We start from the raw sequence: 136,360 nt of genomic DNA on the forward strand, positions 1-136,360 counted from the left end.
GCTGCAAGGCTATTGACAACACAGCCTGGAACTTGTGTTCAGCACTGAGACTTCATGCTACCAGGCATGAGGAGAAAGGATGGGGCTTCTTGAAACTTCCTGCCTAATACCAGGTTGCTTTTTAGAATGGAGATAGACTGAAGCCTCACCATGAGCAGAAAAAGATGGAGGCAAGAAAATGGGAGTGTGTGTTGGTGACAGAGTGGCTGCTAAAGTAGCTTTCCCATGTTTGTGACACTGAAGCCACAATTTGGTGCTTATTGACCAAAAGGATCACCTGGCTGTATGCATTCATTCTTTAAATGAGGCAACCTATGGGCAGTGCTTAGAACTGTGCCTGACACAGACTAACAGCCATATAAGCATTTTCTAATATGATGGTATTTATAAATTGATTCAACAACTATATAATGTATAGCTGCATGTTTTAGTTTTGGGGGATATAGGAAAATAAAACATAGTCCAGAGCTCAAGGGACCAATAATCTATTAATCTAATCTGATTTTTTACAAGCCTAAAAATATAAAGGAAAGAATGCCCAATTCTGCATGGGTTTGATGAGGTGTGTGTGGTCCAGAGAGCTTCTCAGACATGTTTGAGTGCATTCCTGTGTATTCAGCAAAAGGGAGAAAGTAGGATATTGTGAGAGAACAGTAATAACTGCAAAGGCACAGGAGGGTAATACAGTCAGGGAAATGAAAGAAGCCAAAGATGCTACACAGAGAATAGAAAAAGTGCAAGCTATAGAGGAAGGTTAGAACCAGATCACAAAGGCCCTAAGTGTCTTGATAGGAGATTAGACATATGCCTATGGGTAATAGGGAACCACTGAAGGTCTTTAAGCAAGAGAGTGGCTCAAGTTGATTTGTATTTTAGAAACATCACTGTGGCTACCATATGGACAATATCTGGAGAGTTTCAAGGCAGGAAGAAGGGCGCTTACTAGACCATTCTGGCTGCAATTCAGATGGATGATGGTGATGGCTTGAATAAATGAGGAGGAGCAGGAAAGATACAGATGTGAGGAAACAGGTAAAAATTATGGGATTTGATGATCACATGAACAAGGGGTTGGGAGAGAGAAGTGTATCCTATCACACTTTCAGAAAACTGCAAGTTACAAATCAAATACTTCACTGGAGCTGTGAACAATGGTCTGTTCCCTTGGTGAGGGATCCAGGAATACTGGCAATGATTCAAAGATTCCTGGTCATCATGCATTCTGGGCCTCGAGCACTTCTTCTGGGATGATAAAGCCCCACAGCTGATCTAGTGAAAAGAGGTAGTCACAATCTCCATTTCATTTAAGCAAAGAAGATGGGAGTGGCTGCCATGCCATAGTGATGCACTTACATGTCAGTTGAGTGGATGAATGAAAATTTGGAAGTTAAAGCACAAGGACATAGGGTTGAATGCAAAATTGTCCCACGGTTGTGGCATGTTTGCTAGATGCATCAAAACAGACAAGGAACTAATTACATGACTTCTGAGTAGGCAGAAAGCTGATATCCTGAAGTTTCAAAGCTCTGTTTTAGCTCCCATGACCAAAATATTCAGCTAAAAATGTCAGGGCTCCATATTAAGTGGGCACTCAATTGAGTGAATAAGTGATTGAATGAATTTCTCTGAAATATTAAATCTAGCTTTCAAGATTCCCCAATGATTACTTTATCATTCATATTTTCTACATGGGCTTGGTGGCAGCCTATTAATAACTGAGAGTGTTGATTAGTAGATTAGTATTAACTCGGAGGGAAGTTTTAGCATTCCCAGGTTTCTGTATTTAGCTCAATCCTGTTCAAGCTTTTAGTCTATAATTTGGATAAAAGTGCTATTGTTATTCTTATTAAATTTGAAAATGACTCAAAGCTGGTGACTTCCCTCTCTCCTTCCTTCCCTATTCTCTGTGATGATCAGGGCATATCTAAACTTTAAGAGAAAAATGAGAACTAGAGGTAATCTAGTTGCTTTATAGCCTTTGAAGAACTAAATAGGGAAAGGGCAGGGAGAAGAGAAGGGGAAGTTAAGGGAGGAAGGAAGAAAAGGAAGGAGGGAAAAAGGATGAAGGGGATAGGAAATGAGAGAAAGGAAGGAAAAACCAATATTAAAAATGAGGAGAAAGAAGAAGGAAAAAAGGAAGGTAAAATGGGAAGATGGATGGAAGGAAAAAAGGAAGATAAAATGGAAGGATGGATGGAAGGAAAAAAGGAAAGAAGTGGAAAAAGAAAAAAGGAGATAGGGAGAGAAACAAAGGAACAGCCTCAAAACACAAACAGGATGGTGACTGTTGAAAGGAATGGAACCAGAAGGGCACCTTGGGCTAGGAGGAGGGTCCCTAACAACTGCTGAATTTGAAGAAAGTCATAGGGAAGGGACAAGAACTTTATCCTGTATTGCTATAAAAGGCCAAGACAGGATAAAGGGAAGGAATGTAGGCAGATAGGTGTTTCTTTGCTAAATGGAGAGTCTTCAAACAATCCAAAATATTGAAAACCATAATGAATTGACACGTCATGAGCTACCAGGGGCTGAGAAGATTCATTAGAAGTGATCCACCCAAGCCTCAGGGTTGGCGAATGAACTTCTGACTGGTATAGAGATGGGTCCACATGATCCTATGATCCTTCCCACAGCTATCCTAATGTAGCCAAAGAAACACTTTCTACCCTTGTGTATTTATGAGTTGCCCTAGCTGGCACAGTGACTAAAATTCAGGGAAAAGTAAAGAAAAGGAGAGAGGGAAGGGAAGAGAGAAACTCAGAGGACAAAAAAAGAGGAATTGATTCCTCCACTCATTCATTTTTTTCATCCAACAAATATTTATTTGTGGCTGAATGGGGATGGAATGATGAGTCAAAATAGATACTTTCTGGTTTTATGGTACTTCCAGTCTAATAGTGAGGCAAACATTAATTAAATATTCCCTCTAATGAATGTGTAAATACTGAGATAACAGCTCTAATAAAAGTGTTTTTGAAGAATATATAACAAAAGAGCATAACTGGGAAAGCAGCAAGTGTGTGTCTAAGCCCAAGCTGCCATAACAAAAGATCATAGACTCGGTAGCGGTAGCTTGAACATTTATTTCTCTGCAAGCTGGAAAGTCCTAGATCACAGTGCTATTAGATTTGTGGGCTATTAGAGGGCAGGTGAGGGCCCTCTTCCTGGTTTGCAGACGGTTGTTTTCTCACTATGTCTTCACAAAGGAGAGAGAAAGAGCAAGCTCCAGTCTTTTCCTCTTCTTACAAGGACACTAATCCCATCATGGAGACCCTAGCCTCATGACCTCATCTAATTTTAATTCCCTTTCAAAGGCCCCACCTCCTAATACCATCACATTGAGTATAAGGTTTCAAGAGATGGATTTTAAGGGGACACAAACAATTAGTTCATAAGAGGATGGAAGTCAAGGAAGATTTCCCTGAAGAGGTGAGCCCTGAGCTCAGATCTGGAGGATATGCATGGGCATGGGAATTCATTTCAGAGACAGGAGGCAGTGGGCAATGTTCCTGCAGCACGAGGGAGGTAAGGCCCCTGGAAATGCTGAAGGGCAAGTGTGCAGGGGGCACAGAGAGGGAGAACGAGGCTCAAGAGGTATACAAGGCTGGACTGAGCAGTCATTTTATTTAGTAAGGATTTAAACTATGGTGATTCTTTCCCTTATTCACCAAATTTGTGTTGAGAAATTCCTATGTCAAATATCAGTTAGGCACTAAATATATACCAAGAATGGTAAGCAGCACAGATATGACTCCCTCCTGGTCCTGATGAAACTTTAGAGTTAACAAGAGCCGAGAGATAGTTAAATAAACAACAACAAATCACAGTGCAAAAATGATAGGTTCTGAAGTAGGGAAGTAGAGACATATAACAGTTTGGAGGACAGGGATCAGCAGAGGCTTCCTAAAGAAAGTAACATTTAAAATGACACCTAAAAGAGAAGTAAACTTTAGCAAGACAAAGATAGAAACACAATGCGTTCTACTTTAAAGGAATAGGTGTACAGGCCCAGAGGTGAGAGAGAGCATGTTGTACTGGAGGAAGATGAATTTCAGAAGTGGCTGAAATAAAGGGTGCAAGGAGAGCGTGTCAAGAGAAGCAGCTGGGGATGTAAGCAATGGATACATCAAGAGGGGACCCATGCTTCATGTTAAGAAGAAAGAAGGAGGCTGTTAGAATGCATTGGCAAGGAGAAAGCCAAAAGCTGAGAGGACAGTTAGGAGACCAGCAGCATAATTCAAGTAAGAGTTGATGAGACCTAATTCTAAGTCAAGACAAGAAAGGAAAAGGAAACTGGAGTGGTTGAGATATATTTAAGAGATAAAAGCTTTTAGATGGAGTAGCTAATTAGCTAAGAAACGTATGGTAGGTAGAAATAATAACTACCCAAAATGTCCCTGGCCTAATCCCCAGAATCCATGAATATGAGAGGCTAAACAGAAAAGGGGATTAAGGTTGCAGATGGAATTAGGTTGCTAATCAGATGACTTTAAATGTGGAAATTATCCAATATTATCATGGTAAGCCCAATGTGACCACAAGGAATCTTAAGGGTGGAAGAGGAAAACAAAAGAGAGAGCAAGAAGAATGGCAGTGTGAGAAGGACTTATTAGGCTGACGTTGCTGGGTTTGAAGATAAAGGAAGGTGGCTATGAGCCAAGAAACACCATGAAAAGAAAAAAAAAAAAAAAAGAATTCTCCCCTAGAGCCTCCAGAAGATATGCAGCCCTGCCAACATCCTTGACTTTAGCCTAGAGAGGGTCATTATGAACTTCTGACCTCCAGAAATGTAAGATGCTCAATATATACATTTAAATCATCAATTCTGTGACAATTTTAACACAGTGAGAGAGAGGAAGGATTGAGGATGATGCCAAGATTCTGCTCTGGGCAACTATATGAGATGGTGCTTCTGTTAGGAAACATAGTAAGGGAGAAACAAGGAGATAGTTGATTCGCTTCTGAACACGCTGGATTTGGAATTCTGCAATACTGATGTCAGGTAAATGCATGGGTCTGAAGATTGGAAAAAAAACTCTAGAGAGGTAGATTTGAGATTAATTAACATATGTGGTAATTTAGGCTACCAAGTAGAGGGAGAGTGGAGGGAGAAAGAAGAAAAGGAAAGGGGAAAAGGAAGGGAGGGAGGGAGGATAGGAAGGCACTTAGTACAGAACCATGAAGAACACAACCATAAATACCATCCTCTGGTATTTAGAGGATGGGAAAAAGTAGAAGCACACATACTTGAAAAGGAGCAGCCAAGAAGAAAGGAAGAAAACCAGAAAGGCGTGGCCACGTGAGGCAAACTTAGAATATGTTTTTTTTGTTTTTTTGTTTGTTTGTTTGTTTTTGAGACGGAGTTTCGCTCTTGTTACCCAGGCTGGAGGGCAATGACACGATCTCGGCTCACTGCAACCTCCGCCTCCTGGGTTCAGGCAATTTTTCTGCCTCAGCCTCCCGAGTAGCTGGGATTACAGGCACGCGCCACCGTGCCCAGCTAATTTTTTGTATTTTTAGTAGAGATGGGGATTCACCATGTTGACCAGGATGGTCTCGATCTAATTGACCTCATGATCCACCCACCTCGGCCTCCCAAAGTGCTGGGATTACAGGCGTGAGCCACCGCGCCCGGCCCAGAATATGTTTTAAGAAGGACAGTTGGCTCCTAAGAATGCATTAGGACCTGTAACGAGGGAGCGTAAATGTCCCCAGATCCCAGTTGTGAAGAGGTTCTCGGCCTTTCTTATACAGAAGAATGGAAAAAGGGGCCGCCAAGGCATGGTGAGCCTACGGTTCGAATAAACATCATGGACCCAAAAAGTTTTGTGGGAGAGCGATTTATTAGACAGAGGGAGAGAGTGAGAGAGAGCCCCCAGGCTGTCGTGGGAGGGGAGCCAGAGCAGGATATCAGTTCAGGTAAGGAGCCCCTGAATTTTAACCCTTGAGTTATTCCCTCCCCAGTCATGTTCTCGTCCAATGAGAGGAGTTCTTTCAAACTTCCTCCGGAGTGATTGATCTTTGACTCTGATACCGGATTGGCTGCTTGGTTCACAACTCTGAGTCACAGAGCCCCCTCCTCCCAGAGCTTTCCTCAGGTTTTTGGCGGGGACAAAGGAGCCTCACCTGGCTTTCTCTACCTATCCTGCCTGGGAAACCCTGACAAAGAACTTTACATTTGAAACCCCTCTGGTTCCTAGACAGAGGCGTGGAGCCAGGAAACTCCGGCCTTTGAAACCACGCCCCTCGCCGACCCAGGAAGAGAAGCTTCTATAACACAGTCCCTCATTACTATTGAGCATTTATAGCAGTTAAAAAACTGAGACGTGAACACTGAACTCGGGGAAGGAGGCAACTGGTACTCTGGAAGTCAGATCAGGATAGGTCCAGGGTGGACTGAGGAAAAGAGTAATCATCCATAAGAAATGGACAATTTTAATAGAAATCGAACTACATGTGCATGTGTGTGCACAGTTTTTCATCTTTAAATTAGCAAACGTGAAATCTTCTTTATTAAATTTTATGCAGTCCTGGTGATGATTCAGGGAAATAAGGACTCTTAGACGTTGACAAACTGTATACTTAGTGATATGTATTGAATTATGTTCCCCCAACATAGATACATTGAAGTCATAACCCCCTATACCCTAGAACGTGACCTCATTTGGAAATGGGGTCTTCGCAGATTTATCCAAGTTAAGAAGAGGTCGTAATCTACTAGGGCTCATGTAGTTATATAAAGAGGAAATTTGAATACAGCCACAGAGAGCAGAAGGTGTGAAGAAACATAGGGAGAATGCTGTGTGAAGATTGGAGTCATGCTGCCACCAACGAAGGAAGCCTGGGGCTCCCAGATGCTGGAGGAAGTAAGAGATGATTCTTCTCCTACATGTTTCAGATGGAGCACAAACCAGCCAACACCTTGTTTTCAGACTTCAAGCCTCCAGTCTGAGACAAAAATTTTTGTTGTTCTAACCCACCAACTTTGTGGTATTTTATTACTGCAGCTCTTGAAAACTAATGCATCTTGCAAAAATCTACCCCAGGACAGTTTAGAAAGATGTAACAATTGCTTTTAAAAAAGTAAATTTGACTCAATCTCAATTAATTTATACTGATTAAAAAGCAAGAGACTCAAACAGGAAAGCTCACTGTGATAAGCTTATAATGATGAAAAATTAGAGAAACTTAAATCAAAATGAAAATAAGAAATTGGCAACTAAACCACATATTTATAATGTGAAATATGATATCATGTGTTAAATACTATTAAAATAACATTTTAGAAGAAAATTGATATGAACAAATGTTCATACTACATGTTTACATAGAAAAGCAGGTTACATTTGGTACAATATTATTCCAACTTTGTACTTCATGTGTATATCTAAATAACGACAAGCATTAAAGGAAAGCATGAGTCATTTTTACCATCATCTTAACACTTTTCTTGTTTTCTGATTTTTCTACACTGAATATAATAATGAGAATACTAATAGTATTTTTTGAAACATATTTAAATAAACTAGTTACAACAATGAGCTTGGCAAACAACAATTAACAACCATCTATCTATCTGTCTATATTCTAGCTTTTTTATTTACTATGTGTTCTTGGGCAAGTCCCTTAACTTTTTGAGCATCAATTTAATCATCTGTAAAATGGGAATGAGAACTTTCTCATTTGGCTATTGGGAGGATTGAATGATGAAATGGATATAACATACGTTAGCATAATGCCTGCCAAATACTAAGTAGTCAATAAAAGTTACCCACTATTATACGCCTGTCTCCTAGAATTAACTTATCAGGAATCAGAGATCCATGCCAACTCGTCAGGAAAGGCAGTCCCTGTGAGTTTTAAATCTTCACAATTTAGAAATGTTGTAAGGTGTCAAAATACTTGTTTCATCAGCTGAGTACTAACACTCAGGGATCCAGAATGCAGCACAGCAAATTTGAGGTGCTCTTTTGTGTTCGTGTTACTTTCCATTTAAAGTTATAATTTCATTATAAAGGAGATTTCTAGACATGGAATAATAAAAGGCTAAGCAGGTTAAAAATGTTTGGTTACTATAAAATAAATGGCAGCTGAAATATCATTGCCCACCATTTCTCATTGTAATCCTTGCTGTTGTTTCCTCAAAGCATTTTACAAGGTGAGAGCAACAAAAAAATGTCTTTTTGCTCATATAGAGCTTAACAATGGGAAATTTTATTGCTGGTTACTTAAGATGTTCTGATATAGTTATCACGAAAATCAACAGTTGCTCAAGATTACAGAACCAAACTCTGTGTTTTATTTTTTTTTTAAAAGAAGGAAACACAAAGTAAGACTATTTTCAACTTTTATGCTACTCATCTGGTGATTTCATTTGCCTACTAGATGGACTATCTGACTTCTATAAATAGAGAGGAGACAATAATTTCACAAGCAAATAAATATGTTTAAAGTATATTTTATTTACTTTAACATTTTTCCATATTTATTTTATTATTTTACATATTAGATATATATATATTTTATTCATTCTAGCTTTGTTTCTCTAGGTCTCACTTTAGTGGCCCTCTAAAACCAATGTAGGCTCTGTTGAATTTATATATTAAATATATGTATTTAATATATATTATATATTTTAATATTTATTTTTTTTATTTTTTATTGTATATATTTAAGGTATACATCACGACATTTTAATATACATACTAAAGTGATTACAACTATCTAGTAAATTAACATCCATTATTGCATATATTGGAAATTTGCTGAGAGTAGATTTTTGTACGGTTACCACAAATTCTTTTTTTTTTTTTTTTTTTTTTTTTTTGAGACGGAGTTTCGCTCTTGTTACCCAGGCTGGAGTGCAATGGCGCGATCTCGGCTCACCGCAATCTCCGCCTCCTGGGTTCAGGCAATTCTCCTGCCTCAGCCTCCCGAGCAGCTGGGATTACAGGCACGCACCACCGTGCCCAGCTAATTTTTTTTGTATTTTTAGTAGAGACGGGGTTTCACCATGTTGACCAAGATGGTCTCGATCTGTTGACCTCGTGATCCACCCGCCTCGGCCTCCCAAAGTGCTGGGATTACAGGCTTGAGCCACCGCGCCCGGCCCACAAATTCTTTATTGGTCCTCAAAGTCACTTTCTATCTGGGCATACCTGCACTGTTTTATTAGAAACTTCTTGATAGTCCCTGCAATATCTAAATTCAACTAGTCATTTCCATGAGGATAGGGAAGGTAGAATTTAAGGCAGGGGAAATTTTGATGTTTCTTTTCATATTCCAAAATTTCTCAGTAAGGGTTCTCTGCTAATTTGTACTTGAAAAGTCCTAAAAGCATTGGTTCATTCAGTGTTAACAAAGTCTCTACCATGTACCAGTCTCTGCTTAGTGCTGGCATTTGTCAGAGAGACAGAGATAAATCAAACGCCTGTTATTAATGAGCCAAATTTCAGATTAAAAGGAATGATCAGTTATTTCATTTGTGGAAGAAACATTTGCCTCAGAAAACAGTAAGTAGACAACTCAGAATCAAATAATACCAAATAGTCACTCTTACTTCTAGAATAGATTAAGGTCAATCGTTAGCAACACTGAGTGGGTTAATTTCTCCCTTCCCACTTCCCAGATAATCTAGTATGTAAGACCCTAGAGACTTATTTACATAAAATGCATTGACACTTCACCTCATTGTAAATGTGGTTTCCTGTTCATTATGCCACATTTTCTGGGAACAAAGAACAAGTAAATTCAACCCAGTCTGCATTGGTTTTAGAGGGCCATAAAGTGAGACCCAGAAAAACAAAGCTAGAGTGAATAAAAAGTAAGACCCACAGCAAGCCAAATAGCTACCCTAGGTTTTATAAAAGTTTCTTTGGCAGAAATAGATATAATTTTTACAACTCTTTTTCTTTTCTTCTCATGATTTCTATGGCTTCCTAGATAACACGTATGGAGACTTTAAGAAGAAAAATGAAGATGACAACGAGAGACTAGCAGAATGAATAAACATAAAAGAAAACAGGGACATTGAAGTACATATTCAATTAAAAATTTCCTTTCTTAAATAAAGAGAATGTCAGTAAAACTTCACTCTTAGTTTTTGTAAGAATTATCTGTCATCACAGAAAATAGAAATCCAATCTCAATTTTTTTTTGAGACAGAGTCTCACTCATGCTATCACCTAGGCTGGAGTGCAGTGGGATAATCTCAGCTTACTGCAACTTCTACCACCTTGGTCCAAGTGATTCTCCTGCCTCAGCCTCTGCAGTAGGTGGGATTACAGGTGTATGCCACCACACCTGGCTAACTTTTGTGATTTTAGTAGAGATAGGGTTTCACCATGTTGGCCAGGCTGCTCTTGAACTCCTGACTTCAAGTGATGTGCCCTCCTCGGCCTCCCAAAGTGCTGGGATTATAGGCCTGAGTCACTGCTCCCAGACGCTCAAATATTTTTTTGATTTGGAGCTGCTCTGTTTCTCATAATATAATATTTAGATTACTCATCAAAGCCTTCGAACACTGGGTATAGAGTTTTGTGTGCTGCTGAGAAGTCCATGAAGGAGTATGAGGACCTGCTTATAGATTTGTGGCTATTGGCCTACTATACAGGTTTTGACCAAGGATATGAAGGTTATCTATACACTTCTGTTCTTCTCTGTGACTCAAACCTCTCATACTAGGACAAATGTTGGGTGAGAGTCTCAGATTTCTGAGTGGTGGTGTGGTTGCCTAGTAATGTATAGCCCAGATCACCCTTCAGGGGAGAATTACTGAAGACAGCCTCCAGATATTAGCATCTTCATGGTCCCTTCAGCTGTAGACAGCTACCTGGCTATGGGACATACCCTTCATGGGGTAGACCACATTTGGTTACTGAGCAAAGTGGGCAAAAAGGTCCAGTCATTTTGACCCATTATAGGACAACTCTGATGGAAAATTCCTATCCCAAAGCTCCCTGACAGATTGGCTGAGACTTTGTCAGACATATATCACAGTTCACCTTCTTCCCCTGCCCAATCTTGCTTCCTCTCACCTCTTCCATAAGTGCCGATCCCTAATAAAACTCTTGTGCCCCAAATTCTAGCCTAATATCTGCTAACAGAGAGCTTAAGTGATGACATGAGTTGAGTATACAGAGATAAATGTCCTCAGGTGTTCAAGAAGCTACATTAAAGACAGCAGACAAATGAACATGGTCATCTAATCAATAGATTAAAAGACAAAAAGCACATGATTAGCTTTTCATAAAATCTAACACTCTTTCATGATAAAAAAAACAATAAACTAGGAATAGAAGGGAACTTCCTCAACCTGATAAAAGGCATCTACAAAACATTCACAATTAACCTCATACATAAAGATGACAGATTGAAAGTTTCCTACCTAAGGTCAGGAACAAGGCAAAGAGACCCTTAGAATTCAGGTCTGGGTTAGGATGAAGACAGTAGAGTGACCCACTTCCACTTTCAGTGAGGGAAGTGGAACCCCAAGAAGCCAGAGTAAGTTCTGGGGACCACTTAAAGAAATGAGTCCATTTTACAGATTACCCTCATGCCTCTGGCACTGCCTCCTTCTGAAAACAAGTCCCAGCCTCCCCTCCTTTAAATGGCCTGTCTTTGACCTACTGAGGAATACCAGAATGTATTTTCTAAACATTTTCTGGCCAAAGTTAATGAATTATGACTTCACTTCCAAATAGGAACTGAATTTTTTCTATCTTTTTTCCCTATTTTGTGTCTTTTGTCTTTTAATGTTGGCCCCGATGTTTGTTTCTGAAACTCCATGTCCCTATGTTTAGGATTATAATTACAGATGGCCCCATATGGCCATGTGCTCTGTGGATGGATCCCATTCTCTCACCCGTGACACTCTCCTACCTCCTTCTTCCTTACTGATCTCACAGGCAGCCCTGTGAATTAGTCAAGTCATTTTTAGTTTTAAGCGGTAACAACCCAACTTAAACTAGCAGCAATCTAACTTAAATTAGCATTTGCCAAAGAAAAGTATCTTGGAAAGATATTCTAGAATGTCTTTTTTTTTTTTTTTTTTTTGGTAACTAAATAAATAGTTGAACCACCGAATTGAAGGAAATGTATCACTAGGCCTTAGAGACAACTGGGGCCAGGGATATGAATACCATTCTGGACTCTTGTTCACCCCCTTCCTCTTATGTCTGCTTCTCTCTGTGAGCCTGCTCCACTCTCATTACAGTGGCATCCTCAAAGCAGGAGAGGGGAGGACTCAAGATGGTGCTGTGAGAACAACCCAGGAATGAAGCTCTCGGTGAATCTGTGGAGAGGTGAGTCACAGCTGCATTTCCAGACTGATCTTTGTTGCCCACAGAATGGGGAAATTCCCAAGTACAAAGGAGACGCGGGACACCAGGCAAAGGTACTGCCTGGCGAAGCCGGCAGCCGGGGTGGGGGCGGCCGGCCCTACCCAGTGCTCCCCACAGGGCGCGCTTGTCTGGGTGCCCTGTTGAACCGGCAACCTGAGACTTTAGAGGGCTGAACTTGGACTTAACAGGACTTGGACAGTGGGCCAGCCCAGGGGATTGCAGAGACACAGCGTTTGGGGTAGCGCAGTGGGACAAACAAAACGGTGATTCCAAACGCTCCCCGTGCAGACCGTCCCTGAGATGCTCTGTGGGGGAGGGGTGTCCACCATTACCGAGGCAACCCGCCCCTACTGAGATACACGCCCACTGCTGACGCAGCCTGCCATTGTCGGGGCAACCTGCTACAACAGAGAGACTCCACCGCAGGGCGTAGCCCATGGCGGAGACCGCAGCAGAAGAGCAGAGCCTGCAGCAACAGGGTGAACCACACAACAGCAGGGCGGAGCCTCGGCATGCAAATAGTGACTAGACTGCCTCCTAGCTGGGCAGGACACCTCAACGGACATCCAAAAATAGAGCCCAAACCCCCCAAGACAAAGCATTTGAGAAAAAAAGGGTTTTTTAATGAGCTCTGTTGCAGCAGAATCAAACATAGCAGCCTAACAGCCCTGAATGAACAACAGAGCTCACAGCTCAGCAATTGAGCTCCTATAAAGTACACACTGTCTCCTCAAGCAGCTCCCTGACCCCTCTATATCCAAAAGACTGACATTTGGCAGGCATCATACTGGGACAAAGATAGCAGAAAAAGAAACTGGTAGCATCCCTCACTGTTCCGCAGCTGCTATAGGTGCACCCCAGACAAGCAGGGCTTGGAGTGGACCTCAGCAGTCATACAGCGAAGGGGCTAGACTGGTAGAAGGAAAACCAAGTAACAGAAATACTTCATCACCAACAATCTGGGTGTCCACTCAGAGACCCAATCGAAAAGTCAGCAACTATGCAGACGACAAGTGGATAAATCCACAAAGATGGGAAGAAACCAGCGCAAAAAGGAGGAAAACACCCGAAACCAGAACACCTCGCCTCCTAGAAAGGACCAAAACTCCTCACCAGCAAGGGAACAAAGCTGGACGGAGAATGACTGTGATGAAATGACGGAATTAGACTTCAGAACGTGGATAATGAGAAACTTTTGTGAGCTAAAAGAACATGTATTAAATCAATGCAAAGAAACTAAGGAACTTGAAAAAAGATTTGAGGAAATGATAACAAGAATGGATAACTTAGAGAGGAATATGAATGAATTAAAGGAGCTGAAAAACACAATACGAGAACTTTGCGAAGCATGCACAAGTTTCAATAGCCAAATTGACCAAGCAGAAGAAAGAATATCTGAAGTCGAAGATCAACTCAATGAAATAAAACGAGGAACCAAGATCAGAGAAAAAAGCGCAAAAAGGAATGAACAAAGTCTCCAAGAAATGTGGGACTATGTGAAAAGACCTAACCTACGTTTGATAGGTGTACCAGAATGTGACAAAGAGAATGAATTCAAGCTGGAAAATACTCTTCAGGACATCATCCAGGAAAATTTCCCCCACCTAGCAAGACAGGCCAACACTCAAATGCAGGAAATACAGAGAACACCACAGAGATATTCCACAAGAAGAGCAACCCCAAGGCACATAATCGTCAGATTCAACAAGGTTGAAATAAAGGAGAAAATACTAAGGGCAGCCAGAGAGAAAGGTCGGGTCACCCACAAAGGGAAGCCCATCAGACTCACAGCAGATCTCTCAGCAGAAACACTACAAGCCAGAAGAGAGTGGGGGCCAATATTCAACATTCTTAAAGAAAAGAACTTTGACCCAGAATTTCATATCCAGCCAAACTGAGCTTCAGAAGTGAAGGAAAAATAAAATCCTTTGCGAACAAGCAAGGACTCAGAGATTTTGTCACCACCAGGCCTGCTTTACAAGAGCTCCTAAAAGAGGCACTACACATAGAAAGGAACAACCAGTACCAGCCATTCCAAAATCACACTAAATGCTAAAGAGCATCAACATAATGAAGAATCTACAACAACTAACGGGCAAAACAGCCACTTAGCATCAAAATGGCAGTATCAAATTCACACATAACAATATTAACCCTAAATGTAAGTGGACTAAATGCACCAATCAAAAGACACAGACTGGCGAATTGGATAAAAATCCAAAACCCATCAGTGTGCTGTGTCCAGAAAACCCATCTCACATGCAAGGATACAAAAAGGCTCAAAATAAAGGGATGGAGGAAGATTTACCAAGCAAATGGAAAGCAAAAAAAAGCAGGAGTTGCAATTCTCATCTCTGAGAAAATAGACTTTAAAGCAACAAAGTTCAAAAGAGACAAAGAAGGCCATTACATAATGGTAAAAGGATCGATACAACAAGAAGAGCTAACGATCCTGGACATATATGGACCCAATGCAGGAGCACCCAGATACATAAGGCAAGTTCTTAATGACTTACAAAGAGACTTAGACTCCCACACAATAATAGTGGGAGACTTTAACACTCCACTGTCAATATTAGACAGATCAACCAGACAGAAAATCAACAAGGATATCCAGGGCTTGAACTCAGACCTGGAGCAAGCAAACCTGATACACATTTACAGAACTCTCCACCCCAAATCCACAGAATATACATTCTTCTCAGCACCACATCACCCCTACTCTAAAATTGACCACATAATTGGAAGTAAAGCACTGCTCAGCAAATGCAAAACAACTGAAATCATAACAAACAGCCTCTCAGACCATAGTGCAATCAAGTTAGAACTCAGAATTCAGAAACCGACCCAGAACCGCACAGCTTCATGGAAACTGAACAACTGGCTCTTGAATGTTGACTGGATAAACAATGAAATGAAGGCAGAAATAAAGAAGTTCTTCGCAACCAATGAGAATGAAGACACAACATGCCAGGATCTCTGGGACACATTTAAAGCAGTCTCTAGAGGAAAGTATATAGCGATAAGTGCCCATATGAGGAGAATGGAGAGATCCAAAATTGACACCCTATCGTCAAAATTGAAAGAGCTAGAGGAGCAAGATCAAAAAAACTCAAAACCTAGCAGAAGACAAGAAATAACTAAGATCAGAGCTGAACTGAAGGAGACTGAGACACGAAAACCCTTCAGAAAATCAATAAATGCAAGAGCTGGTTTTTTGAAAACATCAACGAAATAGACAGACCACTAGCCAGATTGATTAAAAATAAAAGAGAGAACAACAAAATAGATGCAATAAAAAATGATAAAGGGGAAATCACCACAGATTCCACAGAAATTCAAACCATCATCAGAGAATATTACAAACAACTCTATGCGCATAAACTAGTAAACCTGGAAGAAATGGATAAATTCCTGGACTCCTGTGTCCTCCCAAGCCTAAACCAGGAGGAAGCTGAAACTATGAATAGACCAATAACAAGGTCAGAAGTCGAGGCAGCAATTAAGAGCCTACCACTCAAAAAAAGCCCAGGTCCAGACGGGTTCACAGCCGAATTCTACCAGACACACAAAGAGGAGCTGGTACCATTCCTTCTAAAACTATTTCAAACAATCCAAAAAGAGGGAATCCTTCCCAAATCATTTTATGAGACCAACATCATTCTGATACCAAAACCCGGCAGAGACCCAACAAGAAAAGAAAACTTCAGGCCAATATCCATGATGAACATAGATGCAAAAATCTTCAATAAAATATTGGCAAGCCGATTGCAACAGCAAATCAAAAAACTTATTCATCATGATCAAGTAGGATTCATCCCGGGGATGCAAGGCTGGTTCAGCATACGCAAGTCTATCAACATAATTCACCACATAAACAGAACCAAAAACAAAAACCACATGATTATCTCAATTGACGCAGAGAAGGCATTTGACAAAATTCAACAGCCCTTTATGCTAAAAACCCTCAATAAACTCGGTATCGATGGAACGTATCTCAAAGTAATAAAAGCTATTTATGACAAACCGACAGCCAATATCATACTGAATAGGCAAAAACTGGAAGCATTCCCTTTGAAATCCGGCACTAGACAAGGATTCCCTCTTTCACCACTCCTATTCAATATAGTGCTGAAAGTTCTAGCCAGAGCAATCAGGCAAGAAAAAGAAATAAAGGGTATTCAAATAGGAAAGGTGGAAGCCAAATTGTCTCTATTTGCAGACGACGTGATAGTATACCTAGAAGACCCCATTGCCTCAGCCCAAAAACTCCTGAAACTGATAAGCAACTTCAGCAAAGTCTCAGGATATAAAATCAATGTGCAAAAATCACAAGCATTCGTCTATACCAATAACAGACTTAAAGAAAGCCAAATCAAGAACGAACTGCCATTCACAATTGCTACAAAAAGAATAAAATACCTTGGAATACAACTCACAAGGAACGTAAGGGACCTCTTCAAGGAGAACTACAAACCACTGCTCAACGAAATCAGAGAGGACACAAACAGACGAAGAAACATTCCATGTTCATGGTTAGGAAGAATTAATATTGTGAAAATGGCTATACTGCCCAAAGTAATTTATAGAATCAATGCTATCCCCATCAAGCTACCATTGACTTTCTTCACAGAACTGGAAAAAACCACCATGAACTTCAGATGGAACCAAAAGAGAACCCGCATAGCCAAGTCAATTCTAAGCAAAAAGAACACAGTGGGGGGCATCACACTACCAGATTTCAAACTATACTACAAGGCTACAGTAATCAAAACAGCATGGTACTGGTACCAAAACAGAGATATAGACCAATGGAACAAAACAGAGACACCGGAGGCAACACAACATATCTACAACTATACAATCTTTGATAAACCTGACAAAAACAAGCAATGGGGAAAGGATTCCCTGTTTAACAAATGGTGTTGGGAATACTGGCCAGCCATGTGCAGAAAGCAGAAACTGGACCCCTTCCTAACACCTCACACTAAAATTAACTCCAGATGAATTAAAGACTTAAACATAAGACCTGGCATGATAAAAACCCGAGAAGGAAATCTCGGCAAAACTATCCAGGACATAGGAGTAGGCAAGGACTTCATGACCAAAACACCAAAAGCATTGGCAACAAAAGCCAAAATAGACAAATGGGACCTAATCAAACTCCACAGCTTCTGCACGTCAAAAGAAACAGTCACTAGAGTGGATCGGCAACCAACAGAATGGGAAAAAAATTTTGCAGTTTACCCATCTGACAAAGGGCTGATATCCAGAATTTACAAAGAACTCAAACAGATTTACAGGAAAAAAACAAGCAAGCCCATTCAAAAGTGGGCAAAGGATATGAACAGACACTTTACGAAAGAAGACATATATGAGGCCAACAATCATATGAAAAAATGCTCATCGTCACTGGTCATTAGAGAGATGCAAATCAAAACCACATTGAGATACCATCTCACGCTAGTTAGAATGGCGATCATTAAAAAATCTGGAGACAACAGATGCTGGAGAGGATGTGGAGAAAAAGGAACACTTTTACACTGTTGGTGGGAGTGTAAATTAGTTCAACCATTGTGGATGACAGTGTGGCGATTCCTCAAGGCCTTAGAAATAGAAATTCCATTTGACCCAGCAATCCCATTACTGGGTATATATCCAAAAGACTATAAATCGTTCTACTATAAGGACACATGTACACGAATGTTCATTGCAGCACTGTTTACAATAGCAAAGACCTGGAATCAACCCAAATGCCCATTGATAATAGACTGGATTGGAAAAATGTGGCACATATACACCATGGAATATTATGCAGCAATCAGAAATGATGAGTTTGTGTCGTTTGTAGGGACATGGATGAATCTGGAGAACATCATCCTCAGCAAACTGACACAAGAACAGAAAATGAAACACCGCATATTCTCACTCATAGGCGGGTGATGAAAAATGAGAACACATGGACACAGAAAGGGGAGCACTAAACACTGGGGTCTACTGGGGGGAAAAGGGGAGGGCCAGTGGGAGGGAGAGGTGGGGAGGGATAGCCTGGGGAGAAATGGCAAATGTGGGTGAAGGGGAGAAAGGAAGCAAAACACACTGCCATGTGTGTACCTACGCAACTGTCTTGCATGCTCTGCTCATGTACCCCAAAACCTAAAATGCAATAAAAAATTAAAAAAAAAAAAAACCAGGAGATCGTGGCCATCCATTGGCTCCTAAGCTTCTCTAGCAGAGAGGTACAGAAAGGATGTTTTAATTTTAATATGAAAAATCACAAAGAAAACATTCTATTGGCCAAGGAATTAAAAAATAACTAGCTCATGAATCACAGAAATAATAACCATGTCTAATCCATTCCAGAGAGGAGTTCTGCTTACAGGGCAAGGATTTTTGTTGCCATTGCTGTTTATCTTAATTGGAACACCTTTAGATGGGACATGTATTCTCTAGCCAGCCTCAGGCCCTGTCACACTGTCATATTCATCAATGTCATACAGCATGACTGTCCCTGAAAAAACTTTCGTTTGTAGCTTAACATAGACTGAATTTCCTAAGGATAGGCACTAGGCCAATTTTCCTTTCTCTGTACTTAGTACCCAGTCAAAGACCTACATGTCCCAAAGAAATCCTTGAATCAAAAGTTGAACAGCACTGTAAAAAAGTCAAAGAAGCCTTGCAAAATGAACTGTCAAGTTGTACATTAGAAAAGCATGACCTCCTCTTTGAAGCTCTGATTTTTCACTTTCTTCTTTTCTAACAAAAACCAGGGACTTTACTTGTATTACAATAGTACCAACTGCACAGAATATTGTGTCGATTAAAGACAAAATAGTGCATGTGGTTCTGGACCTATCAGAGCAGCATTCAATAAAAGTTAATCATCATCATCACTGACACCATCATCATGTCAACATCATCATTGCCATGCTGCTGTTACTCTTAGGAAACCCCCTCTATAGGCATCTGGTGATGCCTAAGAGTTTTAGCTCCTTTAGTACATTGGTAGGAATTTTCACCAGGTACCTTGCTGGGCACAGCATCTCCAATCTATCCAGATCCTGGAATTTAGAAAAGAGATTGGGTCCAAGCAGGTCTCAAAAGCACTGCACAGTGTTGCTCCTCCAATGGCTAGGACCACCTGAACTTTTTCGACAAACGTTCCTTGATTAGACAGCCTCCCAGGAATCCCACGCAGAAAGCTCTGAGTCAAAGTCCCCTTGTATACAAAACTTAGAATAGGCCTCATTATAGTGACTGTAGAAAACTCCTCTAAACCCAGCCATTCAGGCCAAATACAATTTGTCTTCTATGCTCCACAGCTATTAGATCTACAGATTGGGACACATTTAAACTGCATCCTCCTTACAGATGAACTGTAAAGATTAATTAGGCAGTATCAGCCAAGGTGTAGGGCTCGTAAGAATTATGCATGACTGTACTCACTCTTGTTTTCATAAGGCTTGGGAATATTCTTTCCTTCTCTTCATTATTTAAAATAAAGAATCTGATCATTTATAAGTAAGCAGATGAAAGAATAAACATTTGTATTCAACGCGGCATTTGTCAATCAAGTCTTCTCCTTTGAAATAGATAAAGGAATCTACACTGAGGATGCTGCATGGTAAGCAATCACTCCTCTTAAGGGGACACTGCTCTATGGTGTAGACACATTTTCAATACCATTTTGCTTCAATCTTTTGTTAAAGATTGAATTGGGACACACTTGAGTTACCAATTGATTTTTGTTAGTCCCTAGAGGAAATGCTTCCAGAAGGCTTCATTGCATTTATTTAAGAGGTTCCTGCTCCTTTATGAAATGCATCTGATTTAATAACAGGAGAAAGCAAAAAGGCTTCATTTACTATGTGCTATTCTTTCCTGTCAATTTTGCATAATTTTATTTTTTGAGGTGGACTCTTTCTGTCACCCAGGCTGGAGTGCAGTGGCACAATCTTGGCTCACTGCAACATCCACCTCCCAGTTCAAGAGATTCTCCTGCCTCAGCCTCCTGAGTAGCTTGGATTACAGGCACATGCCATCATGGTTGGCTAATTTTTGTATTTCTAGTAGAGACAGGGTTTCACTATGTTGGTCAGTCTGGTCTCGAACTCCTGACTTCGTGATACGCCCACTTTGGCTTCCTAAAGTCCTGGGATTGCAGGTGCGAGTCACCATGTTGGGCCACCTTTGGTTTTTTTAAATGCTAGAAAACTACTTCTGAATTATAGATCTTAGTGAAACCTGTTTGTTTTCCTAGCTCGACAGTTTTTTTTGTTTGTTTGTTTGTTTGCTTGTTTTGAGATGGAGTCTCACTCTGTAGCCCAGCCTGGAGTGCAGTGGTGCAATCTCAGCTCACTGCAGCATCTGCCTTCTGGGTCCCAGTTCAAGCGATTCTCCTACCTCAGCCTCCCAAGTAGCTGGAATTACAGGCACGAGCCACCATACCCAGCTAATTTGTGTATTGTTTAGTAAAGATGGGATTTCACCATGTTGGTCAGTTTGGTCTTGAACTCCTGACCTCATGATCCACCCGCCTCAGCCTCCCAAAGTGCTGGGATTATAGGAGTGAGCCACTGCACCCGGCCCCTAGCTCAACTTTTTAAATATACTCTCTCCAGATCTGAAAGTATATCAGCTAGAAGTTTTGGTCTGATAACCTTCCGTGTGCTTACTATGCACTACAACAACTACTGGTGAAGATTTGGACATTTTAAAATGTTTTTGTTAAAATGATACAGTTCACGCTCTTTATTACTCTGTTGGGATTCTCTCAATAGTAACAATGTTCATTGCCTGTTTAGGTTGGACACTGGCAAGAAAGAATGTTCTTGTGACTGGAACTTTGAAATAGTGATATTTAACTGAGCCTCTTTCTTGGGTCTAACAAGGCTGTCTTACATGCAACAAGATAAATTCAAGGGCCAGGCATGGTGACTCACACCTGTAATACCAGCACTTTGGGAGGCCAAGGCAGGAGAATCCTTTGAGGTCAGGAGTTCGAGACCAGCATGACCAACATAGTAAAATCCCATCTCTACTAAAAGTACAAAAAAAATTAGCAGGGCATGGTGGTTCACACCTGTATTCTCAGCTATTCAGGAGGCTGAAACAGAAGAATCATTTGAACCCGGGATGCAGAGGTTGCTGTGAGCCAAGATGGCATCACTGCACTCCAGCCTGGGCAACAGAGTAAATCCATCTAAAAAAAAAAAAAAAAGGTAAATTCTAGAGGGAACTGGTGAATGAACCTATTCCATAAAGCAGGATTCATTTGCTAATCTGTGCTGTAGAATTAAGCGTTTACAGGTTTTAAACTAGATTCTAAAGAAAAGGCTGGGCCTCAGCTTACTCCTATGCCACTTGTGAAATTCTTTTTCCCTCTTTTTTTCCCTTCTAACATTCTGTTTCTTTGAATAATAAGGACAGCAATAAAAATCAGGGTGATGACAATAGGTGTCCCTCACTTGTACATGCTGAGCAATTTGCTTATATTTGCTTTTTTAATCTTTATAGCAACACTAAGAGGAACACTCACATAATCCCCATTTTACAAATAAGAAGGCTGAGATTTAGAATGATCAACTTGCTTGATCCAAGTCACACATATTTAGACCCCGGTTTGTCTCACTCCAAAGCCTATACTCTTTACTCTCTAACACATGGGACTAAAATATCCTGGCCAAATAAATAATCATCATACCAGCATTGTTGTTCCAAATTTAAAACCCAGAAAAGGTAAGGAGTGGCCAAGCTTCCAGTGCAAAACAGTAAATGACAACTTTATTTTCATGAGCTCAATTTTGCAATTAAACATATATCCAATCCAGTTTAATGCATGGCAAAGAAAACTCTCTCCCTGCAGCAATGGATTCACAATATGCAATAATATCACCTAAGGTGAACTTCACAAGGGCAAACCATACTAAAATAATAAATAAAAATCCCCTCCTGCAGGGTCAGGGAGAAATGCTTTTCTGCTCATCCCAACACCCCAACTCTCACCAGAAAAGAGAAAAAATTACCCCCAAAATATCTAGGTAAGCTAATGTTATAACTAACATGAAGGCTAACAGAGAAAAAAAATGAATGGCAGAGCAAGTAAACCTAGGGACTGTGAAAGTAACAGGGTCATCAGACACCGCTTTCCTACAAGAAATGGGAAAATACAGTATTAATAGGTGGGTTACATGTGGTGTTTTTCATACCCATGGCTACAGCCCCTTACTCCCCTCCACTATTGTCTTTAAGGCACTGCCCGTCTGACAGCCACTACATTCCCCACTCTCAAAAATGAAGCCCAGACATTAATTGGATGTAACTGACTTGATCTCAGGGACAACTCTGCAATATCTAAAGATGCATCAATCAGAGCATTACCCCTGCTTAAAATTGCAGATATTTCCTTATGCAGACAAAGAAAAGAGTGGGCTTGTTCCTGCACCCAGTGTTGTGACTTACAAAGGCAATTCCAGTCAAATTAAGATCCAAGCTTATGCTCCTATCTCTGTCAACTCAGCTACTCCCAAGTTTCAGCAGATTCCCCTGATAACACATTTCAACATCCCACACCGTCTGGAGATTTCTGCTATTATCTAACCTCCATTCCTTTTTCTGAGATTTAAATACATCTCTGCTCATCTTTTGTTAAGCAGAAACAGAATTGGACCATGCCAATATGTAACACAGAGAAAAAACTTAATCTAAACTCACTGTAAGCTATTTCTGATTTCTTTCTTTCTTTCTTTCTTTTTGAGACGGAGTTTCACTCTTGTCACCCAGGCTGGAGTGCAATGCGCGATCTCGGCTCACCGCAACCTCCGCCTCCTGGGTTCAGGCAATTCTCCTGCCTCAGCCTCCTGAGTAGCTGGGATTACAGGAAGGCGCCACCATGCCCAGCTAATTTTTTGTATTTTTAGTAGAGATGGGGTTTCACCATGTTGATCAGGGTGGTCTCGATCTCTTGACCTCATGATCCACCTGCCTCAGCCTCCCAAAGTGCTGGGATTACAGGCTTGAGCCACCGCGCCCAGCTGCTATTTCTGATTTCTAATGGGGGAAGTATAGGGATAGAGATGCCGTAATTTATATAATTCTCAACTTCCTCTAACCCAATTCAGAGACTACAGGGGAGGAAATAGATTGGAAGGCATATCTTATTTAAAGTGGTAAATTAAATACACGCATTGGCTGGGTGCAGTGGCTTACATCTATAATCCCAGCACTTTGGGAGGCTGAGGCGGGTGGATCACGAGATCAGGAGTTCAAGACCAGCCTGGCCAAGATGGTGAAACCCCATCACTACTAAAAATACAAAAATTAGCCAGGCATATTAGTGGACACCTGTAATCCCAGCTACTCAGGAGGCTGAGGCAGAGAATTGCTTGAACTCAGGAGGCGGAGGTTGCAGTGAGCCAAGATCGCACCACTGCACTCTAGCCTAGGTGACAGAGCAGGATATTGTCTCAAAATAAATAAATAAATAAATACATGCATTTAGTTCTGTACCCTCCCAAACCACATTAAATACCAAGTAAGGTATTTTTTAAATGCATGAACTCACAAAGAAAATGGGACAGGAGACAATAATCTAAAATGTTGGGGGGCTAGAGAGTGGATGGTGGGTAACAACTGACTTGGTAGACTGAGAAAGCAGAATTCTAAATCAGCAGCAGGAAAAGGCAAGGAACAATCCGTTTTACACTGCATAACTCTCACTAGGCTCCAGAATCAATGGCACCAGCTACTTCTGAAAGGGAGAAAGATGATACGGCTAAACACAGGAAGATGTGTTAGAAGAGTGTTTAGGAAGCAGTTTGCTCCTCCTAAGACTACTACCATTGTTCTTTCTCCATCTTAGTAAAACCTGGAGCTCTATTCTCAGGAATGGGAAGAAAGTGTCTCCAAACAGTTGACTGTAAACTGAATGCTCAGATCTCACCTGTTTTCCACCTCTCAGTTCCCAGAGGTTGGCAGCCATGCAGGGGATTAGAAGAGACTTCTCTGGGGATTGTAACCAGCCAAAGAGAAAAATCTAAAGATAATGATATCAGAAGTTTTTGTGTTGTTTGGTTGTTGTTGTTTTTGGTGGGGGTTGGTTTTTTGTTTTGTTTTGTTTTTTGTTTTGAAACAAGGTCTTACTCTGTTGCCAAGGCTGGAATACAGTGGTGCAATCATTGCTCATTGCAGCTTCAACCTCCCCAGGCTCAGGCAATCCTCCCACCTTGGCCTCCCAAATAGCTGGGCCTACAGGAATGTGCTACCATGTCTGGCTAATTTTTATAGAGACAAGGTTTTTCCATGTCAGTCGGGCTTGTCTTGAACTCTTAGGGCAGCCTCCCAAAATGCTAGAATTACAGGCATGAGCCTCTGCACCCAGCATATCAGAGGTTCTGTAAGAAAAGAGTCCATTCAATCACCCTACAGTAAATACCAGAGTCAACAAATCTCTCCATAGTATGCAGAGATTCTAAATAGGTTTACATTTTAAAAAATTGAATCATCACATAGAAGAGAGAAAACAGAAGAGAGGAACTGTCAGTGAAAAAAACTCAAGGAAATTTTCTACACATGAAAGGCATAAATCTCAGATTTAAAGCTCTGACTAACCTAATGGCCCAGCGTAATGGGTAAAAATAGATCTGTATTGAGGCATTGTATGAAATTTTACAGTAAAATTTCAGACTTTGAGGGAGAACTAAACGATGTTAGAAACTTCCAAAGAGAGAAAAATACAGGCTTTCCAATAAAAAATAGAGAGTCTGAATGGCAATCAAAATGAAAAGATAATAGAGCAATGCCTTCAGGATGCGAAGGAAATAGTGATTTTTGTTCTAGAAGCCTTTACATGCCCAACTAATATTATTTAGTGTGAGGATGGAAGAGAAACAATTTCAGACATGAAAATTCTAAAACAAAACACACAACAACAACAAAAACCTTTCCTCTTGTGTATCCTTTCTTGGGAAGATATTGAGAGATGTGCTCCAGCAAAACGAAGGAGTAAAGTAAGAAAGTAGAAATAATGAATTTAAGGAAACAGAGACTTTTACACAAGAAAGCAGAGAAGGAAATCTCCAGGATGACAGCAAAGGGAGATGGCAGAATAAAATGTGTGTAGCCTGTGTAGGGGTCACTAAACCATACTGGGCCATGTCAGAAGTCCATGGGAATGATTTCTACAGGAAGATAACATGAGTAGAGACTGCTGAGAAGAAATTTACTTTAAAACACAGCAAGCAGGCAGAGATCCAAGATGGCTGACCACTAGCAGCTCAGGCTTGTAGCTCTTAGTGAAAACGCAGAGAACGAGAGGATGCCACACTTTCAGACGAATCTTTCTTGCCCAAGGACCAGGAGATTCCCAGCAGAGGAGCCTCACGGGTTGCCAGCGAGACTCTTGCAGCCGGCTCTGCGGTTTTGCCGGTGCCCCGGCGCAGCAGTTCTTGGTGCAGAGTAAATGGGACTGGTTGCCCTTTTGGCCAACGTTTGGAGCTGATTGAAGAAGGGATTCAGGAGGGAAGCCAGACGGAAGACTCCCGGACAGAAAAGCACCAAGAATCTTGATGCTGCTGTTTTAGCCAGCGCAGTGGGTTGCTCACATTTTGGCCCTGGGAATTAGCAAGTTGGACATCCACTAAGAGACCTAATTTGAAAGTTGGTAATTACAAAGATGTACAAAGATGACAGGTGGATAAATTTACAATGATGGGAAGAAACCAGCATAAAAAGGCTGAGAATACTCAAAATCAGAATGCCTCTCCCTCCACAGAGGATCACAGTTCCTCATCAACAGGGGAACAAGGCCTGATGGAAAATGAGTGCATTCCAATAACAGAATTAGGCGTCAGAAGATGGATAATAAGAAACTTCTGTGAGTTAAAAGAACATGTTCTAGCCCAATGTAAAGAAACTAAGAACTTTGAAAAAAGATTTGACGAAATCCTAATGAGAATAGACAATTTAGAGAGGAATATAAGTGAATGAATGCAACTGAAGAATACTATATGAGAACTCCGAGAAATATGCACAGGTTTTAACACTCAAATTGATCAAGCAGAAGAAAGGATATCAGAAGTTGAAGACCAACTTAATGAAATGAAACGAGAAGACAAGATTAGAGAAGAAAAAGTAAAAAGGAATGAGCAAAGTCTCCAAGAAATATGGGACTATGTGAAAAGACCTAATTTACGTTTGATAGGTGTATCTGAATGTCATGAAGAGAATGAATCCAAGCTGGAAAGTATTCTTCAGGATATTATTCAGGAAAACTTCCCTAACCTAGTAAGGTGGGACAATACTCATCTCCAGGTAATACAGAGAACACCGCAAAGATATTCCTCAAGTAGAGCAACCCCAAGACACATAATTGTTAGATTCACCAGGGTTGAAATAAAGGAGAAAATTCTAAGGGCAGCTAGGGAGAAAGGTCAGGTTACCCATAAAGGGAAGCCTATCAGACTTACAGCACATCTCTCAGCAGAAACCCTACAAGCTAGAAGAGAGTGGGGGTTAATATTCAATATCTTCAAAGAAAAGAATTTTCAACCCAGAATCTCATATCCAGCCAAACTAAGCTTTATAAATGAAGGAAAAATAAAATTTTTCACAAACAAGCAAGCACTCAGAGATTTCATCACCACCAGGCCTGCTTTACAAGAACTTCTGAAAGAAGCACTACACACAGAAAGGAACAACCAGTATCAGTCATCCCCAAAACTTACCAAAAGATAAAGAGTATCTTCATAATGAAGTATTTATATCAACTAATGGGCAAAATAGCCAGCCAGCATTAAATGATAATATTAAACTCACAAATATCAATATTAATCCTGAATTTAAATGGATTAATCAAAGACACAGACATGCAAACTGAATAAAAAGTCAAAACACATCGGCGCTCTGTATCCAGATCCATCTCATAAGCAAGGACAACAAAGACTCAAAACAAAAGGTTGGAGGAAGACTCACCAATCAAATGTAGAGGAAAGAAAAACAAAACAAACAAACAAAAAACAGGAGTTGTAACTTTCATCTCTGACAAAATAGACTACTATAGTAACCAAGACTAAAAGAAACAAAGAAGGACATTACATAATGATAAAAAGATCAATGCAACCATAGGAGTCAATGATCATAAATATATATGTACCCAATATAGGGGCACCCAGATATATAAGACAAGTTTTCAATTACTTATAAAGACACTTGGACTCCCACACTAATAGTGGGAGACTTTGACACCACATTGTTAATATTCGACGGATCAATGAGATAGAAAATTAACAGAGACATTTATGATTTGAACTCAGACCTGGAACAAGTAAACTCAGTGAATATTTATAGAATTCTACACCCCAGGTCCACAGAACATACATTTTTTTCAGCATCACATTACACCTATTTTGAAAGTGACCACATAAATGGAAGTAAATCACTCTTCAGCACTTGCACAGCATTTCACAGATTTAAACGAAATATTGGTTGGCTGTTTGTTTGTTATTTTCTTTCCTTATTCTTTCCTGTCTCTGTTGTTAAGCACAATCATCAGCATAAAACAGGTTTTTAATACCTATTTCTAGGTATTCTACAGCCTGGGCAATAGAGCAAGACTCCTATTCTCTCTCCCCCTTTTCTCTTACTCTTTCTTTCTTTCTTTAAAAAAAAAAAGAAGAAAATAATTTCCCAATATTGTCTGGTCTTTCTTTCACTAAGCAGATTTCAATTTAAACATCTCAAAAGACATAACATGACCTTAATTTTAAGTATCTGTAGAGAAGTAATTTTCACAACCTCCTTGACAAACTATTTCAACAGGTCATCTTCAGAAAGAAAAAAGAAAAAAAAAACACAGCAAGCAGACGCTTCTAGGGAGGTGAAAGTGGTAGGGAGGATGCCATTTCCTTGCCAGCACATTAAAATATTTAACTCTTAATACCTTCTGCATATATAACTTTAAAAATATTTTTAAACACTATTTTAAAATAAAACATACATGAAAGGATAAGACCATGAAAATCCAGCACACTGTTTATAGGATGATATTAATTAATCTTTGCATGTACAAAAGGGGATTAGAATCAAGCTTTGGGTTGGGGATAGGAAGAGGGCGAAGTTTTTCTATGTGAGAAACTGAGAATACTTTTTTCTTACTGAGAAAGGAACAAGAATTGAGACAGGAGGGAACCAACATAGAGGAGGGCAAAAAGGAAATAGACTGGAGCAAGTACTAGCAGAAATGGCCAAGAGATTTATCTTTTTTTTTTTTTTGAGATGCAGTGTTGCCCAGGCTGGAGTGCAGTGGTGCCATCTCATCTCACTGCAACCTCTACCTCCCAGGTTCAGATGATTCTCCTGCCTTAGCCTCCCAGGTAACCGGGATTACAGGAGTGTGCCCCCACACCTGGCCGGATTTACTTATAAGAACAGACATATAAATACTTTGTTTTAGTTGTCTGTGTTGTTAAGGTAAAGCCTTAGCAATTCCAACTTCTGAAATTTGCTTCACACAAAAATTCACACATGAATGGCTTTCTTGGCAAAAGTCATGTTAAGTTCCCAGAGAATCTGGAGGCAGCCCTGGCTTCCTATTAGACATGCAATGGGCTATGAGCCTCTTTCACTGAAATCTTAAAGACAGAGAACAGTAGCTGTTGGCTTGACTTATGAGTTAACTTATATGTACCTGGACCATCTAGCATCATCATTCTCTAAACTTAACGCCAATCTCACATATAAAAAAATCTAGAAGCACACACAAATCTGATTTAAAAACCTGTAAATCTTAAGCAAAAATTTTTCAAGGAGATCAGGAAGGAAGTTGTATTTGACTTCACACAGAAAGATTTCCTAAAACACCTTTTAAAATATCTTTATCTGTTCCCAGGGTTTTCTACATTCTACTCTGAACAGGACCTGCTCACATCTAGCCCTTTTTGTTGCCACATCTCATAACTCAGCCTCACTGTCACTTCTCTGACCCTATCTGGAGTCTTTGACAGCCTCATTCCCCTCCTCCTCCTCCATTCCAGACTCTCTTTTCTTCCAGGTCAAGCTGTTTGGCTTTCTCCTAGCTCCTCCAGGTCTACTTTTCACTTATAGGACATTAGCTCATCAAAGGTATGAAAAGGAATGATCATACACATTTACAAACTCTGTTTCTCCCTCACATATAAAAGTGAAAGATCTTTCTGCAAATGTAGCGAATAGTGGTACAGAACCCATACCCCCTTCCCCACCCTTCAGGACTAAGACACTGGTTCTCATACCTGTGTCCCTTTTGGAAATTGCCCTTTCTAAGGGAGCGGCCTTGCCCAAGGTTAGGCCCCCCTCCCCAGGTCATATGGGAGGGTTCTAGATGCCTCAATTTGGGATGACTCTGAAGGTCTTTCCCAGCTTTGGAGCTCCTCATGAAATTATCTGAGGCCTCTTTGGTGACACATTGCAGTTTCACTCCCTCCTCTGTGTAGTCAGCTTCCTACCCCCTCACGGGTGCTATTCTGAGCACATCCTACAATAAACTTTCTGCACACTAATCTCTGTCTCAGAGAAACTTACCTAAGACAGTTAGTTATAGGCCTCAGGTAACTTATTTAGCATATATAACTATTTAAATGCATAATATACCTACTAATGTGGCTGCATATGTCCTCAATACATAAACAAATAAAGAAAACAAAGGCAGCAAAGTTTCAAGTCATACACAAATGGTTAAGACAGGTGGCTGGAGAAACGGGGTGGCTGGTAGAAAAGAGAACATATAGGAAGGAATGAAAACTCAGGGTTAGTCTTGAAGAATTGCCTCTGGCCATCCCTAGGAATCCTGTCTGGTCCTAAGAAGAGAGAGGGGTGTAAGCAGGGATAAAAACAGTGGATTTTTCTCACAAGATCTGTGAGATGTGTAGAAGCTGAGGCATCACTTATTTGGGCTTAGTCTGTCTAACTTTGGCCTGAATGGAGTATGAGAAATTTGCCTCTTCAGCAAAGTAGCCATAGCAGTAGTCCACTGGGATGCTACCATAGGGCCACAGGACATATTACAAGAGGTAACACCTCCAATAATGGGAGGTGGCATAGGTATATCCATGGTAGTTGTGACACAGACAAAATGCCCTCATATAACTTTACCAGGTATATCATAGGAAAAGAGGGAAGTAGGGAAGAAGCAGAGGAAATGGCAAATATAAATAGTGGCTAAGAAGATTTGTTCTAGAACATTCTTGGACCATCCCTTGAAGACTCAATAAATAGGGGAATTTAATAGTAGAAAGGTTAAGTTTCCACTTTAGAAATATGTTTTACACACGCACACACACACACACACACACACAAAATGAGCTGCTATCCAGAGTAAAATGGACAACTAATATTAATTAATAACTCTCCTAATTATATTCCATTGCTAAAGTCAATTGTTTATTTCAACTAGAAAATCTGCCTTATTTAAGACATTAGTACTCAAATTGATAATGGGTTTGCATTTCCACAAGTGTGGTTGAATTTCAGTTATCTGACATGTCACAGTAGGGAACTGCTATTTGCATTTTCAGGTACGGACATCTGGGATTCAAGCATGAGATGGAACGCAATTATCCTTCACAATAAAAGCAAATAGAGTTCGGCATGAATTTGCTAATTGTTCTTTCCCACTGAGCCACAATTTTAAGTCAGGACATATACATAAAAGAGTAAGTACCAATATGCCCATTCTTCTCACGAAGTCCAAAGTTATCTTCTCAAAGGCAAAGTCACATTATTTCACTCTCCTGCTTTAAAGCTTCCAATAGAGACAAAAACTCAAATTCCTTATCATAGCAAACAAGGCTCTAGATCAGTGGATCTAGGCTTGTGCATGCATCAGAGTGACCTGGAATGCTGGTTAGAACACAGATGGCTGGACCCCATCCCAGAGTATTTGATTCAGCAGGTCTGGGGTGAGCCTGGAGAATTTGCATTACTCACAAATTCCCAGATGATGCTGACGCTGCTGGTCCAGGGACTGCACTTTTAGAGCCACTGCTGTACCTGCTCAAGTCCCTGTCCAATCTTCAGCTTCATCTGACACTCTCCCACTTGCCCCTTCTTCATCAGTGGTCGCCTTTCTGACCTTGAACACCTCCTGCTTATTCCAGTTGCAGAGTCTTTGCACTGATAATTCTCTCTGACTAAACTTGTTCTCACTCTGCTCTTCACCTTCTCTAAAGCACCTTCTTCTCTATCCCTCAGTTAAAGAAAATCCCCATCCAACCACTCTCCATCTACATCACTGTCCTATTTTATTTTCTATCCCTGGCACTCATCTCTATCTGAAGGTATGCTATTTTTAATTGCTTATATGCTTATTATCTGCTTTCTCTACAGAGAGAAAGCTCCAAGTAGGCAAGGAATTCCTCCAGTTCTCTGTTTATCTGTAGCTCTAGGGGACAAATGAGAAATAATTTTTGGATAAACAAGTAAATCTTTGGAGGAGACCAGACAACAATTTGAGTTTTCTAGTTACAAGAGAGCTTCCTTCACTAGGCACCAAATGACTCTACCTTTACTGGGCTTTTTCTGTTACTCTCATCTGAGAACTGTTTGTGACCTATGTCATCTGTAATTAGAAAACGTATTCCACGTGTCATTTGTAATTAGAAAATTAGAACAAGGCTTATAATTTAGTACAAAGCTGGTGGAATGTCCTTTGTGCTAAGCAGGGAATGAATGTAGTAATATTCTCCTTACTCTAACAAAGACAATAAAGCTGTTTTATAAAAAGAACAGTGGTGTTGTGAACAAATGAAACATTTTAAAATGAAGCAGAATTCAGATTTATTTTGGAGTGAGGCTATTATCTGTGATCTCAGGCATATGACTCTTAAGAAGTCACCAAACTGCAAATCCATGAAAGGAAATGCTAAGTTACAGTATTTGAATAATTCAGTTTTCAACCCAAACAAAAATATAAAAGATGTACTTCTCTTAACCACTGGATTATTTAAGAACTCTGTTTTCCCCAGCTCTTGACATAAACCTTAATTTTTATGATACTCATTTGAGCAGTTTTCTGCAACTGTTGTCCATGAAAATTTATTTTTAGGAGACGCTTAATGTTTGGTTCAAATTCAGCGGCTCACAGTAAGTGATCTTCCTTAATTTCTTTTGCTTGGGAAGGAAAGTAAAACATCGTACTTTAGAGACAGTTCCTGCTGAAGGGTTTTAATGACACTTCATAAACGTGTATCTGTAGTTATTCCTTTTCTTATCATTGCACCAACATGTTTCTATTATTTGAAATTATTTTCTGGGTAATCACTTGATAATTAGTGCAATACTTAGCTCACCCAGTATACACCCTACCTCACACACCGTTCTCTTGCTGTTCAGTTAAACCTGGCAGAAAACCTACCACATAGTGATGCTCAGGGAGTCCTAAATGAGTGAATGACCAACATAGCAATCAAAGAGAACAGGAGCACCAAGTCGTAGTGAGAGAAAGGATAGACAGAGGAAGGAAACCTGTTTCTACCATGCCTTGTACTTCCCCATTTTCTCAGAGAAATGTTTTCTTTAAGAGTGGACAGAGCCTTGATGCTTATTCAAAGAGAGGAATATTTGTGGACCTGTTGCTGCAAATGGGTTGTCATATAATGTGTCAAAACAAGTTATTAATTAGTTGGGTCCTTTTGGGAAAGCTGCTGTATCTCTATGAACCTTGTTTTTTCTTTCAGGGAAATATTAGTGAGTTAAAATGATTTATGTGATCCAAAATTCTATGCTTATCTATTAGATCTATTTCTAATAACTGAGAAAAAATGCTACATCCCAATGTCATACATGATTTTATGATAGCTAATCACCTAAACCATTAAGTTAAGGTATTGCATGTTATTGACCCACAAGACACGGGATGCCATGTTCACTTTTCCTGCTGCATCGGTATATACCCTAGGACTTCACAATTGAATTCAGAATTGAAATCTCAAAGCCATAGATTTTTACTATGGCAAGGTCTGAATCATATTTTCCTTCATGTGCTTTCCTGGCTTTCTTTCTTTGTGACAGCAATTATATAGATTATGCTGGCACCCTTTCTCACTTCGTGATTTTTATGGTATATGTGCTTGGAATATCATCACATGATAATAGGATATTAATATTCATGGTTTCATCTCCTTTTTCCTCTCTCCAGAAAAGAGATTCATATAGATTAGCACTGGCTGCTTCAGTGCAGATACACAAACATGAGCCAAGGCATGGAAATCTGGATAAGAAACAACTTAACTTAGAGAAAGTAAAACAGATCAATCTACTTTCATTCTTCAAGCTGAACACACTGTAAAAATTAAGCAAAACAAAAGTCAAGTGTGACAAGGATTTTAATCAGAGAATATAATAGATTGCCATCATCAAAGCCCACAGGAAAAGACAAGTCTAATCCTGCAAAGGTTTTCTGGGTATTCAGCAATGACCAGCCTCAAGAAACCCACTGTTCTACAGTCAAGTCAATTTCTCTACCAAAGGAGCTTAGTTTATTCAGGCTAATGGACTGAAAGAAGACATAGGATAGCAAAAAAAAGTCTAAGCTTTATTTTTTTATAGCAGAAAATATAAATGATTCACGTTGCATACAAACGAATAGGTTGGTTTACTCTTAATGAAACATGTAAATTTTCCTTTACATGTAGCCCTGAAAAGTTGCCAGATGAAGAGAGCCTTTTCCCTGCTTAGTGGCCCTTTGCATAACACCCCTCACTATATAGTCATTGAAACAAAACATGCTGTGCACAGCTGTCTCAATTTGTGCAATAGATTAGCTGCAAAACAAATTTCAACCCAGAATCCTATATTGGTGAGCTACAATTGAGTTGGAAGTTCCTTTGAGAAATAACTCAGCACAAATTAGAGTTTTAAAGTATCGCCATGCTATACAAACATGCCATGATTCATTACTTTGTGCTCAGATCATCTAACCTAGACCCATTCCTCTCCAATTGTCTTTGTTATATCTATATAATAATAGTAGATATCTTTGATTGTCTGCATTTGTCAAGGTATACATGAGTTTGTGTACTGCACTTGGTAAACCAATAAGAATTCCTAAACCTCACAAATTTGGACACATGCTTTCTTAAAGTTTTCATGAATAGCAACCATGAATGGTGAAATTATTTTCTTTAATAAAATGTGAGAATAAAAAGCTTTCATATGGATGCAAGAGCTTCTAAACTTTTCTGTGAATCTTCTCCTGAGTTGCTACAATATTTTCCTTTGTTTTTTTTTTTCAAATACAAAGCCCATAATGACAACTTAAGAACTGGGAAATATTAGCATATGTTTTCCATGGCATATGATGTAAACACCATTTCATTGACAGTAATTTTATTTGAAAAATGTATTATTTGTCTACCCTCCATCCCAGGCCCAATCCATAGCAATTTTACTGCCAATTCCACTTGCCCAGTATCTAGTGAATGCATCTCTTCCTCTCTATTCCCTCAGTGAATCTTTCTCTCTCACCTTCATTACTTGTGGCAGAGCCTGATTTGCTATACACCGAATCAGTTCTCTTCTCTTCCTGGGCACACAGCTAGACTACACTTCCCAGCCTCTGTTGCAGTTAGCTGAAGCCACGTGATTTTGTTCTGGCTATAATGGAATGCATGTGGAAGTATTTGCTCCTTCTGGATGGCCCATAGAATCCTCTTGAAGGTATCTTCCTTTCTCTTTTCCCATCTGTGAGCTGGATGAAAGAGACACTCCAAAGACCTACAAGAGGGCTAAGCCACAGCACTTAAGGAAGATGAGGGCTTGAGTCACAATTTGGAGGACAGCTGTCTGTACAAATGAGCCACCCAACCAGAAACATCTACAGTGGACTTGCAAACATGAGAAGCAAACATTTATGGTATTGACACCAGACTGTAGGGGTATCTGATACAGTAAATAGGCTATCTCACTAATACACTACTAAAATAGCCTCATTTCTCAACTTCTCCCCCCATCCCATTTTCCATACTGAAATCATGTGTATCTTCCCCAAACACCACGTTTTAACCATTACCCCCATTCAAAAATTATTCATAGATACATTAAATAGACAGTTGCTGAATTTCTATTATGTTCCAAGCTAACCTCTTGCAGAATCTTACAGTTGAAATTCCTTCACCTGGCTTTCGAGGATTTCCATTTGCATTCACAAGTTTGCCTCTCATTACACACCTTACCCTGACCTCTCTGTTCATAATTTCTGGCAATCCAAATTATTCACTATTCCTGACATTGGATTTAGATTATTTGCCTTCATGCTTTTGATTCCTTTGTTCTGTTTCTAAACTTTACATTTCTTTTAAGCTCCACTGTAAATGCTATCACTACCAGAAAGCTGCATTTCCCTGAATCTCTAGATGAAAGTAAGCTTTCAGCTGTAACATCTCTCTCTGTCTCTCTTCTTTCTCTCTCTCTCTCTCCCTTCTTCTCCCCCAGAGCTCCCACATAATTTTATCTGTTTCTCCAAGTTGTGCAAGTGCATGGAGGATGAATCCACACCTGCCTCACTCCTCACTGGAGCTGACACTCTGGCACATAGTGGGTACTTCATTGAATGATTACCATTTATTCGTTGGGACTTAGCATAGTGCCAGAAAGTTAATAGTTCATTGTTCAATGGATGTGAAATCTACGTTTCCAACAGGTCACATCAGTCTGCAATTTTTCATACTTCACAACTGCTTTACTTTTCCTTCCAAATATCTGTTCTTCCTCAGTACTCTCTGTCTATATGATGGCTTTCCATCCTTCTGGTTGCCTAAAGCAGAAACCTAGAATGACTCCCCTCTCCCTCACTCCCTGCTGATGCTACTGCCTAAAAAGACCTCAAGTGCATCCTATCTTCTTCAGCCACTGCTCCCTTAGTTCAGGCTGACATTGTCACGAAACTGGCCTTACCCTGCCTATAGTCCAGCCCTCAGCTGCACCATGCCCAGGTCCACTATCTACACAGCAGCCAGATGTTCTTTCTCAAATCAGATCTGATCTTGTTCTTCACCCATTTAAACTCCTGAAATGTTTTGACTGATTTCACAATCCCACTCTAGATAAAGTAAGCATGATTGAACCCAGATTTTTGTCAGTTGATTAATTCATTAAGTCAACAAATGAATGCAAAGCACCTCTTTGAAGTGTCAGATACTGTTTTTGGTGCTGGAGGATAAATGGTGAACAAAAACAAAATCTGTGCACTTGTTGAGTTTACATTCTAGGGTGAAGATATGCAGTAAATAAAGGCAAAATAAGAATATCATTTAGCATACTAGAAGGTTACAAATGTTGTGGGGGGAAAATGGAGGCAATAATGAAGTCCGAGAGTGCAGGTTTGGAGGAAAGACTATGATTTAAATGAGGAAACAAGGGTAGGCCCTCATTGAGAAGGTGTTACTTCAGGTGAAAGAGATGAACCATGCAGACAGAGGAAGTAGCCAGTGCTGTCCTGGTAAGAAGCATCTGTATGAAAAGGTCGATATGATAAGCTCTTGGCAATCTCTGCTTCAGCCAGCAAGACCTTCTTCTAGTTCCTTTATGTGCCATTCTTCCTTTTCTGGGCCTTTGCGATGTTATTCTCTCTTTAGAATTCCCTGTTTTTCCCTTCCCTCTTTCCCTGTCTAAGTCCTCCTCATCCTGGAAGGGGTTAGCGGTGCACTGCCTGCCATTCTCTCAAACTATAGTGGGCATATAAATCACCTGAGGTTGAAGCCTGGCAGTCTGCATTTCTGACAAATTTCCAGGTGATGCTGATGCTGACAGTTCATGGGGCATAAGTGTTGCCAGTCCAGCGGGCTGGTCAGTGGTTCTCAACTTTGAAATATATTGGAACCACCTGGGGAACTTTTAAATACCTCCCTCTTTCCCCCAACAGTGCTCCACCCAGGTCAGTCAAATCCAAAATTCTGAGAGTGGGATTCAGGTATAAGTTTATTTTCTAGCTTTCCAGGGAATTCCAATATACAGGCAGGTTAAGGTCCTGTGGAGTCTCTAAGATGCCTTCTAACTCAGAAACCTATCACTGGGAGGGCTAGGCCTTTCCAGACACGACATCACTGATACTGCTTGGTTACGTCACAATCCTACCATTGTAGACACAGGCCTGCAGCACAGTGGTTCAATCAAGGGTGCTAGAAAGGAGAGGTGTAGGTTAACATTCAGCTCTATCTTGGGAAAGTTGCTTTACCTCTATCAGCTTAATTTTTTCATCTCTAAAAGGAAAATCATTATATCTAACATGTTGGTTGCTGTTCTATTGCAGGATTTAAAAAACATGATTATGTTCAGCAACTCACAGGTGTCAGGAGCCAGGCTGCTGTGGATTTTAATATAAGATTTTGCAGCATCACAGCTTTTTTTTTTCCCTGACTTGTTTTCTTGCTTTCCTCCTGAAGAGCATCCATATGGAAAATAACAATAGCCACTAGGGAAGGCTAGATCAGCTTAAGCACCACCAGGGGAACTCTTTCCAATAGTCAATTTCCTCTTCTGTCCTCAGTTCCCAAAGCTACCTAAGCAGAAGCCACAGTTTTACTTTGCAAAGCATTTGCCCTAGATAATAGACAGTAATTCTAATAGTCTGTGAGCAGAGTCCTTTTCTTATCCCCTGTCACCCTGCGCATAATAAGCAAAGTTGATATACTCTACTCACTAGGAGTAACGTTCTTGTCTGTCTTCATCCGCTAGCAGTGGATTATAGTTTTGATTGCCTTACATGATTCAAACACTCTCTTAGTGGAAGCTGCAACAGTAATGAAATCATTAGATGGTTCCACCTAATTAGTAAGTCTTGAGCACATTCGTCTCTTGGTGTTTGGGGAAGGGATCAGAGACTCTGGGAGGCTAGGTTTTAATTTATACTAAGCCTACGGGCACCCTGAGAAATGACAGCATTTTCCCTACTCTTAGTTCATAAAGTTTCACCCATACCAAATGTTTCAGCATTAGGGCAATCTCAAATTCTACCCTTCCCCACCCTACCAGGCCTGGTTAGCAAGGCTTGAGAAAAAAATATTGAAAATTAATTCATAAATCCAGGTTTTTCCAAAGCTCTTCATGGATGATTGAAAACTCTGCTCCCAAATACCGCTTTTTAAAGCCCCTACTGGGACCTGTCTGCTCTGTTCACTTCCCCATAGGCTTCCATCAATACACCTGCTATGTCTCTACACTACTGCCATGAATCTACTGACACTGAAGTATTCTCTTTCTTCTCTCCCACATCCAAAATTTGAGAAGTATTTTCCCTAGAAATAATTTACAAAGACTGATTGGATTCCATACTATCATTAATATAATTAATTCAGTTAATATATGGAAGATCTTAGAATAAGGATTTGTACATGGTATGTGCTCAATAAATGTTTGGCTTTAATATAACAATTATTGCCCTTATCATAGAGGGTCAACCATATTATTTTCTGAATAGGCTTCTGTGGGTTAATCTGTACTTTAGACACCTTTTTATTAATAATTGTGTACCTTCTCAGCATTTAGCATTATGTTAAGCATATGCTTTGCCTCAGATATTCTCATAACAGCCCGAAGAAGAAAGCACTATTATTCCTCATTTAAACAGTAAACGAACTAAAACTCAGGATGGTTAAGGAAACTACTCAAGGTCATACAGCTCATAAGTGCCAAGCCTAGGATTTAAACACACGGCATTTCTGTCCTTAAACCCTGTTCTCTTAGTCACACCACTCAACTCCCTAACAGAACAATGCGTGGTCTACCCTGTCCATCTTTGCTATTCTCGGCATCCACCTAGAGGAGAGAAAGGAATCTGTTAGTGCCAAAGGGTTTGGAAGGTATTTTTTTTTTAAATCCAGGAAAAAGCTTTTATCTGCACTCCAGACAAAGTTTTGAAAGGTGGATTGTGACCTCTCTCGACAGAATAAAAAGTGTTTGACTTTTCAATCTGTTCTTTCAAGAGTCCTTTATGGCTTAACATAACTCATCTTCTAACTTCCTAAGACTCAATCATGCATACCCTCTTATTAAAGTCCTTTAGTTATTAATGAATCATTAATGTCTACTGATTATATATATATTACATAAATATATTATATATATTTATATTACATATATAAATATATATTATATATACATATACATATATTATATATATTTTTTTAACCCATCCTATTCAATACAATATTCTTGAGGGCAAGACCATATTTGTTTTACAAAATGCACATTCCAAACCACAAGAGCCAAATGTCTCCTCTGATTGACCCCACTTCCTCAAATTCCTATCCTAAAGCAGATCAAGACAATGATGGTGATACCATATGAAGTAATGTTATTTGCTCATTAAATTCAGGTCCTATCTTTGAGTCTTTTCTTTTTGGTGACTTGTACTGAGACAGAAATATTATATTGTTCAGTTGTAGTTTGAATCTATAAAACAGTTGACTACAATGAGAAGCAAAATTTATGACCTCACAACAGAGTTGAGGCATCATTGCAAATGAACACTGTCCTTACTGTTACAGAGAGCAAAGCTTGAACATTAGCTTTGTCATTTACTAGATCTCTATCTCAGGCAAGATATTTAACATATGAGAATTTTCTCATCTGGAACACCATCAGACAGGGTGAGAATTTATTCACCTTGTATAACTGAAATGTCTAGCTAGGAGTAGTTGTTCAATAAATGGTAGGTGGGTGTTGACAAATGGTAGGCTGGGGAAATTCAATGAACCCACCCCAGTAGCAACAAGCATATCTAGTAGCCAGTTCTTGGTTTCTAATATGATTTTGCAATAAAAAGATCAGGAATCCCTGAAAAATGGCTGATTCTAGGGCAGGGGAATAAAATATACAAGATGAGTTTGGAATATCTTTTAGTGTCAGAAAGTAAGTAAGTACTCAAGAAAATCAGTATCATGGGGATATGTCAAAGGAGCCCAGGATCCAACTGAAAGAGCTCCCAATGGCCAAGGCTGGAACAATTTGAGTAACATATGGTGGTATTCGATTATAACCTAAAGTATATAATAAACATCCACGAATCCATACTGACATAAGTGATTAAGTAAATAAATGAAGGAAAAGAAATGAATCTCCTGTACAGAAGAATTCCAGATAACTTAAACGTATACTTTCCCCAACCCATGAAGGTTGAGCATGCATGACTCCCCATTCCTTAAGTGTGAAATGTACATAGTAAATTCCTTCCAAAGTATGGAAGGGGGTGGGGACAAAGGTAATTTGTCACCACAGAGAAGTCTGACATACATTATCTCAGCCAGGTGATCAAGGTTAACATCAATCGTGATAAGTCATATAGATACTCTTAATATGATATAGGTAGAAGAGCACTATTTTTCTCCCCAAAACCCATAAGCCCTGTATAATCACGAGAAAGCATCAGACAAACCCAAATTGAAAAATATTCTATAAATTATCTGATCAGTATTCCTCAAAACTGTCAAGGTCATCAAAAACAAGGAATATCTAAAAAACTGTAACAGTCTAGAGGAGTCTAAGGAAACATGAGAAATAAATGTAATGTGGTATCCTGAGTGGGATCCTGGCATAGAAAGAAGACAGGTAAAAATTAAGAAAATCTGAATTAAGTATGGGTTTTAGTTAATAATAGTGTATCAGTATTGGTTCATAAATTGGAACAAAAGTACCACAGTAATGTCAACAATACAGGAAGTTAGATGAGGGTTATACAAGTGTTCCCTGTAATATTCTTGCAACTTTTCTGTAAAAATAAAACTCTTCTAAAATAAAAAGTTTTTTAAGTCAATGAATCCTTGCTCAAGGTCTCATTTGGAACAGAATATTTCTAACTGAAAATAAAGTCACATAGTAAAAATAATAGTGGAATTATGTTACACATTTGATTAAGGATTTCCTGTGTATTCTGGAACTTGGACTAATCTAGCAGTTTGTGAGTTTTCTAACACAAATTATCTACCTTTTAAACCATCTCATGAGAAGAGGTTACTGAGATGGTTATAAAGCAGCATCCCAGAACACTTGATAATTTCTTCCTACAGAATTCTGGCCAGGGTAGAGAATATTTTTGACCCATTTGTTTTAAATAAAATGCTTTAATGAAAATAGAGAATTTGTTATGTAAAATATTAAGGGTGGAAAACAGACCAATTATTCTGAGAAAAGCTCTTTTCCATAAATGCGCCAGAGCAATGTTAATGATTAATGCAGCCTATTTCCAAAGGTATGAAATGAAGTGAGTGCTTGATTCAATGTCAGGGTTCTCATAATATGACATCTACAATACCCTGCAGAGGAGGCATTTTTAAAATAAGAAGTTCTGAATAAATACATATCTTAGCTACTTAGAGAGAGGTCTGTGCAGGGAGGAGGTTAAATGCAGTGGAATTACTTCCTGGCCTGTATAAAAAAGTAAGGTGAGAGAGAAATTCTGGTAGTAAGTCCTTAACATGCTCTGCAAGTCTAAAAATTGATTCCCTCCTGGTTGGTATGACAGTTTAAAAATATATCCACAAATCCTTTGACACTTCTTGAATGGTTTGTTTGCATCCCCCAAAAGTTCATGCCTTAAAAACTTAGTCCCCAGTGTAGATGTGTTGGGAGGTGGGAACTTTGGTAGGTGATTGGGTCTTAAAGGCAGAGCCCTCATGAATTAAACCACTTGTTGATTATCAATTATCATGAGAATGGGTTGGTTATCATGAGAGTAGATCTGTTACAAAAACCACTTTTGCCCTCTCTCATGAGCCCACTTTCCATGGGACTCCCTGAGCTACCTCAGGACTCTGCAGAGTCCCCAGCAGAAAGAAGGCCCTCATCAGATGTGGTCCCTTGACCTTAGACTTAGCAGCTTCCAGAACCATAAGAAATGCATTTTTCATAAAGTACTCAGTGTCAGCTATTCAGTTACACTAACAGAAAACAGACTAAGATGCACTTCCTACCCAGAGTTGGTGTCTGTTTGCTATGCCAGGAGGGCTTTTGTGACTGTTCCAACCAATAGATACAGCAAAAGGGCTGCAGTGCTACCAAGGCTAAGTCATAAATGTCAATGTGCTCTGACTGGCTCACAGGAATACTTGCTCTCTGGAAACCTGCTGCCTCTGTGTCTGCTCTGGCCCCACTGTTGGTCTAGGTCCAGCAACTGTTTGACCATAACCCCATTCATTCATTCATACATTCTACAAATATTCATTTCATAACCCCATTCATTTATTCATTCATTCCATAAATATTAACCCCATGAGAAACTCTGAACTAGGTTTAGCCAAACACTTTCTGAATTCTTGCCCCATGACATCCATAATAGATTATAAAATGATTGTTTCTCTTTTAAGCCACTAATTTTTCAGGTAAGGTACTATACAGCAATAGCTAATTGGAATAGTCAGTTTATAATCATTCAAGAACTGGATTAATATAAAGTGTCAGTACAGGGTAATAATGATTCATTCACTGTGTTTTGTGCATAGAATCATAAATCTATAAATTTATATTAATGGTAATGGTGTTTTCATTTAATACTCTAAGTATTTACTCGTAACCCAGAGCCTTTGCTTTACTTTAGAACATATTTGTTAAACATCTACTATATGTGAAGCACCGTGACCAGCATTAGAAATTCAATAGCATAAAAGACAATCATATACCTAGTTTCATGAGCTCACACTCTAGTGAGAGAAACAAACAAAAAGAAGTAAACAAATCAAATGATTACCAATTATGATAAGTGCTGTAAAGAAAACCAACAAGGTACTTGGGACAATCCTACTTTTGACAGGTGGTTAAGAAAAGTCTCTTTGATGGGGATAGTGTTTAAGAAAAACCTGAAGATTATTTAAAAAAAAAAAAGACCAGACAAATTAAGGGCAGCAGAAATTTCCCTAGAAGAGGAACTACATAGGCAAAGGCCCTGAGGTGGGAATATGCCAGGATCAGGGTGGATGGAGCCTAATATGTGAGGAGTGTGGAAGAGACAGCTAGTGTTCTACCAGAGAATGTCTATGCTGTGTTGAGGAGCTGAATTGGAGAAGGGGCTTTCCAGTAAAATATTTTATTTTCTCCTCCTTCCCCCTTGCATGTAAACAGTCATGTGACTGAATCTTGGCCAATAGCATGTGGGTGGAAGTGCCACCACTAGAAGGGTCCTCACAATCTCTCCACTCTCTTTGCTTTTAAGCACCAGGTGGACATTGACACGTAGAGGGTGTCAATGTCCTCTTTCCTGCAAGGCCCTGAAAGACTGCACAGGGCAGAGGCCCATCCTCTCTTCCACTCTCATCTTGATCCAGAAGAACAAAGTTCACAAAATTGGAATTTCTTTTAAATGAAAATAATCATACAGTTCAAGGAAGTGACATGTGCATTACCTAGCAACTTTTAAACTTGCTGGAAGTCTTAATAAACACTTCATATACTTTAGAAAACATAAGCTCCTCGAATATCTCACTCTGGCTGTGTTAAAGGGTTTATGTCAGACTCATCACCCTTTGGGATATGTAAAAAAACATAAGTAAAGATCATGTGATCTTTACCAAGCCAAGCCCATTCCTGCTGCCCCAAAAACTGAGCTTTGAGTTTTGACCTAAGGCTCTAGCAAATTAAGGTATCATCACAGTGAGGATTACAAAAATCTGGCGGACACAGTGATACATGAATGACCCAATGTAAACCATATTTCCAAACACAAGCCCAAAGACCACACAAGCACTTACATCATATGATAACATAGGTTCCATTATTTTTTTGCCTTGCCTTATAATTGTTATTTATTAGATCAATTTCATTAGTGTCTTTTATGGGAAAGAATATTTAGACAAAAAACAAATTTCAGGTAAATTTAGTTATCTTTCCTGTCTACTTCTCAGGAGTTAGTGCTCTCAATGCAGTTATAATGTGTCATAAGATGTTCAAACATGTTCCCTAAATGTAACAGTTTAAATCACAGTATGAAATTACACAGAGTAAAATATGTGAGGATCATGCCTGTAATCATGCATTAAAATAATTTTTTGCTATGGTTAAGTATAAAAATCTATCAAAACGTGTGCTTATTCTGCGAAATTCAGGGCTACCAATATTAAAGGAATATTAGCCTGTATGTCGTCTAATGAGGGCTAAACTAAAATAAACCCAGGTAATCAATGAGCCCCATTTGCATAACTATTCTCTGAAAAGAAAACATCTATTTTTTTAAACTTACCTTCTGTCAGAGAATATCTGTAAGTTTGAGGGGATTTTGGGCTTGCAATGAGGTGGTGAATGTTGTTTAATGTGGTCCTTGACAAACATCTGCATGAAATCCTTAGGTTTGTGAAGGAAAACACATACACAAACACACACACACACACAGACACACTCTCTCTTTCTTTCTCTCTCTCTTTTTTCTCTCGTACACACAGTCCACATTTTGTCATAACTGTGAATGCCCAAGAAATACTTGCAAAAGGCAGAAATTGATAAGTCTTCACACTGAGACACAAAGATTAGTTTGGGAAAACAGTCAAAAGCAGTTCAGAGTTTGGTTTGGTAAATAAGATGAATTACAGAATGAAGAATTACCACTTTTTTAATGTGGCACATATAAACCATGGAATTACTATACAGCCATAAAAAAGGATGAGTTCATGTCCTTTGCAGGGACATGGATGAAGCTGGAAACCATCATTCTCAGCAAACTGACACAAGAACAGAAAGCCAAACACTGCATGTTCTCACTTATAAGTGGGTGTTGAACAATGAGAACACATGTACACAGGGAGGAGAACATCACACACCGGGGCCTGCTGGGGAGTGGGGGACTAGGGGAAGGATAGCAGGGGGTGAAGGGATTGGAAAGGGATAGCATTAGGAGAAATACCTAATGTCGATGACAGGGTGATGGATGCAGTAAACCACCATGGCACAGGTATACCCATGTAACAAACCTGCACATTCTGTGTATGTATCCCAGAACTTAAAGTATTATAAATTTTAAAAAGGAGGGAGTAATTATAAATTGATAAGACTTTATGTACCTTATAAAATGGCTCTGGGGAAATTTTACAAAGGGAAATTTTGAAAGTGTTTTAAGAAATGGCATTATGACTGGAATAAATATATAGAGATTCTAAAGTGGCAACTTTAGAGAGAAAAACACACATTTATTTATTTTTTATTTTTTAAATGAGACATTTCATTTTTATTGAATAGAAACATGATTATACAAACATGAAAATGTATTCAAATATTTGAATACAGTAAATTTTTTTGCAACTTCATATGCTTTATATAAAAGTATTGAGTTCAAAGCAGTATTATGCTTGGTAATAATTACCAAAATTCTGATTTTGCTCTACTTTTCATAAGGATTTCTGGGATGCTTCCCAAGTAAACATATTAAGATTCTATAAAAATAAAAGCTGACAACAGTCTTCCAAATAAGAGCAATTTGAGGGTGAGAAATAGCAGTTCTCTCAGAATGCACAACTAAACCACAGGACACATTTAAGTTACAAAGTTTTAAAAACTTTAAACAATTCTTGGTCAGGCATGGTGGCTGACGTCTGTAATTTTAGCACTTTGGGAGGCCAACGTGGGTGGATCACGAGGTCAAGAGATCGAGACCATCCTGGTCAACAAGATGAAACCCCATCTCTACTAAAAATACAAAAATTAGCTGGGCATGGTGGTGTGTGCCTGCAGTCCCAGCTACTCAGGAGGCTGAGGCAGGAAAATTGCTTGAACCCAGGAGGCGGAGGTTGCGGTGAGCCGAGATTGTGCCATTGCACTCCAGTCTGGGTAACAACAGCAAAACTCCGTCTCAAAAACAAAAAAACAAACAAACAAAAAATATCTAGAACAAATATTTTTCTCAATAGCTCCCCCAACCCACAAAAATCCTAGTGAAATGGATAGCAAGAGTGTAATGAGAAGGTACTATGGACACTGGCTATATGTGAGATGTTCGGATTGCCACACTTCCTCTGAGTAAAGCAATTAGGACGGAAACGTGGACTAGAGCCTATATAATTTGCACTGTTGTGAAGGTTGTTATGTAGGCATAAAATTGTCATATAATGTCTAAAGACCTTTTCCTGGCCCTACAGTATTAATCATGCTCATTATAGAACAGTTGGAAATAGAGAAAAATACAGAAAAGAAAATAATAACACTGTAATCTTAACACAGAGATACCTACTGGCAACAGTTTGGTGTTCATTTCTTGTCTTCTTCCTAAGGATACAAAAATACAAATATGTACATATAAAAACGCAGTTATATTGTTGACAGAATCTGGTATTTTGCTTTCTTCACTGCTACAATGGTCTTGTGCTGCTCTCCCTTCCCTTTATATATTCTTCATCAGAAGTTATATTAATTGCCAAATAAATCTTTCATTGACTGACTATAATGTAAATAATTTAAATGGTATTTATGGTTTTATAGCTTTTAAGGTTATATTTTGTATATTCATTTTTGTTATTTTGTGTAAAATTTTATGCAGGATGGAAGTATGTATCACATTTTTCACAACTGATGTTCTTGAGAATGCAGTTCGCTAGTTCAAGGCCTCATTATGCTTCCCTAAGTCCTCAAAGGCTGGGAAGGGACAGCAGGTTAGACACTGCACAAGGATATTACACCCCAGCATTGAAGGTCACATTCCAAAAGGTCCAGTTGAAACTGACTTATTCCATTTTAAGTCACACATGGATGACTGAAGGCCTGTTTGTAAAGTTCACATGCTGAACTCCTACAAGCTGTAAAACAGAGTTGATAGGTTTGTGATCCAATCTATTCTTATCGCAGTGTATAAAATGAATGTTGTGGACTCAAGATGGCGCTGTGAGAACAACCCAGGATTGGAGCTCGCATTGAGTCTGCAGAGAGGTGAGTTGGAGCTGCATTTCCAGACTGATCTTTGTTGCCCACGAAACGGGGAAATTCCCAAGTGAAGAGGAGACGCGGGACGCCAGGCAGAACCTCCGCCTGGCGAAGCCGGCAGCCGGGGTGGCGGTGGCCGGCCCTGCCCAGCGGTCCCCACAGGGCGCGCTTGTCCATGTGCCCTGTTGAACCGGCAACTGGAGACGTGAGAGGGCTGGACTTGAGACCGAGCTAGACTTGGACAGTGGGCCAGCCCAGGGAATTGCAGGGACAGAGCGTTAGGGGTGGCCTAGTGGGACGAACAAAACCGCGATTTCAAACAAGCCCTGTGCAGACGGCCCGAGACGCTCTGCGGGGGAGGGGCGTCCACCATTACTGAGGCAACCCGCCCCAACTGAGATACACGCCCATTGCTGACGCAGCCAGCCGTTGCCGAGGCAACCCGTCCCTACTGAGATACACGCCCACTGCTGACGCAGCCTGCCGTTGCCGAGGCAACCTGCTACAACAGAGAGACTCTGCCGCAGGGTGTGGCGGAGAACACAGCACAACAGCAGAGCCAGGGTGAGCCTCACAACAGCAGGGCGGAGCCTCCACAGGCAAACAGTGGCTAGTCTGCGTCCTAGCTGGGCAGGACCTCAACGGACATCCAAAAATAAAGCCCAAACCCCTCAACACAGAGCATTTGAGAAAAAAAAGGGTTTTTTTAATGAGCTCTGTTGCAGCAGAATCAAACATAGCAGCCTAACAGCCCTGAATGAACAACAGAGCTCACAGCTCAGCAATTGAGCTCCTATAAAGTACACACTGTCTCCTCAAGCAGCTCCCTGACCCCTCTATATCCAAAAGACTGACATTTGGCAGGCATCATCCTGGGACAAAGAAAGCAGAAAAAGAAACTGGTAGCATCCCTCACTGTGCCACAGCTGCTAGAGGTGCACCCCAGACAAGCAGGGTCTGGAGCAGACCTCAGCAGTCGTACAGCGAAGGGGCTAGACTGGTAGAAGAAAAAACAAGCAACAGAAATACGTAATCATCAACATTCTGGGTGTCCACTCAGAGACCCAATCGAAAAGTCAGCAACTACGCAGACGACAAGCGGACAAATCCACAAAGATGGGAAGAAACCAGGGAAAAAAGGAGGAAAACACCTGAAACCAGAACACCTCGCCTCCTAGAAAGGACCAAAACTCCTCATCAGCAAGGGAACAAAGCTGGACGGAGAATGACTGTGACGAAATGACGGAATTAGACTTCAGAAGGTGGATAATGACAAACTTTTGTGAGCTAAAAGAACATGTATTAAATCAATGCAAAGAAACTAAGGAACTTAAAAAAAGATATGAGGAAATGATAACAAGAATGGATAACTTAGAGAGGAATATGAATGAATTAAAGGAGCTGAAAAACACAATACGAGAACTTTGCGAAGCATGCACAAGTTTCAATAGCCGAATTGACCAAGCAGAAGAAAGAATATCTGAAGTCGAAGACCAACTCAATGAAATTAAACGAGAAACCAAGATTAGAGAAAAAAGCGCAAAAAGGAATGAACAAAGTCTCCAAGATATGTAGGACTATGTGAAAAGACCTAACCTACGTTTGATAGGTGTACCAGAAGGGGACGAAGAGAATGAATCCAAGCTGGAAAATACTCTTCAGGACATCATCCAGGAAAACTTCCCCCACCTAGCAAGACAGGCCAACATTCAATGGCGGGAAATACAGAGAACACCACAAAGATATTCCGCAAGAAGAGCAACCCCAAGGCACATAATCGTCAGATTCAACAGGGTTGAAATAAAGGAGAGAATACTAAGGGCAGCCAGAGAGAAAGGTCGGGTCACCCACAAAGGGAAGCCCATCAGACTCACAGCAGATCTCTCAGCAGAAACACTACAAGCCAGAAGAGAGTGGGGGCCAATATTCAACATTCTTAAAGAAAAGAACTTTCAACCCAGAATTTCATATCCAGCCAAACTGAGCTTCAGAAGTGAAGGAAAAATAAAATCCTTTGTGAACAAGCAAGTACTCAGAGATTTTGTCACCACCAGGCCTGCTTTACAAGAGCTCCTAAAAGAGGCACTACACATAGAAAGGATCAACCAGTACTAGCCATTCCAAAATCACACTGAATGCTAAAGAGCATCAACATAATGAAGAATCTACAACAACTAACAGGCAAAACAGCCACTTAGCATCAAAATGGCAGTATCAAATTCACACATAACAATATTAACCCTAAATGTAAATGGACTAAATGCATCAATCAAAAGACACAGACTGGCAAATTGGATAAAAACCCAAAACCCATCAGTGTGCTGTATACAGGAAACCCATCTCACATGCAAGGATACACAAAGGCTCAAAATAAAGGGATGGAGGAAGATTTACCAAGCAAATGGAAAGCAAAAAAAAGAAGGAGTTGCAATTCTCATCTCTGATAAAATAGACTTTAAAGCAACAAAGATCAAAAGAGACAAAGAAGGCCATTACATAATGGTAAAAGGATCGATACAACAAGAAGAGCTAACGATCCTAAACATATATGGACCCAATGCAGGAGCACCCAGATACATAAGGCAAGTTCTTAATGACTTACAAAAGGACTTAGACTCCTACACAATAATAGTGGGAGACTTTAACACTCCACTGTCAATACTAGACAGATCAACCAGACAGAAAATCAACAAGGATATCCAGGGCTTGAACTCAGACCTGGAGCAAGCAAACCTGGTGGGCATTTACAGAACTCTCCACCCCAAATCCACAGAATACACATTCTTCTCAGCACCACATCACACCTACTCTAAAATTGACCACATAATTAGAAGTAAAGCACTGCTCAACAAATGCAAAACAACTGAAATCATAACAAACAGCCTCTCAGACCATAGTGCAATCAAGTTAGAACTCAGAATACAGAAACCGACCCAGAACTGCACAGCTTCATGGAAACTGAACAACTGGCTCTTGAATGTTGACTGGGTAAACAATGAAATGAAGGCAGAAATAAAGAAGTTCTTCAAAACCAATGAGAACGAAGACACAACATGCCAGAACCTCTGGGACACATTTAAAGCAGTCTCTAGAGAAAAGTATATAGCAATAAGTGCCCATATGAGGAGAATGGAGAGATCCAAAATTGACACCCTATCATCAAAATTGAAAGAGTTAGAGGAGCAAGATCAAAAACACTCAAAACCCAGCAGAAGACAAGAAATAACTAAGATCAGAGCTGAGCTGAAGGAGATTGAGACACGAAAAACCCTTCAAAAAATCAATAAATCCAAGAGCTGGTTTTTTGAAAGGATCAACAAAATAGACAGACCACTAGCCAGACTGATTAAAAATAAAAGAGAGAACAACCAAATAGATGCAATAAAAAATGATAAAGGGGAAATCACCACAGATTCCACAGAAATTCAAACCATCATCAGAGAATATTACAAACAACTCTATGCGCATAAACTAGTAAACCTGGAAGAAATGGATAAATTCCTGGACTCCTGTGTCCTCCCAAGCCTAAACCAGGAGGAAGCTGAACCTATGAATAGACCAATAACAAGGTCTGAAGTCAAGGCAGCAATTAAGAGCCTACCACTCAAAAAAAGCCCAGGTCCAGACGGGTTCACAGCCGAATTCTACCAGACACACAAAGAGGAGCTGGTACCATTCCTTCTAAAACTATTTCAAACAATCCAAAAGGAGGGAATCCTTCCCAAATCATTTTATGAGACCAACATCATTCTGATACCAAAACCCAGCAGAGACCCAACAAGAAAAGAAAACTTCAGGTCCCTTGCTGCTAGCATAGCTGCTAATACCACCCCCTCTCCCACATGGAATAGTCATGCCAAGCATAATGTATCTCAGTGCTCACAAAATCATGGATCTCTAGCTGTATTCAAGGAAGAAGGCTCTGATTCCACACTTTCCCCTTCAGCTTTGCCACACCGTTACTTAGAAATGGTGCTTTCTAATGGGCTTAGATGGGGCAGAGTATGAAGGTAGATGTTTTGCAAAAGCCGTCATGTTGTACTCCCTAGGCCCACTTTCTCTTCTTCTTCACCTCCAAATTTACTCATGCAAATAGGAACTAACAGCCTGGCTAGCTGTTTGTCTTCTCAGGTGTACACAAACATGCTTGGTTATAAAGGTAGATGCAATGTTAGCTCAACCAGACACTCCTTCTGAATGAAAAGAGTATAACCTAGTGGTGGTTAAAGCATGTTCTTCAGTAACAGACAGAAGATTCAACCTCCAGCTCTCTTATTTACTAACATAATATCTCTAAATCTCAATGTCTTTTTCTATGAATTAGGAATACTAAGGACTCCTTCTAAGCTATTGAGAAAACTGTCAGTAAATGAGTATAAATATATTAAACACTAAGCATAGTTCCTGGCTCATAGTAAGCACTAAAAAGTCGGTAGTTATTAAATGAGGTATTTTTTTACAATATATCTTCACCTTCTTTATTGTGTATTTCCACAGTGCCCATTAATATATAACAGTTAAAAATACTAAATTTTTCACTAGAATGATATACCTTGATAATGTAGATACCAGTTTATTCATTTTAGAGAAATAATCCACTTTTCTGATCATAAAAATAGGCTTCCAAATAGTATTGCTATCTATAGTACATTTTTACAGAATATTAATATCATTCCTTTTAACCAAGAAAATAGTTGATCAAATAATTTTTTTATCCTTATATATCTAACATTACACTTAAAAATTGGATTACTTTTTGGGGATAAGAAGAGGGTTCATTCAAACATTTGCTAGTAATGTATTATTTCATTTATTTACTCTAAAGACACAAATTGAGGCCAACAAAATGCTAAGCACTGAACTAGGTGCAAGACATATGGGGTTTACAGGGGAGGAGATGGCTTTCAAGGTGAGCAGAACAACATAAACACTGGCAGGATTAATGCATTAGGTATGTTTGGTGTGTTGTCTTGTGCCTGGAAAGCTGGGCTGGGGACACCAGGGCAGGGGCTGGGGGGGTTGAGTCATAAGTAACCTGGCTTGACTGATATAGTAGGCTCATCTCTGAGGAGCAGTAGAGAATAACCCCCAGACTTTAGAGTTCCTCCCTCTCTGCCACTCCTCTGTGATTCACACTTCAGTCCACTCCACTCCCATTTCTAAGCTCACTGGTCCATGGACATGATCACAATCTCCTTATCTGCATCTCCAGCTCTTTCACACCTACTAAACGACCTCTTTGGAGTTTAGAGTTTGAGGAATTGATGAATTCTTCCCCTTATCCCTTGCACATGAACCCCTTCTACTTTGCTCTAGGACATTTGCCCTGCTCAGGCTATATTCTATGATGATTTCACTCTCATCCTGTTTATCTTGCATTTTCATAGTATTCTGGGTCCACTGCCACCACACTCATTCATTCTGTAGCTTGAATCACTGCAAAGGCAACAAGGTTATTGCTGCAGAAAAAGAAAATGTACTAACCCATGCTGTAAATCTGTGCTAGCCCACATCAGGGGCACTGCTGATAGCCCAACAATCTCTGATTTTTAAAAATTACCTAAACAAATTATCTCAGGATTTGTCCCATATGCAATAAATCAAACTTTAAAGTGTAAAGTCTTTGCTTTAAAATCTATCACAGCAACTTACTAGTTTGGTCAATGTCATCAAATAACTTACTCCTTCATCTGACACTTTATCTCTAACTAGAATCAATAACATCTGCCTTACATCTGTCACAGATGTATAAAGGCCCTAAATGAGAGCTGGCAGATCATATTTTTCCCTCCAGCCACACAAGTACTGGGTTTCTTCTGTCAGTCTCACTTTTCTCACCTAAAGACTATGGGTAATAACAGTACATACTTTGCCCATTTTTGAATGGGCTTGTTTTTTTCTTGTAAATCTGTTTTAGTTCCTTGTAGACTCTGGATATCAGCCCTTTGTCAGATGGGTAAACTGCAAAGATTTTTTCCCATTCTGTTGGTTGCCGATTCACTCTAATGACTGTTTCTTTTGCCGTGCAGAAGCTGTGGAGTTTGATTAGGTCCCATTTGTCTATTTTGGCTTTTGTTGCCAATGCTTTTGGTGTTTTGGTCATGAAGTCCTTGCCTACTCCTATGTCCTGAATGGTTTTGCCTAGATTTTCTTCTAGGATTTTTATGGTGTTAGGTCTTAGGTTTAAGTCTTTAATCCATCTGGAGTTAATTTTAGTGTAAGGTGTCAGGAAGGGGTCCAGTTTCTGCTTTCTGCACATAGCTAGCCAGTTTTCCCAACACCATTTATTAAACAGGGAGTCCTTTCCCCATTGCTTGTTTTTGTCAGTTTTATCAAAGATTGTATGGTTGTAGATATGTTGTTTTGCCTCCAACGCCTCTGTTCTGTTCCATTGGTCTATGTCTCTGTTTTGGTACCAGTACCATGTTGTTTTGATTACTGTAGCCTTGTAGTATAGTTTGAAGTCCGGTAGTGTGATTCCGGAGTGGGAAAAGGGGTGTCCCTCGAGGACACAAGCTAAAGGATGGGTTTGATTAGAACAGGAAGACTTTCCATTAATTCCCATGACTGAAACCTGGGAATGTATGCTAGGTCTTGAGTAGGAAGGCAATACAGAATAGGTAGCCCCCTATGTACTTACCCGCTACTTGCAGCATTACCCTGGGCTCAGCAAGGGTCACACCCACCTTCTAACAGGAAGACAGATTGGGTCTGTGGTCTTCAGGCGTTTGGGCCTCATGGTACAGGTGTCGCTGTATGTGCCTAAGGAGCCAGTGCTGGACTACAACATGGTCATCATCTTCATCATGGCCGTGGGCACCATCGCCATCGGCAGCTACTGGGCCGGGAGCCGGGATGTGAAGGAAAGATATATGAAGCACAAGCACGACGACGGGCTGGAGAAGCAGGAGGACGTCTCAGCCCAAAAACTCCTGAAACTGATAAGCAACTTCAGCAAAGTCTCAGGATACAAAATCAATGTGCAAAAATCACAACCCAGGAGGCAGAAGTTGCGGGGAGCCGAGATCACGCCATTGCCCTCCAGCCTGGGTAACAAGAGCGAAACTACGTCTCAAAAAAAAAAAAAAAAAAAAAAAAAAAAATCACAAGCATTCCTATACACCAATAACAGACTTAAAGAGAGCCAAATCAAGAACGAACTGCCATTCACAATTGCTACAAAAGAGAATAAAATACCTAAGAATAGAACTAACAAGGAACATAAAGGACCTCTTCGAGGAGAACTACAAACCACTGCTCAACGAAATAAGAGAGGACACAAACAGATGGAGAAACATTCCATGTTCATGGTTAGGAAGAATCTATATCGTGAAAATGGCCATAGTGCCCAAAGTAATTTACAGATTCAACGCTATCCCCATCAAGCTACCAATGACCTTCTTCACAGAACTGGAAAAAAAACACCTTAAACTTCCTATGGAACCAAAAGAGATCCCGCATAGCCAAGTCAATTCTAAGTAAAAAGAACACAGTGTGAGCCATCACCTTCCCAGGTGCGGTTGGAGCCGCAGCCCGCGGCGCCGCAGGAGCTGGAGATGCCCTCGCTGCAGAGCAGCCTGGCCTTGGGCCTGGAGCTGAGAGCCGCAGCCGGGAGCCACTTTGATGCCGCGAAAGCCGTGGAGGAACAGCTGAGAAAGTCGTTCCAGATCCACTGCGGCCTGGAGGAGAGCGTGTCTGAGGGGCTGAACGTGCCGCGCTCCAAGAGGCTCTTCCGAGACCTGGTGAGCCGGCAGATGCCGGAGGAACAGGTTCTGAACGCCGCGCTCGGGGAGAAATTGGCTCTCCTGCAGCCGCAGGCTCCAGCCCCGCCCCCCGAAGGAGCCACCTGGGCCGGGGCCAGACATGACCATCTTGTGTGACCCAGAAACACTATTTTATGAATCTCCACACCTGACCCTGGACGGTCTGCCCCCTCTCCGGCTTCAACTCCGGCCCCGCCCTTCAGAGGACACCTTCCTCATGCACCGGACACTGAGGCGATGGGAAGCATAGACCCCGAGGATCCTTGGAGGACTAGTTCGTATTTTTGTGTTAAACTATTTGTCAGAATAAAGTACTTTTGCTAATAAATGGGACTTCTCAGAGGCCTAAAATCTCTCTAGGGGGTTTGTCCACTTAGCCTCAGGTTGGAAGCTGCCTAGAAGTTGAGTTTGGAGGCTTTTTAGGAACTTCGTGGAGTAATGGCAAGTAGAAAACACTGTCCGCGTTAGAGATTTAGATACCACTCACTTCACAACCTTATCCACCTCTCCCTGACTTCAGCCACAGCTAATGCCTGTTTTATATCAGGCAATTGTTCTTTGTACCACTTATAAAAAAAAAAAAAAGTCCGCAAATCTGTCTCTGTTGATGTGAAGTCAGGCGCCCCCGGCTGCACATGGGACTGCTGAGCGCTGCGCTGTCTGAGGGGTCTGTTTCAGACAGAGGCAGCAGGGGTGAGCCCCGATCCCTTCCAAAAAATACCAGCAGGAGACTCGCAGGTAGTGGCGCCTTCCCTGAAGCCATTTTCTACATGGGGACGGGGCGGGGACTTCTCTTTTTTTGGTGTTAGACCTTTGACCAGTATGGAGGGGTCGGAGGTGGCAGTCGTGTCCTCATCTCCGTTTGTCCGTTTGGCCTTGCTGCCGTTCAGTCTGATCATTAAACTCAGCTTTTGAAAAAACAACAACAACAACAACAAAAAAGGTGTATGATGTATATTTCCAAATATACAAAATGTATCTGACTCAGAGTATGCGTATACACTTTGTATCCACAACTTCCTGGAGCTCTTGAAGGCGGTCTGGAAGAGGCGGCTCATCTTCACAGTGGGCACGTCCAGCACCACGGGCGAGACAGACACAGTGGTGTGGAACAAGATCCACCACAAGACAGAGATGGACCGCAACGTGACGGGCCACGGCTACCCTGACCCCAACTACCTGCAGAATGTGCTGGCCGAGCTGGCTGCCCAGGGGGTGACCGAGGACTGCCTGGAGCAGCAGTGACCTCTGACCCCAGCACGCCCGCCCGCCTTGGGTGCCCGCCCTGCTGCCCCATGGCTGGCTGGGTGGGCAGGCGGAATTGCCCGGCCTGAGAGGCTGGGAGGTTTGTTGGAGGTTTGGGGTGAGCCCCACCTGAAGCCAGGGTTCCACCCTGCCTGCCTCTTCCTCCTCCTCCCCTCCGGGAATTGGGCAGCCCTGGGCAGTTGTACTCATGGGGGCCTAAGATGCAGCTACCTCAGTGCACGGGGCCCATCTGTCCTCCAGGGGCTACTTCAGCCCGCGGTGCTCAGGGCCTGGCATGGGGCAAGTAGATGCTTCCCTAGTCTGGGTGGGCTTGGGTTCTGAGTCAGCTTCTTTTACCTCAGTCTTATTTGCAATAAATGCTCTATAGCAAAAAAAAAAAAAAAAAAAAAAAAAAAAGTGCTGAGATTACAGGCGTGAGCCACCGCGCCTAACCTTTTTTTTTCCCCCGCTGAGATTCACAAGTTTATTTCCTATCTGTATTGACAAAAAAAAAAAAAAAAAGTCACAGCATTTCAGACTATTTAAACACACAAATAGGAACAGAGGGTACCCAGCAGTGACAGCCTCATCCCGAAGGTCCGGATCAAAGGCCACACTGGAGGGTGCGGGTGTCCTCTTGGGCCTCTCCTCAGCATCCTGTGGCTCCCCGCCCCCAGCCTCGCTGACACCCCCGGAGCAGTTACAACTGTGCAGAAAGGAAGCCACTTTAGAGGAGGCCGGGCCCCACCTCACTGTCATCGCATAAGTCCAGATTCTGAGGAAAAGACAGAATCAGTGCTACTGTGTCATTGCTTGAGGGATGCTGGGTGCTCCTTGACCTGGCTGGCATCACCTGCGTGCCAGACCTAGGGAAGAGAAAAAGGCAGGCCCCTCCCCACTTGGCAATACTGGGCAGCACAGAGTGTGGGTCACTGGTCACGTGACAGCCCCAAACTGCCACGCAGACCTCTCTGACGTGATTAGCCAGACACTCTGAGGGCACAAGGCTTTCAACTAAGAACACCAGCCTGGTTCCTAAAGGGTGTGGGTGAACAACGCCCCCAGAAATCTGAAGTGCACACACATATTACATGTGTATACTTCCTGATGGAGACAGGAAAATACCCTCCGAGGTATTTTTATATGTGTACATATACACATATATACCCTTGTATATATATATGTAAATAAACACATGGTGCTTTTTTTTTTTGATGTTTCATGAAATCTTTAATGAAATTGGGGAGAGGGGCACGAACAGAAGGGAGGGGCACCGGGGACAGGCTTTGGGGCAAGGGATGTGGGCATGGGACATGGCAGGGTAGGGGGCTCTCCTCTTCCCTGCAGCAACCCTTCCCCAATCATCCCACTGATGGGGGAGGGAAGTGGGGTGGTGGAGCCATAAATATGTCCAGAATTTCAAAGAGATGAGGGGCAAAGAGCTGTCCAGGGCTCTCAGAGAGGGGGCAGGGGCAGGCCCCGGCCACCCTTGTCCGGGTGCCCTGGCTCCTTGGGCGGCCGTGGGGGCCCCGGGGGTCCCCTGGCTTGTGACCGTGCTTGTGGAAGTAGCGGTAGCGCTGGATGTGGGCCCGCACCAGGTTGCTCACCTTCACCTGGTTGATCTCCCGGCTTTTGCTGTGGCAGATCTTGTGGACCGCCTTCCTCAGAATGTCCTTGTACTCCTCCTTGGTGATGTCCTTCTTCTGGTAGTACGGCTTGATGGCCAGCTTCACCTCCTCCACCGCCAGCTCCTGCGTTGCAGCTTCTTCAGATACTTATCTGCGTCCCCATGTCCGTTGGAGCTGCTGCTGCCCTCTCTTGCCAGAAGTGGCAGCCAGCCCGGTGGGGATGGGAGGGGTCTAGCCGCAGCCCCCCAGGAGGAGGCTGCCAGGAAGCAGGTAGCTGGAGGGGCCAGGGGCAGACCCAGAGAGGTAGGCACAGAAGCTGGGGTCACCCCCAGACTTGAGGGTGGCTTTCTGTGGCTGATGATCTGGTTGGTGGCCTGGATCAGCTACTGGGCCTTTGCTCGGCTCGCCAGATTGGCTTTTTCCATCTTGAAGAGAAGAGCAGTCAAGGCCAGGACGCCGCTGGTGATGCAGTCCACACCAGCTGGCAGGTTCCAGGGCATGGGTGGGGGCAGCGTGTGCAGCTGAGAGACACGGGAAGCCGGCCTGTCCTCCGCCCCCTAGTCACCGTCTGTGGACCCCACGCTGGGGGCAGTGCTTGGGGCTGCCGCAGCAGTGCTGGTGGTCTTGGTGGTGGCAGGCTGCTGCTCCTCCTCCTCCTCCTCTTCCTCGTCCTCCTCCTCTTCCTCGTCCTCCTCCTCCTCTTCCCCCGCTCAGACCCCAGCCTCCTCGGTGGCCTCCTCAGGCTGGAAAAAGACCTCGGGTGTCTTGCAGCTGCTGTCCACAGTCTGTGAGTCTGGTGTGAGGGCAGGGGGCGGTGGGGCTACCTTGGGGGGTGGGGTGCTAGGGACCTTGGCTGCCCGTTCCTCTCCGGACCACAAAATCTCCTCCACCCCCTTGGTGCCCGCCGCCTGGCTGCAGCTATCTGCCTTGGACTTCTTCAGCGACTCTGGGCCACCGCTGCCCACGTTACCGCCTCCGCTGCGGACCTTTTTCCTGGTCTTGGATGGCTTGGTCTTTCCCTTGGTCCCCTTGGCTTTCTTGGCCCCAGCCTTGGCCTTGACCTTGGTCTTTTTGGGCTTGGTGCTGCCCGGAGCTGCTTTGGCTATCTCAGTCGGGGCCCGCTCGTCAGGTTTGAGGAAAGGGGAGCGACTCTCCGGGTCGCGGCTGAATTTGACGCCGATGGAGCCCAGGACGGCCGACACGGCGTCCTTGGCGCGTGGTGCTGCTGACACCCTTGCTGATCAGCACTGCCACCTTGGACTGAAGCTTCCCCTTCCGGGAGGAAGAGGAAGAGGACGAGGATGAAGAGCCTGAGCCGCTGCTGACCGGTGGCTTTGGCGGGGGCCCTGAGGAAGGCGCTGACTCCTTGGGGGGCCGGGCCTTCTTGGATGACCTGTCCCTGTCCCTATCTCTGTCCCTGTCCCAATCCCGGTCCCCCGCGTCCAGAGCCTTCCGACGAGACCATTCTCCCGGGAGGAGGAGGAAGAGGAAGCAGCCCCCGAGCGGTGCCGGTCCTTCTGGCTGCTTTTGCCGCTCCGATCCTCGCCGCTCAGTCCCTCAGAGTCCTACAGGACCTCCAGCTTAGGTGACAAGACCGGGGCAGGAGAGGGTCCTCGGGGGTCGGACTTGTCAAGCCGGCCCACCATGGTGGTCCGCTTGATGGCGAAGAGGTAGTGGTCCGTGCGGTCCTGTATGGAGGGCGGCATGGCCCCCCGGCGGCGGCTGCCGCGGTCACCGCCAGAGGTGGAGCCGGAGGGCGGCGGAGCAAGTGTCCGGGCCTTCTCACTGCCATCTCCAGACCACTTCTCGCCCCGGGACCGCGACCGCTTCTTCTTGCTGCCGCCACCGTCCCGGTGTTTCCCGCGGTGCTGCTCACGCTTCGAAGATGACGACGAAGAGGTGGCTGGGGGTGGGGAAGCCGAGCGCCTCCGCCACCGCCGCTGCAGCTTTTCCCGGGACCGCGACCTGAGGCTGCCTCCGCGGCGGCGGGTGGAGCGGGATCGGGAACGGCGGCGGGCAGACGACGAGGTATGGGAGCCGGGCTTGCAGTCCCGCGAGCGGTGCTTCTTGGAGTCCCAGGGCGAGGCTGGGGCGGGCGGCGCAGGCTGGGTACCCGACGAGGGCGAAGCCGCCTCCTTGGCCTCACCGCTGCGCTCGCGCTCCCGCCGGGACTTCTTGCGCGTGGGGGGACCCACGGCGGCTGCCTGGGCTGGCGCGGGTGCAGGGGAGGGCGAGCGCTGGCGGTAGCGCTCCCGCCGCTGGGTCAGGATCTTGCGGCGCAGGTCCAGGCCGCCCCAGCGCTAGTCAGTAGCAGACTGCGCAGGGCTGGCTCCCCCAGGTCCACCTGCAGGGCGCCCTCACCATCCGACTCCGCGTGCAGGGACAAGAAGTCATCCCCCCCTGGGGCCCCGGGAGCAGGAGGCTGGTGTAGGGGCTGGGCCGCAGGTGTGGCCAAGGCGGCCAGCGGAGGCGGAAAAGGGACAGTGCCACCCTGGGCTCCTCCTCTGGCTGGACAATCTCGCCCTCCTCAATGTCCGAGTCTCTGGGTGGCAGCAGGGGTGGCGGGAGGGCGGCTCCACCAGCGGTCACCACCTCCACAGAGACCTTGCCTTCCCGACAGGCCTCCTCCTCGGTCCCCACCGCGAAGACCCGCGCGTGGCTCCATCAGCCCGGGAGGAGTCCGCCTGGGGCGGCGTTCCAGGGGCCGGAGTCAGCTGTGCTGGCTGTGGGTCCGGGCGGGGGCTCTCGTCACCTGGGAAGTCCTGGCTCAGGCTGTTGTCATCGTAGATGCCCGCCAGGGTTTCCGAGATGCGGCTGATGCTCTGGGACAGGCCCTCTTCCTCCTCCTCCTTTTCCTCTTCCTCCCCCTCTTCCTCCTCGGGGGAGGGGGTCCCGGCTGATGAACTGGGGTTGGAGCCAGTGGGCTCGAAGGGGTCGTACTTTTGCTCTGGAGAGTAGGCCTCGTCGGTGGGGTGGAAGGGGTCATAGATGTCGAATCAGGGGGCAGGTGGGGGTGGGGGAGGGGAAGGGGAGGAAGATGAGGGAGAAGGAGAAGAGGTGGAGGACGCAGAGGATGGGGCAGGAGGTGGGGCAGGGCCCCCGTCTCCAGTGCCCAAGGTGAGGTGACGGACACAGGTGGGCCAAGAAGAGTTCGACTATGGAGAAACCGTTTTGCCCATCCCTGAGCCTGGGCAGCAGGCAGAAGGATGGGATCTCTGTCCCCGATTCAGACCTCGGCCACCAGCTCCAGCATGTCCTCACTTTCGCCAGGACGCAGGTCCAGGCGGCTGAGAATTCAGGTATCCGGGGGATCCAGGACACTCACAAGCCCTGCGAGGAAGTTGTCCACAGCCATGTCCAGCACAGTAGCTGTGTCAGTCCCCCCTGATTCCTGGGAACAGGGCTCTGACAGTGGACTCCGGTGGCGCCACCATCGAAGGCCATGACACCGAGAGCCATCTTTGTTATTGATTGGGCAGGTATCCCTGCAGGGAGCTTCCCATGCCCTGCTGGATAGCTCGCCCTCCCCAGCTTCTGCGGCTCACCTCCCTTCAGCAGGGCAAGGTCAGGTGCCCCCTCCTTGCCTCGCTTCTCTTCTCTATCCCCCTCCACCAACTCCTGTGCCCGCGGAGATCCTGGCGGTCCCCTCACTCAGGGCTGTAGCAGGCTGCGGAGCTGACAGCGTCCCCACAGCCATCCTGCCCAAACTATCCGGAAGCGGCACGAGCTCAGGCCGCTGCAGCCCCTGCGGACCCACTATTGAACCTGAGGAGCCAGCCCTCCTCCCGCACTTAAACTTGGAGCACTTGACCTTTGGCTGTTGGAGGGGGCCGCCCGCGGGTGGCTGGACAGCTGCGGAGCGGCGAGGATGTCTTGCCTGGAGAGTAGGCTGCACTCCTGGGCTCCTGGCTTTGCCTCTGGGATACCAAGGTGTCCACATCAGACACATGTTGACTGAGACCTAGAGTCATGGATATATGCTCTCGTCTTGCCCTGTGGCTCCTCTGGGGACTCCTCCCGCACCAGGGTCAGAGCCTCAGCCATAGTCACAGTGAGAAGGCCACAGTAACCAGCTCAGGGGCCAACTCTGAGGAGTCCACTGCAGCAGAGTTTTGTCTAATTGACAAGGCCCTGTGTCACAGTGAGGATGAGAAACTCAGCTTTGAGGCAGTCTGTAACATCCACAAGCTGATGGATGATGATGCCAATGGTGATGTGGATGTGGAAGAAAGTGATGAGTTCCTGAGGGAAGACCTTAATTACCATGACCCAACAGTGAAACACAGCACCTTCCATGGTGAGGACAAGCTCATCAGTGTGGAGGACCTGTGGAAGGCATGGAAGTCATCAGAAGTATACAGTTGGACCGTGGATGAGGTGGTACAGTGGCTGATCACATATGTGGAGCTGCCTCAGTATGAGGAGATCTTCTGGAAGCTGCAGCTCAGTGGCCATGCCATGCCAAGGCTAGCTGTCACCAATACCACCATGATAGGAACTGTGCTGAACACAGACTGGAGCCATCGGCAGAAGCTGCAGCTGAAGGCCCTGGATACAGTGCTCTTTGGGCCTCCTCTCTTGACCCGCCATAATCACCTCAAGGACTTTATGCTGGTGGTGTCTATCCTTATTGGTGTGGGCAGCTGCTGGTTTGCCTATATCCAGAACCGCTACTTCAAGGGGCACATGAAGAAGATGATGAAAGACTTGGAGGGGTTACACCAAGCTGAGCAGAGTCTGCATGACCTTCAGGAAAGGCTGCACAAGGCCCAGGAGGAGCACCACACAGGCAGATGGTCTCAGAATATAGAGGCAGAAGGCAATGCCCAGGGCATCCTGGAGGACCCAGGCCCACTGGTCCTCGTTGCGGAAGATGCCCCACACCATGCTGACAGCCACGCAGAAGAGTGCCAGGAGCAGCATGCTCACCTGTGGGCGCTTGTGGAAGTAGGGCAGGCTGTTGTTGGGGACCCTGCACTCGCCAAAGGGCAGCCACTGCACACAGGGCTCCAGGCAGCTGTAGAGGCCGGTGACAGAGGCCAGGCAGAAGATCCTGATGACCACATACATGAGGAGGTCGTAGAAGTGGTAGAGCAGGACCAGCATGGAGCTGAGACAATGGGGTCTTCTAGATACACTATCATGTCGTCTGCAAATAGAGACAATTTGGCTTCCTCCCTTCCTATTTGAATACCCTTTATTTCTTTTTCTTGCCTGATTGCTCTGGCTAGAACTTCCAGTACTATATTGAATAGGAGTGGTGAGAGAGGGCATCCTTGTCTAATGCTGGATTTCAAAGGGAATCCAGTTTTTGCCCATTCAATATGATATTAGCTGTTGGTTTGTCATAAATAGCTTTTATCATTTTGAGATACGTTCGTCAATACCCAGTTTATTGAGTGTTTTTAGCATAAAGGGCTAACCACATACTTTTTAGTATGGTCTCCATCCTAAGGTAAAAGGTACCCCTTTTAGTGTATACAGACCACAATGGTGGTTTTTTTGTGTGGTCTGTATCCATACTTTGTATGCAGGTACATCTTTATAAACAGTATCACGAGTACATCACAACTGGGAGTGAGCACCACCTCTTACCATGAAAACCCAGTTCCTGTGTTTTTGTTTTTGTTTTTGTTTCGAGGCGGAGTTTTGCTCTTGTTACCCAGGCTGAAGTGCAAAGGCGTGATCTTGGCTCACCGCAACCTCTGCCTCCTGGGTTCAGGCAATTCTCCTGCCTCAGCCTCCTGAGTAGCTGGGATTACAGGCATGCACCACCATGTCCAGCTAATTTTTTGTCTTTTTAGTAGAGACAGGGTTTCATCATGTTGACCAGGATGGTCTCCATCTCTTGACCTCTGATCCACCCGCCTTGGCCTCCCAAAGTGCTGGGATTACAGGCTTGAGCCACCGCGCCCAGCCAATCTATAGATTTTTTAAGGCCAGGCACAGTGGCTCATGCCTGTAATCACAGAACTTTGGGAAGCCGAGGCGGGCAGACCACTTGAGGCCAGGAGTTCAAGACCAGCCTAGCCAACATGGCGAAACCTCCTCATCTCAACTAAAACTACAAAAAGTAGCTGAGCGTGTTGGCACACACCTGTAGTCCCAGCTAGTTGAGAAGCAGAGGCAGAAGAATCACTTAAACCTGGGGAGGTGGGGATTGCAGTGAGCTGAGATCACACCACTGCACTCCAACCTGGGCAACAGGGTGAGCAAGACTCCATCTCAAAACAACAACAACAAAATCTGTAGATGTTTTTTCTCTTTGTTCTCTTTGTCTAAATGTATAGATTTTTTTCTAAATGTTGTGATTTTTTGTTTCTTGAGACGAAGTCTGGCTCTGGTCACCCAGGCTGGCCAGGCTGGTCTTGAACTCCTGACCTCTGTCCACCTCAGCCTCCCAAAGTACTGGGATTACAGGCGTGAGCCACGGCGCCTGGCCTAGTCTTTCACCATTGTGTATGATGTTAGCCATGAGCTTCTCATACATGGACTTTGTTAGATTGAGGTAGTTTCATTCTGTTCCTTTCATTCTGCTGAGTGTTTTTATCATGAAAGGATGTTGAATCTTTTCAAATGCTTTTTCTGCATCAATTGAGATGATCATGTGGCTTTTGTCCTCATTCTGTTGATGTGATGTATCACATTAATTGATTTTTGTTATGTTGAACCATAGTTGCATTCCAGGAATAAACTTGGTCGTGGTGATTAATCCTTTTAATGTACTGTTGAATTTCATTTCCTAGTGTTTTGCCGAGGACTTTTGCATCAATATTCATCAGGGATACTGGCCCGTAGTTCTCTTTTCCTGTATTGTCTTTGTATGGCCTTGGTATCAAGATAATGATGGCCTCATTGAATGAGCTTGGAAATATGCCCTCCTCTTCAATTTTTTTGGAAGAATTTAAGGATGATTGGTTTTATTTCTTTTTAAAATGTTCATAGAATTCATCGGTGAAGCCATCTGGTCCGGGACTTTTGTTTGTTTGGAGGTCCTTTATTACTAATTCAATCTGCATACTCATTACTGCTCTTTCAGATTTTCTATTTCTTCATGATTCGGTCTTCCTAGGTTGCGTGTTTCTAGGAATTTATCCGTCACTGTTCATAGTATTCTCTTATAGTCCTTTTTTGCCTGTGGCATCTCTTGTAACAGGCCCTCTTTCATTTGAGTTGAATCTTTGCTCTCTCTCTTTTTTTTTATTTTGAGACAGTCTATTTAAAAATCACAACATTTAGAAAAAATCTATACATTTAGACAATAGAATAGTTTGTTTGTTTGTTTGTTTTAGTTAGAGTCTCACTCACTCTGCTGCCCAGGGTAGAGTATAGTGGTGCGATCTCGGCTCACTGCAACCTCCACCTCCTGGGTTCAAGCCATTCTTCTGCCCCAGCCTCCCGATAGCTGAGATTACAGGCGTGTGCCACCACGCCCAGCTAATTTTTGTATTTTCAGTAGAGATGAAGTTTCACCATTTTGGCCATCCCAAACTCCTGGCCTCAAGTGATCCACCTGCCTTGGCCTCCCAAGTGCTGGGATTACGCACGCCCGGCCTCTTTTTTCTTAGTTAACCTAGCTAAATGTTTGTCCATTTTTTTTGCTCTTTTCAAGAAACCAACTTTTCACGTTGTGAATTTTCCTATTGTCTTTTTGTTCTCTGTATCTATATAGATATCTCTATATGTCTGAACTTTAATGCTTCCTTCCCCTGCTAGCTTCGGTTTCAGTTTTCTCTTTGCTCTTGAGTGTCTTGACAGGCAGAGTTAGATTGTTGATTCAAGATTTTCTTTTTTAAAAAAATGTACGTATTTATAGCTGTAAAATTCCCTCTTAGCACTGCTTTTACTGCATTCCATAAGTATGTTGTGATTTCATGTTTTTCTTTTATCCATTGGCTGTTTAAGAATGTGTTGTTTAGGCCGGTGCAGTGGCTCAGTCCTGTAATTTCAGCACTTTGGGAGGCCGAGGTGGGTGGATCAACTGAGGTCAGGCATTTGAGACTAGCCTGGCCAACATGGTGAAACCCCATCTCTACTAAAAATATGAAAGTTAGCCAGGCGTGGTAGTGGACACCTGTAATCTCTGCTACTCTGGAGAGTGAGGCAGAAGAATTGCTTGAACTAGGGAGGTGGAGGTTGCAGCGAGCCAAGATCACGTCACTGCGCTCCAGCCTGGGTGACAGAGCAAGACTCCATCTCAAAAAAAAAGAGAATGTTTTGTTTAATTTGCACATGTCTGTAGATTTTCATTGTGTTCTTGATTTCCAGTTTCATTTCATTCTAATTGAAAAAGTTGGTTTGTATAACTTCAGTCTTTGTGTGTTTGTTGAGACTGGTTTTATGCCTAATACATGGTCTGTCCTGGAGAATGTTTCACGTACACTTGAGAAGAACTTTTATTATGCTGTTTTTGGGCAGCGTGTTCTGTAATTGTCTGGTTCAACTGCCTGTAGAGTTGTTCAAGTCCTCTATTTCCCGATTGATCTTCTGTCTGTTTCTTCTATTGGTTTATTGAAAGTGAGATATTAAAGTCTCCTAATATTATTTTGCTGCTCTCTATTTCTTCCTTCAATTCTGCCAAAGTTTCCTTCGTATATTTAGGAGTTCTCAGGTTTGGTGCATAAATATTTATCATTGTTACATCTTTTTGGTGACAATATTTTTATCACTATACAAGGTGTTTCTTTGCTTCTTGTAACAGTTATTTTTTTCCCACTTGTCAGCAGTGATTCCTTTTTTCTAAGTGACAGAGGCTAACTGCACATATTCCTGAGTTACATAGTGATGTTTTGATACATATAATATGTAGTGATTAGCTCATGGCAATTAACATAGCCATTATTTCAAACATTTATTATAATTTCTTTCTGTTGGGAACATTCAATACCCTCCTTCTAGCTGCTGAAACTGTATACTATACTATTGTTAACTATAGTCATCCTACAGTGGCACAGAATACTGGAACTTACTCCTTTTATCTAGCTGCAGTTTTATATCCTTTAACAATCTCTTCCTATGCCTCTCTTCCTCCTACCCTTCCTAGTCTCTAGTATTCTCTGCTGTACTGTTTACTTCTGTGAGATCAACTTTTTTTAGCTTCCACATATGAGTGAGAACATGTGATGTTTAACTTTCTGTTCCTGGCTTATTCTGCTTAACTAAATGTCCTCTAGTGCCATCCATGTTGCCACAAATGACAGGATTTCATATTTTATGACTCAGTAGTATGACATTGTCTATCTATACCACATTTTCCTTATCCATTCAACTGTTGTTGGATACCCAGGTTGATTTCATATCTTGGCTACTGTGAATAGTGGTGCAATAAACACGGAGGTGCAGCTGTCTCTTCAAAATACTGAGTTCCTTTCCTTTGGATAAATGTCCAGTAGTGGAATTGCTAGATCATATGGTAGTTCTGTGTTTTTTCTTTCATTTTAAAATTTTTATTATTTTTTTAATGTATCTATTTTTTTTTTTTTTTTTGGAGACAGAGTCTCACTGTATCACCCAGGCTGGAGTGTAGTGGTGTGATCTTGGCTCACCACAACCTCTGCCTCATGGGTTCAAGCGATTCTCCTGCCTCAGCCTCCGAGTAGCTGCCCAGGCTGGTCTCGAACTCCTGACCTCAGGTGATCTGCCCACCATGGTCTCCCAAAGTGCTGGGATTACAGGCATGAGCCACAGCTCTGGGACTTTTTTTTTTTTTAAGAGTTTGTTACCCAGGCTAGAGTGCAGTGGCAAGATCACAGCTCACTGCAGCCTTGAACTCCTGGGCTCAAGCAGTCCTCCCAAATCAGCTTCCCAAGAAGCTGGGACTACAGGCATGCAACACCATGCCTAGCTAATTTTTAAAAGTTTTTTGTAGAGATAGTGTCTTACTGTGTTGCCCAGGGTGGTCTCAAACTTCTGGACTCAAGTGATCCTCCTGCCTTGGCATCTCCAAGTGCTGGGGTTACAGGTGTGCATCACCATGCCCAGCTTGCAGTTTTCTGAGGAACCTCCATACTATTCCCCATAGTGGCTATACTAGTTTACATTCCCATCAAGAGTGTTATGAGAGGTACCTTTTCTCCACATCCATGCCAGCCTTTGTTATTTTTTGTCTTTTGGATAATAGCCATCCTAACTGGGGTGCGATGCTTTTATTGTGGTTTTGATTTGCATTTCCCTTATGATTAGTGACTTTTTTCAACATTTAAAAATTGGTTTGTTGGCCATTTGCACATTTGCTTTTGAGAAATGTCTGTTCAGATTATGTGCCCATTTTTAAAATGAATTGTTTGGGTTTTTCTGCCGATGAGATGTTTTAGTTCTTGGTATATTCTGGATATTAATTTCCTGTCAGATGAACAGTTTGCAAATATTTTCTCCCATTCAGTAGGCTGACTTTTCATTCTGCTGATTGTTTCCTTTGCTGTGCAGAGGATTTATAGTTTGATATAACGTAGTTGGTCTGTTTTTGCTTTTGTTGCCTATGCTTTCAAAGCTTTATTCATAAAATATTTTCCCAGACTAATGTCCTAAAGCATTTTTCCTGCCTTCCTGCCTTCCTTCCTTTTCTTTCTTTTTTTTTTTTTTTTTTTGAGAGTCTCACTCTGTCGCCCAGGCTGGTGTGCAGGATCTGGGCTCACTGCAACTCCCGCCTTTCAGGTTTAAGTGATTCTCCTGCCTCAGCCCCCTGAGTAGCTGAGATTACAGACATGTGCCACGACGCCCAGCTAGTTTCTATGTTTTCTTTTAGTAGCCTTTAGGTCTTAAGTTTAGGTCTTTGATCCATCTTGAGTTGATTTTTGTATAGGGTATAAACCAAAAATAAACTTCTTTTTGTTGGGGGGATGGAGTTTCTCTCTGTCGCCCAGGCTGGAGTGCAGTGGTGAGATCTCAGCTCACTGCAAACTCCGCCTCCATGGTTCAAGTGATTCTCCTGCCTTAGCCTCCCCAGTAGCTCAAACTACAGGCAGGTGCCACCATGCCCAGCTAATTTTTTATGTATTTTAATAGAGACAGGGTTTCATGGTGTTAGCCAGGATGGTCTTGATTTCCTGACCTCATGATCTGCCGGCCTCTGCCTCCAAAAGTGCTGGGATTACAGGACTGATCCACCATGCCCGGACAAAAAAACTTTTAAGATCCCCCAACCATCTGAATGAACCCCTTTCCTCTGCCAAGGGTATTCAAGAGTTAACCTGAAAAATGGGTTCAGGTCCTGAGGGAAGGGAGTCTAACATCCCTCATTATGTCCTCCTCCCTTTTGGAATTCAGGAAAAGCCAAACAGCATTTAACATCAACACAGACCTTAAGTTTGATAAGAAACATTTACAATCTATTGTTTCAAGCCTGCTGCCTGCTGTCTGGAGGCTTAATCTGCATGATAAAACTTTGGTCTCCACAGCCTTTTCATTGCAACCCAGATGTTCCTTTCTATTGATAACTCTTTCAACCAATTGCCAATTAGAAAAATTTAAAATCTACCTATAACCTGGAAGCCCCCCTACCGCAGCTTCAAGTTATCCCCCCTTTCTGGATTGAACCAATGTATATCTTAACTGTATTTGATTGATGCCTCATGTCTCTCTAAAATGTATAAAATGTAGCTGTGCCCCAAACATCTTGGGCACATGTTCTCAGGGTCTCCTGGGGGATGTGTCACAGGCTATGGTCACTCATATTTGGCTCCGAATAAATCTCTTCAAATATTTTCAAGAGTTTGACTCATTTTGTTGACAAGTATGAGAAGTGGGGGTCTTGTTTCATTCTTCAGCATGTAGATATACCGTTTTCCCAGCACTATTTATTGAAGAGACTGTCCTTTTTCCAATTAGTTTTCTGGGCACCTTTGTCAAAATCAGTTGGCTATAGATAAACAGATTAATTTCTGGGTTCTCTATTCTGTTTCATTGGTGTGTGTGTCTGTTTTTATGCCAGTACCATGCTGATTTTGTTACCATAGTTTTGTAGTATATTTTGAAGTCAGGTCATGTGATGCTTCCAGCTTTGTTCTTTTGCTCTGGTTTGTTTTGTTCACAGGGGTTCCATTGAATCTGTAAGTTGCTTGGTAGTATTTTCATTTTAACAATATTAATTCTTCTGATCAACAAGCATGGAATGTCACGCATTTGTTTATTTCTGTGGATGCTAAAGCAAATCCATCTTGGATGTTAATGCTAGTGGTGGCAAATGCATACAGATCTATAGCAACCTCAGTTCTTGCCTCCTCAGAAGAAACAGTTTGACCAAGGCGCATAAGGCAGAGTGAGAGACTGAGGCAAGTTAGAGCAGGAGTGAAAGTTTTTTTTTTTTTAAACAGTCTCACTCTGTCACCCAGGCTGGAGTGCAGTGGTGCAATCTTGGCTCACTGCAACCTCTGCCCCCTGGGTTCAAGCAATTACCTTGACTCAGCCTCCCAAGCAGCTGAGATTTACAGATGGTTACCGCCACACCCAGCTGATTTTTGTATTTTTAGTAGAGATGCGGTTTCACCATCTTGACCTTTGACTTGGGATTTTATATGTTGGCATGCTTCTGGGGGTTGCATCCCTTTTCCTCTGATTCTTCCCATGGGTGAGCTGTCTGCATGCACAGTGGACTGCCAGCACTTTGGAGGGGCCACATGTGCAGTGTGTTTACTGAAGTTATACACATGCTCACTTGAAGCATTCTTCCCTTACCAGTTGAGTGATCCTATAAAGTCATATACCACCATGTTGCCTCTTAGTGAATATACTTGAGCCCACTCACCAAGTTCCTGAGATCTCATCAAGAAGCTGCTGATCACCAGTTTCAGATTTTTCTATGTATTGGGAGACTGTTTCCCTGAAGCTGGCTGCAACCAACTATTATTTCAGAGAGCCAGTTTAGCAACTGCCTGACCATCACCTGATGGTTGCCTAACATTCCTGATTGTCAGGGAGGGACCCTCTCCTCCCCTATTCACATCTGTCTAGCTACTGTAGCATTGCATGGTGGCTCATGACTGCAATCCCAGCACTTTGGGTGACCAAGGCAGTCAGATCACTTGGAGTCAGGAGTTCGAGACCAGCCTGGCCAACAGGCAAAACCTCGTCTCTACTAAATACAAAAAAAAAAAAAAAATTAGCCAAGCGTGGTGTCATCTGACTGTGGCCCCAGCTACTAGAAAGGCTGAGACACAAGAATTGCTGAACCCAGGTAGCAGAGATTGCAGTGAGCTGAGATCCTACCACTGCACTCCAGTGACAGAGCAAGACTTTGTCTCAATTTAAAAAAAAAAAAAAAAAAGAGTACTCAATTGTTAAAACTGTAAATAGCTTACAAGAAAATTTTTCTGGCCTCTGAAAAACAAAGGATCAACAGTATTTTAAGCAAAAAGTCAGCCAGGCATGGCGGCTCAAGCTTGCAATCCCAGCACTTTGGGAGGCTGAGGTGGGTGGATCACGAGGTCAGGAGATTGCAATTACCCTGGCTAACACAATGAAACTACGTCTCTACTAAAAATACAAAAAAATTAGTCAGGTGTGGTGGCACGCACCTGTAGTCCCAGCTACTCTGGAGGCTGAGGCAGGAGAATCACTCAAACTCGGGAGGCAGAGGTTGTACTGAGCGGAGATCACACCACTGCATTTCAGCGTGGGTGACAGAGTGAGACTAAGTCTCAAAAAGAAAAAAGGCCATAGAAGGATTATGTGTCTTCTATTAATACTGTTCATGCAATTAGCCCCTGTTCTGCTTGATGTTTATGAACCAGGAAAAATTAAGCATGAAGACACATTGAAGGGTAAGGAGGGCAGATGCATTAGGCAAGAAGAAAGCTCTTAGCAAAGAAAGAGAGGGTCCTGCCAACAGGCTCCCACCTCGCAGATTGAATGCCAGTCCACTACACACTAATTGAAGAGATCAGTCTCCTCCCCTGCGTAAGGCATGAATTCCTGGTAGCGCTATCCCATTCCCTCAGTGCCTATGGGCCTCCAATCCATTGCAGGCATACCCAGGCAAGACCCTGCGCGGGTTTCCTTACCTACAGAAAAACATCTGCCATTATCACCTGATGATGGTCACCCAATATTCGTGATAGAGCAGGGCTGCTCCTGCCCTGCTCATGTCTGCCTGGCTACCTACTTTACACTAATCTGCCATGTTGACTTCTGATTAACCATGGTTCCAGCAGTGCCTCTAAGATTTCTACCTTATCTACTGTTCCTTGTATAAGAGCAAGTACTTACTGTAAATCTTACCCTTAGGCCATGACAGCTCTGTTGTTATCAAAAACACATACCATAAATCCTGCCCTTAGGCTATGATACATACAGCATTCTTGCCTTTTTCTGAAGGGGTAACTTCGATGTCCTTCACATTCCTTCTGAAGCACTGTATACCCTTTCCCTATGGCATATAAGTCCTGGGTTTGGGGGTTGACAGCGTGAAGATCTACCTGTTTTGTGGCCATCCATGACCATGCTCCTGTCTGTCAGTTCCCCAATAAATCACCCTCTGCTGAGAAACTATATTAGTCTTCCTCGTTCTTTGGTTCCTCAACTCCTTCTGCATTTGGGGGACTCTTTGCATGCACAGCCCCTCTTTCATGAAACAGTCCACTTCAATGTCTCTCATCAGTGTTTTTGTTTTTGGGGGGTTTTTGGGGGGACAGAGTCTTGCTCTGTTGCCCAGGCTGGAGTGCAATGGCATAGTCTAAGCTCACTGCAATCTCTACCTCCCGGGTTCAAGCAATTCTCCTGCCTCAGCCTCCCAAGTAGCTGGAACTACAGGCACGTGCTATCACACCTGGCTAATTTTTGTATTTTTAGTAGAGACAGGGTTTCACCATGATGGCCAGGCGATCTCAAACCCCTGACCTTGTGATCCACCTGTCTCAGCTTTCTGAAGTGCTGGGCTTACAGACGTTAGCCACCACACCCAGCCTCATTTGTGTTTTTTAGTTGTCTTTGGTAAACCAAAAAGTATCTGAAACTGGTCTCAATCAGTTTAGAAGTTTATTTTGCCAAGTTGAGGTCATGCCTGGAAAAAATAAACATGGAATCAAAGAAAAACAGTTTGTGGCCTGTGTTTTCTCCAGAGGCCTTTGAAGGTTTAAGTATTTAAAGGGAAAAAGTGGGCTAGAGGGGAGAAAGGGAAGGTATGTTAATCTACATGTTGCAAGAGAAAAGGAGCTGGTAGGCAAATAGTCAGTTATGTATTCATCAGTAAATCTTCACTTTACATAAACTGAGGCAAATGTAGGGCAGCCACCCGTGGAGATATTTAACCTTTCATCTATACCTGTCTGGTTAGGAGCAAAAGGAAAGGCAATTTCTTGCATGACTCAGCTTTCAGCTGAATTTTTTTCTTTTGGCGTCATGAATTGAGGTCCTGAGTTTTCATTTTCCTTTTGCACCTCTTTGAGATTTTGTGCCTTCTTCATTAAATTTATTCCTAGGTATTTATTTTGCAGTTATTGTACGTGCGATTGCCTTCTTGATTTCTTTTTCAGCTAGTTTGTTGTGTATAGAAACACTACTGATGCTCATATATTGCTTTTGTGTTCTTTACCCACTGGCCATTCAGGAGCATGTTATTTAATTTCCATATATTTGCAGAGCTTTGAATGTGTCTCTTCTTATTAATGTCTAGTTTTATTCATGGTCAGATAAGATACCTAATATAATTTTGATTAAAAAAAAATCTGGGCCGGGCCTGGTAGCTCAAGCCTATAATCCCAGCACTTTGGGAGGTGGAGGTGGGTGGATCACGAGGTAAAGAGATCCAGACCATTCTGGTCAACATGGTGAAACCCCGTCTCGGCTAAAAATACAAAAATTAGCTGGGCATGGTGGTGCGTGCCTGTAATCCCAGCTACTCGGGAGGCTGAGGCAGGAGAACTGGTTGTATCCAGGAGGTGGAGGTGGCGGTGAGCCAAGATCACGCCATTGCACTCCAGCCTGGGTAACAAGAGTGAAACTCTGTCTCAAAAAAAAAAAAGGAAAATTGTATTGAGATCATTGTAGATTTGCATGCAATCGTGAAAAATAATAGAGAGCCCTTACATTCTTTGCCTAGTTTCCCTCGGTGGTCACATTTTGCAAAATCACAGTATATATCACAACCAGGATATTGATACAGTCCACCAATCTTATTCAGATTTCCCTAGTTTTACAGATATTTATTTCCTTATATGCATTTACTTATACACAACTATCACATGTGTAGGGTTTTGTATTCACCAGCACAGTCAAGATACTGGATGATTTCAATGCCAAAGGCTCCCTCCTGCATTTCCCTTTAATAACTACATTCATTCGCCACTGACCTTCCCACTGTCATCCCTAATCCGTGGCAACCACTGGGTTTTTCTCCATCTCTATAATTTCGTCATTTCAGGGATGTTATATAAATAGAATCATACAGTAACTAATTTGGGGGCATTGGCTTTTTTTTTTTTCTATTTTTTTTGAGACGAAGTCTCACTGTGTCACCCAGGCTGGAGTGCAGTGGCTCAATCTCGCCTCACCGCAACCTCCACCTCCTAGGCTCAAGCGATTCTCCCATCTCAGCCTCCTGAGAAGCGGGGACCACAGGCATGCGCCTCCAAGCTCATATTTTGTATTTTTGGTAGAGAAAGGGTTTTACCATGTTGGTCAGGCTGGTTTTGAGCTCCTGAGCTCAGGTTATCCACCTGCCTCAGCCTCCCAAAGTGCTGGGATTACAGGCTTGAGCCACAGCACCCAGCTGACTTTTTTTCAATCCACATAATTCCATTGAGATTTCAGATGGCTGCACATACCAATAGTTCATTCCTTTCTATGGATAAGTAGCATTCTGTATTATGGGTATACCATGGTTTGTTTGACCATCAACCTCTTGAAGGACATCTGGGTTGCTTCTAATGTTTGCCAATTGTGAATAAAGCTGCTGTGAACAATTGTTTTAAAGGTTTTTATGATAATGTAAATTTTCATTTCTCTGGGACATATTCTGACATGGCTTCCTGTTTCAGTCTACCCTGAAACTTCCTCATGGACTTACTATGCTATTCAAGAAGAAGTTTACAAATATTAAAATATCTTACTGATGTATCTTAACACTTTCCGTTTCTTGTTTGAGATGGAGTCTTGCTCTGCTGCCCAGACTAGAGTGTAGTGGTGTAATCTCAGCTCACTGCAACTTCTGCCTCCCAGGCTCAGGCAATTCTCCTGCCTTAACCTCCCCAGTAGTGGGGATCACAGGTGTGTACCACCACACCTGGCTAATTTTCGTATTTTTAGTAAGAGACGGGGTTTCATGGTGTTGGCCAGGCTCGTCTTGAACTCCTGACCTTAGGTGATCCACCTATCTTGCCCTCCCAAAGTGCTAGGATTAATATATGTGAGGCACTGTGACTGGCCTATTAACACTAACTTCTAAGTTACTCCTTCCCATTTCCTCTTTTGTATTCCTATTTGCAAATGCTTTGTATCCTTGTATCAAGATCGTCTGTGATATTGACTTACTTAATTGTCATCTCTCTTTTGTTTTACAAGTGATGGCCAAAAAATGAGCAAACGGAAAAAGAATTATCCAGATCCAGTTTCCATTATCCAGAAGTATGGTGCTGATGCACTCAGGTACAAACCGGTACTTTGCCTTGTGTGTATTTATTGTTTTTTATGTAAGCTTCTCCTATACTATTAGTCAGAATTCTTAGATTTGGTTTATAGTTAGGTTTTTAACAACACATATGTTATAATTTGGGTGTTATGTTGGTATACTTGTTGATCTTCAACTCCCCAAATAGTTTTCTAGATAATAAAGGCATTTTTAAACCCAGAGGTCTGTTTGGGGAAGAGCACCTCTGTTGGGTGTTGTTGAGCTGTCCAAGTCCTCCCCAGGCTAGATGCGGATTGCCTCTGCATTACTTCCTTTCTAGGTTCCCTGTCTTGTTGGTATTCGAATTCTCTTTCATCATTTATTTTAATTTTGTACTTAGAGAGCCATGTGAGATACATCTATGCTAGAGCTAATAAAAAACTAATATTGAAAAGCTTTTGGGGAAATTTGAGCCACTGCTTGAGGTAGTTGGAATCACAAAATCATACAACGTTCAAGTTGAAAGGGACCTAGAGATCTTGATCAGCATCTTTTTGTCCTGGACATGAGACCAATGACCAGGCCTGTGACACAGTACCTTCATACAGTACCTGTGTTGCCCAGGAGCCATTAGTGTGGGGCTTTCCCCCAACTCTCCGCTGTCTCTTAGACTCACCCTTGGCACGGCTGGTCATTTGGGCTGGGTAATTTTTGTGGTAGTAATTTTTTGTAGGATGTTTAGCAGCATCCCTGACCTCTGCCCACCAAATGTCAAGACTCTGTTCTGTGAAGGCTGCTCCTTATGAGTTCCTCTGCAAGCAGCAGATGTGCAGGTCGTGTCCATGGGAAGGAGACAGTGGCTCTTGACAAGGACCAGGCCAGCCTTACTCTTGGTACTAGTGTACCACATTGGTCCTGCAGTGAAACTGGCATAAGATGCGTTTTGGTGCCATATTTTGTTATCAGATGATATATGCTATTTATAATTTGCTAGGTCTCTTACACAAAGCGAGAGTGAGTTTTGTGAGTTTTGAATTGACCACTCAAAGAGTATTCATAGTTTCCCCCTTTCATAGAAAGTAGGCTGATTTTCATCTTGTTCTCTCAATATGTCAAGTAGTAATAATTGGTTTACTATCTAAGCATCTTTTTTGTCTAATTTTTCTCCCTCTTCCAGATTATATCTGATTAACTCCCCTGTGGTGAGAGCAGAAAACCTCCGCTTTAAATAGGAGGGTGTGCGGGACGTCCTTAAGGACGTACTGCTCCCATGGTACAATGCCTACCGCTTCTTCATCCAGAACATTGTGAGGCTTCAGAAGGTATGGGCTGCAGGGGGCTGTACATGTGCCTGCCATGTCTCCACAGCGCTCCCTTCACCAAGCTGTGTGGTGGAGCTGTGTGTGTGACTGTAGGGCTGCTGTTCTCTGCTGCCTGTTGCTGGTAACTTAGAGTCATTGGGAGGCCATACGCGCAGGTGGGGAAGGTATCTGGGGTCTGGGCTGTGCCGGGACCATGGGGGCCTCACCTGCAGAAGGGTTGTGTTATATAGTTGTTTAGTCAGCCAGTTCTTGTTTTGGGGGGTGGAGGGGAGGGGCGGAGTCTCAGTCTTGTCACCCAGACTGGAGTGCAAAAGTGCAATCTTGGCTCACTTCAACCTCTGCCTCCTGGGTTTGAGCAGTTCTTCTGCCACAGCCTCCCCAGTAGCTGGGATTACAGGAGCCCACCACCATGCCCAGCTAATTTTTTTCTATTTTTATTGGAGATGGGGGTTTCACCATGTTGGCCAGGCTGGTCTCAAACTCCTGACCTCAGGTGATCCACCCATCTTGACCTCCCAAAGTGCTGGGATTACAGGCATGAGCCACTGCGCCCAGCCTAGTCAGCCAGTTCTTGGTACCAGAAATGCCATGTTGAGTGAGACATCCCTCCCCCTTATGGAACCAGTGGAATGGGAATTGGGAGAGATAGTAAAGAGTCAGCTACTTTTAGAGAGAACACCCAGTGAAGACAGAGTCACAGAAGCTAGCTATAGGTGGGTGCTTGAGGTGGGTGGTCAGAGAGTGCCCCTCAGTGGGGTGGTATTTGGGCTAATCTAAGAGTGATTGATAGTAATTCTTCATGGAGTTTTCAGTGGGTTGTTAGGATGACAAATAACAATTGTGATATATGTGAAAGTGTACTTCAAGGGCAGTTACCTCCACACCCAGGAGTTACTCTCTCACCTGAGAAGCCCTTGCTCTGGGGCCACCTTCCATGCCCCACAACTGACCACTGTCAGGGTCCATCACCTTCATTGCACATCTTCTTGTGTGGACTTTCAAGACCTGATTGGGGGTCAGGGATCCAGTATTGCACATCTTATCTCCAGCAGCTTACAAGTAAAATTGCTTGTAAGTTACTGTTGAATGAACATGAGATGTTATTCCTGCTTGAGCAGTTCAAAAAGCTGGTTGAAGAAATGAACTCTTGTCATCCCACTCTTCTGCTCCCCTTGGGCTCTGGTTGTCCTGCTGATGAGGACACATCATGTTCATCTGAGGCTCTCAGAGTAGACTTTCCGCAGGAATTGAGAAAGGTAGTTGTCCTCCCCAGGCTCCCAGCATTCTTCCTCTCTGCAACCCTGCTACCTTCCCTGCATATGGTTCTGTGCCTAATAGGGCCAACAGTTTTTGGGCAGGTGCACGCTGCAGGCCTCCACTAGAGTTGGACCCAAAAATGCAGGCTGGGTCAAAGCTCTCCACAGCGAGGGGCCATCTGAGCATACCAGCAAGACGCAGACGCCACAATCAAAGGCTTAAACCTAGAGGAAGAGTCACATTATCACTGCCCTGCCAGCCTGGTTGTGGTGCTGCCAGAGAAACAAAGCAGGACATGAGTTCTGTGTGTGGAGCAGGGACTTAAGATCAAGGATGATTTTGCAAAGCAAAAAGAGTGAGATAGAACATTCTGGGTAAAATGAGCAGCTTTAACATGGCAATTACTTCCCAGTACTCATTTTCAGTTTGCAGACAATCATTCAGTCCTAGACAGTTTTACTGTCCTTCCTTCCTGAGGTTTAAAGTAACTAAACCCTACACTTTCTGACAAGGTTTTAAAATATCTCTCAATTCATAATTACTCTTCGGTGCAGAGAAGTAATGTTTTTCTAAACTCTTTTCAGTTCACTCAAAAACATAATTAATACAGAAAGGACTTAATGTCCCACATTGGTGTTTATCTTAAAAATACTGCTGAAAATCAGAAATTCATATTGCCAGTGGGCTTTGGGATTTTTATTTTTGGTTTTGTTTAAGTGATTTAAAGAGTTTATTTCCCTGTAGTAGCTTCCCCCAGTGTGCAAGTGTTTCATTAATTGTTCATTCCTAGGAAGAAGAAATAGAATTTCTCTACAATGAGAACACAGTTAGAAAAAGCCCCAACATTACAGACCAGTGGATCCTGTCCTTTATGCAGTCTCTCATTGACTTCTTTAGACTGAAATGGCAGGTGAGTCTCTCTTGGTCTGTCCTCCCAGAACTACTCTCTTTGTAACTGCCCTTTTAGTGTGTATCTGTCTATAAACATAGTGGAAATAGTGAGAGATACAGAAAATAAAATAATTACTTCCTTTCACCTCTCAAATGTAGTTTTGTTAAGCCTTGTTAATTTTGGGGATGTCTTTGTTTCAAGGCCCTGGGGAATTCTGACCTGGCTTGGTGGCTCACACCTGTAACCCCCAGCATTTTGGGAGGCCGATGCAGGTAGATCATCTGAGGTTAGGAGTTGAAGACTAGCCTGGCAAACATTGGTGAAACCCTGTTTCTACTAAAAATATATGGAAGAAAAAAATAGCTTGCCATGGAGGTGGGCACGTGTAATCCCAGCTACTCAGGAGGCTGAGGCAGGAGAATTGCTTGAACCTGGGAGGCAGAGGCTGCAGTGAGTTGAGACTGCACCACTGCCTGGGTGACAAGAGTGAAACTCCATCATTAAAAAAAAAAAAAAAAAAAAAAAAAGAAAGAGAAGAAGAAGCAGTCCTGGGGAATTCTGTCTTTAGGGGGTGTCTTGGCGAGCTCAACCCTCCACAGAAGAGCTTTGGAGCTTGACAGCTGTAGGTTCAAAGCCCAGCTCTACCACTTGTTCCCAATCCAGAGAGTTGCCTGAAGTCTGATCATCAGTTTCTTTCTTTTTCTTTTTTATTTTTATGGGTACATATATATATATATTTATGGGGTGTATGAGATATTTTTAGACAGGCATACAATGTGTAATAATCACATCAGGGTAAATGTGGTATCCAACACCTCAAGCATTTATTGTATTTTTGTGTTGCAAACATCCCAATTATACCCTTTTAGTTGTTTTTAAATGTTGACTAATCACCCCATTGTGCCATCAGATGCTACTCATTCATTCTATCTTGACCTTCGGTGTCTTTATCTGGAAAATGCCCAGTACTGTTTGTAAGGCTTAAGTAGAGATGATTTACATAAAGTAGCTTGCAGATAATAGGTATTCAATAAATAATTCTTGTTATTATTACATTTATAACTTATTTTTAGGTCTATTTTTATTACCAAATAGTCCCCATCTTTTCCAGAAAAATTAGAAAAGTCAGAAGAGCAATAATAAAATGGACATTTTGCTATATTTCTATTAACTAACAACAGTCAGTTTGTTAGGTAATTTTACAGAGATTGAAAACTACATTATGTTGAGTTCCTCAGGGTTTCAGATAGTTACAACCATAGGTCCAGGTGAGACATCTGGGACTCCTCAGGCAATCAGTTAAAGTAGGCAGGCAGAGGCCCTGGGTCACAGTGAGGACGAAAGAGGGCAAGGCAAATCCATCCTCACAGGACCCTGCAGATCCGCTGCTGTTGGGCAGAGCAGCGGCTGCCACAGACCTGGGGTTCACCATTAGCCTATATACTGGCACATGCCACTCCCTGGAAAAGGCAGTACTGCCCCACGTAGCACAAAAAGATTGTTAATCAGTCACCCTAAAGGATTTGTCCACCTTGTTAAACATGTAGAAGGATCATGACAGTCCAGCTGTTGCTCAGATGGACATGGATGAAGATGGAAATGAGTGTGAGGCCGATTCCTGCCCTGAGGAGGGCAACACTAGGAGTCCAGCACATTCTGCCCAGACTGCTCACAGCTGTGTCTGCTTTTCCGTCCTGAGTGATACGAGTGGGTGGGAAATGTGGGGATTGTTGCTGGGAGCAGCTGCCACAAACTGGTGAAGCTGGGTCTGGAGAGTGGGCACCCCGACTGGAGCTTCATCTGCCTGGAAACTAGAGATCAGCAGCCACGTCGTGTGGGTCATATTTAAGTCCCAGCTCTGCCAGCCTGTCAGCTTCAAGCCCTCCACTCCCTCAGCAGCACTGTGGGTGTGAGAGGACCTGGCTCACAGGGTCACAGTGGCCTGGGTAGTGGCTGCTGCTGCCCCTGTGCGTTGTAAGTTGATTCATTGCATGTGGAGTTTATTATTCCCTCAGAGTTGAAACCAGAATATAGAAAACCTGAGCTTCCTGGAAGGTAAAAAGTGGCGTGAACCCTAGAAATCATTTAGACAGACCTCAGTCACTGAAATCACCTGTCGAGGAAAGTGTGACCAGCTAACGACTCTGGCCTGGGGCTCAGCCCACTGGCACCTGAGTTCTGGTCTTTGTGAACAGCAGCAGAGAGCAGCTCTGCCCATTGCAACTTCTCATCTCTTTAGCTTAGACCAGAGGCCTCATTAAAACTCCCTGGATTCTTTTCATGATCATAAATTGTGTTTGTTTCTAAGTGTTGGTTTTTTGGTGTTTGTTTTTATGCAACAGAGTATTAATTTAAAGGGGAGGTGAGTGAGAATCCTTAAAATAAGCCTTGCCTCAGACACGACTGGCTAAACACCCTTTCTTTCCTGCCTGACCTCTGAGTTTTTCAGGGAACCCTTCAAATCCTCCTAATTCCTCAAGACTTTCACTACCTCTTTTGCTGTTTTCACTTGACTGTTTTAATGCTTAGAAAGCAAGTTATATTTTATTCATATCCTATGCCAGTTTCTCAACGGCAGCACTATGGCAGTTTGGGCCAGGTCATCCTCTGTGGTGGGGCTATGCTGTGCATTATAAGATATTGAGCACCATCTCTGGGGTCTACCCATTAGATTGCAGTAGCACCATGCTACCCACCAAGTTGTGGCAAGCAAACTGTTTCTTAAAACATTGACACATGTTCCTCGCAGGGCAAATGGCTTTTGTTTGAGAATCACTGGCCTATGCTGTGCCTTTTAGCATCTGATTTGAGCTTTTTGTATTTTTTTTTTTTTTTTGAGACGGAGTTTCGCTCTTGTGACCCAGGCTGGAGTGCAATGGCGTGATCTCGGCTGACCGCAACCTCCACCTCCTGGGTTCAGGCAATTCTCCTGCCTCAGCCTCCTGAGTAGCTGGGATTACAGGCACGCACCACCGTGCCCAGCTAATTTTTTGTATTTTTAGTAGAGACAGGGTCTCACCATGTTGACCAGGATGGTCTCGAGCTCCTGACCTCATGATCCACCCGCCTCGGCCTCCCAAAGTGCTGGGATTACAGGCGTGAGCCACCGCGCCCGGCCGTGTATGTCTTTTAGTTGCAGTACCACGTACCGCAATAGAAAGGAGTTGGGCATTTTTTATGCTGTCAAATTGCACAGCTCCCTGTAAATGGTATTTCCTATACTTGTGTATTGGGCAGCCTTGGATTTTGATCCACACATGTTGGAGTTTTTGGCTTTTTTCACTGACCAGTGAGAATTCTCACGTGGCTTAGGATGGTTTTTTGTGTGCACTTCAAAATGCCTTGACTGCCTGTAGCACATCCTCAGCAAATGGTCGTTACATGATTGCTTCATTTCGGTTCTTAGTAAGTGGAGGCCCTTGGATAGAAGAGGCGGCCCGGCCCATTCTTTGTTGTATCAGCCCTCTCCCCACCCCAGGTGCCTGGTACTCACTTGCTGCCTGATTGACTTGTCTTACTTTTAGCTTATAGGCTTTACACTGTGGTGCCTCGCCTTGTCAAGTTTGTAGATACTCTCACCAATTGGTATGTTCAAATGAACCACAGAAGATTCAAGGTAAGTGCAGACTGCTGTTGAGAAAAGCAAAAAGCACATGAAGTTTGAGAGTAGAAGAAATTTGAGAATAGCCCAAAGGGAAAGGAACATTTTCAGATGCTCTCAGTATTTGAAGCCATGTTTTTCTTCTCCTTTTACATTGCATTTTAACTATCTTTGTCATTTGAGGCATAGGGATCTCTAAGTTCTAAAAGTCATTTTGCATTTTTTTTTCCACAACAATTACATACATATAATATATTGGAGGGAGAATGTCAGGGCACAAACCAGACTAAACTGAGCAGACCTCTTAACATTCGAAATAAAGTCATGCAAATATTTTATTAAAATATTGGCAGGTATGGCTTTAATATTGAGAGGGATATCTCCTTCCCTTTACCACAAGAGAGTTGGTTATTTGGCTGTGGACTGAACTATGTAGCTGTTGGGGGTTTAGGATGAACAGAACATAGGACTGGTCTCAGGACTGAAGCAAGGTACATAAATAACAATGATGTATAACAGGGAGAGCGAAGTCTCTTTACCTTAGGCCCAGTAAAGGCTCCCACCACCCATTAGTCATGTCTCTTTTTTTTTTTTTCAGACAGAGTTTCACTCTTGTCACCCAGGCTGGAGTGCAATGGCAGGATCTTGACTCACTGCAACCTCTACCTCTCGGGTTCAAGTGATTCTCCTGCCTCAGTCCCCTGAGGAGCTGAGATTACAAGTGTGTGCCACCACACCCAGATAATTTTTGTATTTTTAGTAGAAACAAATTTCACCATGTTGGCTAGGCTGGCCTTGAACTCCTGACTTTATGTGATCCACCTACCTCAGCGTCTCAAAACACTGGTGTTACAGGCCTGAGCCACCACACACAGCCAGTCATGGCTTAAAATACATTAATAATAAAACCCTGCAACACAACTATAATTTCGTTTTTGTGCAGGTGTATCTCACACACACATATTCGGGACATATGCTAAGATGTGTACAGTAGTTATCTCTGGATAAGTTATTCATGGTTGACATTTTTTCATTATCTTCATTTTTCCTACAATGAATTAGTTTTTTTTTAATACACAGTATATGCTTTTTTAACATAAGGCACTTAAAGTTTTCAGTTAGCAGCTGTTTCTGTCTGTTGTGGGTAGATCCATTCTGCCCTCAGCCTTTTGGTCCTACAGTTAGGCTTTACTTTCCTATCAGCTCGCCTCAGGTGGGGGTAGAGGGACAGCAGCTGCACATCCTGGCCAAGCTTCCTGCACTGCCTTGCAGGGCCACCCTAGACAGCCTGTGGTCATGGCCCTTTCTTCCTACTCTGCCTTGTGCCCTGTCTGTGTACTGCATGCTCTTTGAGGGTTGCCTCTTTTTAATCAACTTATTTTTTTAATGATAAACACTTATTTTAAAGTGTTTTAGCAGTTTAGAGTTTTATGTTTAAAGTTCATGTTTCCTTTTTAATCATTAGGGTGAAAATGGGGTGGAAGATTGTGTCACGGCCCTAGAAACCTTGTTTAGTGTTCTGCTTTCTCTTTGCAGACTTATGGTAAGATGGCTGGCTTCTTTCTAGTACCCTTTGCCCTGTGTGCTGCGTTCGGTTCCCACTTGCTGCAGCGTCCTCCTTTTATATCTATTGTCTGTTATTCCACCAAAAACAGGACTAGACGTTTTATAACAGCTTATAGCTATAGTTTCTTTTCAGAAATCTTATTAGCTTATACATGTTAAGTAAGGACTAAGAAATACTGGATTTTTTTCTTCCAATCTCTGGTAGTATAGTGTATGTCAGGGCCCTTGGCTCGAGAAGGAGGATCTACAGTAAGACACACCTCCTCTTAATGTGGATAGGCATAACTGTGAATAATGGGGAAGTTCTTCAGCTAATACCTGTCCTAGAAAATATATCATAAAACATACTTTGACTTAGCATTGAGAGGAAAACATGCAAGTAATTGATATATGTTCCTATCAGTTCAAATATTAGTTAAATAATAATAAAGTAGAAAGGCTCGAGATCGATCCAAGATGGCCGACCACTAACAGCTCAGGATTGTAGCTCCCAGTGAAAGCCCAGAGAACAAGACGACGCCACACTTTTAGACAAAATTTCGTCACTCACCAATCAGCCGATTCCCAGTGGAGGAGCCCCACGGGTCGCCAGCGCGACTCTTGTGGCCGCCGCAGCCGTTTTGCTGGTGTCTCGGCGCAGCAGCTCTTCATGCAGAGCCAATGGGACTGCTTCCCCTACTGACCGGAGTTTGGAGCTCCGGGAAGTCAGAGCCGCTCGTTGCGGACTCAAGAGGGAAGCCAGACCAGAGATTCCCGGGCAGAAGAGCACCATCAGTCTTACCGCTGCTATTTAGGCTGCCACAGTGGGTTGCTCGGATCCCAACACTGGGAATCAGTAAGTCGGACGTCGACTCAGAAAACTAATTAGAAAGGTGGTTCATCTACAATGAAGGGAAAAAAACAGCCTAAGAAGGCCGAGTATACTCAAAATCAGAACCCATCAGCAACGGAACAAGCCCTGATGGAAAAGGACTCATCAGTAACGGAACAAGCCCTGATGGAAAAGGACTGTGTTCCATTATCTGAAGTAGGCTTTAAAAGGTGGATGATAAGAAACTTCTGGGAGTTAAAGGAACTTGTTCTAACCCAATGTAAAGAAACTAAGAACTTGGAAAAAAGGTTAGATGAAATGTTGAAAAGAATAGACAATATAGAGAGGAAAAACAAATGAACTTATGGAGTTGAAAAATATAACACGAGAACTTAGTGAAATATGTACAAGCTTAAACAGCCGAATGGATCAAGCAGAAGAAAGGGTATCAGAGGTCGAAGACCAACTTAATGAAACAAAACAACAAGACAAGAATAGAGAAAAAAGGATAAAAAGGAATGAGCAAAGTCTCCAAGCAATATGGGACTATGTGAAAAGACCTAATATACGCTTGATTGGTGTACCTGAATGTGACGGAGAGAATGAAGTCAAGCTGGAAAATACTCTCCAGGACATTATCCAGGAAAATTTTCCTAATTTAGCAAAGCAGGACACTATTCAACCCCAGGCAATACAGAGAACACCACAAAGATATTCCTCAAGAAGACCAACCCCAAGGCACATAATCGTTAGATTCACCAAGATCGAAACGAAGGAGAAAATATTAAGGGCAGCCAGAGAGAAAGATCAAGTTACCCATAAAGGGAAGCCTATTAGGCTTACAGCAGATCTCTCAATGGAAACCCTACAAGCTAGAAGAGAGTGGGGGCCAATATTCAATATACTTAATCAACAGAACTTTCAGCCCAGAATTTCATATCCTGCCAATTTAAGCTTTACATTTGAAGGAAAAATAAAATTTTTTAGGAACAAGCAAGTACTCAGAGATTTTATTACCACCAGGCCTGCTTTACAAGAACTTCTAAAAGAAGCATTATACACAGAAAGGAACAACCAGTATGACCCTTTCTAAAAATACACCAAAAAGTAAAGAGCATTAACATAAAGAAGAATTTTTATCAACAAAAGGACAAAATAGCCAGTTAATATCAAATGGCAGCAACCCTAAATTTAAATCGACCAAATCTCCCAATCAAAAGATACAGACAAAATCTAACAGTATATCCAACGATATACATAGACTCAAAATAAAGGGTTGGAAAAAAAAACGTACCAACCAAATGGAGAGCAAAAATAAATAAATAAAAAGAAGGAGTTGCAATTTTCACATTTGACAAAATAGATTTCAAAGCTACAAGGATAAAAGGATTAATGTAATAATAAGAGATCTTAACACCCAGATACATAAGACCCATAATGAGATTTAGATTCAACGAGACAGAAAATTGATAATGATATCCGGGACTGGAACTAAGATCCAGAACAAATAAACTCAATAGAGCTCTCCATTTTAAACACACAAAATATACATTATCCACAAAATCTAACGATATATCTAAAGATATACAAAGACTCAAAACAAGGGGATGGAAAAAAACTCACCAACCAAATGGAGAGCAAAAATAAATAAATAAAAAGCAGGAGTTGCAATTCTCACACTTAATAAAATAGATTTCAAAGCTACAAGGATGCAAGGGTAAAAGGATTAATGCAAAAATAAGAGATCTTAACACCCAGATACATAAGACACATGATGAGATTTAGATTCAACGAGACAACAAATTGATAACGATATCCAGGACTTGAACTCAGAGCCAGAACAAATAAACACAATAGAGGTCTCCATTTTAAACACATAAAATATGCATTAACCACTTTAAACACTCAAAATATTGATCAGCCATTATTGAAACCCATTTTAGGAATGAAGTAATATTCCCCTCTTTTTCTTTTTTTCCCCTTCTTCTTCTCTTTTTCCCTCAAAAAAAAAAAAAAGAAAGAAAAAAAGAAAATGTAAAAGAACTAGAATGCCTAAAACAATTTTGGACAAGGATGAATTTGGAGGATTTACTCTACTCAATTTTGTCATACTATAAAGCTACAGTGATTAAAACAGCATGGTATAATTGAGAGAACAGACATGTGGATCAATGGAAGAGAATAGTCAAGAAATACACCCACACAAATATGTTCAACTGACTTTTGACAAATGCAAAAAAAAAAAATAGGTCCACCTATTTACTAAATACAGTTATTTTCTATAAGTGATACTTGATTGACTTTTATATTATGTGAGTGCATACATAACTCTGGCATTCAGAAATGATAATATTCTCCTATCTTTGATCAAATTAGAAAGCCATGTGCATTAAAATGGGTAAAGGGAAAAACTTGCATGTCTAAAGCTAAAGCATGACTAATGCATTGAAGAAATTGTTCAACACAGTTCATCCTGGTAAAAATATTACTTCTGTAGCCAAAAATAAAAAATAAAAAAATAAAAAAATAAAAAGTAGAAAGGCTCCAACTTGCTTTTTATACTGTTTCTGCTACTCCATATATTATAAGGCTCCTATTTATTCCTTAACTGAAGGAAAATCTGTTTTGTACAAGGTCCTGTGCCTGATCCTCTCCATACCTGATCTCATCACCTTCATCCCATGAAGCAGGGGCTGTTTTCCCCAGTTTACAGATGAGGTTTCTGCGGTTTGGTACAGTCAGTCCTCTGTGCATATTGACTTGGCTGATAAATCATTAGGTGCTCCTGTTTCTATTTTAGACATCCTTCAGAATTCTGGAAATGCTTTGGGTTTTCCTGGCTACAGTCCTACAGTGATGCTTCAGGGCTGTGAGGCCATTTCTCATTCATAGGGCATGTTTTGTAACCTCATGCCCATTTCAGTGCATATTACTGTGTTGCTAACATGTTTAGTTGTTTCTCAGTATAAATGAGGTCAGTTGTTGATGACTGCATGTGACTGACACGATGTCCTGTGTCTTCATAAAGGCTCCCTACACGCCTTTTCTCACTGAATTGATGTACCAGAATCTAAAGGTGCTGATTGACCCTGTTTCTGTTCAAGACAAGGACACACTCAGCATCCACTACCTCATGCTGCCCCGTGTTCGGTAGGAATCAAATAGTAATGTCTCACCTGTGCCAAGGAGGGAGAGTTGCTCAAGCATGTGGGAAACAGGAGGCATTTTTCTGTTCTAGCTCCCTCTGTGCCCTGCCTCCCACCCTAGCCCCCAGCTGACATGAACCCCTCCTCAGGCTGCATGGTGGGGCCCACATTGGTACATGGTAGCAGGGATGATTGGTATGGAACCCTGTTGTAGAGCTGCAGCATGTGGGGTGTGGGCATGCCCCATGGGGGCCCCTTGGGGAGGTGCCGGGTGCTGAGGCAGGCTCAGGCTGCTGCCTCCTTCTCTGTCCCCCAGGTGGGCACTGTGCTGCCCTTCCCCCGGTGCCTCATCAGGAGGGCCTGGCCACACTTCTGTAGCCTAACCCTCTTCCTCGAGTAAGCATGCCTGAGGTCTTGAATTTTCCTTTTAAATCTAATCTTTTTCATATTCCTACCTCTACCACTCAGAGAAGAATTGATTGATCAGAAAATAGAGAGTGCAATATCTCGGATGCAGTCTGTGATTGAACTTGGACGAGTGATCAGAGACCGCAAAACTATTCCCATAAAGGTTTGAAATTTTACTTCTATTTTACATGGCACCGACCTAAACATTTAAGTCTTTGGAATGTTTTCTTAATATAGAGAGCTTCCAGAAATGGCCTTTTTTCTTTTCTGCAGTGAGAGTGTGAATGACTTAGTACTAGTCCAGCCTGACTAGTCTAGAGCTTGAGGTTCAAATAAACATTTAATATTCATATTTTTGCCGTTTACAGGACTGGCTGTTGAGTGACTTTTCCCCTCCCTTCTCTTCCTAGTATCCTTCGAAAGAAGTTGTGGTTATCCATCAAGATCCAGAAGTTCTTAAAGATATCAAGTATTTGGAGAAGTATGTCATTGAGGTAAAATGGATGACTTGTCTGTTTGGGGTACAAATAGACTTCCCTTGAGCACATTATTTTGATGAGTAATCTTCGATAAAGTACACATTGACTGTATAATTTATTTTTATTAGTATATTCATAAAAAATTTAACAATATGTGATATTTTACACTGTTCTTGGAATCAACATAAATTTGATGTAATTCTTTTAAAAATGTTTCAGGATCAATGAATTTTTTTACCTATCACCTATCATCTTCATTCACATCTTTTCCCTGAAGTACTTTTCTTTTCTTTTTTGAGACAGAGTCTCTCACTCTGTCAACCAGCCTGGAGTGCAGTGGTGCATTACCACAACCCCCACCTCCTAGGGTCAAGCGATCCTCCTGCCTCAGCCTCCCAAGTATCTGGGACTACAGGCACTGCCGCCCAGCTAACTTTCGTATTTTTAATAGAGGTGGGGTTTCACCATTTGGCCAGGCTGGTCATAAACTGACCTCAAGTGGTCTGCCCACCAAAGTGCTGGGATTACAGGCATGAGCCCCACTTCGCCTGGCCTTCTGAAGTACTTTTTGATAACTACCAAAGAAACTTTGTTCCTCCGAATTATACAAGTGACAAGGGCCCTCGCATTGGTTATAAATAGTCAAGGCACTAGCATAGTAAGCCTCTTTCCAATCCATCTCTCCTGGAGTCTCACTTCCTGACTGCTTCATAATTTATAGAATTACTCTCCTGTTGTTTGAAATTTAGGTTTCTGATTACAAACGAAAGTTATGTACATATATGCATATATCACTTTATGGATATTGGGTAGATACCAGAAGTGGAGTTTTGGGGTCAAAGTTTAAATTATGGTGTCAGTTGTCTTCCTAAACATCTTTATTCCATTGTTTTTAAAAAACGAATAAAATTTTACCTCATCTTCTTTTTTCTGTTTTTCTTTTTACCTCATCTTCTTTATGATGATAGAAAACAAATATTTTTTTATTTCATTGTTTATTCTTTTCAAAGGTAATATTTAAAATCATTATTATAGAAAATATTAATTTCTGTATTTGGTTTTCAGTTGCTTGAGAATTTCAGAGAAATATTAGAAACTAAAAGTTAGATTGTAAATTCTGAAATTAGTGCCTGTGGTTATGCATAAAATAGAATTTTTTTTTTTTTTTTTAAAGACAGGGTCTCATTCTGTCACCCAGGCTGGAGTGCAGTGGTGTGATCTTGGCTCACTACAACCTCCATCTCCTGGGCTCAGGCACTCCTCCCACCTCAATCTCCTAAATAGCTGTGATTAGGCATAGTAGTACAGGCTTTTGTACAGATGGGGTTTTACCATATTACCCTGGCCAGTCTCTAACTCCTGAGCTCAAGCAGTCCTCCCACCTCGGCCTCCTGAAGTGCTGGGATTACAGGTCTCACTTCAGTGCGCCACTGAAAACATTTTAAATAAATTACTTCAGTCACTTAAAATGAGATTAATGTAGCTAAATATAATGGCAAAACTAAACATTCCATAGTATTTGCTTCAAACTATTGTTCTCATGAGATCTCATTTTCCCGTCTACTGTGCCATCACCATCCCTGCTGCATCAGTAATCCTCAGTAGCATGACTGAAGCATGAAATGTTCTGTTTAACTGATTCATCTGCTTGGTTGATAGTTAACCTCATGGTACTCTGAAATTGCTTGCACAAAGGTTACCTTTGAGGGATGAAATTTATATTTCTGGTTTCGGAGTCCTTTTTCTGTTATGTTCAACTGTTTTGGTAGATCTTCATAAGAAACATTTTTTTCTTTCCATACAAGTCACTGGTTTTTAGGCATATTTATAGAATTGTACAACCATCACCACAGTTTTAGAACATTTTCATCATCCCAGAAAGAAACCCAGTATTCATTAGCATTCAGACACCATTTTCCCCTTGATACCTGACCACTTCCCGGCATCCACAAATCTATTTGCTGTCTCTGGGTTTGCCTTCTCTGGACATTTCATATTAGTGGAATCGTACAATTTGTAATTTTTATGTCTGGCATATTTCAACTAGCATAATGTTTTACATTAATTTATGTTGTAGCATGTATGAGTGCTTCAGTCCTTCATATTGCTAAATATTTCATTCCATGTGTCTACAGTATTTAATTTTATCCATTCATGTTTGATGGACACTTGAACTGTTCTTACTTTCTGGCTGATGGGAATAATGTTGCTGTGGACATAGGTTTTTGTGAACATATGTTTTCATTTCTCATTTTTGTTTCCTCTTGTGCACTAACTATAGGAATTGAACGTTCAAAAAGTTACGCTGTCTACAGATAAAAACAAATATGGCATTCAGCTAAGGGCAGAACCAGATCACATGGTCCCGGGGAAGCGTCTGAAGGGAGCCTTTAAGGCAGTGATGACGTCCATCAAGCAGCTGAGCAGTGAGGAGCTGGAGCAGTTCCAAAAGACTGGTAGGTATCTACACAGAGAAGGGTGCACCTTTCATCTCCTCAGGCTGAGGGATATTTTGTATTTACATTGTTGTTTGACTTTAAAATTACATCCTTTGCTTTTATTTTCTTTTTTTGAAATGGAATCTCACTCTGTCACCCAGCCTGGAATACAGTGGCACAATCTTAGCTCACTGCAACCTCTGCCTCCCAGGTTCAAGCAATTTTCCTGCCTCAGCCTCCCAAGTAGCTGGAATTACAGGCATGTGCCACCACACCTAGCTAATTTTTGTATTTTTAGTAAAGATGGGAGTTTGCCATGTTGAGCAGGCTGGTCTCAAACTCCTGATCTTAGGTGATCCGTCTGCCTCAGCCTCCCAAAGTGCTGGGATTAGAGGTGTGAACCACCGCACTGGGCCATCCTTTTCTTTCTTTTTTCTTTCTTTCTTTCTTTCTTTCTTTCTTTCTTTCTTTCTTTCTTTCTTCTTTCTTTCTTCTTTCTTTCTTTGTGAGACGGAGTTTCGCTCTTGTTACCCAGGCTGGAGTGCAATGGCGCGATCTTGGCTCCTGCCATCTTGCCCGGCTTTTTTTTTTTTGTATTTTTTTCGTAGAGGCAGGGTTTCACTATGTTGGCCAGGCTCATCTTGAACTCCTGATCTTATGATCTGCCTGCCTCAGCCTTCCAAAGTGCTGGGATTACAGGTGTGAGCCACTACACCTGGCCATAAATAATTTTTACAATTTAGAAAGAAAATAGCTGAGTACAGTGGCTCACACCTGTAATCCCAGCACTTTAGGAGGCCCAGGTGGGCAGATTACTTGAGATCACTACAGGCGCATATTATGATAGTGAGTCGGGTGTGATGATATGCACCTGCTATCCCAGTTACTCTCAGAGGCTGAGGTGGGAGGATCCCTGCAGCCTAGGATAATTTTTGTCCTTATTCATGGTGCTCGCTGACATTAAAGATTTGGAAAAATAATTATGGTTTTGATAAATGCTATAAAGGGAAAATACAGGGTAGTATAAAAACATGTATCGGGGTACCTAGCCAAATGATGGGATTAGGAAAGTGAAATTAGCCCCATCTCGCCACCCCTCTACAGAGCATTTCAGGGTGCCCAAAAATTTGCAGCTCTGCTGTGATTAGAATCATACATGGTTTGAGTGTGGTTGTCTCACATCCTTGAGCTGTCCTGTGGCACCAACTATTTATTATTAGGGCTTCCTCTGAAGTTGAAAACCATAAGCCAGGACATATCATGAGAAGACAGATTTAGGATTCATAAATCAAATGAGTAAATTGGGGGAAATGTCCCTAAGATTCCCCAAATATTTAGATAGAATTAATAAAAACACAAGATATTAGCAGCTAAAACTCAAGTCATTACTTACTAATTACTAATCAACTCAAAATATTAAAATAGAAAAGTATTACAAACCTTGAAGTCACAAATCTAAATTGTTTCACCAGATAGCCACAGCATCAAAAAGTCCTGAAATCAACCTTATTTGAAATTGAAAGCCTAGTTTCTAAATTTTAGTTTCTGAGTAAACTGTTCTGCACTGACGAAAACAAAATCGTTTTTTGGAACACAGTGACGAAGTAAACATAAACATAACACCCTAGTGGTCAGAGCCCAAAAAAGTCATTATCGATGACAACAGTGGACCTCCCTGTCGCCAGGGGTGTTGTCAGCAGCTGTGCACATTTCTGCCTCCCCTGAGCAGGCATGATGCTCAGTACCACACACTGCCTGTCTCGTTTTAGCCTCACCACACCTTGCTCAGCGTGTCATGAACCAGCTAATAGTGGACCTAAGTTCACTTTTTTTTTTTTTTTAGATGGAGTTTCACTCTTGTTACCCAGGCTGGAGTGCAATGGCGTGATCTCGGCTCACCGCAACCTCCGCCTCCTGGGTTCAGGCAATTCTCCTGCCTCAGCCTCCTGAGTAGCTGGGACTACAGGCATGCGCCACCATGCCCAGCTAATTTTTTGTATTTTTAGTACTTTCACCATGCTGACCAGAATGGTCTCGATCTCTTGACCTCGTGATCCATCCGCCCTCGGCCTCCCAAGATGCTGGGATTACAGGCGTGAGCCACTGCACCTGGCCATAAATAATTTTTACAATTTAGAAAGAAAATAGCTGGGCACAGTGGCTCACACCTGTAATCCCAGTACTTTGGGAGGCCCAGGTGGGCAGATCACTTGAGATTGCTACAGGTGCATATTACGACAGTTAGTCGGGTGTGGTTATATGCACCTGCTATCCCAGTTACTCTGAGAGGCTGAGGTGGGAGGATCCCTGCAGCCTAGGATAATTTTTGTCCTTATTCATGGTGCTCGCTGACATTAAAGATTTGGGAAAATAATTATGGTTTTGATAAATGCTATAAAGGGAAAATAAAGGGTAGTATAAAAACATGTATCGGGGTACCTAACCAAATGATGGGATTAGGAAAGCGAAATTAGCCCCATCTCGCCTGGCCTCACTTTCTCTCTAAAGACTGTGTTTCCTTCATTACATCCTGCTGCTCTGTGTTTATGGTGAGCATTTGTTGCCTCTAGGTGCCTTCCCTTAGCCGTGTCATGTCTGTGGACCTGAGGTTTATATCAAAGTAGGTATTGGTGATGACTTAACTGTCTTCAAGGTAGTGTAGTGTAGTCCAAAGAAAGTTTGTCATATCTTGGCTACAACCATGACATGAGTCAGAGGGAAATGTTCTCTTGAAACCTCTGTGGCTTTGCTGTTGTGAAATTTTTCATGAAGAAGGGCATAATACACGGGTAGTGGCACAGCTTGAAGAAGAAGGGAAGCTGATTAACAGTGTATCTGATGAAAACATCCACCTCCTGTACACCTTTGATCAGGCCACAGGTGGGACTGCACAATTTGAAGCACACTCAGATGCTCAGGTATTTTTCTGTTTCCTAAAACATTTCTTTACCAAGAGGTGAGAGCATAAGAGGAGAAAGCATTTGCCTATGCCTTTCCTGATGATGTTGACAGTTTGTCTCAGGGTAAAATAAGCCAGTTACTTGGTTTAGGTTGGCTTTGTCAAACGAATATATCATTATGCCCTTAACATATGCATTTGTTTAATGAATACATAAGTATCTTGTGATTTCTACATGTAATTGTCTCAAGTGTGGGGTTGCACAAAAATGAACCCTTCACGCTGGGTGCGATGGCTCACACCTGTACTTCCAGCACTTTGGGAGGTCCAGGCAGGCAGATCACGAGGTCAGGAGATCAAGACCAGCCTGGCTAAGATGGTGAAACCCAGTCTGTACTAAAAATACAAAAAATTAGCCGGGCATGGTGGCACGTGCCTATAGTCCCAGCTACTTGGGAGGCTGAGGTGGGAGAATCACTTGAACCTGGGAGGCAGAGATTGCAGTGAGCCAAGATTGCACCACTGCACTCCAGCCTGGGCAACAGAGCAAGACTCCATCTTAAAAAAAAAAAAAAAGTGAAGCCTTCAAGGAGTTAGTCAAGAACATGTGAAATTAAACCATTGCTTAGTATTCTACCTGATAAGTTATCTGGTAGAAATAAGTACACAGACAGCTCCTATCCAAAAATTGGCATAGAGATGAAAGTGGTCAGGAAATACTCCTTGAAGAGAATATACGGGCTGTTTTTGATTCTGGTGTCAATATTTTTTGCCATGATGGAAAAGAGACTAACTCCTTGCAATCTTGACCAGACATCCCCAGTCGGCATAGTTGTAAGTTGGCGTGTGGGAATCGAGATATTTGTGCTTAGCATACCATTTGCAGGGGGAAGGTAGAGCATCACCTCCATGAAAGAAGGTCGACCTCCTCAGTCCTTTTTCCAAGCACTTAAGTTAGATGTGTACAGAGCTCCCCATGGGCAGACAGTGGCAAGGAGTCAGAGGTATCAACGTTGGGAAAGAATGCAAGGGAAGGCAGGGAGGAGGTTTTTAAACACTTGACAGTGGGCAGTTCTTCCTCATTACAAAAGATGTTAGGGGCCTGAAAAGTTGTCCACATTTACAAAAGTGTCATCAAGTGATGCTACTGAGTTTCTTGACATGGCTTAGATGTTGTAGTGGGCTTGGTGGCCCTTCACTGACTGGAGCTTTGAGTTTATCATTCATTTCATTACCTCTGATGCCTTTGTGAAGTGAGTCATTTCTTAACTTCTCTTTCTGCTCAAAAGTAAATGAGATGATACCTGATTTACAAATCTTTTGTAGAGTGTATTCTACTCTGCAGTGTGCTGTGTAACAGAAGTGATGGTGTCATTATTGCTACATCATAATCATCAACCTTCAGAATAAATAGAATCATTAACCTTAGCAAAAATATGGCAGTTTATATTAAGTCAAAAAGTTTTGTGGTTCATTGTAGAATTAGTCTTTAGTCATTCTGACAAACCTGAAGATCATAGGGGTCGTGGTATAAGAAAGTCACTTGGAGTTGACTGCTGTGAGGCCTTTGATCCACCTGTTGTGGCCTGAAAATCTGTGCTGCTCCAAGGGCTTCATGATTATTGATCTTATTTATTAGAAGAGTTAATATTACTTCTTAGATGGCCAAAAAGCAGAGTCATGTGAGGGATTCAAGAGGTGGCTTCAGGGCATCTTCTGTGAGCAGCACTCTACAAAAAAAGAAGAAACAAAAAGCTGCACACCTTTCTCCAGAGATAGAGGACTGGCGGGTTATGAAGAAGTACCTGAATAATAAACTAGATTAATTTTATTGCTTTTGCTGATTTGTGTGAACAAACAGTGCTGCATTAAAGAGTCTCCAGATTAAGTTTTAAATGGCATTTTGCTGAGTTGGGAAGAAGTGTTTCTCCTTATTTGATTGTCATGGTATGGTGTGCACTATTCATTCCCACAGGCTTTGGTCCTCTTAGATGTCACTTCTGACCAGTCAATGGTGGATGAAGGAATGGCTTGGGAAGTCATCAGTCACATACAGAAACTTCGCAAAAAGGTTAGTTTGTCAGTTAACAATAAGCTACTGTTTTGGCATTTTGGTTGTAGGGGGAGGATAGGAGAGGCAGGTAATATAAACCGTAGTGATCAGTGCATGACAGTCACTGATCTACAGTCTATTTGGATTGTATTCTGGGGGAAAGTCACTCCTCTTCCCCCCACCCCCCCCACACATGTTCACTCCCAAGCTGTAGCTTTCAGCCAGCCTGTGCTTTTTCCCATCCTTTTTTAGCTCCATTGAGCTTCTATGATATAGCCCCTGTGACTAGGGCAGAAGGTAATCAGAGATGATAGTGTCTGCAGAAGGGCAGAGCTGCAGTCAGCATAGACAGGCTTCTAGCTTACAGGAGGTTCCTGGGTCTGGACAGAGTCGGGTAGTTTTTCCTCATTAGAGAACTGGGGAATACACACAGAGCTTATCCTGGAGAGCCGAGGGGCTGCCAAGCCCCTGCCAGTGAGAGAATCAGGAACTTCTTGCCCTGCAGAGGGCAGTGACAGCTGCCGCACATCTTGCTTCCCAGGCGGTTCAGGGTCTGAGGAGGCTGTTTCAGCAGATAAGAGGGTGCTTGTGACCTCTGAATCAGTTCAGAACTGTGTTAAGTGGGTTCTGAGTTATTTCTTGGTTTCAACATTCATGAGGCACTGATTGTGTCAGGAAAAGAAACATGTCCTATCCCCAAAGAGTGGTGGAAAGGACACAAAGGTAATCCTGTACTGCAGTGCAGTTAGTCTCATAGATCACCCAGCAGGGAGGGACGGGTGACTGCCCTTCCGTGATGATTCAGTATGGGATCTGTAGCCTTATTCAATGGTACCTTCTTTAAGTTCTGATTAATAGAATGTACTTTCCTTTTAAAATTTTCCGTGTGTGCTTTCAGTGCCATCTGGTCCAACTGATGAAATCAGAGTGAAGATACCTGAATAATGTTTTGAAAGCCACACAGAGTTCATATTTGCCACAATAAAGGCTCCCTTGAAACAATATCCAGCTCCTCCATCAGATGAAATCCTTATTCAAGAAAAAACACAGGTGAGTGCTGAGTTCCACTGAACTGCTAAAATATTTCAGATTAGGTTTACCTTATGTACTCACGTGTTAATATTCTGTCCCCTGGTAGAGGTTGGCACAGCACTCAGTCTTGAAGTATTGCTCTGGACAGTAGTGGGTAGAGCTAGAGAGTGGAAGCTGAGAAAAGATGGAGGGGGGATAGGAGGCAGAACTGTTCTCACAACTTTTCTCTTGGGGAAGGTAGCCAGGAGAGTAGATGAGCTTTGCCCAGAAATAAAATGGCTATGTGGGCCTGTTTTTCTAAAACTGGCAAAGTCAGTGTGTGGATTCTGGTAACTATTAAAAGTAAACAACAATTGGCTTGAAAAACATTTAACTCTTCTGGTAGTGGGTTCTCCATAAAATTACAGTACCAAAAAATAAAAATTACAATTGCATTTTCGGTTGTTATATCTAGGAATTTTAGATATACTTATGAAAGTCTGATATTAAGGCAGGGAAGATATTGGCTTGTAGGAGGATCATTTGAACATGGGAGGTGGGGTTTGCAATGAGCCAAGATCACATCACTGCCTGGGCGGCAGTGGAAGACCGTGTCTCAAAAAATGAAAAAAAGAAGTAGATCATTTAAAATATGTCTCAGTCACTTATTTAATTATTTTCTCCTGTCTCATTCTTTCTATGGGACAAGTAGGACAAGACAAGAAGGGGCTGACCGTGGCTGTTTATCTTTTCAGCTAGTAGGCAAGTTGTAGTGTAGTTTCATTTTCTGTTGTGCATATTGTGTAATTTTTTTTACTTTTTTTTAAGTGAGCATATATTTTTAAGAGAGCAGAATAAAAGGAGAAAAATGGGATATAAATTGTAGTTTTTGACTCTTTGAGTAATGAGATTGAATATGTTCTCAGTTGTATACTGTGGGGCTGAGGGCTCCACAGGATCGTGGGGTGTGCCTTATGCTGTGCTGAGGCGCAGGATCTGAGAAATAAAGAGACAGGACACAGAAGTACGAGGAAAACGCAGCTGGGCTCAGGGGGCCACGCCACCTATAAGTAAAGTCAGGCTAGGACCCGAATGTCCAGAAGCATGAGTATTTATTGTGTAGGGGGCAGGGCAGCGAGTGAAATCATCTTTAAGGATAGTGATAGGGTCGTGAGCAATAAAACATGGGGTTCACCCCCATTAGGTCACCTAGGCCAGGAGGTAGACAGTGTGTAGCAAGGGGCCCATTCCCATGAAGGCAGGGGCCGTGTGCAGGAAGGGGTCCACCCTCATTAGGTCACCGAGGCTTAGAGGAGGGCCGTGTGCAGTGAAGAGGCTGCAGTGTGCAATACTTCTATCTATGGGCAAACTACTTCTAAGAAGATTTATAGGAGGATGCTTTAAGTCACATAGCAGTGACAGTTGTCAAGGTTACCGCCACCTTCTGGCAGCTTCCAATGGGTTCTGTGGGAAGATGCTTTTCAAGCAGCACAGTAGCGACAGCTGATAAAGTTCACAGTCACCAAGGTGGATTGCCGGTCTGAGGGCAGCCTTCCACAAGAACTGGAGCAAGGTCCTGCAACTCCTTTATCAGGAGGAGTGGCTCTCACCCCAAGCCTGCCTGCCATACAGCGGGTATCTTTATGATACTGAATGCTGCCGCCTGGGCCATGGATTCTTGTCCTGGTATAACTGTTTTTTTCCCTTAAATCATGCTCTGCACTGTGTCTGCTCTAGGCATTCCTCCAAGTGTAAGCGGCTTATTCCTTAATTCATGCTCTGTACTGTGTGCACTCTAGGCATTCCTCCGATTATGAACTAAGATATAATTATAGGTATATATGTAAGGAAATACTCTTTAGGCACTCATACTATCGACTATTATATGATTATATATAGAGGATTGTATAAAGGGATTTTTCAAGCCCTAATTCTATAAACTAATATATGATATGTAAAGGATTATATAAAAGGAAATCGCTGAGTAGTAACACTATAAAGTGAGATATTCCTCAAGCCCTAACTGTGCCAGGGTTCTGCTTAGCTCTTATTCCTCAGTGCCTATGTGGAGGTTTACCCCAGTTATACAGCCTTTGTTGTTATTGAGTAGTCACTATGTTACATGATGGTGTGGCACATTGCAGTCAGGTGCCACAGTTACTCAAACATATGTTCTCATGTGTTCAGTTAAAGGGATCTGAACTGGAAATTACACTTACCAGAGGATCTTCCCTTCCTGGTCCTGCTTGTGCATACATCAGTCTTAATATTTGTGCAAATGGCAGTGAACAAGGTAAGAGTAAATCCCATGATTTGTATGACTGTTTTTTAGTTAAACTTATGGATATGAAAAAACAACCAAAAAACTTATGGATGTTTTTAAGGGAAATGGAAGAATTATTTAATAGATAACTTTTTTCTCTTAATTGTCATCAAAATGAATTCACTAGGTGAGATGCAATGGCTCATGCCGGTAATCCTACCACTTTTGGAAGCCAAGGTGAGAGGATTACCTGAGGTCAAGAGTTGAAGACTAACCTAGCCAACATGATAAGACCCTGCCTCAATTAAAAAAAAAAAAATGCCAAGTGCAGTGGCTCATGCCTATAATCCCAGCACTTTGGGAGGCCAAGGTGGGTGGATTACTTGAGGTCAGGAGTTTGAGACTGTTGAGTACCAGCCCCAGCCCCATTTCTTGGTGCCCTTAGTCCCGGTGGTTGGCCCCAAGCTCTGGGCTCCAAACACTTTTATTATGTGCACAATTCATTGATGTTATGGGCATGGAAGTGGAGGGTGAAGGGGTAGGTAAGATGTACTTGAGATGCTTCTAAGACATGCTAAACTCGTGCTCTGATTGTTAATCAGGGTGCAGCTGCATCAGAAGTCTGGCATGAGGAGCCACCCTGTCTGACCCCACCCAATGCATCAAGGGGCTTTTATCTCCCGCACATTGAGGGCATAGAGCAATTAAAACGTTTCCATATTCAGAGAACCTAGGCAGAGCCTGAGGTGTTCCATGATCTCTGCCCTGCAAGGCTTTTCTCCTCCTTGCCAGCTCCCATCTACAAAGACCCTCCCAGATCTTGTGAGCAGAGGTCACCTCCCTTCTCAGAGATCTTTGCATAAGCCCTCTTTAGCAGACCCTCATACATTCTCCATGTTGAGAAGGCATTTGTAGGACTAGAGTATTGCCTGCTCTGCAACCACCCTGCATTGTTTCCCAGTGTTACTTCGCTCTCTGGTGGTCTTTACCTTAGGCCTCCTGTTGCCGCTTGATTGTTAATTAACTGTACCAATAATATAGTTTAGTTTGATACATAAAATTAAGTGTACTTTAAACCAAACAAGCTTATAATTATTTAGCTAGAATTAACATAGGTCTCCCCTGGCCATGTTGACCCACAGAGACTAGCCTGACCAACATGGTAAAACCCCATCTCTTCTAAAAATACAAACATTGGACAGGTGTGGTGCCGGGCACCTGTAATCCCAACTACTCGGGAGTCTGAGGCATGAGAATTGCTTGAATCTGGGAGGTAGAGGTCACAGTGCGCCAAGATACTTTTCATCAATAACTGCTCTACTCTAGCCAGACACCATAGAAAAAACTATGGTCCCATCACCACCCATACCAGCAAAGGCCAAGTAGGTAACCTGGACTTCACCCTTGCCAAGCTGAAGACCACCCTGTCACAGGGGTATCAGAGAAGGCCAAGTAGGGAGTTGGGACTTTCATCCTAGTAGAGCAGTAATGAGTCCCTGTGCCCAGTGGTATCAGTGGAGGCCACATGGGAAGCCTGGATTTCTGTCCCCTTTGGGCAGTAACAAGGCATCCCTCCCATTCAAAAATGCATGGCAGCAGTGAGGCCACATACTAGCAGCACCTCCACTGCAGTGTCAGTAAAGGTATGCGTGAAACCCAAACAGGATAAACCCAAAAGAATCCACATCAACATACATCATAATCAAACTTCTGAAAACTGAAGACAAAAAAAATGTCTTGTATGCAGTAACACCTAACTTAGGGGGGAAGAACAATTCAGATGATACTGGATTTATCATTAGGAACTATAGAGGCCAGAAGATGATAAGGCAGCATCTTTGAAGTGCTGAAAGATAAGTATTATCTACCAAGACTTCTATATCAATCAGAGATATCCTTCAGGATGATGGGAAAATCAAGACTTTCTCAAATGAAAGAAAACTAGAAGAATTTGTTGCCAGCAGACCAGTCTAAAAGTAGCTGAAGGAAGTTCTTTTTTGTTGTTGTTGTTGTTTTAAATAATTTATTTTACTTTAGGTGAATACTATATCTGGCATTTCTCCCCATGTTACCCCTCCCCTCCCTCCTCACCCCCCATTGTCTCTTCCCAACCCCCCCCAACTGTCCCCTGTGTGTGATGCTCCTCTCCCTGAGTCCATGTGTTCTCATTGTTCAACACCCACCTATGAGTGAGAACATACGGTGTTTGGCTTTCTGTTCTTGGGTCAGTTTGCTGAGAATGGTTTTCAGATTGATCAAAGTCCCTACAAAGGACACGAACTCATCGTTTTTTATGGCTGCTTAGTATTCCATGGTGTATATGTACCACATTTTCTTTGTTCAGTCTATCATTGATGGGCATTTGGGTTGGTTCCAGGTCTTTGCTGTTGTTCACATGACTGCAATGAACATTCGTGTGCATGTGTCTTTATAGTAGAACGATTTGTAGTTCTTTAGGGTATATACCCAATAGTGGGATTGCTGGGTCGAATGGAATTTCTATTTCTAGATCCTTGAGAAATTGCCACACTGTCTTCCACAATGGTTGAACTAATTTACACTCCCACCAACTGTGTAAGAGTGTTCCTATTTCTCCACATCCTCTCCAGCATCTGTTGTCTCCAGATTTTTTAATGATCACCATTCTAACTGGTGTGAGATGATATCTCAGTGTGGTTTTGATTTGCATTTCTCTAATGACCAGTGATGATGAGCATTTTTTCATGTTTGTTGGCCTCATATATGTCCTCTTTTGAAAAGTGTCTGTTCATATCCTCCACCTACTTTTGAATGGGGTTGTTTGTTTTTATCTTTTATATCTGTTTTAGTTCTTTGTAGATTCTGGATATTAGCCCTTTGTCAGATGGGCAGATTGCAAAAATTTGTTCCCATTCTGTTGGTTGTCAGTTCACTCTAATGATGGTTCTTTTGCTGTACAGAAGCTCTGGAGTTTCATTAGATCCCATTTACCTATTTTGGCTTTTATTGCCATTGCTTTTGGTGTTTTAGTCATGAAGTCCTTGCCTATGTCTGTCTATGTCCTGGATGATTTTGCCTAAGTTTTCTGCTAGTGTTTTTATGGTGTTAGGTTTTATGTTTAAATCTTTGATCCATCTGGAGTTAATTTTAGTATAAGGTGACAGGTAGGAGGTCCAGTTTCTGCTTTCTGCACATTGCTAGCCAGTTTTCCCAACACCATTTATTAAACATGGAGTCCTTTCCCCATTGCTTGCTTTTGCTGGTTTTGTCAAAGATCAGATGGTTGTAGATGTGTGGTGTTTCTTTTGGGGTCTCTGTTCTGTTTCACTCATCTATGTCTCTGTTTTGAGCCAATGATTTTTTTTTTTTTTTTTTTTTTTTTTTTTTTTTTTTTTGAGACGGAGTTTTGCTCTTGTTACCCAAGCTGGAGTGCAATGGTGCGATCTTGGCTGACCGCAACCTACGCCTCCTGGGTTCACGCAATTCTCCCGCCTCAGCCTCCTGAGTAGCTGGGATTAAAGGCATGTGCCACCATGCCCAGCTAATTTTTTTTGTATTTTTAGTAGAGACGGGTTTTCACCATGTTGACCACGATGGTCTCGATCTCTTGACCTCGTGATCTACCCGCCTCGGCCTCCCATAGTGCTGGGATTACAGGCTTGAGCCACTGGAGCCAATGTTTTTAAATGGAAAGATGTAACGTAAAAATATGGCGCCCCCCTCGTCCCGCTGACCCGGCGCCAAGATGGCGGCACTGAAGCCTGGAGAGCGCCCTCCCAGAGCGCCCCACGGAAGCCTGGAGAGCGGCCCTGCCTGAGCGCCCCACCGAAGCCTGGAGAGCGGTGCCTGAGGCCGCAGCGAAACCGCCACTCCAGGCATTGCTCCAGCGCTGGGACGCCGGCCTCCGGACATGGTGTGAGTCGCGCCCCTTCCCCGCCGCAGCTGAGCTTGTTTTCTGCCCTGAAGAAGCTGGTGGGGTCGGATCAGGCCCCAGGCTGGGACAAGAACATTCCTGCCAGGCTGCAGTCCATGAACCAAGCGTCGCAGAGGCACTTCGCCAAGGGGGTGCAGTACTACATGGAAACAGTGATCCAGGGACACTGGAATACTGGCAAGACGGCACTGTGGCACCGCCTGCAGGGCCAGCGGTTCATGGAGGAGGCTGTTCTCCCCACGCAGGAGATCAAGGTCACCAGCATCCACTGGAGCTACAAGACCACGGAAGACATCCTGAAAGTTGAAGATGTGGTGGACAAAGGAAAATGTAAAAAGTGAGACGATGTCTTGAAGATGGAGAACACCCCACAGGAGGCGGAATTTGAAATGGCCCTGGATGCCGAGTTCCTGGACATGTACAAGAACTGCAGCGGGGTGGTTATGATGTTCGGCATCACGAAGTGGTGATTTGGCAGAAGTACGTGGCTGCTTGTGTATGGGGGTCCTAGAGACCTCCATCTTCCATGACCCAGGAGGGCCCACAGCCAAGAATCATTCTAGCAAGAAGATGTCAAAGCCAGCTAAGGGCAGCACACACAGGATGATCTCCAGGGAACCAGGTGGAAGCCCCCAGAGGCCACTGTGTGGAGTCACCTGGGACCCCCTTAGCTCCTCAGGGGCGCAGTGTCCCCAGGACACACTGGAGCCCTGGCACTGGGTGCTGGGACACACACTGGGTGCAAGGCTCCTGGAAGAATGAGGCCTAGTGAAGACCAGCCTCCAGGTGTGAGCCACTCCTACCCACAGCAACAGGGCCAGCTTGTGCCCAACAAGCCTGACACACCCAGGTGTCTGCTCTTCCCAGCAGGGGGTCTGGCCTGGGGCCTGGTCAGCAGCTTCTCTTACGTTGGGAAGACACCCACACCAGGGTTAAGCACTCCACCTGCCACGGGGAGCACACTCAGCACACATCAGCAACTCAGGCGCTTGCAGTACCTGGCTGGCCATGCTCTGGGCCTCTGCCCACTTTTGCCAATGGTGGGAACCCTGCCTGCCCTCTTAGCCTGCAGCACCATCGCCAAGGACTGACCACAAGCACCCGAGGGAGAGCCCTCTGGAGGGTGTGGCACACAGATGCCGGGAGAACCACGCATGGAACCAGTAGGAAAGCCCTGTGGAGGGGTGGCACACGGATAGCAGGAGAACCACCCATGGAGCCCTCAGGAGAGCCCCCTGGAGAAGGTGGCATACAGACAGCCAGCGGGAGAGCCCTCAGGACTCCGGAGAACCAGAATGGAGCTGGTAGCCCCACCCAGGGCAGGAGTCCAGTTCAGGCACACACACCGGTCTCACCTGGGCAAGCAGTGGTGCTCTCTCCTTTCGGCCTCTCCTGTCTAGACAGCAGGCCAGCCTGGTGGGTGGGAAGTGGCTTTTCCCAAATGAAGCTAAGTGTGGACGCAGAGTGGCCTCCCCAGCACCTCCCACCGCCACCACAGAAATGGCCTGGAGGAAGCTTCAGGCACCCGGGCTGTTGTGTGTGGTGTGGGCAGGACTTGAGCCAGCCTAGGGAGACACGGCAAAGGTACTCACCTGTGGGCCTGGAGACCCTGTTGGCAGCACCAGCCTGGGCAAGCAATGACTTTGGTAGCCATGCTTTGTCTAGAGCCCCTGGTGCCCAGCATGAAGGAAGGAAAACACCACTGGCTCCGACAGCAGCTTCAAGCGCCACAAGGCCCTTCACAGCCATGAGAGACAGGAGGGAGCCTGCTGAGGAGGATGGAGGTGCCCCCAGGCCGGCCTTGGTGAGGGCGCCAGTTTAAATGATTGTGTAAATAAAAGAAAATTGAGTTAGAAGCAAACAAACAAAAAATACGGCTTTTGGGCTTCTCTTGAAACTGGCCTACACCCAGCCACGTCATTCTTGCCATTTAGCTGCCTGACCTCTGTAGGTTCAGAGTTTACAGCCCTAGACTCAAATCAGCAGAGACTAAAGCCAGGTAGGTTCACAGATCAGTAACCACCATTTACAAAGCATCTACCATGTGCCAGGCTGTGCTAGGAGCTCTCTAGTTCCCGTTTCATTTATTCTTCACAATGACCCCCAAATAGTTTTATATCCCCAATTTACAGATAAGGCTCTGGCAAGGAAAGGAGAGAGAGAGACCCCAAATAATGCAGTCATGAATATCAGAACCAAAATTTGACACTCCTTCTTTTATGTTAACATTTAAAAATTTAATTATACAAGTTTCAAGAAAACATTCTTCTGAGAATTAAAAACACTGAGGAGGGGCTCAGAAAGAGATAGTCAGCAGGCATAGAAAATCAATCAGGTGTCGGAACACCAGATCTAGAGAGACCTTAGCAAGTCCCTGACCTGGAGCCTTTGTTTCATAGATGGGGAGCAGAGGAACAAAGATGGGGAGCAACTGGCTCAAGGTCACAGAGTAACTCCATGCCCAAGGCAAAACCAGAGACCAAGTGTGTTCTGTAATGTCTGTCTGCGAAGGTCTTCAAGCTTAAGTCCACCCCCAGCTTCCCAGCCAGAATGTTTATGGGGAAGGCTTTTCTGGAATGGTCCTGTCAGTTGGAGCTTTTTCTTGTCACTCTAGCTCCATACCTGTCTTTCTGGGATGATAGGTATTTTTAGGATCCCATTGTCATTTAGGCTGCTCCCATGAGAAGGGAGTCTTCCTCTTTCTGAAGGTGCAGATTCTGGTGGCTGAGACATGCTGTCCTGACCCCAGCTCTGGGGTTGCTGTTCCTGGGAATGCTGGGCTGGGATGCCTGCCCACCTCCTCTTCCTGGGGCAGGTCCTGACTGCTAGAGATCTTTGGGGCTTGGGGATCATATCCAGGTGCCATTGATGCTCCTGTTCCTGGATGGGGGTGATTGGGGTCCAGAGGAGAAGGGGCAAGTGGCCAGTCGTATCTTTCTCTGATCCACCAGAGAAATGGTCACATGATGTATTCAATATATACTTCAGAAAAGTTAGGAAGTGGAGTTGATCTGTGGTTTAGAACTCAGCCTGTGACTAGAAGCAGGGCTTGTTCTGTGACCATGGTTAGGACTCAGTCTCTGACAAATGTTGGGGCTCAGTGTGTAACCAGGATTGGGGTTCAGTCTGTGGCTGGGGTCAAGGCTAAATCTGGGCCCAAGGGAAAGGTTTGGCCTAGGGTCAGGAACCAGCGTCCTTGTGCAAAGCCTTTGAGCCAATTTTCGTGCCCTTCCTGAGGTACCAAGGCTCTAGGCTCTACTTTCATGCCCCGCCCCCCTTTAGGAAGTTCTCCTTAAGTTCCCTGAGCTCCTACACCTCTTAGTATCTGAGCCAGCTGCCTCTGGTTCTCTCTGGGAGGTAAACTACAAATTATAAATAAACAACAGTGCCACTGCTGCCGACGCCTGAGCCATCAAATCTCACACGTGACTGCTCCCCATCCCACTCCGCTCTCTCATTATTTGGGGCTGGTGTCTGGTGTTCTCAGCCACACAGTAAGCTTGGGTGCCCGCAGAGTTGGGGCTGGACCTAGAGCAGAGCCAGCTGAATAGAGGGACTCCCATTCACTGCACCCCCAGCTCTGGGCTACCACAAATTGCAGAGTGAGCAGCGGGGCCTCCAGGTCTGAGCACAGCAGCTGTGGAGGCTTGATAATTGGCTGCTGATGATTTTGTGGGGGAGTGGTGTTGGAGCCTTCTTTGATTCTTGTCAGCTGGACTGAGAAGTTCTCCAGCTGCTCGTTCCCTCCCCAATTTTCCCCAGTGGTCTTGTCAACTGGGTGAAGCACAGAGAGGTTAGGCCCTGGCCTGAGGGAACATGCATTGGGGTGGCTTGGAGCACTGCGAAGCAGATGTCCTCTGCTTTGCAGTTTAGGGGGGAGTGTGTGCATGTGCATGTATATGTTCACTGATGTGTCTCTGCATGTAGAAACATAGGGTCTTCAGAGGAGGAATTAGCCCATCAGATAAACAGTGGGTTTCCATTCTCAAAGTGTGTCTTTTGCCCAGGCCTGTCTTCATGGTGCTGTTGAGAAGGTATGTTTCCAGTCCCTTTCTCAAGGAATTTGCTTCCTCTCTGACCTTCCCAGCCTCTCATGTACCCTGGAAGAGCTCTGAGTTCTCAAGCTGGCAGGATGTCTCCCAAATTCTCTTCAGAGCTGGGAGCTGAGGTGTCAGGTTCCCTGAGATGCGCATTTTTCCCTGAGTGAGCTGTCGATCTGGCCAGCTGCCCTTGGCTGACCTCTTTAGCTTCTGCACTGTAGCAACTCATAGAACTCAGCATATCTTTAGAGATGTCTAGCTCCATCCTCGCGTTGTGCCGATGGGGAGACTGATGAAGGGGCAGTGAGAGGAAGGGACTTATTCAAGGTCACACAGCAAGTTAGAGACAGAGATGGGACTAGAACTTGAGACTGTCAGTCCCCTGACCTGGACACCTTCTGCATAGCATGGGCCCCCTTCCTGTGACCCCTAGGCTCCAGCCACAGTGCTATATCCCAACCAGTGTACCTACTTGGGCACCTGCCTACCTCCTCTTTGAGGCTTTAGTACCCAACAGGCCATGCTGCCCCCTGCTTCTTTCCAGAGCAAGCCTGGCTGAATTTCTCCTGCCCTCTGACCATCCCCAGTCTATGGGACAGAGTCAGAGATTCTGCATCAACCCTCTTATTCCCTTCCTTTGGCTCATGGCCCCGTCTGCCCATGGAGCTGGCCTGGATTTTCAGCTCCTCTGTGGGGTGGGTCTGCCCATCCTCTAGACTGAGGGCTTCTTGAGGTGGTGTCTCTCAGGATCCTCCTAGCTCTTAGGCCAGGACCTGCATTTTAATGATTGTAGAATGATGATGATGATGATGATGATGGTGATGATGATGGCCAACTTCAGTGTTTATGCCATATAGCATATTGTAAATATTATCTCATTTGATCCTCCTAGAATCCTGTGAGGTGGGGATTAACATCCTTATCCTGCACGTTAGAAAACAGGCTCAGAGAGGTTAAGTGATTTGCCCAAGGCCTCATAGCAGAACACCTAACCACCATTTGTCTGCTATAGCATGGCCACATAGAAATGTGGTCCCTGCACCAGCAGGGCTTGTTAACAGTGCAGATGTTGGCGCCACCCCACGCTGACCGAAGTCCACCAAATCTGCAGCTCCGAAAGATCCCCAGGTGATGTGTGGGCACATTCCAGTGTGAGGGACGCTGTGCTGTATGGTTGAAGGATTGCAGACCACCAAGAAGAGAAGACTGGGTCAGCTGTAGCCCTCGCACAGCTCACCTTCTTGGGGAGAGGCTGAGGCCAGCTCTGACAGCATCATGATAGGCAGGACCTCAGCCCAGGATGGGGAGTTACCTTAGAAAAGGCAGGGGCAAAGGGTCATCATTGGGTTTGAAGAAAACAAAACAAAACAAACTTTGTTCCTCCAGTTTGCTAAACATAGAAAAATTGGAAAATAAAGGTACACCCAAATCCAAACCACCCACCTGTAAACCAAGCCCCAGATGCCCTTGGCTCTGAATCGGACTGTGTCCGAGGCAGCCCTCGGCAGCCAAGGGAGCAGCTACCTGGAAGCCTGTGATTCCGAGTCAAAGATTTTGAGGTGTGTTCAAAATAGAGCCCTAGTGGCCAGGTGGGGGTGGGAGGAGAAAGCAATTTATCTCTTGTGATGGGAAGACCCTGAGTTCAGGGAAGAACAGCGAGGGGAGGTTGGGCAGGACAGAGGCAGTGGGTGGGGGTATATTTCCCTCCAGAGACCTGAGCTGAGCACCCAGCCTGGCTAAGAAGGCTGTGGGAGGTGATTTCAACCCTGAGGGTACAGTGGGGAGGCTAAGATGCCAGCCCCAGGACACAGGCAGGGAGAACTCGTGCTCACTCCAGGGAAAAACACTCCCCTACCACCACCACAGAGACAGCTCCTTCTCAGGTATGGGATGGTGAAGGGGGTGGCAGTGGAGAAAATGATAAAGAGGAGCTAGACAGGTAGCGGATGTGGAGGGGGAGTAATAGGTGCTCTCAAACAGTTAATCAAGGTGTGGGGAGGGGAGGCAGGGAAGGCATCCTCGTGCGTGTCACGTCTGTGTCATGGGCTGGCACACATGATGTTGAGCCATCCTCCTTTGCCTATTACACCTGCTCTTCAGACAACTGCCCTCTCTCCGTTTTCATCATTGACCTCCTCCAAAACGTCTTCTCATCCTGACCTCCCAGTCACGGTAGTGACTTTGCCACATATTTCTGCTGACCATTTAGGAACTGTCTGGGGACCAGGGTTGTGTTTCTCCCTGACACATGTTAGAGAACCCCTCACAGCACGGGGTGCTGGCCATTGCTTAAAGGTAGATGAATGTTTCTGATTATAAAGGCAATATCTGCCTATTATGGGGAAGGGGGAAAAGGTAGAAAGGTGGAATGGAGAAACTCAAAGTCACAATAATCCCACACTTAGAAATCATCAATGTTAATGATTTAGTAAATTCTTTTTTTGTTTTATTTTTGGTAGTCTTTTCTTCCTCTGGCAACATCGTCTGTCCGTCTGTCTGTCCATCCATCCATCTGTCCGTCCATCCATCCGTCATCTATCCATCCATCCATCCATCCATCCAATCCATCCATCCATCTGTCCATCTGTCCATTTATCAAAAAGATAATGTTACTGAGACTCCTCCCTACCCCTTGCCCAGCTGTGTGTTCCATCTTAGAAAAGGGAAGAGAAATCATTTCTACCCTTGGGGAGCTCACAGCACTGGGAGCTCTAAGACTCATCCTGTGTCTATCTGGTTTGGGGAATGGAGGGCGACTCTGGGACAGCAGTGGAGCTGCCTCCTTCATCCCCTCCCCAGGGCTCCTGGGTCTCAATGCTAGGCCTATTTGGGAAGAAGGGAGAACCTTTAAAATCCCTTGCATTGGAGATGGTATGTGGGGGATCAAGGGGGCATACCCATAATGAGGAGGCTTATTATGGGTGGTTGGTTCTGCCCCCACCACCTGCACAGCTCAGGCTGGAAATGCAGTCATGGCCTTGGTTACAGTCTTCAGCCACAAGGTCCCCCCACCAGCTCTCTCTCATCCTATCCTGTCAGAGACCCCAGGCCCCCTGTTTCTTCTGGCCCATGTCTGTTTACCTGCCTTCTCCCCCACTTTCAATGCCTCCACTCTTTCTCTGACACTTTTCCACCATGATCCCTAGCACCAGGCGGGGCCACCTGCTGAGGGCTGTTGCTGTGGGTCTTGGGGTTTGGATGTGCTAAGTTATTCCCTGATTATCAGAGGCTTGTAGAAGCCTGGTGGGAAGGAGTCAGTTTCAGAGGGCTGCCCACATCATGTGGCTTCAGCTGGGCTCCCTGCCACTCAGCCTTTGGCATGCACTCCTGAGGCACACATGACATGTACTCATCTGTTCACCCATCCCCCATCCACTCATTCGTGTTTCCACCCATTCATGTCATTTATCAGGACCTACCACATAAAAGGTATTGTGCCAACTTCAGAGAGTCAGTGATGGCAAGGTAGACAGTCACACACACAGTTTCATTATAACGTGATACTATACCAGGACAGCACGTGTAAGGGGCAGCTAACCAGATTTCCAGGATACAAAGGCTTCCCAGGAGAAGTGATACCGCCTGTGAACCAAGGCCGGGGATAGATGGGCACAAGTCGGGAGAAGTGTTTCAGGCAGAGATGACAGCATGTAGGAAAGCCCAGAGGCAAAGAAAGAGCCACGTGTTGGAGACACCAGAGGCTGCTGAGTCTGTCTGCAGCAGAGTGTGCCAGGAGTGGGGAATATCAAGGCAGGAGAAGGAGGCAGAGTCCAGACCAAGAAAGGCCTTGGGGACTACAGTGAGGAATTCGGATTTCAGTTGGGAGGTGGCGGGGGGCACAGAAGGATTTGTGGCTTGGCAAAGTGTAGAGAGTGGATTGGAGGAGGATGCTGACCCCAGCCCTGACCCTGAGGCATGTGAGGTCCTGGGATGGCCAGAAGCTTAGCTGGGAAGCTGTTGGAGTAGTCCCCATGGTGGGTTGATGGGACATGTTGGATCCAATGTGATGAAGTGTTGGAAGGCAAGGGAGATGGAAGAGTTGAGGATAACTCTGAGGTTTCTCTACAATTTGCCTTCGGGTGCCTGGTGGTACCATTTTCTGGGAGCACAAGAGTGTGGAGGAAGCTCTGAAGCTCTGTCTGAATATGGCAAGGGTGAGGTTCCTGTGGGAAATCCAGGTGTAGACATGTAGTCAGCAAGTAGATGCATGGGTGTAGAGTTCAAGAGAGGGGTCTGGTTTACAAGGCAGCAGAATAACAAGGCCATCGGAGTCAATGAAGTCACTCGGGAAGAGTGCATAGAAGGGGAAGAGATGAGGGTCCCAAGGAGCAAAAACATGAAAAGGTCATGCTGAGGAAAAGGAGGCCGTTCAAGGCAAGGGAAAGGAGAGGCAGCGAGAACAGAGAAAAGCCAGTGGAGCAGGCCACCTGGGAAGCCACAGAGCATACTATCTGTAGGGAAGAATGATCTATGGGCCAGATGATGCTAAAGGCCGGGGAGGAAATGGACTGGAAAGTGACCACTGGATTTAGTAGCAGGGTGCGCATTGGTGAAGTGCTGAGTAGTGGACAGCAGCATCACTTCTTGGCCTTTTGGCTAGGATCAAGTGAAGTGGAGAGGAGCGCTGGGTGAGGGATGTGAAAGCAAAAATGTGGGGATGATGACATCTCCTTCAAGGAGCCTGGGAAGAGATAAGACAGCAGGGGTTCAGGGAGGGATTTTTTTTTTAAGTTTAGAGAGCTTCAAAGGAAAAGATGATGGGAAATAATCAGTGGAGAGGGAGAGATGGAAGAGATAGATGAGAGAGGGAATCTTCTGTAGATTAAGGTCCCTGGGGAGGGAAATAGGGATGGTATCAAAAGGATAGGTAGAAGAGTCACTGATTCTCTTGTGACTGGGAGGAGGAGATGGGACTGGGGAGATGCTGCCAAGGTGGCAGAAAGAGGAAGGAGACACTCTGGTGGCTTTCTTTTTCTCTGTGGCATAGAAAGTGGTGTTATCTGCTGCTGATACTGAGAGAAAAAGTGGTGGCTTCAGAATTTTGAGGAGGGAGGAAATAATTTGAAATAGCACCTGTGGGGGATGGGCAGGAAAGTTTACTAGGGTCTCCTGGAATGACTGGGGGACAGAGGTGAGGACCATTAATGAGGCCATGATGAGGACATTGAGGCATGAGGAGCTAAGAAACTTGGATATTTAGTAGGACTGGTCTGAGGCTGTGGGATTCTCTACACAGCTCCCATGTGAACATGCAAAGGGTTGATGGTGGTCCTCGCCTGTGGCTGGGATTTTATGAAGGTGCTGGGAGGAGGGGCATGGGAGTTAAAGGTGCTGGTTTTAAAGAAGCAGATGAGCTGGACCATCATGTCTGGGGTAGGGGGTTGTTGGGAGGATGCAGGAGGGTTCTGATGGGAGAATCAGAGGAGTTGGCAGACTAGATATTCCCAGGACACTGAAGAACAGGTGCAGCACAACTGAATAGAAAAGCCAGGAGGAAAGGAGGGCAAGAAGTATGAGAGGACGGCAGAGATGCAGCAACTCGAGGTGGTGACATGGTCAAAGGTGCACTTTGGAATGGACTGTTAAGGTGGGATTGTTAGTCAGGGAGGCAAGCTACCAAGAGGCCAGGGTGTTGTCTGGGTCGACGATATGGAGTAGAAGTCACCCAGGACAATAGGATTTGGAGTGGAACAGAAGGTTGTGAACCAGGTGCCAGCATTGCCAAGGTCCTTGAGGCTGGCAGATGGATGTGGAGGGATGGCCAACAGATGGCAAGGCTACCCAAAAGGTCTCGTAGACATTTCTACCACAGGTAAGAGGTAGCAGCAGTAGGGAGAGGGGAGGGTGCTGACTCACCCCTGACCCTGAGGTATGAGGGATTTGGGAGAGAAGTCCTTAAAACACAACTAGGGTTCACTTAAGTGGGAGGCAGAAAAGTCTGGGAGTGAAGAAGTTAAGGATGTGGGTGCCATGGGAGAGAGCACAGGAGAGAGAGCTGGGAGGGAGACAAGGAGTTGGGGGAGGCACAGAGTTCAGGAATAATAAATTACCACCAGCCAGATGGATATTTCTGTAGAGTAGTTAGAAAGTAGGCCTCTGGAGTCAGGGTCTTTGGGTTTGAATACTTTGGCCCACCATATATAGTAAATCTCTCAACTTCTTGTACCTCAGTCTCCTCATCTGTAAAATGGGCATAATCGTATTATCTACCTCATGGGATTTTTTATGAGGATTAAATAAAGTAGTCCAGATAAGGTACTCAGATTAGTGCCTGGCAAATGGTAAGTGACCAATAAGTATTGACTGCCATCCTCCTCCATGCTCACTGCCTTTAGTAGCACCTTGGGCAGGATCTTTGCTGGGTCTGGAAAACCTGGGGAATGGGAAAGATAACCCAGAGATCATATGAGTTGGAGAGGAAGGGAATGGAGACTGGAGACCAGGAAGGAGGTGGGGGCAAGGGTCCAGGTGAGGGAACAGATGCAGAAGCCATCACAGGTGCAGCTAGACTTGACGTGGTGACTGCTGGGAGTGTTGCTATAGGGGTGGGTAGGAGGTAAGAGGCAGCAGTAAGGGACAGCTATGAGGATTTGAGCCTAGATGATTGAAATGTGGACTGCCATTCAGCTTTGAGGAGGAGGATGCTGAGTTCAGCTCTGGTCTGGACTTGTTGGCTGTAAGAGACAGCAGGCCGTCTAGGTGGATGCGGATGCATTTTGCAGGCAGGTGGGAATGCAGGTCTGGTGCTGGGAGTGGTGCTGAGTGGGAGCCATCTGTAAAGCAGGAGCACATCACAGATGGGGCACTGAGTGTGCTGCTCACCTGGCAGAAAGCAGGGACACCCACAGGCTATAGTCAGCACTGCAGGGACATGAGTGTCTGAAACAAGGCCTCTGTCCTCCAGGAGCCCATGGTGTTTTAGGAGAGCCACAACCAAGGCTCAGGCTGTGCAGAGCTTTCAGTGGTCAGAGTTGAAAAGAAAGTTTGAAAGGTGGAAAATATTTGAATGACAGAACAATGACATTCTTCTTCTCCCAGCTGACAGGATTTCCAATGGATATCATTTGTGCCAAAATGTATGCAAGAAAGTATACATGTGTGAAAATGGATACATGTAGGAGGGCAAAAGACAAGACTGTGTTTATAAAAAATGTATTCATGGTATTTTATGTGTTTGTTCATGTATATACCTCTGTGCATGCATGTTCATGTCTGTGTTTGTGCATGTGCACATGTGCAAGCATGTATATATGCACATATGTCCTCAAAGGCAACCATGGGTGTATGTGGACAAGAAGAGGCCGAAGGAGGTCATCCCTATCTGGGACCTCCAATTTCCCTACATTCATTCTGTCACCGATCCCATCCTCTTTGGCCTCCAGGAAAGGAGAGGGCCCTTGGTCTAGTCCTTGAGTCCCCGAGTTCAGGGTCAGCCACCTCCTGTTGTGTCTTTCTCAGCTCCCTTGAGGCTATGAACTTCCTCTTACACCAAAACATGAAATTTCCAGGTATCAGTGTAATGGGCTGCTTGGCTTTTTGCCACCCCCATTCTTTCTGCATATGGGACCTTCCCCCTCCAGTGTCAGCCTGTAGACTGCCTTGTCCTGCTGAGAGGCCACCTGCCTGGGTGGACCCATTGGTCCAGGTAAGGATTGAGAGAAGACAGGTCTGGGAGCCTGGGGCTGAGCCTGAACCAGGGCTTGCAGGACCCAGTTGGTGTCTTGCTGGCCAGGACTCCTGTTAATTTAAAGGGTACTCGGCAGCCGGGTGCAGTGGCTCAAGCCTGTAATCACAGCACTTTGGGAGGCCAAGGTGGGTGGAGATGTTACTCTTCCTTCCTTTGTGAGCCTTCATTTTCCTTTCTTTAGGACATGTGTGACTATGACTGACTGACTGCAGATGGCCAGGGTGCCTTTAGCACTTGAGAGGCATGCTACTTCCTCTATGCTAGACAGCCCTAGCATCAGGATCATAGGGCCCCCAAATCCTCTTTGGAGCCCTCTCTTCTTTTTTGTCTCTGGAGCAGGGTCTGCACCTGCTGTGGTAGGCTGTCTTTCCATGGTCATGCAAAGTTGTCAGAAAGGCATGTCTGCCTCTCACATCCCCCTGGGGTATCCACAACCCCAATAATTCAAACTCTAGAGTCCCAGAGACTCCTCCTAATCCTGAGTGTGTCCCTCACTAGCTGTGTAGTCTAGGTCAGACACTTCTCTCTGAGCCTCAAGATCATCATCTGTAAAACAACAGCAGCCACAGTGCTGGCATGAAGGATAAATGAAGTAATACATGGAAAACATAGTAAGTGCTCTTTACATGTGAAGTGTTTTGTTTGGGGTGTTTAAAAATAAAGGCTTTTCAGTTACCAAGGAGCTCCCAATAGCCCAGAGATATTAAGGAATTACTTGAGATGCTTCTGACGGCAGGATTAGAAATGAAGTGAGGCCAGCAGCTGAGGATGCCAGTGCAAAAGCTGTTGCCAGCTTCCCCAGGCTAAACCTACTGAATGGGGCTGGCAGGCATGCTGGGCGCTGTCCGTGGTGCTGAATGTCATGCTTGGCTCTGACAGGCCCTGGCTTTTGGAGATCTGTGCAAGTATCTGGCAAAGAGTAAGCAAAGTTGCCCAGGAGGCCAAAGGCAGCCTCCAAAACCCCGTCTCCTCTCACCTCCTCCAGAATCGCTTTCCTGGCCTCACCCTTCTAAGCCACCAGGATCCCATTTTTACAGATACCTGGGCTTCTTGGGATGGTTTCTTACACCATTGCCCAATTGTCTTCTATCCAAGCCTTGTCCTCTCACCAGACCATGAGTCTCTGGAGGTGAGGGCTTCTGTGTGCTGAGGAAAATAGGTCTGTCATCTCATTGCTGTGAGGACTCTGTAAGCTAGCCCTTGCCTCCTGCTATCAGCTCTCCTGGGTCTATTACAGGCTCCTCTGTGAGCCCACTCTCAGCAGATGTTTTGCTTTGACTCTTCTCTGGGAGATTTGATCTTCCTCTCTCTTACCTCCTTCTCACAAATTTATTGATTCGAATGATTTATTTATTCATTTCATAATAGAGCTGGGCATAGTTCAGAACATTTGACAAATTAATTGATTTCCTCCTTATGACAGTGCTGCTAGTCAGGTACTGTGGTAATCCTCATTGAGCAGATAAGAAAACTGAGGCATGGCATGGTAAAATGACTTGCTAGTAAACAATGGAGCAGGAATGGAGCCCAGGTTGGCTGGCTCCAGCGCCCATCCTTCCTCCAGCCATATTATACTGTCTCTCTAGCAGCTCTCCGATGTTCCTGGGTAGCTGTTTGTGGGGAAGAATGCTCCAGGATCCTGACCCCAGCCCAGATCCAGGGCTGGAAGTATCCCTGAGCATCTGGAAGCTGAAGATTGAAACCATTAGAGTGTGAGGAAATGGGTGTTTTTGCCATATGCAGTTTGGTTTTATAAATACCATTAAATGCAAACATTCTCCTGTTAATTACTGTCTCAAATTTGGACTGTAATTGAGGTAACTAGAGCTGGGGAGAGCGTAGAAACCCATTAGAGTGACAGGCCTGCCGAAGTCAGCATTCTCAGCTGCCTTGCACCCACTCTGTTAATTTTAGAAACTCCTCCAGCCTGGGTGTATTATTAGCTTTATGTACAGAGGCCACATGGCCCTCAGTGGCCTTTCTAAGTACAGTTTTAAAAATTTGTTTTCTTTTGTTTTTCCAAAGAGATTAAATGAAGAGGGATGACAGCAGAGTGTATAGAGGGGTGTCTGTGCACTGTGCATGTGAATGGGGATACCTGTGCATGGTGTCTAATGAGTGTACACTGCTGTCTTTGAGTGAGGTTCATGTGGCTGGGTAATGCATGCATGGCTCTAGGGCACCCCATAGATGCTGAAACCATTCTCCTGGGGCCCATGACTCATTAGCAGATGTGCTGTGTTCTTTGTAGTGAAGTGTGAAGCTGAGGGTGGGTCCTCAGGCCTTAGCTGAGTTCTCTCAGTTGACATATGGGTACTGGGACCACAGGAAAGAGTGGTGGGTCATGGGGTAGAGAGGAGCTGAAGTTGGCCTCTTGGCACCCAGCCTTATGCTCCATGAGGCCCTATCTTGTGGCCCTGAAGAGCTTGGCTTTAAGTGGAGCTGCAGGAAGCCGACTCTGGAAATTGCCCTTCGACGCACAGGATGATGTAGGACAGATGTCTCACCCACCTGCAGTGAAACAGTTTCTACCCTCTCCTTGACTCACAGCCCCATTTTGAGTCTGGCAAACAAACAATTTGCTGTGAAGTAATTTCTTTGCAAACCTGGAACTTTGCAGACAGGGGCACTTTCGTTTATGGTGGGACCCTCTGAAGACTCTAGGAAAGCTAATCTTTCTTTCCCACTTCCTTCCTCCTGGCTTCCCTGCAGTAAATAATCAAAGATGGCAGAAAGGTTATTTCTCCTGGGAGAAGACATGCTTATTTCTGCCTGACTTAATACCTTTATCTGTTATAAGTTAATAGCAGAAAGAAACAGCTCTGCAGTGCAATTTTTTGGTCTTGGGGCCAGCCCTAGGATGGATGGTACTTGGTCCCTGGGAATAATTGACCATGCCTTCTGTATTGGGATATTGGCTACCTGTGGTGTTTTCACACTCCAGAAGGCCCCCTGCTTGGTGAGTTGGGAGAAACCAGCGTAGACCTGTGAGTTGACATTGTGCCTCCTCCTCATGCTGCTCAACCTCTCTGACGCTTTGCCCCGAGGCTACCTCTGTGAAGGACCTGAAGGTGCCTGAGGCCTTAGGAGAAATGATTCTGGAAGCCCTGGGCTGGTCTCTTTCCATTGCATTGAGTGGTTCCTCACTGGTGCCTGAAATCTCCCCGTTAATTCTTCTGCTTTTGACGCTATCTCCCCCGCTCCACACCCCCATGTTAGGATGCAAACCTCTAAGGGAAGGAGATGGTCAGACATTTTCTGATTATAGGGGATGGACTAAAGGAGGGTGCTAGAGAACTAGTGTGGGAGAGGGCCAGACCAGAATGATAGGACTCACTGTACTGTGGGGAAACTGAGATCCAGAGTAGAGGGGCCCTACAGGATGTCACACAGCATGTTGATGACAAAGCTGGGGCTGGAGTCTGGGTCTCCTGCCTCCCAGGCACCTGCTTTCTGTCTGCACCTCACCTGCTCTTTTGTCATGGTCTGTGGCATGTCTCCCTGACAGCCTCACTCAAGCCACAAGTCCCTCAGAGAAAATGGGGCAGCCTAGGCTGAGCCTGGGGTGGTGTGGGGTGAGCTGCTCCTTTTGCTAAAGCAGCCTCTTGCTTCTCTCTTATTTGCTTCAGGCTGATTTGCTTTCAGCCTGCCTCTCACTGTGGGGTGGGGATGGGAGGAGGAAGCTTGTCATTGGGGCTCACGGGAACACACAGAAGGGCAGCACGGAGTGAATGAGGAGCCTCTTATTGTGTCATTCCCTGTGCCAATCTCCACATCTTGCCCTGGTACCCATGTGCCTATCTTCCTGTCTCAGAACCTCCCAAGACTTCTCTCTCCCAGTTGCTGTCCCTCACATCTTCCTCTCTTAGTCTGTTACTTGTCCTCCCTCTCCTCCTGGTGACTGATGCCTGTGTCTCTGGGCAGATTTTACTGGGACCTGACCATGCTGCTGCTGATGGTGGGAAACCTGATCATCATTCCTGTGGGCATCACCTTCTTCAAGGATGAGAACACCACCCCATAGATTGTCTTCAGTGTAGTGTCAGACACATTCTTCCTCATCGACTTGGTCCTCAGCTTCCACACAGAGATTGTGGTGGAGGACAGCCCAGAGATCTCCTGGATCCACAGCAGATTAAGAAGAACTACCTGAAAAGCTGGTTCTTGGTAGGTTTCATTTCCTCCATCCCCGTGGACTACATCTCCTTTATTGTGGAGACCTGCATCCACTCAGAGGTCTACAAGACCTGGGCTCTGTGCATTGTCCACTTCACGAAGATCCTCAGCCTCTTATGTCTCTTATGCCTCTCCTGCCTAATTCGATATATTTACCAGTGGGAAGAGGTGAGTGGTCAGTGTACACATCTTGGGGGACAGGCCACCCGCTCCAGAGATAGTGAGGAACTGGCAGGAAACCTCAGATCACTGGGCGTGGACTGTCAGATTGTGGCAGGCACACCTGCTTTAAGAGGAAAAATACTAGTAATTTCTTGACCTCTTATCATATGCTAGATACTTTACATGCAGTATCTCAATGAAGTCCGTAACATCTATAGAGGGAACCATATAGGTACATGTATATACTCATTTTTCACATTAAGAAGCAGAGAGACAGAAAAATTAAGTGACTTATACAAGGTTGCACAATTAGTAATTTGTGAACCTGGAATGCAAACTTAAGCCAATCACCTCCAGAGCCTACATTGTTAACCACTGCATTATGTTGTAGGGTTTGTAAACCCAAAAGCTTGTTGTGGACAGGCAGGGAATGGGGATGGTTTGAAAGGGCCAGTTGGCAGACAGCAGACAGTGTGGTGGATGAGAAGAACTAGAGAACATATCTTCCATTTGTACTGGGTGGCAGCTCCAGCTAATTTTAGTCAAGTGGGAATGGGCCTGGTGTTGCTAGATCTACAGCGTTATGAGAAATGGAAATCTGGATTTTTGTACAAATTTTATTGGCAACTATCTTAATTTGGGTTCTTCCTGAGCAGACCCTGAGACAAAGATTTGCATGAAGGTGATTTTTTTTAGTTGTATTCCCAAGAAAATCTGGTAAGGGGTTAGAGGAGAGGGACAGGGAAAGGCAGGAAGCCAAGCAATGGTTGGACATTGGAGGGCATCCTGTGGAGGGCTCTTTGGCTCAGCCTCACGGGGATCTGGGGGCAGTGTGTACCACACCTTGGAGTTGCCCAAGCAGGGCAAGGGAGTTAGGATGTTTATATCCCCTTACCTGTCAGTCATTGGTTCAGGGCATTGCCCTCCCTCAGCACTCGCAGCCAAAGCAGTTTCCAGCAGCCTGTGCAGGCCTCTGACAAAAGCTACAGCCACTGGGTGTAGAGGGTGAAATCGCATGGGCAGTCTGGAGTCTTGTGGTCAGAAACTGTAAAGGATCCTAGGAGATGTGAACACTGACTACAGGAGGAAAATAAAACATTGAAAAAGAACTTGGCAGGCCAACTCCGTACTGAACAAACCTCACTCATTCATGGGCTGAAGCAGCGGACTGCAGCAGAGGAGCTAAGGGCTGGCTGACCTTGCCAAGGGCTTTGGTCTGTGTCTGCCACCCACCCAAGTTACACAACTTGGCAGCAGTGGCAAGCAGGCCAGCCTGGAGGCTCCACTGTCTCTGTGAGGTAGCCCACCTTGGGGTCGGGTGGTCTGTGGGCTGGACAAGCTTCTGTGGAGGGCAGTTTTCTGCCCCGTCCCTGTGCCACATGACTGACTTCCAAGTCTCCAGGACCCTCTTGCCTGAGCAGAAGTTCCCATGCTCAGGACATGAAGCCCCCACCCCCACCCCCACCAGCAGCCTGGGCCTCAGCTGGCAGTACCCATGGCTGATGGTAGAGACAAGGGCAGATTCAAGTCAGAGGCATCATGAACACATGGTGCCACAGGAAAAGTGTGTGCACCAGTTTGGCAATGTCACTCCATGGCAGAAATTCTCTTTGGCTTGGGAAATTTGCATTACTTATGCTGACAGAGAGGGGCCGTGACTCTCCTGCAGGTCATGCAATTAGACCTCTGGTAGAACTGGGACAGAATCCAGCTAGCTCTCTTGGCCCCCAGCATAAAGTGTGGGCTGTCCCTGCCCAGTGAGTGGAATAGCACATTTAAGATCCCAGTTAAAATCCCACACTGCCTAACTTGTAGCTTCGGGTCCACGTTGCTTCTCTGTGCCTCAGTCTCTTTATCTGAAAAATGGATATAAGTAGTACCTGATGTTTATAAAGCCTTAGCATGAAGCCTGGTGCAGAACTGTTTAATGTATGTCCCTTCTGACAGGGTGTGGTGACTCACACCTGTAATTCTAGCACTTTGGGAGGCCAAGATGGGTGGATTGCTTGAAGCCAGGAGTTCAAAACCAGTTTGGCCAACATGGTGAAACGCTGTCTCTACTAAAAATACAAAAAATTAGTTGGGCCTGGTGGTGGGTGCCTGTATTCCCAGCTACTCAGAAGGCTGAGGTAGGGAATTGCTTGAACCCAGGAGGTGGAGGTTGCAGTGAGCTAAGATTGCACCATTGCACTCCAGCCTGAGCAACAAGAGTGAAACTCCATCTCAAAAAATAATAATATGTGTGTGTGTGTATATATATGTATATACGTATATATATATATATATATATATATATATATATATATATATATATATGTATATATTCCTTCTCACCCAGTTGTCTTAGTAGCATTTCCTTGATTCCTCACACTTAGCTGGCAAGATAAACAGGGCAAGATTAATTATCCCTATGTATCAAGTGAGGAAACTGAGGATCAGAAAGGCCAGCTGTCCCAGCAGTAGGACTTCTGGCTTAGGCCTCCTGTCTCCTGGTTTCATGCACTTTCCGCTTTCTCAGGTGGAAGGGGACTTTGATTCTATTACTGGTCCCTGTCATGGCTACGATGCCTCCATGGGGACTGGACTTCATTCAGTCCAGCCAGTGCTTGCTGGCCACCCACCTGTGCTGTCCTGGGTGGGCTCTATAATCAAAGGACGAGGATGACTGCTGGTGGAGAGTAGGAGGCAGCGGCTGGGGAGGAGATCTGTGTGACAGGTTGAGTTGGAGATGCCTGTGGGACAGGGAAGTACAGAGATGTGGCAGGTGTTCTGAGGTGAAGGCTGAGAGGCGACAGTGACTCTGGAGGGTGGCAGCTGGGTCCACTCTGAAGGGCTGTGAAGGAAGAATTGAGGCATGTTTCCTGGCATGCCATGACACACTTTTCTCCTGGTTTCCATCACAGGTGGAAATGTTAAGACCAGGTTGGCTCCCTTAGACCATGAGAAAACGCCCAACCTTCTGTGTGTCTTGGACCCACAGCTAGACTGCCATGAAAAGCAGAGGCATGCAAATCCATTCCCTTGTCTGGCATGCATTTGTGTCTCCAGGCCTCAGCTGCCACCTCCCCCTGCCCCAGGGGCTGACCTTAGTCCTCAGGGCCTGGGGGCTGTGGGCTTTCGTAGGAGTTGGCAGAGATGCCAGTGGCTGGCAGGGTGAGTCCTGGGTGGAGCTAAGCTTGTCTTTCATGTCCCCACATTATGCATTCTGGGAGCTCAGGCCCGGGGCCCTTGCCCCACTGCCACCCTGGCCTGGGAACCCTGTGGGCCACCCAGAACTGGTCAGGCACTAGTCCTTGCCTTTCTCTGGGGGAGGCAGAGGCCCCACGAGGCCTTGGGTCAGGACTCTGAAATGGACGTGCTACCCCATCTTGTGGGCAAGAAGGAGATCCCAGGAGGCCAGATGGATGACTCTTGCCCTTCCACACACACCCTTATCTCTCCTACCAGCTGGGGAGAAAATTGCTTTGAGCTAGTTTCTGCCAGGTACACCGCCCAGCTCAGGGCTCTCACTGGACTCCTGGGATTGGGCTGGGGTTTCCCAGCTGGCCCTAGGAACCCTGTCTCCAGGACCATAACAGGCCACTCCAGCCCAGGGGCTTCTCCCCCTCTCTGATAGGTCCAGAGGCAGCAGGAGAAAGACCCTTTGAAGCCCCAGGTCCACATAAGCGCTGGGGAGAGAAATATTTAGCACAGAAAACCCTGCCCTAATCTCCTCTTTCAAGTCCCTCTGTGAGTCTCTTTCCTTCTTTGGGCCTCAGTTTCCCCACTTGTCAGGTACATGCTGATGTTCTCTGAAGCTGTGGCTCCCTGGGGCCCAGTCCCCAGTGCCCATCTCCCTTGGCAAGGTTTTGTGGTAGCTCACAGGGTGTGAAGGAGGATGCCCTGGGGTGGGGCTGGAGAGCTTACCTCCCACAGACTGGGGAAAGCTTGCCCTAGGCTACCTGGTGAAGCTGCAGGAAGGTAGGCTCTGACCCCAGGCTTCTACTGCCTCCCCCAGCCAGGTCTAGACCAGGTAGGCCCCCAGGAGATCTCCTGAGTGCTTGTGGCTGTCAGGCAGTCTTGCAAGTCAGCATAGCTGGAGTGGTCTAGGGCAGATATGGACTGCCATCTTGGAGGACGCCAGCCTCTGCCTCCATCCTGGGTGATCTAGGTCAGCAGACTCCATCCCCAGCCTTTCCAACTGTGCCTCCTCCCACCCTCTGAGGTGTGAGCCTGTTCCATGCACAGAGGCTATTGTTAGAAACCATGGTTACTGCTCTTTGGATGTTACCCTGCAAGTTCCATCGGGCCTTAATTGCCTCATCTCAGAATCCGGTGCTTGGCATCTGCCAGAAGTGGAGATGATGCAGAGGAGTGGTCCTGGGGCCTGGGTACTGGCCCTGTCTTCTGCACCCAGGAAGGGACCCAGCGTGACCCTCAGTGCAGCTGCCTTCAGGCTGCACCCAGGATGCATATGCACCAGCTGCCCTGCCAGGCCTGGGATTGCCATCTTCAATGCAGACACTTGTTCTTGGGACACAGGTGGAATTTTCTTGTTCTTCCATGAAGAGAAAACGAATCCATAGGACGGCATTCAACCAGGCCCCAGGAAGAAGTCTTGGTGGAAACAGCAGCAGCCTGACCTCCAATTTCTGGTGTCTCCTCAAGACTGAGAAATCAACTCTTTGTTTGGAGGGTTGGGAAAGACAGGGAAGGAAAGGAACCAACATGTCCTGAGTGCCTACCTTGTGCCATTGGTGGCTATGATCTCACCTGACCCCCATGATAGCCTTGAGAGCTGGCAATTACCCATTCCACAGATGAGGAAACTGAGGTTTGGGGTGGAAAAAGCAGTATCCACCCATGATGGAAGATGTGTGGCTCTGTCCTTGCACTGCAGTTGAGAAACTGCAGAAGGACTGAGAGCAGGGCTTCCCTAAGTGCCATCTATGGCAAAGTGAGCTGCCAGGACCGCTTGCCTGGCAAGGCTTGAAGGGGCCTGGAAACAAAGGTGCTCAACCCCTGCAGTCAGAACCAACATCATAAGAGGGAGTTTTAAGGAAATATAAAGAGCAAGGCAAGTCTTCACCTGGTGCAACTGACTCTCGGGTAGCCTGTGGCCCAGCCAACAGTGACACACCAGTGTTTAGCAGCCTCTCCCAGCAACGTCCATCCTTGTTCTCAGCACCATGTCCTGGGTGCTGCAGAGTGGTGCAGGTGAGTTGAGTGCCTCAAATCTAGGACACCCCCTAGCCTGAATGCATCTGCCCCCACCAGCTCTTCCCAGGCAGCTCAGATTGTGCTGTGTTGGTGCTCTAGCTTTGTGATGTCTAAAAACCATCTGCAACATGCCCTTCCCACCTGCACCCACCCAGTGCCTGCAGCCCTCCTCACTGCAGTCCCAGGCTTCACAACCACCATGCTATCAGTAGGACACAGAAGTCTGTGTCCCCTGCAGGAGAAGGCACTTTTCTTCTCACAGGGACAAGGGCAGGTTCCCTGTGGACTGCATCTTCCAGAGTGGGTGCCTTTTAGTTCTTCAGATGTCTACACTAGCAGGAGCCCTGCCTACCACTATTCTCATCACTGTCATCATCAACTTCACCTTCATGGTGAAGCCCTTCTCAGTTCATGAAACCTTACCACATGCTCTGTGCCATGTTCATTGCTGAGATCAGGATAAAGGCAAAATCAGACAAGGACCCAATCTTGGAAGAAAAGGAGTGATGAAAAGAAAAACAAAGGTGATGCAGAAGGAAAGGAGGCCATTGCAGGAGAATGCGCCCCCCTCCATCCTCTGTCTTTAAGGCCCAGGGTGATCTGTCCAAAAGAGCAGTCACTGTGGCCTGTGACAGTCTGGGACTCTTTCTAGCCATAGCCAGAGGCTTTCTTGAGCTCCTGTATGGTACCAGCTCATTCATTTAGACATATGTGCCTTTATTCAGGCAATCAGCAGTTACTTCTGATGCCTGCTTGTGCTAAGTGTGGAGGAACACAGAAGTGAGAAATAGAGAAGAGCCCTGCCTCACGCAGCAGCACACAAGTCAGTGAATGTCATTGCAGATGGTGAGAACTCCAGGAAGGAAATGTATCAGGGTGATGAGTCATGGGGAGAAAGGGAAGGGAGGGCCCTTGGCTGTGTGACACACAGGGACCCAGTGTCCTTCCTTCCCATGGAAGTGGCTTTTGAGCACAGACAGGATGACAAGAAGGAGCTGGAGGCAACGCGCAGGCAGATGGAAGAGCAAGCCCAGTACTGAGGCCCTGGGGCAAGTGTGAACTGACCTGAGGCATTAAAGACATGAAAGAAGGCCACTGTGGCCAGAGATGGCCTAGGGCAGAGTCAGGGAGGCCAGGAGTTGGGGACCAGGACGCCGAGGGCCACAGTCGGCAGTTGGAGTGTATCCACGGGTGCAGTGGGAGGTCATTGGAAAGCTTATGATAAGAGGGTGACATGGTCTGATTTATGTCTCCAAGAGGTCTTTCTAGCTGCTTGGTTGAGAATGACTTGGAGGGGTGGAAAGCCTCATCAAGCAGTTGGGGCCATTATCTTTGGGGTGTTTAGATCAGAGTTGTACTGGGATTGGTGGGAAGTAGATGGCTTTGAGATGTCCACTTAGGCAGGTGGAGCCAAAAAGACCTGGATTGGTGGTGGATGGGATGTGGGGAGGGGTGAGAGACTCATGACTGGCTGGTGGGTTTTTGTCATTCAGCCTCATGAAACTCGAAAAGGTTTTGGATGATGTGTCCATGTAGAGATGGAGACAGCTGGACATGTGAACTCATTTGTGTCACTCTTATAGTCTACTGGTGTGTCTCAGGCATGACAGAAGTAAGGAACTAGGGGTGTCCCAGGGCTCGACACAGGGGTACAGGGAAGGTCGCCTCCGTCAGAGGAGGAGCCTTCCCGATCTCCACAGGCCCTAGACTTTGATACCCTCAACAGCTAAAGACAGCAGAAACTTTAACAAGCCAGTGGTGGGAGGAGAATGGCTTCCTTGTGGCTATGGGCTCTACCACCAGCTGTGCTGTCCAGCCCCACAGCAACATCTAGGTTGGAGGTGCTCAGAGCCTGGACCAGCCTCTCTACTGACCTTGCCAGTGTGCCCTGTTTGCCTTCCTCTGTTGCTGGGTTTCTACACACATGTTCCCAAGTCCCTTTCCTGGGTGTGGCTTCCTTCCCCAGCCAGTCTGTGAGCTCTGGGCAAGCAAGGGCAAGATTTTTCTGCCCTTCCCTGTACCCCTGACCTCCATATGGAGGGGGGCTTTCTTGGGCACTGGCACAAGCTGACTTCCAGGGGGCATGGCATAGACATTTGGGTCCCTCTGAGGGTACTTCCCCAAGACCCAGGGAAGAAGGGCCCCACTGGCCCACACTCCAGAGGGCTCCTCTCCCCATGTGAGAAGTTTGGGTGGGGCTCTTTGCAACTCTTGACCACACTTGGGTACCCCGCATTCCTTGGCACAGAAAGCTCTGAGCTTGCTGCCAGGGCCTGAGCAGCCCCATTCCCAGGCTGCATCCTGAGGGGACCATCCTACCTCTGTGCCCACCCCTTGACCCACTTACAAGTGGCTGTTCACAGGAGTGGCATGGATGTAGCTTGGCAGTGGGCCAGGGTTGCCCGGGGTGGGGGAACAGTCAGGGAAGAAAATGGAGGCGGAGTGTGCTCAGGTGTGGTTTTCTAAGAGCTCTCATTTCAAGCCTGGCCCTCCAGGGCGTTATGATGGTATCTTCTGTCAAGGCAGGAGGATAGAATACATTTTCTTTAACAGTCTGTTGGCTGGACCGCGACTTTAAATATCCGAATCTGTGACTTGTGGAACTTGATTTGCCTCTTGTCCTGGACTCTTCAACCCTGGGGCAGGCCTGCCTCATTACCCCAGCTCAACAATTAGCCACGTTCCTCAGGGAGGCTGCCATTCTGCCCCCACAGGCCCTCATCTGTGCCTCTAGTGCCCTTGGCCTCCTTCACCGCTTTCCCCTCTGTGGCAGAGGGCTGGGTTCTGAAGGCTGCTGTCTTAGCCAGCTCAGCCTGCAACAACATAAACACCAGAGGCTGTGAGGCTGAAGCAACAAACACTACTTCCCACAGCTCTGGAGGCTGGAAGTCTGGGTTGAGAGTCTCAGCATGGGAGCTTCCGGTGAGGGCCTTTGTTTTCTGACTTGTAGACGGCTGCCTTCTCCCTATACCCTTACAGGACAAAGAGTGACCGTCTCTGTCTGGTCTCTTTATATTCACAGATTGGTTTAATTTTGTTAAATCTTCTAGGCAACCTTTTTAGTAATTTCTTTTTTATTTAGTTAAACTTTTTATTTTGAAATTACTATAGATCCACATACAGTTTTAAGAAGTAAAACAGAGAGATCTTGTGTACTTTTCCCCAGTTTCCTCCAAAGGTAACATCTTATAAAACTATAATGTCACAGCCAGGATGCTGACATTGATACTGTGGAGAGAGAGAACATCCCCTTCCCACCAGGATCCCTCACATTTCTCTTTTATAGCCACAGCCACTTCCCACCCAGCTCCCTTGAGGAGAAGAATTCCTGTCCCCACCCCACCCTGCCCTCACCCACGGAAGCCGAGACCCTAACCTGGTCCACATTTCTATTAAACCTTACTCACTTTTCACCATTTACATTTACTGTTACCATTTCAAGAATGTTATATAAATCGAATCATTCAGTGTGTAATGTTTTGGCGCTGGCTATTTCACAGAGCATGATTCTCAGCAGGTTCACTCAGGTTGATTCATGTAACAAGAGTTTGGTCCTTTTTCCCACTGAGCAGTATTCCATGGTATGGATGTACTATAGTTTGTTTAAACCGTTGAACCAATAAAGGACATCTGGGGTGTTCCCAGTTTTCAACTACTTCCTAAAGAGCTGCTATGAACTTTCATGTACAGATTTTTATGTAAGCATGACTTCATTTCTCTGATAAATGCCCAAGAATGCAGTTACTGCGTCATACGGTAGTGGCATATTTAGTTTTTAAAGAAACTGACAAACTGTTTTCCAGAGTGCCTTTATCATTTTATATTCTCACCAGCAATGCATGAGTGATCCGGTTTATCTGTATCCTTGACAGCATTTGCTGATGTGTTTATGTATTTATTTTTTGAGACAGAGTCTTGCTCTGTCACCTAGGCTGGAGTGCAGTGGTGCAATCTCGGCTCACTGCAACATCTGCCTCCTGGGTTCAAGTGATTCTCCTGCCTCAGCCTCCCGAGCAGCTGGGATCACAGGCCGCACCACCACTCCCCACTAATTTTTGTATTTTTAGTAGAGATGGGGTTTCGCCATGTTGGCCAGGCTAGTCTCAAACTCCCAACCTTCGGTGATCCACCCACCTCAGCCTCCCAAAGTGCAGGGATTACAGGTGTAAGCCACTGCTCCCAGCTACTATTTTTTTTATTTTTATTTTAGCCATTCTGATAAGTGTGTAGTGGTTTTCATTTACACATTGCTGGCAGTCAGTTTTATGTGCTTATTTACCATCTCTTTGGTGAAAGATCCCTTTACTTCTGCCTGTTTGCTAATTTGAGTTTTTGTTGCGTCAGAATTCTTTGTATATTTTAGACTCTTTCTTTGTCAGATATGTAGTTTGCAAATATTTTCTCCCAGTCTATAGATTGTCTTTTCATCCACTTAATAATAGGATCTTTTGCAGAGCAAAGCATTTTCATTCTGATGAATCTAACTTATCAATTTTTCTTTTTATGTATTTTCCTTCTGGCATCAAATCTAAGAACACTTTGCCTAGTCCCAAATCCTGAAAGCTTCTATTATTTTTTGCTTAAAGTTTTATAGTTTTAAATTTTACATTTAAATCCATTATCTTTTTTAAGTTAATTTTTAAAAATCAGATGAATCATTGAATTATTTTTGCACTTTTGTCAAAAATCAGCTGGACCTATTGGTGTGGGTTTGTTTATTCCTGGGTTCTCTCCTCTGTTCCATTAATCCATGTAACTCACTCTCTGCAAGTGCTACACAGTCTTTATAATGGTAGCTAAATAATATCTTAACATTACATAGAGTGACTCCTCCCACTCTATTCGTTTTCAAAACTGTTTTAGCTATTCCAGTTCCTTTGCATTTCCATGTAAATTTTAGAATGACGTCTCTCTCTTCAAAAAATCTTGCTGAGATTTTGATATAAATTGAGTTAAACTTGAAAAGCAACAAAGATAATTGTTATCTTCCCATGTTGAGACTTCCAGTCTATGAACACATTATGTTTCTTCATTTATTTAGATTTTTTAAATTTTCTTTAAATTTCTTTTATCACCATTCTCTAGTTTTTGGCATACAAGTCTTGAACATGTTTTGTTAAATTTATACCTAAGTATTTCATTAATTTTAGTTACTATAATTTTTATTTTCAGTGTCTCTGTGTTCAAGCTAGTGTATAGAAATTCGTTGGTTTCTTTGTATGTTTATGTCATATCCAGAGACTTTGATGAACTCACTTGTTATTTGTAGTTTTGTTTTGGTTTTGGTTTTTTGCTTTTTTGGCCTTTTTTGTAAATTTCTTAGAATTTCCTATATAGAAATTTCAGGCCCTGTCTCAGGAAACCCACAAAGGTAATATCTGGACCCCAGTAAAGGCTTTGGCCCCAGATCTACTCCTCACCCCCCGCCCCGTCTCTTGCTTCTTACATGCTGTTGAGCACCTGCGGCCCAGATGTCCCCTCCCCTTCCCCTGGGCCTTGTAAAGCATGCTGCCCTCTGCTCTTTAGGCTCTGAGAGTCAGAAGCTATATCTTTTTGCCATTCTGGTCTGAGGTACCCCACTGACTACACCAAACCTAACTTAAATAGCTCACTGAAGTCACAAACAGTGACCTCATCTTAATTTGACAAATCACATCTTATTTCCAAATCAGCCCACGTGCTGTGGTTCTGGATGGACATGAATTTTAAGAGGACATTATCCAACACACTGTACTTTGTATTGGCTTTCAGTCTTTCTCTTCCTCAATCTCCACTCCCCTACTCAGTTTCCAAGATCACTTCCCGAATAAAATCCTTGCATCAAAATTCAGATCGCAAGGCCTGCTACTGGGAGAACACACCTAAGGCATGGCTGAGCCACATGGTCCTTCTCTCCACGCAGGTGAGGGCAGTAGCCCCTTCCTCTAAGGTTTTGTTGAGGGCGGAGGAGAGAATCCTGTTGGCTCGCAGAGCAAAATATTCACTTCATGACTCTGGGAAGAGGGGTGCTTTGCAACTAGACCCCAATATGATTTTTCTTAAATGTGAATGGGCTGTTCAGGTGTCAGCAGTTTTCCAATGCCTCTTTGGGACAGATGTTGTTGGAAGGGGTGGATTTTTATTTTTATTTCTTTGAGACAGAGTCTTGCTCTGTTGCCTAGGCTGGAGTGCAGTGGCTCAATCTCAACCCACTGCAACCTCTGCCCCCTGGCTTCAAGCATTCCTCCTGAGTAGCTGGGATTACAGGTGTCCACCACCACGCCCAGCTGATTTTTTTTTTTTTTTTTGTATTTTTAGTGGAGATGGAGTTTCACCACATTGGCTAGGCTTGTCTTGAGCTCCTGACCTCAGGTGCGTCACCTGCCTTGGCTTCCCAAAGTGCTAGGAAAGCCTCCCAAAGCCACTGTGCCTGCTGGGGCATCGATAATTAATACTTGAGTTTTGAAAAGGCAAAGGGAAAGCCAAGCTTCCTTTCTGGGATGGAAATTTATGAGGAAAATGTATGTAGCATTTATAGTGGGCAGTGCTGGGGCACTGAAGACTGAGCTTTCTTAGGGGACCAGGACTGGCCCCTCCAGGAAAGAGGATCCTGAGTAGGGGAAATATGGGCAAGGCAGGACATCTTGGAGAGCAGAGGCTGACCCTACAAAACAGTGGTACTAGGTGAAGAACAGCAGTTAGCAAAAAACCAGATTCCATGTGAAATTTATTGACTCACATAACTTATTCTAGATGAAACCAAAGATATGACTTCCTCCCACCTCTGTTTGGGCCTTACTGGGGAGGCTCTTCAAGATGGCTGCCCAAGTTCAGCAGCCAGGCTCCCTCCTGCCCTCAGGGGGTGCGGAGGCCATCTTGGGCCATATGACCACAGGAACCAATCACTGTGGCCAAGGGAATGGGGATGCTGATTGGCCCGGAGTCACAGGACCCTGAGAGATGGAGTCTGCTTTCTGAAACACCTTGACTTTCCAGAAATTCAGGGCTCAGCTGACACACACCCAGCCTCCAGCTTTTCTTCCCTTAGGTGATACCCATTGCTGTCGCCAAGCCTCCAGGGCACAGCCTTGTGTTTGACCCACTCTGGCTAGACAGGGAGGGCTGAGTCCAGCCTGGGGCCAGTGCTGGGCATCTGTCAAGAAGGGTGGGAGGAGGCCCCAAGGGAACAAAACAGAAGAGTGGAAGTGGGCAGGCTATTGCTGTCAGAGACCCTGGAACACTCATGTCCAAGGCAGCACTAGGGCCTGCACCTCCTGTGGCCCAGCTAGCAGAGGCATCAGTGCACAAGGGGTTCAGGGGCCATGGAGCCCAGACATCTGGGAGATGGCATGTGGCTGCTGTCCAACCACACAGTTGTCACCCTGGCTAAGCTTCAGCCTTTGTGGGATTGCAGGAGCCTCTATCAGAGCTTCCCACCTAGGAGTAGAGCACCAAACCCAGAAATCCACCAAGGCAGTGTGAGGAGAGCGGGGTAGCTCCTGGGGCCAGGTGGCTTTTCAGCCCCAGGTGGCTGCTTTTCAGAATAGAATGGTGTGCAGGCTTGGCTGCTCCCCGATGGCCTGCCTTGCCTCCCTTTTTGACCCACCCAGACCTCCAGCTTGATCTCACACCCTTGGAACTGAGGGAGGAGCCCTGGAGGTAGATGTAGCCTATGCCTTCCAGGGAAGTGAGTCCCTTTCCCTGATGTCAGTTTTCTTCTCACTAAATAGAGAGGAATCCTCTACCCAGAGTAACCATCAGTGTGAATGATGTTGTGGGCAGGGAACAGCCTGGCCTCTTGTCTCAGCCAGCTGCTGCAGGGACCACTGGCTGCCCCTTGGGAATCATGACTGCTTCATCCTGGGGTGAGATGGAGGTCCTGAGGGGAATGGTGGAGGGGCCTGGACCATACCTGCCCAGTGCCTGGCGCTGCCTGCATGGATGTAGTATCGCAGCTTCAGAACCAACCACTGCTGGCCTTGCCTACACCCAGAAAGTAAGGTGTTTTGGGGTGGGCGTCTGAAGGAATGGGCTGTGGGGTCATGATGGAGCTGCCCCTGGGCACCAGCCGTGCCCAGAGTTCTCCCTGGATGTCCAAGGGATCGTCCAGAGGGAATTCGTCAGCAGAAGCAGAGCATGCAACCCCAAGGGGAGGTGAGCCCACCCTCCTTCCTGCACGCTCAGTGCCAGAACTAGCTGCTCAGAGTGGCTTGGATTCTGGGAAGTAGGAGATGCTCCTGGGGCAGCTGATGATAAGACAAAGTTCTGGAGGCCCCCATGGCTGCAGCGGGGGCAGGGCTGGAGCCACCTGAAGGCCTGGGCTCTGGCTTCTGGGGTAAGTCAGCCTCTTAGGCTGGGGATTGAGGGGGCCAGTGGCTTTTCAGAGGTCCTGTCCTGCTGCCGATCCTGCTGACTCTGTGGGATGGTGGGAGGCAGGCATAGCGGGAATTGGACTGACCCACATCCCAGTCTGCCTCTACCCATGTCCTGGGGGCCTGGAAGCTTGTCTGGATCTTAGTGTGACCACCTCTACAACAGGACCAACCATCTGAGAAGGAGCTGACTCTGATGTTCCCTGAGACCCAGGACTGTGGATGAGGCAGGAGAGAATTGCGCCTTTATGACCTCAGGCAGCCTCCACTTTCCCATCTATAAATGAGAATTTCAGACCCAAAGTGCTTAGGGCCCCTATGGCAGGGCAGGAGTCACTGAGCCTTTCCAAGGCTATGGGCAGGTATTCACCGAGCACCTACTGTAGACCAGACACTGCTGGAGGGGCTGCTTCCTGCCCTCTTGGAGCTTCTATTCTATGTGGGAAAAGAGAGATTAAACAAGAGAGCAAATGGCTAAACAAAAAAGTGGAGAGACTGGAGGGCTTTCTGCGGAGGCGGCACCTAAGCACAGTGAGTGCGGAGGAGGAGGCGGTGGCACCAAGCCCTGCAGGAAGAGCCCCCAGACCCAGGGAACAGCATGTGCCAAGGCCCTGATTGATGCGGTGGGGACGAAGACTGGCGGTTCTGAAGGCCAGGTAGCTGCAGCCTGGTGATGGGGCCGAAAGTGTGACAGTGCCTGGGGCTACAGGTGGTGTTTGGTCCCCTGTCTCAGAAATCCAAGTGATGCTCAGTGCACTTGCTTCCCTATGGGATGGGCACTCAAGAGGCTGGCCTTACCTTGTGGTGACCCAGGTTGAGCCCCCAGAGAGTCTGCTAGCAGTACCTGGTCCATGAGCAAATGGAAGAAGAGTAAATCAGGGGCCGGGTGCAGTGGCTCATACTCAAACCCAGGACCGTGGGAGGCCGAGGCGGGTAGATCACCTGAGGTCAGGAGTTCAAGACCAGCCTGGCCAACATGGTGAAACCCTGTTTCTACTAAAAACACAAAAATTAGCCAGGTGTGCCAGGCGTGGTGGTGCACACCAGTAATCCCAGTTACTCGGGAGGCTGAGGCAGAGGTTGCAGTGAGCTGATATTGCACCACTGCACTCCAAGCCTAGGTGACAGAGTGAGACTGTGTCTCAAAAAAAAAATAAAAAAGGTGAGGCCAGTCGTGGTGGCTCATGCCTGTAACCCCAGCACTTTAGGAGGCTAAGGCAGGTGATCACAAGGTCAGAAGACTGAGACCATCCTGACCAACATGGTGAAACCCCGTCTCTACTAAAATATAAAAAAATTAGCTGGGTGTGGTGTTGCAGGCTTGTAGTCGCAGCTACTCAGTAGGCTGAGGCAGGGGAATCTTTTGAAAACTCAGGTGGCGAAGAATGCTGTGAGCCAAGATCGTGCCACTGCACTACAGCTGGGTGACAGAGCAAGACTCCATCCCCTCAAAAAAAAAAAAGTGAATGGGGGAATCCTGGCCAGCCCCTCACTCACTATGTGACCTTGGAAAAGTGCACTTCCCTCTCTGGGTCTCAGTTTCACTACTGCCAAAATGTCTCCTGAGTCATAGTTCTCCTCTCAGGCAGCTGGGGAGCACTGGGCTTGTAGCAGACCCTCCTGGAAGCTCATTCATCTTCCCCAGGACAGGCAGGCTGCAGCCAGCATCCAGCTCTCGGCCTGGTGAGGTGGCGCGCCGGGTGGGGAACCTGCGTGTGGCAGAAGTGCACTCCTTCCCCTCCGCCTGGTTTGCTTTTTTTCCCCTTCTCTTGCACCTGTGAAAGGCTTTCTGCTTTCTGTGAAAGTCCACTGTGCTCCAACCTCAGCCCCTGGGCTGGTACCTGGAGCCCCCATCCTGCAGGCTGGGGTGCAGGGGAGCCTTGGAAGGGCCTCCAGCCCAGTCTGACTCCTGTGGTGATGGACTTCCCAGACTCTGTGCTGCCCCATTCAACGTCCTTCAGGCCCGAGACCCCAGGAGCCACTTCCCACTCAACCGTAGGCATCCCTTCTCCCCACCCAGGGGGTGGCCTCCTGTGCCTCTGGAAGGGGGTGGCCTTGGGGAGAAAGGGGAGGGAGGATGGTAAAGAGGCCAAAGGTCAGCATGTGTCCAGCGTGTGTCCAGGCTCCACCGATCCACGGATGGGCAGTGGGGAATCCATGGATCCAGGCCCTGGGTTGTGGGGTGGGAGGGCCAGGAAGTAGTGGGGAAAAGTGTGGCGAGAGGCCAGGCCCAGGCAGCACCGACACACTGGCATGGAGCCCTGCAGCAGCCTACTCCCCAGTAGCCTCTTGACTGGGTGTCCCACAGAAGAGGTCTTTCGGGACAGACCCTAGGAAGGCCAGCTCTGTAAGGGCGCAGCACACAGGCTCTGCGTGCCGGGGCCCCTCACTGCTCCTGTGTGAGTCTCAGCTTCCTCGTTTGGAAAAAGTGGAACAGCCTACAGCCACCAGTATGACAGCAAACAAGCTCCCATCAGGACTGGCCTCGCAGTGGAGTCTGGGGGCATGCCCCGCCCCGGGGGCCACAGTGATGCACCTTGTCCCTGCCTCCCAGAGGACGAGCCACGCTGGTGGGTGCGAGAGGACTTGTGGCTAGGGGACCTCGCCATGGGACCCCACAGCACAGTCTTTGGCTCCGACAGACCCTGCCGTGCTGGAATCACCATGCCTGGCAGGCCAAGTCCAGGTGCCTGTGCGCTCCGGAGCTGTGGGGTTCACAGGGGTGACCTCTCTATGGCTCAGTTTCCTCAGCTGTCAAGTGGGGACGTCCTGAGGTTGTGGTGAGATGGCAGAAATGGAACTACGGGAGCGGGCAGAGGACAGAGTCCTAACCCTTCAAAGAAGGGCCTCATGAGGGCTGCAGCGGGTGCTCAGCAGACGTGTACAAGGGAGTGGCTCTGGCACTTCCCTGTAGGGGACAAATGTGGGTCAGAGCTCAGCTCTGCAGGGGAGAAGGCAGGGTCAGTGGGCTGAGGTCTCCTCAAGGCCTCCTTCACTCCTTGTCCTTGCCCCAGCCCGAGCTGAGTGAGGGGCTTTGCTGCTTCCTTGGGCAGCAGCTGGAGCCAGGCCAGCCAGGTGTCTCTGTGCAGCTGGAAGAGTCTGATTCCATCTCATCTCGCCCTGGTGGGCACTATCTAACACGGAAGATGCACAGTGTTTAGCATCCCTGAGCCTCCGTTTCCTCAGTGTGAAGTGAGACCAGACACCCAACATGGAGAGCTGTGGCAGAGGCTCAGGTAGCCAGCAGGGGCTCCCTGCACAACAGCTGTGGTGGCACCCCAAGCACAGCCCAGCTAGAGCTCACGGGAGCTCA

General features: G+C 44.5%; 5 pseudogenes across 2 annotated transcripts; 4 read left to right on the forward strand and 1 right to left on the reverse strand.

The window, feature by feature from the left end:
• The first annotated feature begins 53,935 nt into the window (after positions 1-53,935).
• Positions 53,936-55,211, forward strand: LOC100385867 (protein phosphatase 1 regulatory subunit 35 pseudogene; annotated as a pseudogene).
• Positions 55,212-57,588: 2,377 nt separating this feature from the next.
• On the reverse strand, positions 57,589-61,805 carry LOC100385151 (splicing factor, arginine/serine-rich 19 pseudogene; annotated as a pseudogene).
• LOC103791979 (stromal interaction molecule 1 pseudogene) lies at positions 61,804-63,039 on the forward strand (annotated as a pseudogene). The gene has a single exon (XR_013526162.1). The product of XR_013526162.1 is annotated as a stromal interaction molecule 1 pseudogene (transcript).
• Positions 63,040-75,340: 12,301 nt separating this feature from the next.
• LOC100415644 (isoleucine--tRNA ligase, cytoplasmic-like) lies at positions 75,341-121,404 on the forward strand (annotated as a pseudogene). Its single transcript, XR_013524857.1, has 13 exons — positions 75,341-75,421; positions 76,606-76,695; positions 78,743-78,862; positions 82,369-82,460; positions 83,911-83,988; positions 87,851-87,972; positions 88,437-88,539; positions 88,787-88,870; positions 91,137-91,311; positions 96,168-96,263; positions 97,144-97,295; positions 99,444-99,549; positions 119,084-121,404. The product of XR_013524857.1 is annotated as an isoleucine--tRNA ligase, cytoplasmic-like (transcript).
• Positions 103,207-104,049, forward strand: LOC103791972 (rab-like protein 6 pseudogene; annotated as a pseudogene).
• Positions 121,405-136,360: the final 14,956 nt, after the last annotated feature.

Source organism: Callithrix jacchus, chromosome 1 (genome assembly GCF_049354715.1).
Source record: "Callithrix jacchus isolate 240 chromosome 1, calJac240_pri, whole genome shotgun sequence".
NCBI classification, from domain to species: Eukaryota; Metazoa; Chordata; class Mammalia; order Primates; family Cebidae; genus Callithrix; species Callithrix jacchus.